Below are 132368 nucleotides of genomic sequence, written 5' to 3' on the forward strand. Positions count from 1 at the left end.
GGGCTGAATAAAATTTGCATCCGTATTTACATAAATACTGCGATCACTATGGTTTAGACTGGAAACGAGTAAGTTCTTAGTCTAACCCCCAGTTTTCACACACTTCTGACTTTCCAAAACATTCACCTTAGAGGCTGAAATATTCCATGCTAGGTCCATATTTAGAGGATGTTATTTATTTTAAAAGACCAAACCACACTCCTTCAGCCATTTTAGACTCTCAGAACTCACCACACAATGACATGCAAGAAAGAACTTAAGAAGAAAAAAAAAAAAAAAAAATCAATGACAGCAACATGTGTGAGTTGCCACGTATTAAACCTTTAAATTAACATTCTTGTTTAAAAGATAAGTAGCCCGAGTTCAGGAATAAAGTCACATCCAGATGGCAAAGTTAATGCAGAGTAGGTATGGTGTCCATTTACACACCAGCTGCTCCAGGTTAGCTACTTCTACAGTTTCTATCATGAAGATCTCAGTAGCATCACTGGATTTCAATCCAGTGGGTGGCAGCAACAGAAAATGGGAACACAGCTTCGCATGATATGGTGGGGATCAACCTCCACGTAACACTAGCTTTCTATGTTCCGAATGCAAAGCCTATGAAATATTTGTGATATGGAAGGTGCATTGCACCAGTCTGTCCAAACAGATTAAAATAAAAACGAGCAACTGCTCCAAGTGACTAGCACATTATGGTTGTAAGTTCTCAACCAAAACTGGGAAATAAGTTTCTTCTGTGAAGTCAGCTATACTGAACATTTGTAATAATTTGGTTTTATTTCAGATTCCAAGTTAAATAAAACCTGTATTATTTGCTATGACTAAACATGAATAACTGCCAAACGTTTAGAAAACCTGAGTGACCACAGAAAATTCCAGCCCAATAGAGCCAACAAATAAGGAAATACTAAAATATCATTAAAATTTGCCTTTATTTTTCTTACAGGAGAATTCTACACAAACCAAGGTGACTGTTTTACAAGACTCTTTTCCCAATATACTAAATTTTCAAGAGGATCATGAACAGTATAAAACTGTAAATAACTTCTCCTGTTGAGGGCTACAGCAAAATTTCTTCAGTTGTTGTAATCTTGGAGAGCCTGAGCCATGAAAAGCTTGCCCAAGTTCTGTGCATTAAACTCCTTAATATTCTGGCAGTAGGTATTAATTTGACCTGTCAATAGGAAAGAAGAGTAAACCCTTGTCAGTTTTGAAATTCAGGAAGACATCTCAGAACATAATTTTTAAAAAGCCAAATGTGCATGAATCATTTAGGATTTAGATAGAAGCAACCAAAACAGCTCAACTACTCTACACTTAGGAATTTTACATTTTCAGTATTTCCAAATAGATTTGGGAAGAAACTAAATTAGCATAATAGGCAAAGTGGTATGCTCAAAAAAACCTTAATTTTCCTACAATTCTATTACGTACAACTTCCGAAAAGACATATGACAATAGAAAGAATAAACAATTCTTGCTGCTGTATTAGAAACTTCATCAAATTCATTGTTCCATTTAGTTGCTCTAAAAATACAAGACTGAATTTCAGTTCTGTTCTTACACATCTGCTGTCCCTATTAAGGTATCTGTAACAAATATTTTTAAGTAGCAGACTGAAAATTGTGGTACTCCCATTTGACATTTTGCTAGCCTTTTTTTCCACCTAATATTTCACTCCATTAGCTATTTCAGAAATCATCAGGGTACGAAGACTTGTCAGTGCTTTACAAATCAAACATGCCCATCAAAACATTTTTATACACGTACTGCTACAAGTTATTTCCCTTGTTAGCTAGGAATAGCAAAACATGAAGCCAGTTTCATCAAAATTAAGACTGTTTAGAAGGCCTATAAACTCTCAATTTAATGCTCTATTTGAAAAGTTTTTAAATGCCTCAGAGACAAAAAAGCTAAGTTTTATTCTTTATCCACAAACTTTACTTCATCTCAGCTAAAGTGGATGCTTTCAATTCTTCCCCTGACTATGGTAAAAGAACAAACAAAGAGTGCGCTTTGGCTGGAAACGGTTTTTTCCTTTAAGTATAATAGTTTTCAGTTCCTCCTCTTGTAAGAGATGATTCGTCCTAAGCTATCACTTTCATAAAACACGTGTACACATACACACTTCTATTGCATTTTTAAGCTATGCTAAAGCTGAATGTTTAAATACTTTAATGCTGCTAAGATTCATTAAATGGTAAAAACTATCAAAACAATAGGTTTTTTTGAAAGACTCTGGAAGGAATAATAAATCAAGAACATTATTTCTTCTAAAAGCAGCACTTATTAACAGTCTGAAACAGTATTAATATTAAAATAACAATCTCTTGGTCACCCCTAAATGTAAGAGTGGTAGTTCAAATTCACTTTTTTTTTTAATGTCAAAGCACTCGTTTCCGTACACTAAATTACCAGGATTTTGGTTTAATTTTCTCTCAGTACAAAACAAGGTGATAGCTAACTGATCCAAAAAGGCTGCTATAGTTAAACAATTTGCTTTCTCATGACATTTTCCAAATTTAGATTACTTAGCAGGGCATCTAAGCTTTCTGCTCTCTGTTGCCATTGTGAGGTCCCACATACTCTTACCCTTCCAGAAGGCACAGGACAGGCGCTGACTTTTGTACCAAACTGTGGCTACGTACTGCAGCATACCAGTAAACTGAAGAAAAGGGGGGGGGACGGGACACCCCTATACCTAAGCTTTGTTCCCATTTACATTTTCATTCACCTTGGGGTGCAGGAAGATGGGGATAGTTTCCCTAAAACTTTGGCCATAGAAATCAAAGAAATTATCCCAATTCTGTGTGAAATCAAAAGTAAAATCTTCTCAGCTGCTGCAACAGACAGTTCAACACCTAGGGATGTTATCAGTAACTCAGGGCTGCAGACAACTGCTTGGCTCTGAATCAGTAGTTCCAGCCCAAACAGCTTATTCCTGCCTCTTGTCTGTATAGCCCCCTAACTTCTGAGTTGAGGGACGAGCTGGGGTACGAGTGCAAGGAGCAGCTTACTGTCTGCAGCAGTTGCTACACCCATTTCTGCAGAAAGCCTGCTCAATGGGGCGTTTCTCCAGCTCTCCTTTAAAATCACATTTCACCCTCTCAGAATAGAGCCAGGAAGAGGCTCTGGCTGCTGCTCCTGCCCTTTCCCATGAACCCAGGAGACAGAGATGGTCAAGCCGGAGCTAGGTACCATGGCAAAATAAGAAATAAAGGGAGAAAGTCTCCATAAATCAAGTTTAAAGCTTTATGCAGCCATTCTGGTTAAACACAGTGGCTTGCTTTCAAAAAATTACATATGTTCGTATCTGCATGGGTAACATGCCTTTGTTACTTGCCTAGATGGTTTAAAATTCTTTTATGTGCAGAAGCTTTCTTTCTATCAGAGGCATGGACAGCCTACTAGCAATAACGTTGTTTTTCTTAGCTACCTTTTTTTTTTTTTAATACTTCAGACACTAGGACTGTAGATCACAGGTTGAAAACACTGCCTTTGACCAAACAAAGGACAGTATTTGGAATACTACCAATGCCAAAATATCACACCATAATGGCAAAGGTAATGAAAAATTAAGACGCTTTCTAAGGTAACAACTGCACTTTTTCCCAAGCTAACTTTCATGTATGAAAATATGAGTTGAAGAGGCTGCTAGAACATTACCTGCAATAAGGAGTGACTCCATTCTTGGAGGTGGCTGTGGTGGTTTAAAAAGTTTATTGATGTCCTCCTCAGGAAGAGGGGCTTCTCCTCGGCTTTGACGCTGTATATTTTCTTGCTGACGTCTCTGCTGGTACTGAAAATAAACCAACAGAAACAGAATGCGACAAGACTTCCAAAGCAGAAAAAAGTTTTTCTTTTCAGATGCTCTTTACCTAACCAGCAAGTATGTTTTAAAAATTATACTTATTCTGTGCAATTCAGTTTATTTCAAATAACACAAATGCAATTCACGGTTTATTTCAATTCACTGGTAACAAGTGGTTCCGCTCTCCCAAGTTGGCACCTTAAATAAGTGAGGCACTGGAAAATTATGTGGTACTGAGGTGGTGGGGTTAATTTTTAAAATTTTTTCATAAAATACTGTATCTGACGGAAAGAATACAGCGTGGTAGATAAAGGCCTCCATCTCCCCATGCAAAAAAGGAATACAAGGTTGGAATATGTAGGTATAAGCCGCTGTTACCTCAAATAGTTATACAAACCAGAAATACTCAATTTTATGCAAGTTAAAGGTCAAAACAATATTAATGTGAAAGGGGAAGAGAACTTGATTAAACAAGGTATTTTAAGCCAAAAAATATTAACTCTAAACTGAGAACAAAGTGGTGGCTGAAACAAAGCATAATGGTTCATTTCTCCATTCCAGTTATTCAGATATTCTGCCACTTTGATGTCATTTCTTTGTGTGTTACCAGAGGATATACTAGAGTAGCAGTTTGTAGAAATTATTCTGCCATTAAAAAAAAAATATGTATCAGATTTCTTTTCAGTGCTTCCTTTTGCCATGTAGATTACTCAAACTTTGTAAAAATTAAGGCAGACCATTTCATCAGCTACTGGATAAACATTTGTTCTTGCAGAAGTACATACATTCAAAACCACGTATGTGAGATTTCGTACTGTATGTCACAGCCAGGAATTAGTTGTAAGGTTTGTCTATGGAAGCCCTCACATTCAACACAAAAAAATATTTAAAATAAACAGGCCAAAGAGTACAGGGTGTTTTCTCTCACTTACTTCAATGTATCTGTGCATAAGAGTCTGAAAACAGTTCATACTTGGTGGCATACTCAAATTAAGTAATTTTTTTTCCAGTAGTAGTGACAAATACATGTTTTTGGACAATGTTAAAAATAAAATCTTAAATGCCCATATTTGTATGTGAATTGCATGTAGTTTCTTCTTTCTTTGCATTACTCCATTCACTTCTCAGCAGTCTGCCTATTATTCTCTATTGAAATGGCTTGGTCTTAATCACAATTGCTCCATTTTAAAAATGAAGTTAAGACCACTAACTATGCTGCAATAAGCCACTACTAAAGCAGCTATAGTTAGTAAAGAAATGAAGTGAGACACCATGGAACCTACTTTGCTCTGCTTTTCAAAATAAATAGATCCCCTTGTTATTAACAAAAACCTTTGAAGTGGATGCCATCTTTCTATTCAAATTAGGCAGCAAAGGAAAATAAATGTTCTGAAGATAACACACATGAAGCTTCTATGTCCTCAGGAATTACAAAGCCAGGAGAGACCACTGATCATGTGTTGCTTCCCTAAAGTACTTGCTATTAAAGCTACACTTCAGTGAAAAAAAGCCAATTTTGATTTTAAAATAGTCAGTGATGAAGCATTTCACATGAACCACAGGTGCTCTTTTTAATAATTAGCTACTTTGTGTGGCAATACCTGCAATATTTTATCTTTAAAGTGGCCTGGCCCATTTTCAGTTGGCCGATATTGAATCTTGTCTGCTAGATTAAAGAGTTCAAATTTATTTTTCATGCAGGTACTTCTTGAGTAAGCAAGTCACTCGTTAACTTAATTTATCATGTGAAATGAATTGCGTTCACTAAGATCTGCTTTCCAGGCTTTTAAATCACTCATAGTGCTTTTTTCCAATTTACCAGCATTCTTCTATAATTAGACACAGTATTGCTTTATCAAATGCAGCAACAGCAAATAAAGTAATACTGTCTCCAAATCACAGAACGGTTGAGGTTGGAATGGACCTCTGGAGGTCACCTTGTCCAACTCTTCTGCTCAAGCAGGGCCACCTAGAGCCTGTCTCCATACTCAGTATTCTCTAATCAGACTATTTGGGATTTTAAAGAGGCCCTTTGGCATCAGGAATTAAAATCAGCATCACCTAATCCGTATCACTATCTGCTGATACAAAACATGACTAAAATGTCATTTCCAATCAGAGAACAGTCTGCTATCTTTTAAATATGGACTATGTTTCTTTATTTCTAGATGCATGGCTACATGTGATGGTATTAAAACACAGGTGTTTCTGGAAAAATTCACTTGTAGTTTCAGCTCTTTCATTTCGTTTACTAAACCTCTAATCCCTGTGTCCACAGCATATTTATCAATGATTTTGGTTTACCATAAATCACTAACAAACACATAAAATAGCAAAGAAAGACCAATCCACACTACATGTCAGCAGAAGTGAATCCATTTGATAATTCCCCGCTGACCATCACATTTCATAAATCTACTTAATGGATATGTTTCTGTAAGAATTTTATCTTGCTTAGATCCAAATTCATCTGTCTTAGATAACACCACCCAAACCGTATTTTGTAGAAAAAAATCCTCTCATTCAGGTTTCCCATGTTACCAACCTGGTGTTTCTGCTGCTGCTGTTTGCTTACGTTCCTCAGGTAGGTATTGTATTTAACAATGTCCTGGCTCATCTCATCCACTCTGTCCATCAGCAGCTGCAGACTCTTCCCTAGGTGATTACTGAAATACAGGAAACATTCATGAAAGATTGAATTTATTAAAAAAAAAAAAATATTTAAAATTTAAAATTCATTTCAAGTCACTTGATCAGCATTTCTGCATTAATGGCACAGGTTTAAGTTCCTGGTTATCTTTGTTCATATTTTTATTTTATGATACTTTACATGGCATCTCCTCCTCTAGCATCTTTGCCACATTGCAAATACCATATTTAAGTGTTCTGGTCTTTGCAGTGAACCTCATGGTTATGAAAAAACAATGCCTTGCATGAATTTACTGCTATTACAGATGCAGGTCAAACATTTAAAAGAAAAAGTCTGATGCTTTTGTGACATGCAACCCTGAACAATGTTCCAGGAGATGTGTTGAAAGAGTTTGGTTTCAAGTTACTGCTAGCTTTTTCATGAATATTTAACTATCCCTCTGCAGGGATACTTCGGAACTCCATCTCATTAACTAGTCTATCAAACCATGCCTGGAAGTTCAGCAGACATCGCTTGATCTTCGCTGTTGAGAGAGAGTGTTGTGTCCACTCCAGCCAGCCCCACATTCCGTACCATAGGCAACATGGAAGCAGCTAGGCTGGGCGTGTCCAGTTCCAGTTATGCGATCTACTGCCTTGGCCAGACAAATGCAGTCTGTTAAACAACTCTTATTGTAACCATTTTTAGCAATGGATTCAGTATTTTGCAGGAATGTTCAACTTAAGGTATAGCTTCCAAGTTAAAGTTTTGGAAGTTTTTAGGTTGGTGCCCATGGAGACAGTATTCATCCTAAATTGTGTTTATAGGGTAGTGCAGTAAAAGAAGGATACTTACTGCTCTCTATTGATCCCTTTGATCAGAAGCTAGTTTGTTGGCTCTGATCTAAGCCTTACCCAGTCCTACTTGGCTGAAGACCAATGACTCAAAAAGCTAAACTCCATCCTTCTCCTCCTCAACCGAAATCCACTACCATCCATGAGAGTTTCCTTCAGATAAAAAGCTTGGTGCACTTCTATGTCAGAATCATATCCTTCAGTCACTGCTTCTCCATGTTATCTGAGATTCTTTCTGCCTTTTACAATGCATTCCCACCATCCTACAGCCTATGGCCTGGGGAAACTAACTGGAACAGACAGGCATAAACTGAAAAGGGTAATACTACACACATCCCTTTTTAAGTGTAAATTATTCCCCAAATCCATAGAACTCACAGCTGGAGACAGAAGCTGGTAACATACAGAGGCACTAGAGGATACCTGCTAAGAATGTAGCTAAAGACACCCTTATCTCTGAGTACTAGGAAAGCTATTTCACTAGCTGAGCTGCCTGCTCACTGAACAAAAGGCTGTATCAGTTACTTCAGACCACAATTTATTTACAAGCCAGAGTTTTAAATCTCCGTTGCATACAGGGGCAGATGGTGAGGACGACTTCAGCTACACAGCAGCAAGGAAGGCGCCACTATAATAATTATTTTTAAACTTCTTGGGGTTTTTTTGGTTGAACATTTCAAGCACATGATTTTTAGAACTGTGGAATATTGCCATGGCTAGGGGTGTGCATATTTTCAGTTTTTTATAGAGTTTATATTATACAGAGTTAGTGTTAGAACTGGATATTATCAGAAATGCCTAGGTAGGTACACACTAATAGCCTTGTAGGATATGTGGACATCAGGAATACATAATTATTTTACAGATAGTGTCCATATGAAATATAGCTGGTTACAAAGAATGATTTTATGTGAATCTCTTTGGGACCAGCTTAGTAGAGCAGAATACAGAAACAGAGAGTTATTGTTAGAAGTTGCAGTAATATAGTGTTTGCTCTCATTGCCAGGGAAACAAAAAGCTAAAAACAGATAACTTAAACAGATGTGAACTGAGACATGAAGTGATAAGTATGCTGCAAATATAGGACCAGCTTTTTCCTCAGTTCTCACGTGGTTGATACCCTTTTTTGCTCCTTCTCTTTAAAAAAAACCAGAAAGACCAATGGCAAGTAATTTGTAAAAATGTATATATACAATGTTTAAGCAAGTTTTATTCAGCTGAAGTTTATTCTGGTGAGATTTAGGAAGTTAAACCACATTGCTCCAGCCCATAAGACTCATCATACAGTTACTTACCGCAAAGGCTCTTTTTGGCACCTCCCTACCTTGTGCACTCCCCTACAGCAGATCTCAAAGATCAAACTGCTAGGTACCTAAATGTCCCCTATGTGCCAATGCAACCAAAAAAATTAAAAATAAAAAGTATTTAAAAAAGAAGGGGGGGGGGAGGAGGTGCCAGTAAATGCTGCTCACATCCCCATCAAGACTCACTTTCCTACAAGGCTCTATGACAGTCAAATGTAGACAACATGGAGCTCAACACTTGCACTTGGTCTGAGGGCATCAGTAATAAAGAAACTACATTTTCAATGTCAGCTGATTCAGTGAAAGAGTCAATTAAATCGAGTTTACATTTAGATTAGTGAGTAGTGTAGACCAACAGGAAGAGATCTATAAAGCAAAACAACTGGTGCTGAGAAACTAATATCCACACTACATGTGTTTCAGGGGGGTTTCTTATCACTAGTTCTGACATGGTCCAGTGATCTAAAAGCCCATTAGTGGCTGAAGCACAGTAGGTATCCTCCTAAAGCCTATTTTCAGTTTAGTTTCATCTGAAACAAGTCAGGTCTGAGATCACCCAGTGGTAATGATCTGAGCACACTCTTGAACTGTACTAAAAGACATAGCTCCACCTTAGGATGGCACCAGGAGACCACCACACCTCAGGTATCAGTGAATCTGCGTGGCAGAAAAATATCAGCTGCAGAACTGCTATCATACTAAGCATCAGAAAGTCCACACATGGGGACTGTGCTCTTTTTTGGGGAGATATATAGATAGTAAGAGGGGAAAAAAAGGAATGGAGTTTCTCCTGCAGTTAAGACAGCCAAAAAACATGTCATGTGGATTCTTACACATCTAATGAAGAAATAATCTAATGTGAGAGCACTCCACCAGAATTGTTATTAGGATCACTCACCTGTAGTGAGTGACCTGTAAAACTTCCAGAAACGTATCATTTAAGACTTATCTGTGTAGCTTGGATGACAATCAAAAATGCCAAAAAACGGACAAACTCATGCAAACTGTCAAAGGGAAACTGTCAAAGTCTGTTTAGAAAAAAAACAAACTAGAAAGCACAGCCTGCAAAGCAGTTCCTCGTCCTGTGCATTTTTGCTGTAACAGCCTTATACTTGATGGGGTATGGGGTATAATCCTTCACCCAAAAGGGCAGATATGAAATCAAGTCCTTGACACATGGATTACTTCCAATTCCTTGTTTAACAGTTATCAAATGCAAAGGTCAAATAATTCTGAGGGTGAGAAGTAGAAACCTGTGAACAGAGCAGTCTAATCTGCAGATAACAGTCATGGTCCTTTCTGTCTTGTTCTTCCCACTGGTGAGCCTTGCATTTGGCAGTGTTATGGTCTAGCATCCACAAAAGAAAGCAACAACTATACATTAACTAAACTCACAGATCACTCACTACATGAGGGCATCCTGTTAGGGTACAGATCTGGCTAAGAGACCTGAATGCAAGCCTCTCTCTTCCTGAGGGAATGCTCATACCACCAGAGCCTCCCTTTAAGGAGAGCAAAGGTGCAGCTTGCTGTTGCCAGCAAAGCCAGTTTAAGAGGTTCCAGCATCAGCATCTTCCTGCCTCTCCCCCTGTCTTTGCCCTGGGATTACAGCACTCAGCTGTACCGTTTCAGCTGTTTGTGTGGGCACACTTCAAACTCTTTCAGTGGAATAGTCGACTGTAAATGCAAAAACACCCTCAGTTGGGGTTTCTTTCTTTTTTTAGGGAGACTGAGGGAAAGGCTGGAAGGGAAGAGTGAGAGCCTGACTTTTTCCACCAGACTATTCCACAAAGCTATTTGTACAGCCATATTCTGAAACAGATGAGGGAATAAAAATCTTTGAGGGTGGGAGGGGTGTAGAGATGAAATGGGAGTAGTGGGGAGGAATGATGCAAGCAGCTGGGGCTGGAACCTCAAACTGGCTCCAGTTCTGTAGGATTCATAACGGGGAACTACACATGAAGCCCACATTTACTTCAGCATCTTTAATCAGGAAAGGACTCCAGACACACACTCACTAAAGGTCTGAAACACCCAAAATGCAGCCTCGAGTCAGACACCAAAGCTTCAAAGACAGGCAGCAATTCACATCGTTCTTAGCCTCCTGTGTCCTGCTCACTAGTTTTAACTGTCTCTACACACAGCTCACGGGCCTCAGCTTGCACTTTTGGAGAAGCCCACATACCTGCGCTGGCCCAGGAGGGAGCAGAGATGCCCAGCCTCCAAGATCTGAATCACTGTGCTGTACCCAGGCACCTAATTTGGGGGTATAACAATTCTGAAGCTGGAGGTGTCCAAAAAAGATGGTCCCCTAAACTTGCCTACATTTGCCATGAATGGACACCCTCATTTACTTAATTTTATTTTTTATTTTGCTTGCACCCTGGCTGATGAAGATGAGAACAGGGAGCAGCAGGAGAAGTATAAGAAAATGCTGTATCTGCTGCTTGGTTGTTCCACTTTCCATCAGCTCTACTGAGGCCCCTTCTCAGAGTCACTGTTTTTCAGGAAAGGTGCCACCCTGTGCAGCGTTTCTCCTCCTGGTGGGAACAGCTTTGAGTGGATTAGAGATATACCGCTGGGCAAAGCACACCTTTTTGATTAAATATTGCTAAGGAACATTCCCACTGCTTAGCAGAACTTGTTTACATCTCAGTACTTCAGCCCAAGTTTAACCTGTGCTCTTTTTAAGAGGATTTTGTTTGAATGAGATATGTAAGTCAGGAGTCTTCAGCTCCATTCCCTTTTCTACTCTGACTTTGATGTGTGCCTTTGGGCAACACATTTACCCTCTCTGTGTCAGCTTCCCCCATCTGCAAATTAGAGATTTTCATAATTATCTTAATAATCCGTTAAGTACATTGAGATTTCTGAATAAGCAGTACAGTGTATAAAGGTTAATATTGTTTTCAAAAGCCAAAGTAACCCTCCTTATGTCACTTCTGCAAAAATACTGCATCTGATGTTTGAAAAATATATCTGCCAAGTAGATGTTACTGCAGTAAATGTTCAGCACATGTTTGCTTGTACTGACGCACACTATTAGAAAAATTGCTTGAGACAAATTGAGATATTATAGAACAACCCTATTATGAAGCTAGACCACAAAAAAGCTTTCTTTAATTTAAACTAGATCATCAATAGAATAGGGAAGAGATGGATGAGAATGGGAAAGTTGGTTGTAATTATTTCTCTGAAGATCTGGAACATTATCTGACAGGATTTTACTTCTTGAGTCTCTATCAAAAGACTGGCAGTACTCCAAGGTCTTCAAGACATTTTGGTCCTTAAGGGTAGCAGGAGGATAACAGTTTGAGCAAAAGGCCTTTACTTGCTATTACTTGCTAGACTTGTGCTATTCTGCCTTCAACTTCTTTCCCTAGAATATTCCAGTCAATTCAGATTTCAGAAGAGAAACACAAATTTATGCCCCAAAAAGTAAACTACTCTATACAATTATCACAAATGTACTTCAAAAGGAGAAAGATATTAAGGTGCAAAGTACCTCAAATAGGTACAGCTTCAAACTCAGACAAGGTGGGTGGCTGAACACGTTGAGAATCTTGATGAAACAAACTCTCCAGAGGAGAACAACCATGGGTAAATAATTTCATTGCCAAAACCATTGCTTCAGAAGATTAAAAAAGGTTTGGGGATGCTCCCAAAGGACCAAAAAAAACCCCCCAAAAGCCCACCCCCACCCGCCCAAAAAAGTAGCCTTAAAGTTACTGCCAACTAGTTCTACAACAGCAAAGTTAAGTGAGGAGGATATGCACCAAAATTAAAAGTAGATACCTTAAATGTTTTAGCCACAACTATTCAAAGACAAAAATAAGGAAATGCAAAGTAAAAATAAAACTCCGGAACAGTGGGGGTTTGAACTCCCCTACTTCAGGCAATATATTCTTTTGACAGAGAAATCTTCATAGTTGAATTCAAGTAAAAACTAGTTAAATATTTCAGCAGGCAGTATAAGTCACCCTACCTTGAATAAGCAAGCATTAAAATGTTTTAATTCGCCAGCTGCTGAGTTACACCAATGTAAGATATCACTGAATGTAACCTGCCTGGTAACTAAAAGCAGCTACCAAATTAAAAAAAAAAAAAACAACAAAACAAACAACAACAAAAAAACCCCCAAAACAAACCACATACAAAAACCTCCAAATAAACCCATTGGGGTAATTTCCAAAACTTCGTCTCCTTCAAACCAAACTAAGCACCTTAAGTTCTTCAAATAGACCAAGTGAGCCAGAAGAATGCTGCCAGGAAGGTCAGTTCAGGAGACATAGTTCAGAAATACCTCTGAAAACTGATGAATCTGTTGAATTAATTCCCCATTAGTGGGAAATTCTAGAATTCAATAAGCTCAAGAAATTGCTGCGAGTATATAGGATAGTAACTGGGTAAGTTTAAAGAAACACACTTAATTGAAAAGGTACATTTAACCAGGATTATCAAGAATCCAGTTCCACCTGTGTCATCATCAAGAACAGCAATGCACTGCTCCAAGAAAACACCCATTGAAAAGAAACTTTGATTCACTAAGAAAAAAGTTGCCCCTTTTTTTTCCTGTTGTAAAGGTCTCCCAAACACAAACGATAGTTTCCTTTTTCTTTTGGGCTCATGTCTTTCTTGTTCACTTCTCATCCCGTTTACTGATATGAGGACCAACACAAAAGCCTACCTTGAACCAGGCTATTAACACCGTCATTCCAGAAAGGAAATTAATTTGTACAGTTCCTACCTTTTATCTTGAGTCAGGGCAGTGGTATGGAACAGTTACTACGCAAGATGTAAAGCTGATGGAAAACTCCAACTGTGGTTTGTGATCTGTTCAAATTAACTTCCATTTCCAGAACTGTATCATGTAACTAGGTGCTGGGCAATCCCAACCCTTTTTACAGGAGCAAACCCACAGAAACAATCAAGGACAATGCTGTCAGGTCACCTGGAAACCTGCTGTATCTTCAGCACAGTCCTCCTTTTCACAGTAAAGTGGTAGAACTCATGAGGAATCACTGTCACCGCCTACATCCAGTGCCCACCCTCTCCTCAGATGGTAAAAGCTTTGTGACCTTTGACCAAGGAAAGAGCCTGACAGAAAGCCTGCAAAGTCAAGCAGACTGAACATCTCAGCAAAAATTCTTCACTTCATTAATTCCAAGGTGCAAAGTCACAACTTTACAGGACAAAATTATTGACTAAGTATCTCTTGTGTCACCTGTAAATTCCCTGGCACAGTTCAACCCTATAGCTGTTCTCTCTTGACCGATTTCTCTAACAGTTATCAGATCCTTCAATACCACCACATAAGCTCAAGTAAAGAAAATAGAGTGGAAAATTTCTGCTAAGTCAGGCAACATATGGACCGCTAGCAATATGGATCCATTAACCATAGCCTTACACCATGGCGGGGCGGGGTGGGTGCGGGAGGAGGAAGCAGGAAAAAGGGAAAAGAAATGAGGCCACTAGTATTCAGCTAACTCGGTTGCCAGAGTCAGAGGGGATCAGAATCTTGGCAGGCAATACCTTGACGTACAAAGAATGTGTTACAACCCAAAAGCCTATTAGTGAATACAACCCAGTTTCCACAAGCAACAAGATACTGCATCATTTTGTGTATCTGGTTATTTTGGTCAGCCCAGTAATAATCCAATTAATTCTACTGTGTTGTGTAAGATTTAAGCACCACCAAATTTCTGACCGTACTGCTAGAGGTCATGCCTACTTTGTTAACATAAATGTATTTTCAGGGCAAAGTGCTACAAGAACAAAAAGTTATTCTTAGATAAAGTTATGAGAAGATCATTCTAGAAACTCTTAAACAATTTCTGACATGAATGCTGGCTGTCATGACAATCAGTCTGAGCATTTTTGCCAGTTTCTCAGATAGAGGCTTTATAATTTTATTTTATTTTCAAATGCATCCTGCTACCAAAGTAGAACAAATGCCATTTATTTTTTATTAAAATAATTTATAGAATTACTTAAGGAATATTTAAACAAAACCATTTATTATTTCCAGATCTATTTGCCTGAATTTTCTGAATGCCAGTATTTTCTTGAAGAAATATACACTACTGAAAAGATTATACACTTCAAGCAGTACAGGTATATGCAGATTACGGACTGAATTTAGTCCTTGAATCTAATGCTATAGTTTTACCATGCAGTTTTTCCTTCAGCAAAAGAACATGAAGGGTAAAGTCTTAACCCCATTAAAACTCAAGGCAAAGCTTCCATGGACTATAATGAGACTGGGATTTCACCCAAGGTGTTAAACTGTGGTTTGGGAAAGCGAATAAAAATACATCCATTACTGTAACAAGTACTTACCTGCTAGCCAGACTGAGCAATTCATGTCTATCGGCTACTGCGGATTTCTTTTCCAGTTCCCACAACATCACATTGATCAGGTATGAATTCTTAATTACAATAGGCACTTCTTCAAACATGTTTTCATAAGCAATATTTGCTTTTTTCAAGCTGTGAAAAAGTTTAAAAATATTTATTAATATAACCAGATATTCTCTTGTTCTTTTTGTTGAATTGTTGCTCCAACAACAATTCGCAATTTTCTAAAAACTCTTGATTTTCATAGTTCCACAATCAAACAAGAGTCAAGTTTTGCCAAGAGAGAATTTGCATGGCAAAACCTCACATCTACAAAGACTAGGTAAAAGCTGCTCTAGGAGAAACTCTCAGAAGTCAAGCAGCCACTTTGCTTGCTAATACATTACTTACATGAAAAAGCTTCCAGCAAAAGACTATACTGACAGGATTAACTCTGCCCCTTCCAAAATATTTTACTGATTTCCCTGCCGTCAGGGTTTGTTAAATAGAAGTGAACAATTAGTTACCACATGACACTGAAATACCTTTAAAATCATAACTACTACAATGAAAACTATTCAGTTATTGGGGAAATTGTTTAAAATTTTTACTGACCAAAAATTGGATTGACAAAATAGCGTGTGTTTTGAATAATTAAATTCTATGGTGGAAATTAAAATATAAATTTCCAGCATTTTGGTTTTGGTTTTTTTTTAATTTTACAATATACATATAGAAACTATTGTTATTGCTTTATAATAAAGTAGACAGTAGTACCTTTCATAAAATCTGGAAATAAAGGCATGATCTATAAGTTTCTACAGAAATACATCCTTAACTTCTTTGTATGCATATTGGATTTTGGAATAAAAACTTTTGCTTTTTGCCCTCCTCTCCCTACCCCCATCCCCACCCTTTTTTTTTGACTAAGCACGGATTTGTTTTTTCATCATGGATATGTTATGTTTAGACAGCAAGCAATGAAATGATTCAGTTTTTCCTCAACGAAGAAAGTTTAACAAGTGCTTGTGCTTTTGCCATTGAACACCAAACTATTTGAGGAAAAAGGTGACAGCTAAGGCCTACATCTATTACAAGTGGCTAATCTTTTGAAACAGAGTAATTATCCTACTTTACTCCAGAAGATTGTGTCCACATGGGGGAGTTAATTTGGAATAAATACAGAACAGCCACTCCAGAATACCTGTTCAACTTTCCTTCTGGAAAAAAAGAGCTTGAAGACAGACCAACTATTTCCCCTTCTCCATTTCTTTTTTTTATATTTTTGACTCGGCTCCCAGATACAGCTATCTTCACCATGGTCCTTACAGTCAGCCCGTTGACCACCTCCAAAATCTGTTCAAGTTCCACCACTTCGGCCCTCATTTAGATGCCCAAAGACAGACTTTCATGCCTTCTCAGCCCACTGTATCAGTGCACGTCTATCGCTACCCATATATCCTGTTTCCCCAGCACACACTATTACATGAGATTTTAAAATACAGTATTTCATCATCCTGTGTATCCTTCTGCCTCCCAAATAATCCAGCAAAACCTATGAGAAAACATTCTTTTACTTACGCTTCTGGAGAGAAGTCTTTTTCTTTGCAAACTTCCATCAGTTTGGGAGTCAGCCTATATGCCTTTAGTGACAAAGACCCTTGGGCAGTCTTAATGGGATCTATAATTAAAAATGGAGGAAGCGTATTATTACTAACCCCAGATTGCCTTTTTTTTTTTTTTTTAAATATCTGAATGACATAAACAGGCAGAAAATAACTAAGTAGTCCTATTAAAAAAAATTAAGAGAACCAACACAGAAAAGACACTACAGCGGAAGTAAACCTATTGTACTGAAATGTAAAATACATCCAACTATATACAGTGAAGCTAATTAATAAACTTAACTTGGAGAACATAGGGGGATCTAGACCTATTCTACTCACAACTTTATTTCCCCATTAAAGGTCTAATTCACATTTTCTTTTCTTTCACATGAACTATCTCCAGAACTTAGGTAAGAGCTACCTCATTTAAATCAAGATTTTTCCCTCCAGTCATTATGCGGTAAATTAAAATATTAATTAAACTACATTTTATACAAAAAAAAATTTGTAATTTTAGTGTAGCAATACGCTAATTCAGATCAAGTTGCCCTGCTGCTTCACGTATAACAATGTAACTGGTATATAAAAAGATTAGTTTTGCCTTGACATACTCCACTGAATTTAGGGGGAAATTTTCTAAACAAACTGTTACATTCCTAGGACAAAGAAGCTTAACACTTGCAGCATGATAACGGCTGGAGCATGCCAACATGGGAATAAAAGCTGTGTTAACATTCATGTTGTCTGAAACTTAACACAGTAAAACTTTTAGCAATCGGTGATAAAATGAAAACCAAAATAGACTGAAACAAGTGGAAAATTCATCAAGGTCTGATGATGCAATGTTTCCAGCCAATATAAGTATACTTTAACAACTTGTTCTTTACTGTAATCCAATTGTTAACATACTGAAACAATTTTGGGGCAGCTCATAAGATTGATCGTATTCATTAGTATTTTTTCTGACAGATACTCAGGACGTTACATTTACTTCTCAGCTGGAAACTATATGCAAGTCTGCCAGATATGGCAAACTGTGAGTGTTTGGGGAGGGGGAGGCTATAAAGCTGTTAAATTGCCTACGGTTCTGATACAGCACAGAACATCTGGTCTGGAGAGCTTGAGGAAACACCATTAAATAGGCAGAAAAGAAAAAAATCTTTGTGCTAAGAAACAGTCCAGGTTTTGTATGCTTCTGTCAGAGGTATAAAAAAAAACTTGGCAATTCGTGCGATGATTGGTCAGTCACGTACAGAGCCAGACACGCTAGCAAGCGGGGTTTGTTAGACATCTGGTCGGGTTCCACCAGCCCCTTCGACGAGGGAGGGGAGATGAAGGAATAAAAATGAAGCAGCTACTCCAGCATTCCAAAACGTACACATCAGGGCTCTGATAGCAAGAAAAATAAACAGAAAGAAGGAAACCCTGTCTAGACTTAGCTGCTGCTGAGGCTGCCGTAGACACAGGGTTGGTATTTACTCGAAAAGGCCTGCCAGGCTACTCTTACAGGCAAAAGACAGAATACAAAAATAGTAGTAATAATATTAAGAGGGGAAAAGAATAATAAAGGAAACCTCATACTAACCGTAAATGAGAACTACAGACTCCTCAATTGCGTGCTGGTAACTGAACTGGGAGTCCAGGAGGGCACGAGTGACAAAAGAGCCATAGTATGTGGACTGGTACCAGCCAACGTGAAGATGATCAATGTTTACGTGGCGAAGGCTTCGCATCATTTCCATCTGGTATTGAACTACATTAAAAAAAAGTACGTTTAAAAAGTAAACTTACACAATCTGTACTATTTCAAGAGAGAGCTTGGTTTTAAATGAGTAAATTGTGTTTTATTTTATTTTCATTTTTGCAACTGCATAAAAGTTTGTTTATTCACTGCTGGACTGTCTTCATTAAAATCCAGAGCTTCCTCAGAGAATGAGAGTAAGACTAGCCTGAGTAAGCAGACTTTTTCCAGCTGCAATTAATTGCCAAAGTGATCAACAAACTGTTACATGTCATTTACAGTCTGTATTACCTTGCTCATTCAGTAAAAAAGAATTCTGATACTGGGTTTCAATTAAGCAATAACGTTTTACCATTTAGTAACAAAGAAATATTGTGATTTAAGTGAAAATACTGTCGGGAATTAGATAACTTTTGGAATCAAAAGGAGAATTATTTAATGAGTATATGAAAGTGAAAATAACCTATTTATGCCTTTTTCGCAACATAGAACTACATTTTCAGTATTAGCATTTGGGGGACCAACTATAGCTGTCAAATAGTTTTGATTGCATTTATCTTGAAATTTTCAACACTGTTTCTTCATTTTAGATATACATAAATGCATATGTACGTATATATTATACATAACACACACATATTTATATACAGTAAGTTACCTTAGACAGTAGAGAGCATTTTTTTTCAGGTTTGGTTTTTTTGTGGGTTTTTTGTTGTTTTGGTTTTTGTTTTAACACTAACAGCTGTAATGTTTCATTGTACTAACGAATAAATTCTGTTTCTACTAAATGCCTCGTTCAAGCAGATGGAACAGAATTGTATTCAGGAATGCTTAACATAATCCCATCGAGCAGATCAACGCACCTTATCATTTATCAGATCTTTTAAACAGACAGGACACTGTGCCTGCTTGTTAAATTTAAGGAAACAGAGATTTCGGTGTGATTATCAGATGAACCAATGCTCACAGCCAACTGATAGGAAATCAAATGCAATAATACAACACAATACTTAAGTTTTGTCTGTAGCTGCAAAATTTACAAAGATAAAAAACAACCTCCTCCTATGTATTTATTTTTGTTAATTTTTTTCAAGGCTTCTCCTTGCACAGACAAAAATATGATACTTATAAAAGAAAGCAACATAAATTAATTAGAGAACAGAATGTGCTATGTTTTCAGACCCCACTTCATATCCTTTCAAGAGAAAAAAAATTCTTTAAAGATATTCTTTAAAGATATGAGGAGACATTTTTCAAGATTGGACAAATATTTTTCCAACTTATCACCCTTAGAGCACAAACTTCATGCTGCAGTCTGCTGGCCCTTTTCATTAAACTAACATATCTTACTAACTATATTTTTTAAGTAATCTACGTATGCTTATATAAGCCCTTGCAGACTTTTTCCATCAGCATATGTTGGTGCCTGCATTCTATTTCATAATATCTTAGTATAAATTACTTGCAATTTGTGTTTCAGCCAGAAAACCATGATAATACAGCACCCCAAACTAATACAGCAAAACCATCCAGGCTACAGTCTGAAATCCCATCATACAGAGCAAGCAAAGAAAAGGCCTGCACCACCTGGCTGCCTCTAAACCAAGACAAATCTAAAGATGCCACTACACGCTCCAGGACAGACAGCTAAGTAGAACTGATCAAACGACTATTTCAAAATAAGTTTGAAAATCTTCCCCCTTGCCAGATCAAAATAAATTTTAATCCCACTTTTATTGCACAATTCCAGAAATACTGGCCAATTTCAAGCATACTCCTTACATAGCAGCCTCAATGCTTTAGCCAGTAGCATCTCAAGGTTTCTCACAAAAGCAAAGCCAAGATCTATCTTGTCAAAGAAGTTCAGTCCATAAACTTAAAGGTTTTGTTGGGGTTTTTGGGGGGGGAAGACATTAACTTTCTAAATTTCATGATTAAAACATAAAGAACACAGATCTCCCCTGGAACCAACTAAAAGACTCCTGCTGTGACCACGATTTTGAATTGAAAAAGCATATGGTCCATTTATTAAATATCGCTAGAATAAACTGTTTTGGTTAAAAGAATCTTTTCAGAGATACATCTGTGTGGAAAGCAAGTAAGACTTGCTTTTGACATGATGTGCTACAACATGCTAAAACATGAAATTATGGTTAGAACCTTTCTAGCTAAATGAAGTCATGAAAAGGAAAAACTAGAAAGGGATTTTCAAAAGCAGCTAAAAGAGAAAACATTTTTTGAGAATGAAGTTAACTGTGGGTTTTTAGATAGCTGAGCTAGACTGCTCCTTGCAGTGGCAATTCTCTTGTAATTGAGGATGCTGTCAAAGTAGAGGTGGTCATGCAATGATGGGAAGATACTTGTATACAGATTCCTCTGAAATCATGTGGTTGACCCACTCAGATAATTTCTCCCTTAAAAGGTGTAATGTTAAAGAGAGGGAATACCCTAAGAAAACATCCAGATCTTTTACAAACCTAAATAAAGGTATATCATCCTCTTAAAAGCATTAATCTGAGAGGTAACTGGTAACCAAGTTCCGGGACAACTTCTTTTCTTAAAGACAGTATAACCAGCAATATGTAACTGAACAGAAGTGTAAGCGATATCGTCTAGAAGAAAAAGGACTTGCTGAAAACCATCCAGATTTCAAGTCAGCAATTCTTCCTCTCATGACTGTTAGCAGTTAGATGATAATGAAGGCAATAGCAGAAAAATCTCAAAGAACCAATAAAGCATCAATAGCTAACATCTCTGCCTTGGGAAAACAACTGCAGAAATTAAAACATGATGCAGTCCTCACCAGGGAGAAATGGAAACTCTTTTAACCAAACATATATATTTTATAACATGTATTAGTAGCTAGATAGCTTCAACAAGCTGCCAGCTTGCACAAATGGATAACAGCCCCCAAGTTGCTTTTGTTGATACCGTTACCACTGTTTCTTTACATCTTTTGCCCTATCTACAAAACATCATCTTTTTACCTAGAAGTTCAGCACAGACTAGGCAAGAGCTCTCTCCTTCTACCCAGTCCTCAGTCTGCTAGGACCTGGGACAGTGATGGACTACTTCTAACAAGGAGTTCACTGTTTCAAGTCACAGTCCTTCCCAAGCCACGCTACAAAGCTGCCACTAAAAAATGCCACTAACTCTGAGGGGGCCCAGAACTGAGGTGAGCAAGGAAAAGAGCAGGGGAACAGCCAGACCAGGGTGCTTGCCCCCACTCCTCGCATTTAAACGCTGTACCTATATTTTTAAGGAAATTATTTGTTAAGGAGTGTCCTTATGATGAGGAAAGCTAACAGTCACGTTTGCATTTCTCAGTGTGTTTCTTTGCATTGAGAACGCACAGCCTCTGTCTCCTGGGCCATCATGAATCTCCTGAGCACCTCTCTGGGGTGGACTTCTTTCGAACAGAAGATTCTCTTTTTTGTTATTATTTAAAAAAAACCCTCCTTCCTCTAAAAGGGCAATTTTTCTGTTAGTTTGCAAACAAATGGGTGAGGATTAATGCAGCTAGAAAGTGTTACTATAATTTGTCTAAAGCAGAAAAAGTGCAAAACTATACAGTACGGGTGTTTTGCTTGAATATGACTGACTTGTGTGGATTTGAATTAACAAAATCCCTTGACTGAAAACAGTAAACCCTACTAAAGTAGTTTGGTGGATATTTTTTTCCCCTGAATTCAGCTAAGTTTTAACAAACTTGTTGTAAAAGATTAAAGAAAATACTAAAATAATTTAAACACTTTTTCCTTTTCTAAAAAGTACTGGCAACATTAGAAACTTCATCTGGACTTTAACATATAGGAGGTATATCCTGTACCCTACCAATAAGAAAATAACATACCCCAAATTATGTAACAAATCAGAGACAAGGCCAAGAACCGAACACTAATGCGATGACCCATTCAACACTGGGACAACTCAGACATGTTCTCCAAATACCTTAAAATGTCCTCAAGTCAATAACTTCACTGTTTGAAAATCTGATTTAAGAATAGGACAAATCAACTAATGCACTGAAAAAAAAAAGAGTCCATGTGAATAATTTTAAAATGCAAAAAATCTAACACACTACAGTTTACAAACAACTGGCAAATTCACATCCTTCTTGAAGTAACAGCTTATTTCTAAAACACTTCCAAAACAAGTGTTCTTGTAGCAACCTGATACATGACGCAAGTTTATTTATCACTAAAACTGTATTATTTTCATTTCTTCATAAACAATTCATTAAAATCCAGCTCTCAAGAGGTCACATATCAATGTACGCATTGCCGAAATGTAGTCCTTAAACAGCTATCGTTACCATCAAATGAGATGCACTTCAGCCTGGCCATATTCAGACTGCTGGTAAATATTATGACATGTGAAACCTTGATCAAAGATGGCCTGGAGGCAATACATTTGATAACACCTCAGATGCTCAAGGCCTCAATTTCCAAAACATATTTTAAGTTGATATGGCTTAAGAAATATGGTTTTAAGAGCGGCAACCAACACGTCTCCTAAAAAGCCAAGCCCCTCCAAACCAGAAAAACTTCGTACCCAGTATCACAAGCTGCAGACTGGTTTTATGTTGTTGCTCACCCAGCTCACTGCAGTGTACGCTGGACACAGGCAGCACTACCAAGGGAGGTAACATCCAACTCTATGCTATGAACCACTAACATCTGCATAGCCTTCAGTCTGGATTTCACGATTAAGTGTTTGTCTTGACTCACGTTTCACAAATTTGTCCTTAAACAAGGTAGACCTTTACTGCTCCGTCACCCACAACAGCCTCCTCAAAAAGATTCTCTGGAGTATCTGAGGATGTATATTGTTTCCTCGCAGAAATCCTGGGTATCCAGAAGACAGATGAATGAAAACTTAGGGTTGTCACTAACTAAAATTTACTCAAGACTGGGCATGCTTTCCAAGGGACACAAAAGTCCATCAGAAGAAACAGCATCCAGCCTCTGCGCTAACACTTCTCTGAATTTAACTGGCAACATGAACATGGCAAATTTCGGTTATTCTGGTCAAACTATATTGAAAAACAGCTAAAAAAATATTCCTTTTATAGCACCACTACTAATGTGGATAGTATTTTTAAGGCAATAATTTGTCTCTTTTGAAGTGCTACCATGTGGTAGCATGCATACTGAACAAGTGCTATACACTACATGGTACTTTTTAGCAGCACAAAAAAATTCTGTTCTTTCTATACATATCAAGCTTTGCCAAACCACATGTATGCTTCAGACAGTATCTTCAATGACTAAAACAAGTTAGCAGATGCTAGTTCAAGGAACCAGCGTATGCATTTGAAAAGAAGGAAAATTGATTTATTTAATTTAATTAAGCACAGAGAATTATGGAGACAACAGATTAATTTGTTTCCCTCCACACACACACAATCTCAATTATTTGTCTAAAAAACTATGAATCACAATGACTGCATCTATTGATAACAATTCCAGTTGAGAAGATACAAATATAATTAGTACCACAACCAACTTATTCCGGTTAAAAAATGCAAATAAAAATGATGAGCAGAGAGAAACAACAATTCACAGTTAATTCCAGCAAAGGCAATGTTTTATCTGAAAAAGCCTTTAGATACTGCTGAAATATAATTCTTAAGCTTAAGTGTGCAACACATATGCATGCACCACATATTTGCAGATTTTTATCTATATCCAACCCCTCCACACTTCTCCCAAGACAAATGCACAAGCTCAGTAACTCAACAATTCTCCTATTCAGGGAGGAAAAAATTAAAAGTAAATATTGCCTTCCTCAATAATATTCATTTCCTCCTCTGAAATATCAAGTCAGGGTTACAAAACAGTACTCTATTTTATGCACTTTTGCTATACCAGGCTGAAAGCACCTGATCTCCTCTAAACTTGGAAGCTAAGCAGACCAGGGCCTGCAAGTAGCTGGATGGGAAAAAAAATCACCTGAAAATAGGCAAAAGTCCAAGAGTCGTAGTCAATCATAAGACCACAAAAACAAAAGTGAGTCAAAAGACTTAATTCAACTCCATTTTAATTGCTAAATTCAAGGATGAAAAAAAAAAGGCAGAACATATTTGTGCAAAGTGGATTAAATTTTTCTTAAAGTATTGTTATATTTTAGTAAGTTAGCAAAACTGCACACCCTCCGAAAAGCATGCTTTACAAATCTGCATTTTCTTTATAGACTATAGGATAAATTGAAAGCAAATCTGTAGCAATCACCTCCATCTATGCCACGATGCTACTGCTCTAATAAGAGCAAGCCCAACCATCGTTCGTGAGTAGATAGATGCTCATTACAGCAACTGAGGCTTTGCTAGTGTCTTAACGCTTTCTAAAGCAAAAAGTCCTTTCATTTTATGAGAAAGAAGGGGAGAAACAGAAGGGGGAAAACTCTAAAGTGACTATTCATTGTGTATGCTCAGTGAACTCACTCATTTTTAACCTTGATCACAATTCAATGTTAGTTTTACTACAGCACTGTGTGATATTAATTGTGCTCTACAGAAAAAGTATGGGACACCCAAAGGAGGCATCACAATCAGTAGGTGAACAGTGAAAAGTAACAGGAACATAATAAAAATAAAACAATAAGTTTGGAGTGCTTCTGTCTGGAGATACTTACCCAAGATGTAAGCATGTATCTCCAGACTGTTATTACCAGTTTAGACAGCAGTTGCCCACGCATAGTCTCCACCAGAATTGATGACTAGAGGCTTGGCAGTATGGGCAGAGGTAACTGTCCCGCCGCGTGGGACACCACACCAATGCAGGCAGTAACTGCCCATCGCTACCTTGGTTGATTTACAGAGGCGGCTCCAAGACATGGGCCAGCACAAGGACATACCTCCTACCAAAGCAGGGCAAGGTAGGAAAGGGTAGCTCTGTCACTGGCGGGAATAAAGGAGGATGAGGACAAGTTTTCAGAGAAAAGGAGTAAAACAGGGGAATGGGGAGCACGGGGATGTGCGTGACGGGACAACAGGAAAGCAGTAAATGGAAGCACGCCACTTCCTGCACATGTGCTGGCACTCACCCAGTGTTTTCTGACAGCAAGCTTGGGGCTCTGGTCTAAGCACATAACCGCTGAATTCGGAGGCAATCAAACCAATCAAGCTATCGTACCATTTTATTAACACATGAGCAAACACTCAGATAAGCCTTTGGACAAACTAAATAAATCTCACTGACCACAGAATTCTCTACACAACTCAAGATAATGGAAACTTGTACTGTTTTTAAATAAACACACCCAAGCCTCAAGAATAGTCTAAAGATGGGCAGGATTATCAAGATGACTTGCAAAATTGTCTTCTAAGGTATGCAACATTATTCCAAAGGATATAAGCATTATAATACTATCTTCCAGAAATATTAAAACACTTGAGTCTTCCAAAAGCATTTTTTAATTCAGAAATCCATTTTAAACCAGCATCTTGAAATTAAAGTTGAAATCAAGCAATATAATTTCACTATTTTGTTGATGATTTTTAAGAAGCAACTGTCAGAAGAAAAGGCAACATATTTTGAAGGTCTTCTGCCATATATGTGGAGTAGTTTTCTTGGCATTTATGTAGAAAGCTCCGCCTTCACAGTATCTTACAAACACTCACGACTTAATCCTCAATCTCCTCCTATACAGCAGGTAAACATTATCCATATCTAAGCATCCATTTGGCTTACTACACTACTATTTTTACATTGACTGAAGATGGATGTGATACAAGATTAAAATCTTTATCAAGAAAAAAGTTTCAGTCATCCTACACTGTCACGACAGCAGTAAATTATACTACTAAAAATGCCATCTGGGCAACTTAATTCTTGCTTCCCTTGTAAAAGGATGAGATGCTATCTCGCTTCCTAGTAAACATCAAATACCTAAAGAAAGCATCAAATGTTTTGTATTAGGAATGCATTACCATAAACTTCGGCACCTTGAAGCCTTTACTTATACAATTTTTGTCCAATGAGTATCATTCTAGCTGCTAAAATACAAAGTAGGATTAAAGGCATGAAAAGGAATCAGCATGGTCAAAAACCAACCATATGTTAAAGTAACCTCATATCTGACTGGGCATGTCCTTTAAAAAAACAACAAAATAAATTTTTAAAAGTTTAGTAAGATCTCCTCAAGTTTCTTTACTGGCCATTGATTTTTTCTTGTTTACTCTAGTGAGGCTACATTAACAGGTAAAAGCTGTTTCTTTACAAAATATTATCAACATATCTACCTTAGTGCTACAAGCTACAAAACAATTAAGTACACAGTAACACAAAAATGTGTCGTGAAAATCTAATTCCTTTTCTACATAAATGTCAAACAGATTAATGTATTTTTATGAAATTTTATATTGCATAAATGCTCAGAGAGGTTATTAAATTATCTGGAAAAAACTGGAAATGTTTAAAGATTAATGAATTACACGGTCATTTTTACTTTGTTAATTTAACAGATTTTCATATTCAACAATTTGAAAGCAGAATGGGGACAGACATTGAAATGGAAACAACTTAGCAATCACTGCACTTTGAAAATCAGTAATGTCATACAGTATGCATCACAAGAAAGTCAGTCTCATCTTTTTAATAACTTGTCAGTAAGTGAAAAAAAAACCAATAATAACTTCACATAAGGGGTCTGGGGGCTTTTGAATCTCCCACCTCGCCTTGAAAAGCAGAAAAAGATTTTTCTTTTTTGTAAAGCTTCAAAGCTTGGGTATCTTGTACCACTCTTGGCGTTTGCATTGCAAAAATTCAGAGGGCACAGGGAACAGGATCTTCAACAGCTTACTTAAAGCCAAAATACCCATCTTGTCTTACCAGATACAATGAAGCAGGTGTTTTTCTCTGATGCCTTAGCATTAAATATCCACACATTTGTTTTGAAGAATCTCTCACCCTGTTCTTAAGTTTCAAGCTCACAAAAACTGGTCCAAACACTGAAGCAGACATGGCCCCCATAAAACAATTTTCCTGAATTGTCATTATAGTAAATCACGATTCATTAAAAGAAAAGTCATTGCTACAGGCTGTTTCTTCAGTTGAAAGTTACACAAGCTATTTGTTTTCTGTGACCTCCATCAGCCCATCACGTAGGGATAACACTATTAAACATTTGGCAGGGAGAATCAGTCAAGAAAAGTTCTAATTTGGGGCAAAACAGAAGACCAACATGGTAGCTACCTCCATAAACATATCTTTGAATCAAAATTACACAAGTATCTAGCTTTCAAATGTGTTAAGCACACTTGGAAAAAAAAAGACGAGCATGTCTTCAGCTTCAGGCTTACAGCTTCTTCCATCAGGGGCCTATCTGTGCAGAGCAAAGTCTCCCCATGTGCCAGGAAGGCTTGAAGCAGTTAACAACTACTGTTCCTTTAAGGAAGAAAGGAGGACCCCACACAAACCCCAAAATTCACATCAGTTTTACAAAGTCTACCAGTTTTATCTAGCCCAGGTGCTGTTACTCACTGATCAAACAGCAGTAAAATGCTGTATTAACTTCTTTCTTTTCAGTAAGAATAGCACGTAACTCTCACCCCTTATTTAAAGCAATAACTAGGAGCTTTGTGTAATACCTAGACGAATACAATGTCACAAGGACATTTTAGTATATCTCTTACAATGCTCTTAGAACACCACCTGACACCTCTCCGTAACACATCCCATTGAGCAGGTAGCCATTTAACTGTCCACAACAAAAAGAAAGACCGAGACAGCCCATCCGACTAGCTTAGAGAGCAATGATTAAACCATATGAAAGCTGCAACCAAGGGTAGCTTCATTTGGATCTCTGCTGTACTACCATCTACGTGCACTCCTAATCACCGTCAGCCAAGTCCTCAAGCCACAAGCAATGTAACTTTAATTCACACAAGGTACGAGTAAGTCAGAATCCAGGCAAAGTCCTCCCCAGTAGGTAGATAAGAAAACATCTCTCCACTACAAGATCCAGGGTCAGCCATCTGCTTTGCCAAGCATTGACTTTCAGATAAAATTAATCAAGTCCTCTTGCTTGCAACCCCTACCACAATAAAAATGTTTACCCTTCTTTAGTTTGCACACAGGAAGATCTGAGAGTGACAGATTCCCTACTTGTTAGTTCTTGAGCTACAGATCCAACTACTACACAGGAGACAAACATATTCAACATCACTTATTATCACTGGGCAGCTCCTTAAAAGAGAGGGAAAAAATCACCTTTTCTGTCCTAGGGCTAATGCAAAAAATTCTTAACATGCAGGTTTCTTGAAAGGATAACTAAACCCCTCTACCTAAACATTTCTACAGATGAAGGGAAACGCTTGTGTTGCACATGTGGAGGCTGTGGATCCATACTTAGCTGATCCCTAATGAGAGCCAGAACTGCGTATCTGAAATAACTTTTTTTTTTTTATGTATTAAAATATTCATAATGGATGCATGTTACACTAGTATTTTATTGTAGCATGCTGGTTACCAAGAGCTGTTCTCAATTCTTTCTTGGTATAGTTTAGAGTTTATGAAACAATATGAAGGAAACTGATTGTAGGTGGGCTCAAGAGTAGAAGACGCTGATTAACATTTTCTAGGCAGCTTGAAGAAAAATATTCAATTTTGGAGGAAGAGTAGGACCAGTGGTTCAAACCTTGTGAATGAATTTGCCAAAAAGACTCCTGAATTGTTGTAATTAGATGACAAGACATTTTCCCATCTCATGAAAACCTATTCCTTTTTATTAAGTCCTCCCTGCCAATGGCCTTGGCACAATCATTTTGGAAGCTGCTGGCTGCACCAAGGAACAGCAGGTTAAATCAAATTTGATAGAGGCAGTCCCTTCCTGCATGTGAGAACCAGCCTCCTTTGACTCCTGAAGCCAAATAATATTACGTAAATGTCAACATGACAGGCAATAGCATTAGCAGGGTATTGGAGATGCAAAAGTTATTTAGTGGCCGTGGATGCTAGCAGGCAGCAAGAGCTTACAGTGATGAGACACATGACATTGACCAGAAAATCATCATCCAGAACTGATGGCATCCAAATTTTCAAACACGTCTCATCCCATACAGCTAAGGACGTAGAACACACAATCACAGAAGAAAAACAATGTGTTAAGAATTTTGGATCTAATCAATTGAGGAAGTATGTTATGCTTCATTAGGCAAAACCTTGTTTTTATGCCAATTCCAACACAGAGATGTTCAAGAACATCACTGCTACATCGTTGTACTGTTTCCTTACATGACTGCTGCCACAACAGCTATCAATTAAGCAGCATGTGCAACATTTAATTAGTGAAACAGTATCAAGGTACTTCACGTTTTAAAAGCATACCGTTTCAGGCATAACAGTATAGATTTCTAAATAACTCCAATATGATGTTTTAACACAAGGTCAGCTGCTTACAATACAGGTGCCATGGAAAGCCAGCAGGTAGAGTTTTGAAAGGCTAACTGGCAGCAACTATACCATTTTGACACAAGAAACATAAAAGTAGGGTTTTTTCAGTTCCCACTACCTTTCTACCAGAACTCTCACTCCTTGATTTGGGGAATTAAAATACAATTTAGCACGCCACACTTGGGGAGGGAGGAAGAATGCCAGTCCTTGTTTTAACACAGAAGAATCTACTGAAGTACTTAAACAAGCATTGTTTAGTCTTCAGAGGCTTTCCACACGGATGTGAAGAACATAAAACCCGGTACAACAAAAGGACATTTCAGCTAGCCAAGACAGATCCAGCCCAACTGTGTCGATGCATTAACATTCTCCAAATCTCAAAACTGTTTCTACATCAGACCTCCAACCTTGCCTTGGACAACCTGGATAGTTAGCTATTACAGGTCCCATTTTCTTTCCAAGGAAATCAGATTTCTCATCATCACTTACTGCTTCCTTGTTTTCACTTATGCGTGTATGTATATGTACATATACACACACATATACCAGGGGCGGGGGCGGGGGGGGGGGGGGGGGGGAAGACAGAACAAGAGCGAGAATATACACAACCCCCCCCATATTTAAATATGCATTTAACCAAGAACGAAGGTGGGTACAATGGTAAATGTTAACGTACATGGCCATAATTTTATATACATGGAAAAAGGGTGTTGTAAAGGAAGTTCAATGATAAGTAAAGGAAAGGCAACTTCTCAGCAGCAAACAAGACACAGAAGCCTGACAGCATGTATTTGTTCACAGTATTACAAGATTCATCTCTACCTCCACCCCCCTTCCCCAGCCCCCCCCCCCAAAAATCCAGCTTATGATTTCACACCACTGCCCAGATAATAACCTGACAGTTAGGGAATTCAGACCAAGACAACTCAAAACAGAAATCCCCTGTTTCATTGTGCATTAGCGCTGCAGTTAGGAGCTATAACACTGCACGGTATCTACTGAATGGCATTACCATTGGTATTACTCAGTAGAGTTTCTAAAGCCCAGACTAACACTAGCAACGCCTGTTGTTAGTATAACTTCTTCAATGTGTCCTCAAAGAAACAACGAATTCAGGCCAGCTTCAAAAAGTCTTTTCCATAGCACAGCAAGAGGAACAATAAAAACAGGAGTGGTTAGATATTTGAGGTGAAAGACAGTCATGCCTTCTCACAAGCAGCCTCTGGCATCTAACAACTTGAGATCATGCATTATGTTCAAATGCAAAAGATAGCAAATAATTTAAACAAAACCAAAACCCTCAACAGTTTAATGATATTAAATTTCAAAAATAAAGCTCATGGCTTTTAGATCAAGCTACAGAAGACAGAGTTAGGGTGATTTTCTCCCCTTTCTAGGGCTTGTAACGTCACATGGCAGGATTCTGCAAGCCAAAGCTAATATTTCAGCAACATAGCACTTGCTACTTTTATATCTAAGTGTGGCTTGTTCTTTTAAAGTAGCCAAGAACTAAACTCGCACCCTGTTTAAACAGGCAGAAAAAGTGCTCTGTGGCAAGGAGGAAGCTGTAAACTTCAAGTAGGTTTCGTGCATGGGAAACAACTTGGGAAGCAGGGGGACAGATCCACTGCAATCAATTCTCTAACGAGTAAGAGAAAAAGCACAGTGTAATGTGCGGTATATCGGACATGGAGGCAGGAGGCTGCAGTTCCACTGCTCGCTCAGCTGACGGACTCCCTGATGGGGGCTGGACAAGTCAATTCTTTCCATTCCTGCTTCTTCTCTGAAGATCATAAACCCTTGGGACAGCATTCACTATTTACTCTGAACACAGCCCCAAAGCAAAACAGCCCCATTTGAGGAAAAGATGAATCACTGAATCACTTGGTAGTACCTATATTTCACTGACTGCCAAAACACCTTCATAACTAAATTATATTTACAAACCTAAATTATAGCTGAAGAAATAAAAGTTCATCAAGATTAATACTACCCAAACAGACTTCAGATAAAAGACACAGTGATGATGAGGCTTGCAGGATCAGCAGCACAAAGTCCATCTGGAGGCCAGTCACTACTGGTGTGCCCCAGGGGTCAATACTGGGTCCAATACTCTTCTGTCATCTTCACTGATGACCTGGGTGATGGGACAGAGTGCACCCTCAGGAAGTTTGCAATGATACATAACTGGGAGGAGTGGTTGATACACTAAAGGTTTGTGCTGACGTCCAGAGAGACTTCAACAGGCTGGAGAAATGGGCTGACAGGAATCTCAAAGTTCAGCAAAGGGAAATGCAAAGTCCTGCCCCTGGGGAGGAATAACCCCAGGCACCAACGCATGCTGGGGCTGACTGGCTGGAAAGAAACTCTGCAGGAAAGACCCTGGGGGTCCTGGTGGACACCAAGTTAACGATCAGCCGGCAATGCACCCCTGCAGCAAAGAAGGCCAACAGCCTCCTGGGCTGCATTAGGCAGAGCATTACCAGTAGGTTGAGGGGCACTGGTGGGACACATCTGAGGTGCTGTGTCCAGTCCTGGGCTCCCCAGTACAAGAGAAACATGGACTTACTGGAGAGAGTTCAGGGACAAGCCATGAAGATGACTGTGGACTGAGAGCACCGGTCATATGAGGAGAGGCTGAGGGAGCTGGGGCTGTTCAGCCTGGCGAAGAGAAGACTCAGGGGGATCTCATCCATGTGCATAAATCCCTAAGCAGGGAGGGGCAGGGACATCAAGAAGTAAGAACTAGACTCTTCTCAGTGGTGCCCAATGAAAGGATTAGAGGTAATGGACACAGGAAGTTCAATTTAAAAATAAGACAAATACTTTTTTTTTTTTTTTTTTTTTTTTTTTTTTTTTTTAAAGCTGTGATGGACAAACTCCAGACCAGGCTGTCCAGAGAAGCTGTGGAGCCTCCATCCTTGCAGATGGTCAAAACTCAAGTGTACAAAGCTCTAAGCAACCTGTTCTAGTTGACCCTGCTTTGAGCAGGGGGATTGGACCAGAGACCTCTAGACATCCCTTCCAACCTCAGCCATTCAGTGATTGTATGACTGGAAAAGATGGCTTAATAAGTTAGAACACAGTAAAGAAACAAATAACCAAAACCCCACCAAAACTTAACTCAAGTCACACAAAATATTATTGTTCAATTTTTAATTTTTTTTTAAAGGGGCCAAGATCCCCAAAGTTCTGCTACACACTAAAGAAAAATTATGGCAATCTAAGTAATCCAAGTTTGGTTTGAGTAAAATACAGGCTTTTAGAAACAAACAACTACAGTCTGAAATTTCATCAAAGGAGACTTTTTGTGTTTCAAAAGCAGTTATTTTCATTCTGCATTCATCTTTTTGTTAGTTATTGAAAACGTTAAAAGCAATTATGCAGAGCACTATATAATTCTCAAAGGATTCAGCCTAAATACTTTTTCAAATGCAAACAAGACACTAGTCACAATAGGTACAAAATCTTCAGTTAACAGCCACAGACTATATTTATCTTAGCCACTCTCATTGAATGTCAAAAATGCAACAGAAATGGTTTCAAAAAATTAACAGGGGTAAGCCAGTCTGAAAATATTTTGTTTCACAAACTGTGCTTAGATTTGTGACTGCAGTTCAATATGGTAAGCAAACATGAAAATACAGAACTGTCAAAGGACAGAAAGGAAACAAAGCCAAGGACTGAATAACACTGAACTGCAATGTCAAGAGGACTTGAAAAGAGAGGCCTAGAGAATTCATTTTGTTCAACAGATGGGGAAACATGGCAGAAAGAAATACAAATTAAAAACCATCTTAGTACATTGACCATGATCTCCTCTGTTTAAAACTGCATTTAAATCAAGAAAAATTGAGAAATACTGTTGCAGCCCTCAACAGCAAAGTCATTATCTTGAATAATAATATAACCAGAAAAAAATCTAGATGAAATGTGGAAGATCCTTTCTCTGCAAAATATTACAAAATGCTATTTTCTGAAGTATTTCACTGAAAAACAAAAATTTACATGTGCCACATAGACATTCATATCAGAAAACAGTTCAGAATAATAAAAGTTTAATGAGCTGAACAGTGGCTTTGAGGTTATCTGGAAAGGTGATAATTCAGTAAGAATAAGCTCAATGTCTGTTTACTTAAAATAATTATTCTAAACTTTCCAATTTATTTTATTTTTATGTATCAAAATCATAGTATCAGGTGCCAGCAGGAAATACTGCAAACTTTGTCAAAAGTCTTCTCTGCCTCAGAAGATGTTTAGACTATTCTCAGAGTCTCTAACAACTACTTAAAAACTGCAATTTGTGTTTCCAACACCTCCTCCATATTTTGTCATAAGAATACACTCAAGGGGCCTGAAAAAAATTTTCAAAAAAAAAAAAAAAATTTTTCTGTAGGAAGACTAAGCCACAGTGCTACTTATTAGAGAGCATTAATGTATCCACACATAGACACAGAGCTTGTTGTGTGTGCGCACAGAGTCCTTAGCCATAAAATACCAACTAGATTATGTTGATTGGTAGCATAATAAAAAAAAATTATTTTTTCTACAGAGTAAATTATTTCAGTTACTGTTTAGCTTAAGAGTCTAACACACTTTTTCTACAAATAATCTTTCTTGAGTTTTTACACTTAAGAGTTGAGGGGTCTTGGAAACTGTGTCCCACTCCTTCAGTGGGTGGAAGAGAAGATTCCATGTGAAAAATGGCCTCACCAGAGCCCTGTGAGTTACTAACACTCGACAAACTGACAACTGCACTACCAAAACCTCAGCGTGGGAGTGCTGAATCCACAATGATTTCACAAATCCAGACTTCCACTAGGGACCCCGCACAACCCAGTCCATGGTAAACTACACGAATTCTGCAATGGACAACCCTTCAGTGAGATTTTTAGGCAACTGGCTAAATTCCCTACATGATCACTCTAACACCACTGAAATTTTGCCCATTCCACTGTTGTCTTTTAAAGGAGAAGTGGAGCCCAGGCTGTTCTCCTCTGCTCCTCTATCCCCACAAGGCCATGTGGCAATGAAAGACTATCCTCAAGGCCCCCTTTCTTAGGCATTACTTTGGAAGCATGAGGAGGAACAGAAATACTACCTTGGACTTAAAGATATGCCAATTAGCTTTTAAAATAGACTTCCAAATACTGTTTTGGAGAACAATTGCTGATAACATCACACTGGCTCTAGTAGCCAGCTGTTGTTTTAAACGATAGCTATAAATACATTAAATACCCTCCCGATATTAATTTTCTATGTAAGCAATTGTAGCTGTTACAAGGAGGCTATGTAATTAAGTCCCAAAGGGGAGAGACGTTTGCACAGCCACAAAGGAGAGATCCACAAACAGAAGAGTATGTACACAGAATAGTCTTTGTTAAGACCTGGTCCATGTTACACAAGAGTTCACAAACTCTTGATCCAAAGTGTTTTTAAAATTATCTCCTTTACTTCTCCTTTCAAGGACAAGAGCAATAACGAACTTGTTTTCCAATGCTGCATGTCAAGTGCAAGAATTGCACTTGATCTTTGCTTGATTTTGCAAAGTCTGACAATTTTTCCCCAGAACTCAAGTGTAATAATTAGATTTACAGAAAAGAGTCAGCTTTAAGTGTTTACTTGCCTCCTACTTACCTTCTAGTTGAAGTTGACTAACAATTCACTCTGTTCTTTTGGTAAGTTTGCAAACAGGGTATTTCTTTTTCATGGAACCAATACGGTGATAAAAGAAAAGACAGAAGGCAGAGATGGTGCCTGATGAGCAACACCATTAAATGTGCTTGATGAACAAAAAAAATCACTAAACAGACTTTACAGACATTTCACTTGCTGTGCCCTACAATTTTCACCAGTAAAACTTTCCAAAATGTGGTTTTGTTATACTCCTGAACAGCGCGTCACAAGTACTAAAATTTTCATTAACAGACACCAACGACACATCAGCTTTAGGACAATCTTGTAACTCAAACATGGCAAGGATAGCACATGGTTTTAAGCACGTAAGCAGGTGCAGGAACACAGAAGCTGAATTTCTGACCTCCTATCCTGCACAGAGGTGATGGCTGCTGTGCAAAGACAAAGACAGTGAGCAACAGAAGTATCCCAAAGATCAATTTCCGTCCACAACTACCCACTGAATCATCCTCTCTAAGGGATCTCTTCTTGAGATTCAGAATTATTACTGAAAACGCTGAGGCTTCTTCAACCAAAAGATTATTTTAAGCTGTAAACAAATTTTAACAGCAAGTATGTTAAGATATTAAATTGCGTGAACTATAATAAAGAAATATAAAAGTAGACAATGAGCTTACATAAACAAAACCTGCTCAGTTTAGGGTTACATTATCTTTACAAGCAAGTTTAGTGTAAATCAAATTGGATCAATACATGAAATTATAAAGTATCTTGTTGAATACAGTTTAAAAGAAAAATATATTTAATATGAGACATTACAATGCTTCTTCAGGTTATAAAAGGGTTCCTTTATCTCCAAATACCCATAACATGTTTAAAATACATTCTGAATTTTATTTCTCACAGTGTTTGATATAAAAAACAAACCAGAAGGTTGCCCTAAAGATAAATGAAACATCTGGTGAAACATGTAATAAGCTTCAGGCTCACATCTGCTACTGAAGTTAGTATTCCCGCACCATAGCTACAAGCTCTATGCAAAGCTCTATAAGAATAACTGAGAACAGGGAGGATTATAGGGAACACATTCCTCAATCTAAATTGATATTTCCTCTTCCATCTGAATCAACATTGTGCTTCCATATGTATGCATTAATGTCCAGTGCTAACCCTCAGTGGAAAACAATTTCTAAAAGTAAAGTTCTCTCATTAAAAACTTATCCTATTATTTTATATCATAGGGGGTTTTAGGCAGTTTTCTGCATATGCAACCATTTATCTAGGCATATTTATATGCACATATATATATATGTACATATATCTAGATAAAACTAGATATACATAGATATATGGTTTTCAATAGTCTTAGACCACAAGCAAACTTAAAACAATTAATTCATCTACATGTCATCACATTTGACAAAACTTGTTTGTAAAAAACAAGAGTAGACAGTAAAAGGCATAGCTACTGTAATTATATAAAAGTGAAGAAGCCCCACGTATTTTCAAGTAGTAACTGATAAAACTGAATATAAGGTATTTCCTAAGGAATAAACTATGTGTAACTCACATTCCTGTTTCTAGAAGAAGGTTGCTCAATATTTATCTTTTTTTACCCATTCACTCCTAAACTTTCAATTTCTTTCATAAACAACGACAGCAAAATGTTTACATTTAATGCCAACATAAATTGCTTTGTATTTGTGACATTTTAAAAAGACCCTTTTGTGCCACAGAGAGTTTAGAAAAAGGCAGATATCTGCACAGCAGGGAAAAAAAACACTTACATTTTGCAACAGCTGTGAAAGATCAGTCCTCCAGAGTAACCGAAATCAACGGCAAACTGAGAAGTGTTTAGGAAATAAAATGTTTCCATCACCTCATACTATCATTCACTTCCATTAGTACTGATGAAAGAGAGACTGGATTTTACACAGTGTTATAAATGGTAGGAACATTACTGACAGTGGAAACAGAGCTTGGTCACTAAACAATTCTAACATCAAACCTGGGACAAAAATCAGAAGAATAAATACCCTAGTGGGCATTTGGTTAGTCAAACTTAGAAGATGAAGAAGTGATATCCAGACCCAAACTTATTTTTCTTGGATAAAAATTTCATAGTAGAACTCAAAGCAATTAAGATGTTTAATGCCATCACAGGAACACTGAAACTTTTCCACTGAATAGACCACACGTTAACACAAACTGTGTTGCAGAGAACTCTCTCAGTACAGGGCCCTTTTCTCCCACTTACCTTTGCATAATAGCCTTTATTATAATAATCAAAAGAGTTTTACATGTACTTTATGCAAGACATGAGACAAAAACAGGGAACAAATGAATAATGCGGTGAACTAGGGAAAACAGAGATTAAGAACTGGCCATGGAAAACATGGTTAAGCAAGTAGTGTCATGATATAAATCATGCAAAATACCAAGAATCTATCATGCAGAAATAGAATTGTGATACCAAGCATACCAAATTATTAGGTGTTGATATTAGGCTTGTGTCCTGCTCCTTGACACCTTGCAGAAAAGTGATGAAAGGTTCCAGGAAAAAAATGGATAAAGAATGGGACCACCTTTGACACAATGAAAACTGAGAAGCAGAAGGGGCACTTGGATTTGTTCAGTTTTAAGAAAAAACAAGCAAGCTTCAACTTCTGTTCCAAATAGCTGTTGCAAATAGTCTACCTTGCAACGTAACTTCAAAATACTTTGAAGACAAGCGTGATGCAAAAGCTTTTTGTAACTCAAATCAGCTGGAGAAGAAGGAGGTGGGGAACACCAAAAAAACAAACCAGTACAAATGACCAAAATGCTACTCTGACATGGATAGCCCTATGAAATTTGTATGCTAGGTTCTATAAATCACTGTCTGTTTACGCTGCCTTGTCCATGTACAGCAGTTTGGAGTAATCTCAAGCAAAGTATCATTTAAAGATAAATACTCAGCTAACCTGTCTTTGTGAGCCCAAATTTAGTTCTTCCCTTAATGAGACACACAACAGTTGCTCGCCTTTTCTACACAATTTGACAAATAAGTCTACAGCTGTGATACAGATAATATTTTGCTCAGGCTTATTTCAGAATTACTGTATCTGACATGCTATCTAGATATTTAGCTAAGAGTAAAACAAGTCACCCCAATAACGTTTACAGCTCTTGATCATTTTAAGATAAAATAAACTCTCCACTGTGTTAACAAAGTAAATAATACAGGAACAAAAATGATACTGTTTCATGCTACACTCAATCTTTTACCCCAAATTGCTGCTGAAATGGGTGGTCCCTACACAATGCTCCTCTTCCTCCAGCTACGTGAGCTGCATCAACTTGTTGGATTCACTCTCCAGTGGATCAATAAACTAATCTGACTGACTTTGTGGCCATGCAATCGCTAGATCCCACGCAAGGGAGGAGGCAGGAACATGCAGCCAAGCGCATAGAGGAACAGTCGGGACCCCTCCCATCCCTTGGCTGTTAGATTAGATTACATGTATTATGAAAGTTCACCTGCAGACAACAAATCACTCCTTCTAGAATGAACAGTATTGTAACCAGAAACACCCAATCAATTTTTTGTGTTATACATCATTCAAAAACCTGTCCTACTAAAATAACAAAGAAGGGGTAAATTACATGTTAAGGTTAATTTACCATTCTTGAAACCATCCAACTTAATCAATACACTGCTGCTTCCAGGCCACAATATACATGCCCCTGTTACTTAAGATTTGCTTTGCCAGGGAGTGAGCTCTGAATGACAGATGCTTGAATTACAAAATTTAACAGCCAAGAGACTGCTGTAAGAACATATTTAAATTAAACAGTACCTACAAAGGTCTCCCTGTAACAACGATCATTTGCTTCACAAATGGCAGTGCAATGAAATGGTCTGCTCCTAGTAACGCGTGCCCTAACAAGGGCTATAACTAATTAGGTGAATCGCAAGACAGAAACTTAAACAGCATTAAAATGATTTAAAGTCATCCAGAACTTACAAAATTTATCAAATAATACGTATGTACAACCTTACTTTGTTTTTCACATGAGAAACTGAAAAAAGATTGTAAAACTCAAAGAAAGAGCCCTGTGACATTAACTAGAAACTTTAATTCACTGAGGTTTGGAATGTGAAGGAGGACAAATCCATACTCAGAGTGCCCTACTTACGGATACAGAATTTATGCAGCAAATGATTAAAAGGAGTGTCAGAATTCCAAAAGAATAAATCTTTCTTTAAAAAAAAAAAAAGTCTTCTGTGTAAAAAGCTATGTAAAGGGCAATCTTTCCTTTGTCAACTAAAACAGGTATTTTGGGAGTAGTGTGTATCAATACAGAAAGTACTCTAATGATAAAGGAAAGCTCCAAACCAGTTTGAAATAGAAATACATGTAATAGAAGACTGCGTTAATACTCAAGGTCTCCTGGCTGCTTGGAATTAGAATTACCGATTTGAGTAGGTTTTTATAAAATTAAATTATTAGGAAATAGTCTCTGAAAAGTTATATCACCAAGTAGAGTTACAGGGCTTGGAAACATTGACATACCTTGCTTTAAGTCATTCTGCATTCTTCTCCTCATCCCACAGTGCATGCAAACCACTTCCCCCATACACATAGCTTTGTGGTGCTGTCAGCAGGTCGAGTAAGATCAAATTATGCAGAGGAAATAATGGTACATATCATATTTCACTCCATGACCAATTGACAACTACATGAAATAAGTCAAGACAGGAACCATCAAAGAAAATGTCTTCCCCTCTGCAGAACTCTATATAGACAAGACGAATCACAAAGAATATTATTCAAACTCCAACTGTGAATTGCATTTCTTGTGAGAAAGAGAGAGAATAGAGATTTCTGTTCTTGGGAGACTGGTAAAATAGCAGAACAATTAGAAGGACTGAAGCATATGTTTAATTTTGCAGCAAATGCAGGATCAAGTCCCCAAATTGAGTTTGATCCTTCAGACTAGATCACAACAGCATGAGTTTACCCATAGCACCAGCTAACACCTCCATGCCCTTTCTAGAGAAGTGACATTTTTGAGCATTTCCTGTTGAATGAATGCTACTTCACCAGCTCAGGCTTTATACCAACAGTCTGAAACACCTTTTCCCCCATTTCTCAAAACCTCTCACTTTCCTCTCTAAATAGGACTGCTGATAAAAACTAGCCAGTATATTTTCTTCTTCTTCCCACTTGGCCTTCTTCCTTAGTTTGACATTCCCTAGTGCTCATTTGCTTGTCAATCCAAGCAAGCTTTACTTTACATGAAAAATCACACCTTGGAATACTTCTGCTTTTATTGATACGTAAAACTCACTAAATATACTGCTTACAGTCCGCACATGGAGATCCTCTCAAGTTCTGTCCTAGACCCATCCTTAGGAAAAGTGAATCACAACTTAAAACACAGCCATTCCTATGTACAGGAACAACAAATGGACAATTAAATGATCCAGTCTCCTGATATTTTCTTGACTATAAATCTGATATTTTCTTTCCTTTGGCTTTGACCGGTATACTAATAATTTCTTCATATCAATTCACAAAGCTGATGCAGATAGTTCTCCTATACAACCGCTTTAATACACTCCAATACAGTATAAAGAAGACTGGAGCAGAAGGGAAGAGGTATTATAGTTACAACAAACATAAGTTGGTCTCCCCACTTTTAAGGCTTTTGTCTGCCTTTCCATTTTTTGCATGTAAATTCTCATTTACTGAGAGAAAGGCTCATTTCCTTTTTGCTGTTCCCACTCCCCCATACTCATCCCCATTACCTTTTCACAGTATTTCAATTAAACTTAGGAAGAAAAGCACAAACACTGCCCTTTTTACTTATGAAGGGTTGTCCAAAACCAGCTGCAAATCTTTGTCGTTATTCTTTGAGAAACCACTCTTCTATCAGGATGCTTAAGAAAGCTTGATAGAAGTCTATTAATTTATCAGATCTATTTTAATACCCATGCTCAAGTTGCTAACACCTCCAAGCAGGGACACACGGCAGTTGATGCATCACACAAATGCAACATGAACACATTTTGGTTTGACAAATATCTTAACACAAATAAGCAAACGAATAGCAACCCCTTTGGATTTTTAATATAGTTTTTAACTGCTACACCACCAAATGGATGTTGCAGGGAAGAGAACATTTTCCTATACACTTAGGAACTGAAGGACCCATTTACAACTTCTGAGTCACTTAAACGTAATTTACGGGAAAAAGACTGAATTCTGTGAAAAACTAGCAAGCAGTTTCTGAATGACTCTAAAAATCCTCTGAGACACCCAGATTTTAGGCATGTAAGAAACAGCAGAGAGAACATGCTTGTGTTTGAACAGAGACAGTTCATTAAACTGGATACTAGGAAGGCTGAGGTACCATAAGGACACAAATAGTAGAGTATTTTTAAAAACCTGTTTCAGTATATAATTAAAAAAACCCCCACCACGCTCACAGATACAGTCCCCTCCATCTCACCAGAACTTTACGTGCAATTAGAGTTTAAAACGTGCTTCAACAAAGAACTCATGAGGGTTTTGCAAAAAATCAAAATGTATCAGCTAAAGCACAGGAAAAACTTGATTAAAAGCTAGTACCTTATTTTAAAACAAATGGTGTTACACTGAAAGTTTGTTATAACTTGTATTTTACTGCAGTCAGGAATTACTTTTCAAGGTATCTCACCTTATCCTCTCTTTACTTCCATGTTTCTGTGAGGGTGTAACATAGTACTGCCTTATGGTCTTGGAATGTAAAATTGCCATCTTCAGTAAATACTTTCAACATTTAACAGGTTAGTTAGTTATGCACTGCTTTAAATATTTATTTTTACTATTTGTTGCTTACTTCCATTCAGTGATGTGCCTTTATTATTGGCCAGATACAGACATTCACCTTCTCATTCTGGGGTGAAATGTCAGTTGAGAGCTTGCTTCCCTGCCACCAGATTAACTACTTTCTTTGAGCTTCTCCCTCTCATAAATGAAAAGTGAGCCTAGGGAGATCTGTCTCGATAGAATAAATTTGGCCTCGGAGGTACCATCAAGGGACATTCACAAGATACTACCTCACCCTTCCTCCACCTCTGTAAACTGCTCCCTTGGTCAGCAACTGCTCACCACTTGCACAGCAGCTATAGCTACCAAGACACCCAAAAGACTAGAAGTACCAGAAAAACCTACATGTTACTTTCATGTGATTTGAGAAAGTTCAAAAAAGGAGTCTGAAAAACAGTAGGATTCCTTCTGTCTACAGTCTTGAGTGTGACTCAATTTGTCAGGTCCCTTCCCTCAATTATCTGAGGCTAGTAAAGTTTTCAGAATTGGGTAGGCAGCTGTCTTATTCTAAAGAAATGCTTAAAAATCCTGCTTCGATCTGCCCACTGCAAGGAACAGTGCAGTTACCAGACTTCGTTCATCATCTTTGGTGGAATTTTATACAAAAAACCTGAAAATCTGTTGGTTTGGAGGTTTTGTTTTGTTTTCCATTAGTCATAATTGACTTGTACAAATTACATGGAAAAAAACTTAGGAGTCATTAATTAATTATACTTAAAAAACCAACACGTTAAAATATTTCTAAAGATTTTACTTTTCCTCCCCTTCAGTATCACAGTAAGAACCACAAGATTTATTTATTTTGGAATGACTTACAACCCATTTTCCTCTAGCTGGTTATAATACTGTCCACTGTCTTCTAATAGCTGTGAAGTATCCTTTTTTTCAGTAACACATTATACAATCTATTAGCAAGTCAGCTGTCTGTCTTTCTTTTTCAACTTCCATGAAGACCATCCAGCTATAGTAATTTACTGCAATTTATTCTCTTCTTACTTGTGAAGAAAAAATATTCCTACAAAAAACAGCAGACAGAGCAAACTTCAAATACTGTGACTCTCATATCTGTTCAGGTCTTGTTCTCCAGTTGGTTTTACAATGACATAGTTAAACATCTCGAACAAAATTTTTAAAAAGCATGTTTCTGTTGGGGAGGAGGGAGAGCACTATTTACATGCCCAGTTTCCAGATAAATTATGTTTAAAATAAAAACTGGCCTGAAACATCAGAATACTAGTGAGTATGGTGTGCCAAAAACACATACCACCATCTGATGGCACCTCAAACAGATTCATCTAGTCATTAACTTCATATGTATCCTGAAGTGACAATATTTTGTATAAACAGCTCTCTTGCTTAAGAAAATAATCTGGTTTTGTTGAGTAGGAGCAAACATCTTTCCTAGTAAGTAGACAGATCACCTTCCGTAACATCTATACAGTACACTAAGTTTTTGTAATCTGTACCTTATACATGTTTATCATGAAATACTGTCTACCATGATGGAGCACACAATGATAAAGTATTTTTAGTAATTTTTAAAAAGCATACAAAGCATGTTCCTCTGAAAAAAGGGAGGGGGCTGGTATGCTTTAGCTCTTCACGTGAAGAACTACTTAAGGCTCAAGAAATTAGACATTTCACAGCTATTTCCTTCATTTTTAGAAAAGGAAAGCCATGGTTTAATATGAAGGGAGAGGATTAGTCCATGAAAGCCTAAGGGAAAAAAAAAGTTAAAAAATTCTTTAACAGAAGACACAAACTGAAAATAAAAATTACTATTAAAAAAGAAATCACCAAACGTTCTAGAACATATGCCCACATTTTGATTTTGTAGTGTTATGTAACTGAAGAATTGAAAATCAAATTAGGTGACACAAGGCAAAAGATTACTATCTTCTCCTCCAAAGCACAGATTATCACCAATTTATGGTGAAATACATTCATTGTTGTCAGATGTTCAGCAATTGTGTTACTGGGAGCCACAGAAAAGCCTACATGAAACACCGTATCTGCATTTCTGGCATGACTAAGGGAACACATATATTATGTTTCCATACAAAAGTTCTCTCTTTACTTAGGTTAGCAGCAGGAGTTATTTTAAAGAACTACACATTTCCCTCAGTGTCAAAAACTTGCAGGTCCTCGGGGTCTCTCATGGAGGTAAAATAATCACTTAGCACACAGTTCATCAAATTTCTCAAATGCTGTTTTTATGCATTGAATCAAATCCTTCAATTTTTACAATGTAGGAAATAAACATACACATTTTAGCCTTATCTTCATGAAAAGAGAGACTATGCTCAAAAAGAAAGACCATACTTTGCCTTATAACTCCCACTTCCCATCACCATTTCAGTCCCACTAACACTGAATTACAACTCACACCACAGTAAAGACATTATTTCTTCATGCACAAATTCTCTTCTCTCTCTCCAACTTCTTATTGCTGTGATCTCTCTTAACCAATTTAATGCCCATATTTCTTTCCCTTGTCCCTGCTGCTTAAGTTTTGCCTGTTTACTTATGCAACTCTCACTGAGCAAATACAAAAGTAGTAAATTACCATCTTGTAAACATAAAAGTAGTAAGCTATCATCTTCTGCATTTCTCTTAAGTATTACTCTCTGACATGCTTTGCCAATCCTTCTTTGCATTCTTCTTTCTATTTATCGCTGGGGACCAGGGCTAATCCATCTAAAATTTTCTCCAAAAGCCTACTAATGACATTCTTTTTCCCAGTATAAATTGTAGGTAAACATTACCTAGTGGCCCATTTACTACTTAAAATTAATAACCTACTTGGCCTGTTGAAGTCCCAGTATGTAACTGTTTGGCACTTCTCTATTCCTCAGCAGAATGGACTTGTAATACTATTTGACTGGTATGATATCAATTAATTACCACATAAAGTCTTTATGATATAGAATCATATAATTTCCATTACGTTATGTAAAAATTATTTATTATCAATAAAAATAAGAACATCTACTTCTAACAGCAATGTTTCTTATGTATTTATTTTAAAGTATAAATTAATAAAATGTAACCTGCAAATCAATATTGAGCTGCAGTGAGACTACTACTGCCTTACTCTTCTTGGGAATAAAATCTAATTAACTTGCACTAAAAGTAGCCAGTTCAGTTAAAAAAAAAAAAAAAAAAAAATCTCCTCCAGGGCTGAATCATTAAATACTAAAAACTTAATTTCCAGCCCACTGTGAAGGGAAACAGCAAATATGTGTTTCAAATAGGTCAGCTGGATTATTTTCTGTAAAGACAATAAAACTACCTGCAAAGAGGTACATTTTCTTGGGCATTATTATTTTGTGAACTCTTTTGTAGAAGAGGCAAAGCAAATACATCTGTCCTTCAAATGAGCCATCCAAGCTTTTAAAAGAAGTCTCTTCATATTTCTAGGGTTTTCTGCATCTTTTAAAAATAATTGTGTAAAGCATTTGCGAGGCCCTACTACTTAGCATGATACCAATTTAAGAGAAGGAAACAACATGTTCTTTTGCCAGATTCCAAATCAACTTGATGTCCAGGCCAGGAACAAAGAACCACCATGCTCTCAGATAACAATTTAATAAAATTTGTGGCATCTGAAGTAGCAATCTTTACCTCAGCATGATACTCACAGGCATCAAATTTAATAAAATGACCCCAATAAAAGTTAATCAGAAGTGTTTAAATGTATTGGCAATAAAACAATTTTTATGGCCAGCAGAGTGAGTTATCTTCTGTGTGACAAATTAACTGAGCACTGAAAATGGGCGATGCATCAGTACCATTTCTACAATGAAAAACGTATGCAAGTCAGTTGGGAGAGAAACCCCAAGCAGAAGCAGCACAGAAATAAATAAAACCCCCACAACACCACACATTTTGTACTACACAGAAGAGAAAAACAACCAAAGGTGTTTGTTTTTCAAGATGACCATAACTTTACTGAGGCTACAGCAACAGCTACTCCAATAATGCCTGCTCTTTAATTACATCCCAAATGCAGAACAAGTACCATTAAACACTAGAAGAAACCAGCTATGGTCAGAAGGTTTGTAACTATCACGACAAGGGATTAATTCTGCCCAGCTATCTATCATGCAAGTTTGAATGCTTACCGGTATGAACCTCTGAAATTTGTAACATACCTAATGTGACCCTAATTAACTTTCTTGGAGTTAGGATGATAAGCCAGAGTGAGCTGGTTAATGCTACATGTATGCAATACACTACAAGAGTAAAAGCATCATTTTTTAAATCAGCATCAGCAGATGCATCTAGCTCAAAACCACTCAACTTGTTTTTTTGAGCAAAGCTGGTAAGTTTTCTCCCTGGAAACAATCCATTACCTTTCCCATGACAACAGTCATCCTTGTGCCATCTAAAAAGCTTCTAAAATTGTCTCCTGTAACAAAGACAAGCTTTGTACACCTCGATCTCTCTTTAAGAAACTAGTTAAATTATGTTCAGCTCTAGTTGCTCTTATTTTAAGGAAGAAATACTGTATAGCTTAGCTAAATGTGATGTAGATCAGAAAAGTAGAACAACTAAACAGTAGGTTTGGGGTTAAAAAAAAAAGGTAAATAACAAAAATTTTGTTTATCTTGAATACTTGACCTTATGATTTTGCCTTGCAGCATGAGATGCGTTATTGCCTATTAAGGAACAGAAGAAAAAAATATTTTATCTTGTGAGACAACAGCAGCTGAAATGAAAGATTAAAACCAATCATCAGCCTTGTCAAGTCTGCAGTGTCTTAAGGGAAAGTCCTGTTTACTTTTTTCTTTTTCTTCTCCAAAGCCGAGGTCAAAAAATGTGTTTTGCTTATTGAGCATAAGGCTAATACCAGCTTTCTTTCACCACCTCTCACTGTCCAGCATCTTAAAAAAGAAGAAAGTCACTACTAATAAGAACTGGTACATGTAATAAGGAAATCACATTTCATGAAGGTGGGGGGGGGTGTATGCAGTGTCCATTTTTATCCATGTGCACTTCAAACCAGAATGAAAATTGTCATCGTTCCAAAAAATTTTCAAGTACATTTCTATCTTAAGAATGACTATTCTCAGTTGCTTTTGTACAGATAGCTTTTTATATATACTATTACAAAGGATGCAGCCTGTAGCACTGTTTCCCTAGAAGATAAATTTAATTTTCATGTTCTGACACCTCTTCAACCAAATACCCAGTGTATCCTTTCCCAGCACATATTAACTTCTACTTACTCCTGTCTTTATAACCAGTATAGACAAGCAGGAATTTTATACAGACATGGTTAAAACAATTAAAAAGATGGCTCCGATTATTTTATTCCTAACGTGAAAAAAGGCCAATTGGGAATAAACTAACTGTGAAAGTTTTCTCTGGGCCACTGAGAGGTATGTTCATACACTAAAAGAGAAATGCAATTTTATTTAATGTTTGTAAGTTCTAACACAGACAAAGCCATGCCTTAACATGAGCATTACTAGTTAGTAGTGTCTAGCTCACCTAGCATTGCTAGACCATCACCAGCAACACACACATTTAGCGAATGAGCACTACAGGATTACTGGTTTATGATTTCTCTAAGTGATAAGAACAATAAGAAACATAGGGAGAAGCTTTAAGACAGCTGTATGCTGAGGAGAATGGGAAGAAAGTCAAAAGACTTCAATTTTTTTCATGGTAAAACTCTGCTCTGCAGTACCTAAACAAGACGGACAAGTTGCAGTGCTTATAACTCACAGTTGAAAGAGCACTTCGTTTCCCTTTCCAGCAGTTCCCTACAGCTGCCACCTGTAAGACCACAGTTCAAAGGACCACAGGGAAAAAACACCGGAAAGGAACCCACACAACTGAAGAGCCGGAGGAGCAAGAACCACCAAGAATCAGTTACTGCCTTTTGTCTAGGGAAATTAAGCGTTGTGATGTTAGACGTTCCAAAATTAGCACAAGACAAACTTCACAGGTTTCTCCCACAACTACCCAGGCATCCCAAAGAAGTTACTTAAATTCTTCTATGCATCAGCTTCTTTAACTGTAAACTAGTGATAGTTTACCTCACAGAGAGGTTATGAGGCAATTAACTGATCATAAAGAGTGCCAAGATCCTCAAATGAAAGGTGCTATGCAAGTGCAGGGTATTAATCTCACACTCTAGGTACAAATCATTCTCTTATCCCACCTTCTACCTAGTGTTGGCAGCTTTACAACCATTTAAACTCTCTACTACATACGTTGGCTAGGTTCCCCACAGCAGACATCTTAGACACAGTGCACTTTTGTGGTTCAGCAACCTACACTTTCCTGCATAAAACAGGGCGTTTGGTTCAAGACATCTGCAGCTTCAGGTAGACTGCCCAAATACACAGCTTTCAAGCTGCATACAGACATTGAGTTTTTGGCTGCAGTACTAGAGATCCATGAAACTTCTGTCAGCTGCGTGTAACAGATATGTTGCCAGATACCATCTAACTTGCATAAAAGCTGTAGCATAGAAGGAGCAAAAAGAACCACTGGTGATCTTTGTAAGTTTAATTGCATACTTTTCAAAATGTGCATTAGTTCTATAACCAGGTAGAATGCTTATACTTCGCTCATCATAACATTATTTAAATAATGGATTAGATGAAGATTTCCTTCCAAATTAATAAAACAATCTTAAGTTCGGAGCAGGCAGTAACATAAACACTGGAAAATTCACAGTCATGATTCACCAGTGATACGGATCCAGCAGAGGTAGCAAAAAGGACAGTGCAGCAAAGAGAAAGTGCTTTTATCAGCCTGGTCTGCAGGTCAGAAGATCAAGTAGAGAAAAGGTTTCAAAGCAGGAAGTGCAGGGGAAAAAGAGCAGCAGTGCAAGCAAGGGCCTATCTGCTCCATGTTAACAGGACAAGCTGGGGGAGGGAAAGAGAAAGATCAAGGAGAGAGACAAAAATAGTCATAAATCAAGTTACCCTAATGCCATCATCTGGATAGGAGATGGGAGAGACTTTAGAAAAGAGGTGACGGCAAAAGTTAATTTACCATAAAGCAATCTTACTTATGTCTTTTTGTATGGAAAAGTAAAACACTTTAGAAAGTTAAAGAAAAAACAGCATTTGTAAGGTTCCAGATAGGATGGAAGAACAGCAGTTTCGGAGTCTGCACGTGTGGATGACATGATGACAACAAAGCCAATTCAAAGACAGCCTGGTGGGACACTGCGAAGGAAATGCAAAACAAACCATAATGATGATCAAAGTTACACAACACTGGCTAAATCCACTTTAGTTCTGCATTCGCTATAGCTTCTAGTTATGATTTACTAGTATAAACAAAGCTTTTTTTTTTTTTTTTCTTCCAGCCGCTCAGAAGTGCTTTGTAGTTCCCCAGGCCTGAAACCAAGGTCCTTTCCATTCTTTTCTTCCAAGTCTCTTTTGAGTATTTTTCCCTTTTCTCAGAGCCAACAGCAATAGCATTTTATAGATGTTCAGTGCGCTATACACCTTTCTGCTATACAGAGACAAAAAGAAGCACACATATACATTTACAGAAGTCCTGACTGGAGAACAAAAGCATTCTGGGAGGAAAAATACCAACGGCGCTTCTAAATATTTAATACTTTTTAAATTAAACAACTGCTGAAGTGTTTAATATCACCTGATCAATTATGTTGTTCACATCACGATATACCAATTCTATTCCTACATAATAAAAATGGGGGTTTTGTTAACTTCTAAGAGTTTGAATGGTTTTATAGACAAAATACATTTAGTATTCATAAATAAATTTCGTGAAAGCTTTAGTTATTCAACCACATCTACAATTCTCTTAACACTTTTAGCCATTTCTTGATAAAACCAGAATGGTGATCTTGTTTTTTATCAAGATATGACAGTGGTCTTTCATGAGAGAGGAAGTCGTATTACTTTATTCCCATAACAGTTTCCTGTAATTAAAAAAAAAAAAAAAAGGGGGGGGGGGGGGCCCTTACCTGAGCCAAAGATCTGCAAGACCATACTAGGAAATGAAAACAAAACAGTCTACCTAAGCTGAAGGCCCAGAATTTAGCAGCATATTTCCTAACAATGGCTTATACGAAAGTGCACTGTTAAAAGTAACTACCACTATTTTTATCCAAGTTTACAATAAACAAATCATTTGATCAACTAGTTTGAATGCTTAAGCACACACATTTGGCAGAAAAAGTATCATGGAAGTTGTGTCACTACTTTAGCTAACTTAAAAAAAGGGTTAATGGGAATTGGGTGTGTATATTAATATTACGCTTTGACACTTGAATATAAAAATTGACTGCTACGATTTGCTTTATTTGGCCAATACCTTTTTAACATTAAGTGGAGTACCACAGTTGAGAACTGATCCAGAGAGAAACAGACTCATTGTGAAAGGTATTTGGGAGTCTCTTAAATACATGGGCTAGGTCCAGATAGCCACAGGCAGTCACTGATCTATCCCCATTTATATGACACTTCCCAGTTCACGCCTGTACAAGGGAGGGCTCAGCTACAGATCTCGCTAGAATAACTGCTCACGCAAACTGTGCGAGCAGGACCCCTGCGGGCTCAGGACCACGCAGCAGCACTAACTACAAACCAGGCAGAGCCCTTGCTAATCGCACCAGCAAAACTAGGAGTTATAGGACTTAGGTTCATACAAGTCAGTCCAGCATCTCCTGTGGACATGTGTTTGAAGAGGTTTGCTTAAGCTTTGAAGCGAGTTGAAGGACTGTGACACAATGATAAGAACTTCTGAAGAAAGGAGATGTGAAATAAGCAAGAAGGGTATATACACTGCATGCATATGACCTGAAAATACAGACCTACTGCTATTTTAACTAAGATTATAGCATTTCTTTGAATGCAAAAAACGTCAACAGTAAAACTAATAATTAAATAGCGTAATAATTAAACTTTATTTGTTCTGAAAGAGAAAATATGGATTAATGAAACAGTTGCTTGCATATATTTAATGAACATTAAATTTTACACTCAAATTGCTAAAAAATATCAAGAAAAAAATTAGATTTTACAGGAAAATACAAATGAGGAAGCTTTAACTTTTGTATGTAATCTGGAAACAGAAAAAAAACAAAACAAAACAAAACCAAAATCAAACATTTAAAAGTGGGAAGGATTTGCCCTATTTCCCCCACCACCCCAATAATCCTCCCCAAATGACCTGTTCTCATTTTATAGTGTAGTGTCAAAAGGGTAAAAAACTGCAACACATACAATTGAGTAAAATGCCAAATAATGAAAAGTCAAACATTATTTCTTCTTTATACTACTCTGATACTTGAACTACAGCATTTGAGATGTTTTCATACAAACTCCGGTCTTCCATTTCATAACCCTAAATATTTTCAATGAAATCAAACCACCTTCAAAACAACCCCTGCACAAATGAAGACTTCCACGTATAGGGGGGTATATGGAAAACATTACCAAACAAGTTGATCAAATTACAGATGTTGAAATGCAAAGATTTTTAGTCATTTAAAAGTCTCTTTCAAATTCAGGATAAATAGGATATCAAAATCATAGCGACAGAGCCAAAAGTCATTTGATAGCCGTTTCCTCCCATTATATACTGTTTGTAGCAAGCATTTGGCTAACATGTCCTTTAAGACCTCCCCAGACTTCCCTTCAACCTGCAATAGCATACCACTACCCTTATGGTGTTTCTCCTCATGACTCACCCTTGATAAAAGTTAAACCCACTGCTTCTTCTTGCAGCCATCTTGGACACAAGAAGAAAATATTTTCTTCTTCTTCTGCAGAAACCTTTTTCTTAATGGAGACTTAATCAAATGTCCCTTCACATTGTCTACTCTGAAGAACCCAAAACCACACAAGAGGAAGAAAAATCCCAATTAAGAACCATTGTCAACCTTACTATTAAACACTAGCTGTTATTCTGTTACATAAAAAGTAGCAGATAAATTCAGCAAGAAAAGTAGTATTGTTAGAGGCTGGACAATATGCTTAACCATCCACAACCAAACCAAATACACAGATGCTATCAAACAAGCAGTTCTCCTAGCTCTGCCAATCAGCAAAGCCTCGAAAAGTTACGACCTAGGCATTTTGTATATCGTGATGGTTTTATTTCACGTCTACAAAACTGCATCAAAATTTTATTAAGAGAAAGAATAAAGACAGATATTTCCCATATTCAAGTTATTAAGATGGATCTGATTTTATTAATTTATTAGCAAGAATGAGCAGGATCAGAGGACAGACTTAAGTGTTCCTTCTTTCATGTTAAGTGCTGCTTAAACGCATGAAGGGAAAACAAAGGAAAATCATAAGGAGCATGTTTGCATCATACAGAGGGCAGTGCTGGGAACCCAAAGCTGGACCAGAACCCAGCTGTTTCACAGTGCAACGCAGAGCTGGGCACACCGCCCAGAGTCGTGCTTACTTGTGACACTAGCTCCTGAGGGACATGGCTGCAGAATGCTAACATATACACGTCCTTATTTGTGTCTACCCTGATCCCTCCACCCGAGGTGGCAGCACACCACTCCACATGAATTCCTCTGTCTGCTCCCAGCAAGCGTGAGTTATTACCATTGCTCTCCATGGCACGATGCAGATGTGCCCCACATCTGCTGAAAATCATCTACTGCTCTACTTTCAGATTACAGGCCTTGTTTAACAGGTGCTTTTGTTCCAAGGTTGACAAGTTGAACTAGCATCTCTCCCATACCAATTTCTGATTTGAGTACTGTCTTGGTTTTTGCAACCCCTCTTTGTATTGTGTCAGATTAAAATCTAAATCACAGCAATGACAAGGAATATTGACACTATAAACAGACAACTCTTTATTTAAAGTTGTGATCAAAGCATCAAGTAGCCTAATAAAACCCAGGTGGCTCTAGCTTATCGTATGCCATACTCATTATTTCAAGTGGCCCATTTAATAGATTTCCAGGTGACAACAAAAGAAGGTTTGTTGCCAATTCTTTCATTTCTGGCTCTGCTTATGTATCTGGTGCCTTTTGATAAGAAGGTCTAATTAAAAAAAGTTTAAAAGTACTTATTTTAAGAGTCAGGCTTTTTGTCACAGTTGGCAAAACCACAGAAACCAACGTGGCTTGGTATTATTCACTACCTACATAAAGCTTAGCTAATTACAAAGGAGACACCAAATGACTCATGTTTGCCATAGTTTTCTGTGGGCCAATGTGTTTGCCCTGGAAAGTCCAAAAAATTTAATGGCAGCTTTAAGAGACTTAACCTGCAAGTTTCAATTAAAAACACAGTCAATATTTTTAGCTACTTTGAAAAGTCTTTACCTTTAAAAGCAGTATAAGCTCTGACAGCAAGCAGACAAAAAAAGATTATTTGACATTTATACTTCATTTTAACTTTGTGCTTTATGCATTCAAATACATCAATTAATTTTTCCGCTTGAAACTTCATTATAAGAAAAGTGGCTTGGAAGATTCAGTCAAACATCACAGAATGGAGCACTGTGAATAACAGGAACCCATTTTCAAATGTAATTTTAAAAAGTAAAACCAAGAGCTCAAATTTCTACATTTGAGGATGGAGGGACTTTTTGTTTTTAAATCTACACCACTGCATCAAAGTAGAATTTTACAAGGAACTCTGTCATCCCTCACCCTGCCATTCACTATTTCAAGTAGTGTCTTGCTTCCCCCCCCCCCTCCAAGCACATTTAATTTCTGACCCACTATTTCAATTCCTTTTCAAACAAAAGAGTGGATAAAGTTTTTGCATGGAAATCAGGTCTAGAAGTCTAACATCTTTAAAACGCTATGGTATTTAGCCTTCCAAACCCCGTTTGCCTTTCAGTTATAACTGAAATTTTAGTTTCCAAATTAGCCAGGTAAAGATGCCAATATTCCACTGAAAGCCATTAAGACCTGGACACCTACACTCCTGTGCCGTTTCTAAAACGTCTGAGCAAGTATGTGTTTGTACAATGTTTAGGACACCCAGAGCCAGCTAACGCCTCCAGGCATGAGCATAAATCACGTTGCGCTTCCTAGTTTGAGAGCTACACAGCTTTCAGGACGGGAGCACTAACCTTGTTCCAATTTACATCTAAACACGTCTTACTCCCACTCATCACTCCGTCTCCTCGGCATACCTCTTATCTTCAGCACTTGGTGCCTATTGGAAACCATCGCTCTGTGCCTCCAGTTGTAGTTTCTGTAAGTTGATCAATCCCAAACCGATTCTCAACTATCTTTTCATTTAGTCTTCCATCAGTAACACACCACTCAATGATTTTTGACACTGTACTACTCGAACAAGCACATGACCAAAAGACAAAAGAAAAAACAAAAAGCCAAACCCCACACCCAAACCAAACTTCCAAGGAGACATTTCATTCCTATTTTTTTTTTGTTTTGAAATTATTCTTCCTATTCCTGAGGAGAACTGCCATGTTTGGTCTAGTTCCTGAATACTTGGTGCTGTGACCTTGTCTGTCTTATATATGATGAGCTACATGTCTAGAGAGAAACATATCAAGTCTCGAGAATCATCCTCAGTAGAATTAAAATAATAATAAAAAAATCCTGCCCTTGTAGCTTTAGTTATTCCTTGTAGGACTCAGGAATATGTTTTTCAACTACAAGAACCCATAGGCTCAGGGGACGAAGACCTTCAGAATTCCCAGAGTAACAAAGACCTCCATTTTTAAGAGTGCTTGTTGCTCCACTGTGTGAGAAAGGCTTTCCAGCCTCAGTGTGTACCAGGAGTGGCACCCAGTGTCCAAACTGCATCCTTACAACAGCGTCTTCAATTCCCTTCTCAAATGTTATTCTTCCCTCATTCCTTTCTCCCAGGCTGCAGCCACAGAAAATCAGCAGCTCTATGCTTAAACTATACATTTCATAAAGCATACTTTAAGTAAAGCCGTTTAAATAAAGGTTTTGCCACTGTTTTAATCAACAGTGCATAAATGAATCAAGTTTTCAACTATTTAATGTGAACAAATATCAAGTCTGATAAAATACTTCAATTAAGCCATACAGCTACAGATTTAAACTCTGAATGAAATCGTTTCCGCAGACTATGGTCTTTCAACTGTACTCAACAACTGACTTAACAGCCACAAGCTGATTTATTCCCAATCATTGGTATTGCTTTAACAACCCAAACCTGTTTTCCTAAACACGCTTTGTTAGAGCAGAACTAAGAATCACTTAAAGAATTAGAAAAAAACAAACCAAACCTATTTTCATATTTTGCAGCTACACAGTATTTCAAAGATGAGCTATTGTGCTTGGTTAAGACAACTGAGTAAAAATGAGAGTAACAAATCCAGCAAATAAAGTCCTTTTGTTTCCTCCCAAAATTGATCAGAGGGATAAAATTTAGGTTTAAACAAGATTCAACACCTAGAGTAAGCTAAAAAGAAAGCTTCCCCCAACCTGCTGCAAAAGCTACAATTTCTACTTTTTTTTCCTTTCACTATCACAAACAGTTCAGAGTTGCACAAACTGGATTAAGGTAAAACAATGATTACAACGATTACCCTAAAGCATTAAACAGCTATTACTCTATCGGTAGGTAAGAACACAGTATGGAGCAATACAAACTGCTAAAAAGAAAAAAAGAAACAAAAAAAACCAAAAAAGAACATGCTGCAGGGAAAAGAAAGAAAAAAAAAAAAATCTATTTCCATCTACGTGTGAAAGTCAAATTGCAAATACCCCTTTCAGTAATTCAGCCAAACTTCAGCTGATCAGTTTTCCTGTTTCACTAATATCAAAACCTAAAACCCACCACAACTGCTCTCCCCTCAAACAATGAAGCCTAGTGTTGACCACCTTACTATCTGCCTTGCATGTGCTAGTTTGAGGAACATTACATGCACCTCTTCAGGAGTCAAATGCCTTACAGCTAAGTGAAATTCTGAGCTCATGAGAACGTAAAAGATTAGATCTCGGTTATACTGCAAGTATCTCTGAACCAGCTTTTCTTTCTCAACCAAAGGCACAAAACTGGCACAATTTAAGAGTTTATCGAGAACTCTAAAATACTGGTGTTCAGTGTCTATAGTGCCTCCCTAACTTACCCCTCTAATTTCTCGCTGCATAAATGCACAGTATAAAAGCTCCAAGATATATTGCATGGATTAGGTGTTTACATATATATAAAAATATATATACACACATATAAATATATTTTTAATATATATATATTCACACACATATTGAATAGCACAGTCAAATCTTGTCAAATTACTTCCCCGTTAAGATTTATTTTATTTTGTTTCTGTGAGACTTCCACTTGCAAAAACATGCACACATTGCACAGCAAATATATCTCTGTTAGGTGCCTAATATGGCCAGGGAAACCATTTTGATTATTCTGTGCCCGCTTATGCATTGTCCTACAAAACAATAAGATAGAACAGCAAGAAACTAGCAATTAAGAGAGTCTGAATGCACATCGGGAATCACTAAAACCCACACTAGCCAAGTCAGGAACAATATGACTGATGAATAGGCCATATTATATTAGGGTTGTTAGCAAGTGTTAAAAAATTATCCTTAGCAGATGTCCCTTATGACCTAAATATATCGCACAAAGAACATGCCTGTCTTGTTTTCTAAAAAAGTTTTAAGAAATCTTTCCATTTCTATTATTGACTGAAACTCCACAATGCTGCATGTTGGCTATAAATATGTGCATCGAGGATTTATCACACTAAACCTACAAAAACGTACGCGTATTTTACTGAAGAGTAAACAATCTATTTTAATGTGTATTTTTCTACTGCATGAATTTACACTGAACTGAAGCATGTAATCCAATAAAAGAAATCAAACTGTGTATTCAGCAAACACTGAAACAAAAGACAAGCTGCATACTACAGCAACTTCTCGACCAACGTACCACAAACCAAAATATAGTAAATGTCTTGAAGTTAGATGGGTGAGAACAACCTTATCTGCGATAAATACATTTTGTAGATACAATTGATAAGGAGTTACATAAACTTAAGCTACTAAACACTATTACATATGCAGCTATGCACACCCTGCTCATCTTCAGTAGAGCTTTAACGAAGTTTTTATTGCCTTAAATTTTGCTGTTAAGATTCTATACACTGGCTTACCAGTCTACAGTTAAATGCAAGATTTGCTCATTTTGAGCTTTCTCAGTTTCTCCATGTATTTTTGACTGCACCACTGGATTTAACAACATACATTAATCATAAACAAATAATGCTAAAATATAGATCTAAACTTAAACTCTACTAAGGATTTTTCTCTTTTCAATCAAAGACTAGTATTTCTCTAGAAAATCTTTTAAGTTTAGTAACCTGTGTGAATCAATTTCTTATCCCTTCAACTCCACTGCTGCAGTAGGTGTCCTGTTAGCAAAATGGATTTCAAGTCCCTTTCTCAAGTATTCAATTCGATATTCAGTATTGAACCTTGGGCCAGTAACACATCTCTGTCTATCCATCAATAAAATAAATATGAACGCTATAAACAAAAAAAAGGTGCGACTTGGGTTTAATGTGTTCTATACCTTGAATATGTATAATTTTCTTCTAGAAGAGAATAATGCTACATAATTTTTCCAGATTATGCATTTGAGAAATCCACAAAACATTACGGAGCAAGAAACAAGAACCGAAAATATTTTTCTTAATTTACTACTACTACTTATTTCAATCAGTTTCTATTACTTTTCACCCAGATGTATTGATTTGAATTGTTGCTCAATAGAACTATAGGCATTTCCTTCATTTTGGCTCTCAGAAAAAAATATTAGCACATGGGCTTTGTTCATTTTGCCATGCTTTTCTTCAGCTCCCTCAAGTTTATTGCAGCATTCTTCGGGGAAGGAAATGGCTAAATACTTGCATTAGCAAAAAAGGAAAGGAGGGGGAATGGAAAGAGGTAATAAGAAGGTGTTAAAAGAGCACTCTCTTCCTCTTGGTCCAGTCACACTAGAAGTGTTACCAAAAGAACAAACGAGCATAGAGTCAAAATATCTGTCCAAAGCTACAGGGGAAACACAGGGACCACAAGCAATCAGTCTCTAAAGAAAGGACTTGCTACAGACCAAAAGAACACACACAAAAAGCACAGAGTGATTGATCCAGGCAGCCCAATGGAAATGTCCACTCCTGTAGCATGTTGTCTAAGACTGAACACTCATAATCAAGGATAAAGAAGTAGAAAGTTTTTTACCAGAAATGACAACACTGACTTTACACAGTCTGGGCTTCCTTCTGGATGAAGCTCTACTTCCTCCAAACACAGAGGTGGCCTAAAGCTTCTACTTTTCTAACCTGTAGGCACCCAGGAAGACACCTACCTCAGTTGGGTAAGATGAATACAGGATCTACCAGGATGTCTATTATATGTTCTAGCAATTGCCTGAAAAAGCTCTCTTTCCTTAAAATACTAATGGTTATATCCAGACTTTACTCCTGAATTGTGGTACAGCAAAATTCAAATGCTCAGTAAATGATAGAGTACATCGGGGCGGGGGGGGACACACACAAGAACAACAACAAACAGCACATTTCATCTTTGCCATATGTTCACAGCAATATCATTTCAGAAACTAATCTGTAGTATAGCAGCTAAAAGAATTACTTGGGAGACTCTGGTCTTAATAGGAACTAGCACATTAGATATTGTTTACCATAATATTTCCAGAAGTTAATGATAAAATATAAACACGAGGTCATTTGCATCTGTGTGATTTCAAGTGTGGGGGAATATAAAATATTTTCATATTTCAGAGTTCTTGCATGTTCCCAAAACTGAACAAATAATACATTAAATGAATCTGTAAAAATCAAAATAACCTTCAGATTTTTTGTAACTCATCAAAAATTGTTTTCAAAAACTTTTGAGTACTCAGGGTAAATAATCTGTGCATTTTCTCTCCCCTAATAAACAGTAAGCATAAGGCTTAATGTTTTCACATCACTATCACAAACTATAATACAGGCATCAAATTCACAGACTGATGCCTGAAATCAAAGAACAGATATTAAACACCTGAATATTCTTTTATTATTTAATTGGTTATCCTCTTCTGTGCACTTTACTGTCTTTAGTCAGAGTTGAGCTGATTACATTAGACAGAAAAATCAAATTCAGAATAGCTCACTTGTAATATTTTACCTAAATTGCAGAAAATAAAAAAAGAAATTGGGCTTTCATATTGCTGATTACATGAAAATTAATGAGTTTCTGCAAGTGTTACAGAACTACATGAAATATACATATAGCAAACTAAATGATTGTATATCATCATTATAAATAAAGAATACAGTTAAGGTAGAACACAAACCATGAAGTAAAAATCTCCTGGCTACAAGTTCAAAACTTGCATATAGTAAAATGGTTGAATGCAAAACTGAGCTCGATACAGTCTTCCAGCTCATTCTAATGCTGCTAAAAGATAGTTACATACAGCAAACTACCTATCACTTAAAATAGACGCTTCTCTGACTTCATTTTTAGGATTGCTAAATGATTATTCTTAAGCATAACTTTCAGTTAAGTTCAGCATGAAAGTTTATTAGATATGTTAATATCCATTGCAACCGTGGATTGTTTAAAAAAACAAAAAACCAAACAAACTATGACTGAATTTTTCAGAATCTAGGCAGACACAATGTTTTTATGTTTAAATTTACTCAAGGAAAAATGCCATTAAATATGTTTTCTTAAAAAAAAGATACAAGATAGTACAGTGTTTCTGCATTTAAAAGCAAATTACAGTAAATTCTTTTGCAGCAAAATCTTAATGGAACTGGATTTAAATAAAACATTAATATACCTGGTGCTTTAAAGAGCAAAATTATTTCTCTTTTTTGATTCAAAATTAGATGTTGAACAAAAGGATTTACCTACCACTTTAAAGCACTACCTCTACAGTAATAAAAAAAAAAAAAATGCAATAAACAAAGCATTTCAGGCACTACTATCAGAAAAGGAAAAGTTTATGTGCAGTTTTTAAGTCTACACAGTCCAGCAGTATAAACCTACTTAAATAAGCTAAGAAGATCCATCATAAGTGCTATCTCCTGTTTCTTAGTTACACATGGTAGAATTAGGAAGTGAAGAAGAGAACCTGCAAAACAAGAAAGCTCCCGTTCTGCTTTTAGGATACATGCACACACACAAAAGCCTCTGAATCAAATTCTACCAATCTATACAGCTCCTTAGAACACTCAGCACATTTAGGCTGGATTAAGAAACGAAAAAACATTCGAGTCAGTAGAGCTGCATTTAATTCGATGCACTCCGCAACGTATTTTCGGAATTCATTTGTATAAAAGATTATATGAACCTTATCAGATGAAAGTAATTTTTATCCCTCTTCTGCCTGCAAGCCCCAGGTTTCCTGGCTCCGAAAGCAGCCCAGCCCGGAGGCTGGTGTGCTGGGCAGGAGTGCCCTCTAACGGGGGCTCCGCCGGGACCGCCGGCTCCCACGCTGCTCTCAGTCCACAGCCCCATTGAAGGGAGCTTCAAAATCCAGACGAGGACACGTACGCGTACTCTTCACGTTCCTCCGCTGTACTTACGGTAATTAAAAGCACTTTTTCTTAGGACTCGTTACAAAAACACACTCTGGGGTACGTTGCTTTAGCTGATGCAGACAAGTCCACGTATCTACATGTACAGGGCACTTTAGACTGTGCCCTGAAAAGTAGCCTCTTAGCTGAATTTCGTCTTCTTTGCCCAATAAAGACAAAAGCCTCCAGTAGAGATAAGTCGGCACAGTATAAAAACTTACACAAAACGTGTAACATGCTGCATGCCTGCTACTCCACTGAACCATTACAATTACCAAACAGTGTCAATATTAGTTTCCTTTTAGGAAACAAATCAAGAACTCGCACTTAGTGACAGGTAAAGTATAAAATAACTCAGGTGTGATTAGCAGCTTTATTAAAGAACCTTGATCATATGATACATCTTATTACATGGCAATTAAGCACACCTAATAACCAACCTCTCTGTTAATCAGTATAATCCGGTATCAGTTCTGGCAACCCACAAAAAAAAAATCCACAATATGAAAGACTAGATGAGACTGTTTTGCATGTTTAACAACTGACCATCCACCCTCTGTCATAATCATCTGAATTCCTTATATAAATTAATCCTTACCAAGTCTACAGACTATTTCATGAGTTCTTTACACTCAAATGATAAAGAAAAAAATCCAGCTTAAAATTCAATAACCTTTTTACATAGAGCACAAAGTGAAACTTCATAAATGCATGCACAAACCCGATGGGCTTTTGCCAGCACTTAGTAATTGAAAAGTCAACATTTACATAGTATAGCTTTCTTCCTAAATTACTATAGGAACTTACGAAAAACACGGTTGAGGAATTCAGATAAATGCTCTACAACTGGAGCGAGAACCAAGGCTGTAATTTAGGAGCTTTTGGGTCATCTGTTCCTGTCCTTAGTGAAATAAAAACTTAAATTTCATATAACTGTATGTCTTCATTTCATAAACATTCAATTTTCTTACAGTAAAAGACAACACAAGAACTTCTCTTTTTGCCAACTGTTATACCTAAAGAGAATAACCCTAAACAAAAAAAACAGAAAAAAAATTGTCAGCTAAAATTGCATCTGCCTGTTCAGAGCACAGTTACAACATGCTCAAGTTCTGTCCTGCAACAGTGTAAGAGAAATAAGAGATATGACTACAATGACAAACCTTTGAGTTACAATACTAGCAGATTTAAAATGGGAATAACTGGAAGTTGTTTTCACAAGAAAAACTGACAAAATTTAGCCTTGATAGAAGCTTTCAGAGAAAGCAGATGGATCAACACAGCTAGAGGGCTGTGATTTAATGACATCAGGACTTCTACAGCAATACTAGCAAAAGAAATCAACCTTCACAGAGTCTATTTGGTTCCTATAGGTATATACATACTGTCTGGGAGATTCTGGTTTGACCATACAGGAGTTTCAAGCACCTTAGGGGTTCATACTACCTCTCCGGTTGTACTCACAAGGCTGTTTGTGGAGCTACACTATTAACTTCATAAAAGAAAAAAAAAACAAAACTCTAGAAGACAGTAGCCTTTTTTATTAAGATGCTTTTTAAAAAGGCAAAACAGTCCACCAAACACCATCACACCTATGCACTGAGACACAGTATGCTGGAAAGCGTAAGAGCTCATGAGACTTCGGTCTTGAAGCCCCTATAATGTCAAACCGGTGTAGCAAACCACAGGCTTCACTTCAAGAAATGCAACCTCAAGAACAAGTCCTCCAATAAAACAGGAGGGGCCTTAACACAGCCAACACTCACTGCATTCTCACTGCAGTAGGCAACAGTTCAACAGCATGCATTCAGTTCATTGCTTTATCTTAAATTAACTTTTCTAAGCATGTTCCTTTTAGCTACCTGAAGCCCTCTGCTTCTGCAAGGATCATGTGTCGCAGGTCACTGTACTGGCAACACTGGAGGTAAGGCTCAGCGTTATGAACTGCTGCTACCCCTAGCCAATTAAAACCCTGAAAAAGTACTATATAAGAGCTACGACACATTTTTCCATATGCAACTGCATTCGTTTGACGCTAAACAGAAGCCACAAACAAAGAAAACTGTAAGTGCTTTTGTGGAAATGTTGTGTTACATTATTTCTAGTTGTTACTAACAGATGATACAACTATATACAACCTACAGCACAGAAAAATACAGGTACTAGCATCTTTAATCATCTAGATACTTCTAACCTGAAAACTGAAAAACAAAATCAACCTTCTCAGGTAAGAAAGTAAAAATCACGTTGGGGATGGGGGAGGGGAGAAGGCAGCATCACCTTTTCATCTGTAGCATTTCAGAGGGAATCTAATGAAAACTCTGCATAGTTATAAAAGAAGAAAAAGTTACAACCTTCTAGAACTTATTTTTATGTATAATCATATAACTGTCTTGAAGTTTCTATTGGCATAATTACCACAGCACTTAATTTATTATCTCAGCTTTGTAGTAAGGTACTGAAATCTATCAGGTTGAAATAAAATCTGTTTCAAAATACCTTATCAAAATAATGTCTCACAAGATCTATAATGAATTACAAGATGTATACTACATTTCTAACTGTTGCTTTCCATGAAAGAAATATAAATTTCCTTTAAACAGGGAGAAGAGCTACTCAACGACTAGCACTGAAGATAAAAACAATGAAGTGCAAAGGATTGAACTTAACATGTCGCTTAGAGACACAATTTATAGTCAAGAATAATACATTTATTTCTTAGGAAGAAAATACACCTCATGAATTACACCTTTTTTGTAAACCTTAGCTGAAAGAAAGCAAAACTATGCTCAGACAGAAGTTTAGAAGTGCCCTGAAGTGAAAGTAATTCTCAGAAAACTACCCTCACAAAGACAAGCTGAGGTACTGACTGCATCATTTCACAGAAGTGCCCAAGCCAAAAATCCTCAGAGCAGAAATCTGATTTTCCCTAAACAACAGTTGAATCCGGGGGGGGGGGGAACACGACAGGATTAGGGGTTGTACATGTACATAACTGAAAAGTATCTCCTTAAAATTAAAGATCTGTGTTTTGAGAAATAAATTCAATACCTACCAGGATTTAAGTGTACTAGTAATAAGGAAACAGTTATCTGAAAAGTAAATGCCTGCCCAGAACTACAGAGTGCAGCCCCAAAACATCAAACATTCAGGTTGAAGCATCTTTTGCTGAAGACACAACATACCCGTCCTGCAATTTTCCTCCATTAGCTCACATATCATCAACTAAACTTCACCTACAGATTTCTAACACAGAGAGCTGGGTTGAACCGTCCCCACCTCCTCCAAAAATCTTGTGCTGCAGCAGGCCAACCTAAGTGTTTAAGACTTCCCTGATAGGAAAATCTTAAAAAAAAAAATTACACTTTGTAAAAAGAATCATAGGAAGATGACACTGCAGGAGAAACTTTCTAAGATGAAAAACACCTGTGGATTCATAAATGGTAGACAGTCCTCCCAGATTTGTAACAACAATTACTGAAAGCTAAAAAAACCTCTCCTGTTTTCTCTAATTTCTAGAAATAGTCCAATTCAAACTGCACTAAAAAATGTTCTTGCCCTAGAAGAACAAGTTTGGGTATGTTTTTTTTTTAAATCAAAAATTTCATTTTTGAAGGAATTCTGTTGCATCAAATAGTCAAAACTTAGTATTATCTCAGGCATTAGCAGGAAGAGACAAAATGGCACCATAACAAAAGCATATCTAAGCATATCTGAAGAAATGGTTGCTGTTGCTAAAAAGTCAGAAATATATCTTTATCAAACTGATTCTTAAAATGTCATGCATACCTATTTCAAGTTCAAATTAAGGATATTTTCTTAGCACCCTCAAAAATGTGTTTTATATTAATTTGCTCAGTTTAAAAGAGGAAAACATTAGCTTAAATGTGTCTTGCCAATTATCCAACAGTTTGTTTGCTCAAATATCACCCTCCTGTACATAAGCTCAATTCTTTTAACAACGATCACCTCAAGACCACAAGGCAAACGAGTATTTTTCAGGTGACCTGTTCCTAGAGCTCCTGCAAACTGATATAGAAGAAATGACTTTTTTTGGTGCATTCATTCAATTCTCAGCATAGCACATGAGGAGTTTGCGAACAGATAACCACATCATGGTTGCTCCCTGTTTCCTCCCCTCAGGAGAAGGGCAGCTGTGGTAGTGTGGTCCCTCAGCCAGTGCAACAGTCCCTGAATTAACATAAGATCAAGTATGACCAAAGTCCACTAAGAAATGCTTTCTGCAAGCCCAGAAACTTGGAATCTCAATAGGATTGTTCCTATTTCTCAAATCTTACACTGGGGGGGAACAAAAAAAAAAAAAACAAAACGCACCAAACACTAAGGAAGAAGAAAAAGACAATACAATGTTATTGTGACCAAAGAGAACAACACTATCATTCTGGGTGATGGAGGCACTGAAGTTCTAAGACCCTTATACTTTCCTTCCGTATCTCTGGGCCTGAATTTGTGCAAATAAATAAAGCCAGTTATGATACTGATGTAACACAGAAGTCCTGGGCAGAGGGAGGTGCCCTGTTCGGTTTGGGTTTTAGCATCCTGGATCTTAAGGTTCTGGCATATAACAAGAGGCTTCTCTGCTGGAGTATCTGTATCTAGAAGAAAAAAGAATCTTTTGAAAATCTGGCAGGATGCTTGCGTAAGGAAACACAGCTCCAGGGAAAACAAACAAGGAGTATTTATAAAACATTATTGTTTTTCACATTGGCAAGACAGAAGACAACTCTGTATAGAGCCTGAAAAGGTACCTAACATTCAAACTGGCAACCTCAACAGCCATTTTGTTTGGGTTTTCATCTTTCCTAGCCTCTATCACATAGGTCAAAGGGCTGAACAGACCCTAAGTAAAGGGAATACAGAATGAACATGAGTGCTGTGCGCTTCCTGAATGGTTCAGCCTATTTAACTGTATTTCACTGAGAAGAATACAGAGAGAACCTCTCTGTGACCCATACAGTAGAGGCTAGGGAAGATGAAAAACCAATACAAAATGGCTCTTGAGGTTGGCTTATAGGGTTCAGCACAGGCAAGCTCCCCGACCTGGCTACAAATTCCCTACCACTGCTAGAGGCATGCATCAGCGTCACTGTGATAGGTTCACTTTCCACTCTGGCTAGAGTTTGCTCTTCTTTCTGTGCCTGCAGCATGAGAACAGGAGGTTGACAAGCTAAGGCATCCAGGTGAGGGAAGCTCCACAAGCATTGCCTTTTGCACCTTGCTTAATGCCAGGATTATTGCCTACTTGCTAAAAAGCGAAAAAGAAAGACTGGTAACAAGAGTCACTTGCTTGGAATGAAGTTTCTCCCAAGCAGAACAGTTTAACCTTGCATACCAGATCACAGGCTTACAGCTTCAGCATGGTAGTCATCATAAGGTGAGATGAATTCATCTCTGAAACTAAGAAGTTTATTTCACTCCTTGCTTGCCTATCAGCTACAGGAAAATAATTCAGCCATTCTCTACAGAAAAAAAACTGAAGCATGGGCTCCAATTAAAAATTTATTTTACTCTAATCCTTTGAAGAACTCCAGAAAAGAAGGAATCTTTAAAACATCTTTTAGGCTTTAATAAAATACAGTTTTGAGTCAAGCACCATATTAATGTAGGCCAATTAAGATCCCCTTGTGTTCTGCTGCCTTTTTTTTTTTTTTTTTTTAAATATAGCAAATTGTATAATCCCACAACAGAAGCAACAAACAGCTAGGAAACCTTACCAAGTTGCAAAGAACTCTTAAAACCATCTCTGTTTTAAAGGCAGGGTCCGACATTCTTTTGTAATAAGATAAAAGATTAATTTAATAATATCTAATCTCATTATAAGCAAGAAAAAGCAGTTTATACTTAAAGATTAAGTAATCTTGCTGAAACTGAATTATCAAAATTAGATAGAATCAAGCTTCCAACCACAACTACTCTGACTATATTGTCTCTTCAGTTACTCTTGAAGTTAAACTGTCTCTCTTTAAGCCCTAACAAAGAAGTGTTTCTACTAGTATCATTAAATACACACACACAGAAATATATAACCAAGATCAGAATTGTAAGCCTTTTGAGTTTACTTTATATATTTTATACCATTCTGTGTCAAGCCAATTAATTATACTGACTTACAGCGACAATAACAAATCATTACTAGGACCAGCAAGGAAACACCAAGACACATAGAAACCACTGATGCTACCTCTAGCTCACTTGGAAAAGCAAAAATATCACCCAGATTTCAAGTTAACCAGTGCCTCTTAAACTTAAAAAGCTCTGCTCTCCAGGCTTTCAAAGAGTATTTAACACATACAAATAAATCCACAGAGATGCAATCTATATGCCTGACTACATAAATGTGCATGTATATATACATACACATATACACACACAGCCATTTTCATAAAAAACTTTAAAGTCTATACGAACTACAGACTGGCAACTTATGTGACTTCCTGTGTGGACAGTCTTATTCCAAAATAAGAGTGTCCATATAATACAGTATTTATCCCTATAATTTTCCTTACATAGACAAGATTTCAGTTGGATATGCAGGATGGCATTGCGAGTAACCCATTGATACCTCAAGTCAAATAAAAACACTCTCTGATCACATACAAGCTTCTGGTCACTGTGGGGGGAAAAAAAAAAAAATCCTTTTTTGCACATATGGATTTATTTTTTTTTTACTTAAAGTTTTGCAAAACTGTAACCATTACCTTCATCGAAGTCTGCATCATCTTCTGTATGCTGAGGGAAAGGGAAGCAATTTGTAATTTCAAGTCTGTCGTCCACCACAAGACCCAGCAGCACTCCCTGGACCACTTCATTGCCCTGTCCTTCTTCTTGGTAATGTTTAATGATCTTTAACACAACCTACAACACAAAGACAAGAAAGCCATGTTATACAATGGGTTTTTTTAATCCTCAAACTATATATTTGGGATTTTTAAACTGTTGAATTGTTGCATAAATTAGAGCTGCAAACCAAGTGAGCTACTGGCTTAAACACCAGCAATTTTAATACAGGTTGAAGAACTGGAGGCCATCCTAATATTACAGGAGAATAAAAAAGACCATTAAATGAATGGTCAAAATGCAGTTTTAAACCAATTTTCTGAAACATCCTTCTAAAATTAAATATTGATCTTTTTTACTTTACCTTGTTACTGTAACTGTTAAAAGCTATCTTGCAGGGGCAATAAGCTCCCTCCTGAGGGAAACACTGCACAAGAAACTATCAAAACACCTTGAAAGTAACTGCAGAAACTGGTAGGAATTTTTTAAAAGGCACAAAATGCATCAAATTTCAGTTGCATTAACCTTCAAAATTACACCCCATTGCAGTTTTACTTCAGATGATAAAGTAATTTATATTTTTGTAAACTATGTGTCATAGGATATTCAAGAATAAGGAATGATAAAAGAAAGAAAAAAAAAGGAGCACAAATTACTCATCATATTTTTTAATACAATTCTCACTTCCTTCCCTAAATCTGAACTCTACAATGAATAGTTCTCAAGAGATGATACTGTAAATTGGAACAGTATGAACAAAACCACTCAAAAATAGTCAATCATTTGCTAGAAAAGCTTTCACTTAAGTAAAATTTTATGCTTAACAACAAGAACCAGAACAAGATAAGACACTAACCACAAACACAGAATTGAAAGAACTTATGCTTTGTCCAGCATAAGTGGGTTTTATTTCACTAAACCCTAATCCATCCAAGCAAAATACAACAGAAAATGCCTGATGACTATGTTGTCATTAAAGCAATACTACTTTAATGTCTGTTGGCAAACAGGCTAATCTAATGGATTTCAGCTCAACCACGCCAAGAACAGATTTTGTACAAATACTGGTATTTAGTGAACATTCGGGGGGGGGGGGGGGGGGGGGACGGACACACACAAGGCAGTTAAGCTTACATTTATACTTCAGGAACATATATTTATCCCTAGCTTTCTCGTTGGTTGTTTAGCAGAACTTTATGTCACAATTTTAAAAACACCATTAATGAATTAAAGCACCACAAATAGCTTAAATGGAAGAAAAAGGGGACTAGAAAAGAAATTCTTTACAAATACATTGCCCTCTGGGGGTAAAATGGGAAAACAAGAGCTTCATATACAGCCTGCTTTGGGGAGGTGGGGGGAGAATGGAAAAGAAATACCTTTTTCCAACTAAGTTAGATATAAGTGTTAAACAGGACTAACACCCCCTGGCTCCTTGTTTATTCACAATATCACTCACTTGTGCTTTCTCTTGCATCTAGATAGACTTGCATTGAAGCTTCTCAATCACAGGTAGGTAACACTGTTTCACCCCAATACACATTGGTATCTGTCCCTCAAGTCCTTTGAATCTGTACCTTTTTATCCAATTTGTTAAAACAGGTCTACAGAGCACAAAGAGATACTTTGGTTATATAAATCTCATTTCATGGGAAAATGGGAAGGAAATTAAGATCAGCAGGCAGTGAAGTAGAATTTAACAGTGCTGAAAGCAGTACAGCAAACACCTGTTTGAGATCACCTGGATGTAGAAGATTAATGTCTCCTACCAAAGAGCCAGCATATAAATAATATTGAACTTGCATTTAGAGTAAAGTTAAGATTTATCATATATTTGCCATAAGCCCTGTTTTCCACAGTCAAGGAATCCATAACTAACCGGACAGATTACAGCACAGCAGGCTCTCTGCCTACTATAAAATATAACTACTCTCACCATCCTGACAATCTTGTAAGCTTCACCTTTTCTGGTATTTTTCTGCTCATTTGCTCTTGAGTTTTCTATGCATACTGACTGTCCCTGTTACTGTGAATCCTGTTTGCCTGTCTGATTCCATTCCAGGAGCATTTGTGATACGATGCCAATTTTATCACAGCATTTCTGATGATAATTGCTCACAGAAAGCAGCAGCAAATGAAAAGAGCATGGGCTGTCACAGAGTATCACTGATTTTTCAGGGAGATAGAACTAGGAGTTCAAAACTCTTAAATGCTAACCAGATACCCCAATACACAATGAAGTTATTACACGAGTCTGCAGTTTTCAATCTCCAGCCTGAAGACCACAGCAGATATTATCCAGGGAGATACAGACCCCAATTTAGGCCTACCTGCAAGCTTGTTTTCTAACGGAGTCTGAGAAAGGTAGCAGAGAGGGTCATGAACTCACTAATTTAAATTTCACACCCACTAGCAAGCTGCAAAAGTTCAGGTTTATGACTGCACTGGAAAACACATTAGCTACTGAAATAATTTATAAAAAGATAAATAAACAAGTCTGAGAAATGCATCCAGTGACACATGATTCTTGTTTTCGTTTTGTTCTTTGCTCTGGAGAGTCTTATTTAGCACATAAGACACAAGTCTTTAGTATAGCAGGCTCTTAAACTTGGATTGAAAAACCTGCCATCAAAATACTACCATATGACCAAGAGGCAAACATTGCACTGGAACTTGTGTTTCAGTACTAAAACCAGATCATCAAGTGTAAAGTAGAACTATTTGTTTAGTGATAACAAAACCAGTTTCAAACATTAAAAACGTTGTTTCCATTTGTTTGCCAGTCTAGATACAGCAGGATGAGCTGATCACTATACAAACAACAATGCCATGAGATGTTATGTTTATGCAGCATCAGAACAGAATCAGAATAGTTTTATTGGTCTGAAAATAAATGTAAGAAGTGTTAATATAAATAATGCAAATAACACAACACACTGAGAAATACAAATCAATTTTTCCAAATGACACAGAAAAAAAAAAGCAATCTAAATGAACACAAGTATAACCCATCTTTCATCCAATGCTGATTCACTGTCGAAACACTACTTACAATTCCCATCCACCTATTCATCTACTAACAGATACTGCCTCTTTGTACAAACTATAATTATTTTTAAATACCCTTAGACCCTTCACTGCTATACCACTGCTATGTGAAAATAACAGTAACCAAACTGTATTTCAACTGTTACTGTTATTTAAGCAATGCAGCTGGGCAACCAGGAAACGCTGTGTACTCAAGTAGAAAATGTATCAAGTAATTTGACTTACTGTTTAAAAAAAAAAAAAAAAAATCAGATTTCTAAGTTCTGATAGCTCTGAACACACAAGTCAATAATCGTATGCAGCTTGGTTTAGTAAATACAATTAGTACCTAAGAAACATTCAGGTACACAAAGACTCTTTAGAAAGTGATATACAAATAACTCCTAAATAAAACTCAAGAGTCCCCCAGCCTTGTAAATTTAGTGTTCAAAATACCAAAGCAATTTAATCACTTGGAGTAGCCACTTGTCAGATTTTAATGGCTATTAATCCTCAATTAACCAAAAAAAAAAAAAAAAGCTTGCCGTTCAGCAGTGCTTCTAATCTTCAGATCTTCAAAGCACTGCTCAAACATGTTAAGAATGAAGTCATACTACAAAAAAAGAACCATTCTGAAACTATTAAAAACTTCAAAGATACATAAATTAGCTGTAGGAGTATATGCCAAATTTTAACTTTGGCTACATCCTGACATCACAATTGCTAATTTCATAAGTTTGTATCTCATTACAGAAATACCTATAACATGAACTGCCAGCTGAAGTATCGTAAGCCTTTGGGGGGTCCTGGGAAGATTCCACTGTAAGGACATGAATATGACCAAGATGCACATTTCTGTATTTCTCTAAAGAGAGACAACAGCAAATCAAAGCACTGAAGATTCATTTATGATTGTGTTCCAGAGAGCTGAAAGTAACCACATTGAAACCAGATTTCCAGTACCTGTGCTGTGTCTTACAAATGCACTATCAAACAAGAGAGAGCTTCTGTTAGCCCACTGGATACATGATGTAACAAGCTGATTTACAGTCTTAAATCAAGTATTTAAATCTTTTTGAATGCTTAACATTTTTTCCCACCCAAGAAAGCTTTGTCGGCACAACCCGTAGCACCAACTGCCAGCATCTGGGGAGAAGATGGGGAGGGAGTGTAAATAACACTGTGTTATGGAGCTGTTTTCAAGCCAACCATAACCAACATGGGCATCAGATGGGGAACGTGCCACAACACCCACATCCTCTCAATATTTAACACTAGTGAAACTCCGATCAATATTTGGCTTGGCAAAAGAGTCTTGAAAGCTATTACCACTAATAGTGTCTGATATACTTTGAACACATCCGTATCACATATGGAGCCTTCTCCATATGACTTCTTAAGACTCAAACTATGAACTTTTACATTTAAGCATTACAGTATGAGCATTTTTATTTAAAATCCTAGCACAGACAAAGTTGAAGAGAGAATCGTTAATGTATTTTTGTAAATGGATAGATCTCAACTATCAAGACTAACAACAACTCATGTAATTGAGTTTTAATTGTGCTAAAATCAGAGATGCCTAAAATTCAGACATCTACCTGACATACATAAAATGCATATATGGTACCACTGGAAAAAGACAGTTAGTTCACCTATTTAATAATATCCAGATGAAGACATACAAAGTTTTACACTAATTTAGTGGCCCTGCCTGTTTCCCCGGCACACACTACACCAAAAGCAAATCTACAACCTGCATTGTACTGAAACTTAAGCAATTAGCTACACAGAAATTAAATTTAATTAAACAGTTCTGAAATCCTCAGGTAAGCATGGAATGGCTTTGTTTTTAAACAAAGATTTGAAAAAAAAGAAAAGAAAACTAGAGCAAGATACAGTGAAACACGGGCAACGTTAACATTTTTTAGTAGTTCCAGATGAGGGGGTTTTGGGGGTTTTTTGGGGTTTTTTTTGTTGGGTTTTTTTTTGTTTTTTTTTTTTTTTTTACACACTACAGATAAGTGCTTATGCTACACGTACAAAAGACAAGTTCTGGAAGCTGACCAAGGGAAAACTTGCCTCGGGCTGATTTGTCTCCTGGCTATAGCACCACTTGATAAGACAGTAACAAAGTCTCTCAACTTTCCTGCCAGGAGAAGAGGAACTCTGAAGTAAATTAAAGATACCACTGCAACAGTTAAGAGTAAGAAAACATATGTCTAATACACCTAACGCTCTCCTCCGGATGACTAAGGAGACAGATGTTTACATGCAGACATAAAAAATTCCAACCTAATCAGTGCAGTCCACAAAAACATGTTCTAGAAAGCACTGTCTGACAGATACTGCATCAAAAGCAGAAAATCAACAGGTTGATACCCTAGTCTTTTAGGTGTTGGATATGAAGCTTCATGACGCAAGACTGTCACCACATAAAATCGTGCCATGAGGCGAACTGAAGATTAGAGGTGAAACTGAATTTTCCATGTTATACTAATCTTGAGAAACATGACAATCTCTACTGAAAATCAAACCCTGAATTTACTTAAATGCATGTTCTAGATCATCTGCAGAGATTTTTGACTTTTTCAAGATTCTCTTATTCAACAGTGCTGATTTTTTGACCATTCCTGACATGATTAATGTCTAAACATTTATTCTTTTTTTCCTCATGCTTAACTTTGGAATAAAAGCTCTTACAACTGTTAGACTAATTTTATCTCAGGAGAAGTAAAAAAAAAAAAAAAACACATTATTGTTTTCCATTAAGACCTTCAACATCCTAAAGTAATTGTTTTGACAGATATCTTCAATCAATCCTAACTATGATTGGTGGCCAAAAAAACCCATATTTTAATTCCCTGACAAGTAATCAGAAAGATACTTAATCTGAACATACTGTACAAAAAATCTAAGGCCAAAAGGACAAGACTGAGTAGACCTGAAAACCAAAGTAACTTTAAAAAAAAAGTTTCTGAACAGCAAGTTCAGAAATAACGAGTCTTAGCCCTCACTGTTCTGTCTCGCAAGTAGAACAGTTGTCCTTTAGACAGGCAGCCTTGAACGTCCCCCAATGTTTTTACCTTTATCTTGACTGGCTAGAGCCCTAACACCAACATTTACAAAGCCTTTGAAAAATACAGTCCTTGGAATAGTAAGCTTACGTTTTATGTCACTCAACAGCTAATAAGCACCAGATGTTAAAATCTTATTTCTGAACTTGACAGAAATTTGGGGCTTAAAAACATAATTATATAGGAGGCATAACAGAATGATGCATACCATTTCATACCATCTTGATCAGGTGCAAATATCAAAATCCCTTTTTGACATGAGAGTGGAAGTTTCCTGGAGCTGAGCCTGAATTCAACTATTATGAACAATGCATATTGATCTGAAATGGTCCTCCAGCAGTGGTACTACATATATTTTCACACAGAAATTATAAATCATAGGATTCTGTGGGTTTTGTCTCATGTAGGTCCTCAGCACCAAATCATTTTGGAAATCCATGTTAAATGGAATAGAAAATATTCCATCTTGAACTGTAGGGCTTCTGGGGGGAGGCAGGGGGGAATGTTACATGCTTCTGTACTATTTGAATACTTTTGTGTACTAGGAAGCATATGAAAAGTACCCAAAGCTTTTTGTTCCCTGGGTGACTTATTACATCAGTTGGTACCATATCACCTGCTTAGTCTGTAAACCTCCAGATTTCAGATAATTTAACTACAAAAGGGAACATCAGTAACCTTCAAATAGGAGTGCAGCTCCACAATATGTATGTTAGGCTGAAGAAAACCACCCAAATCATAACAGATTATTGATTTAACATCAGTATTTTCAGTCACTTCTACTTGGTTTAAGAACCCTACTACCCTGTAATTATAGGGATCTCAATGGTTTTCTGTATTACCTCCTGCCTCATAAAGTGCTTATAGCAATCTAACTCAATGCTTTCCTGTGTTTTGTTTTGTTTTTTCCAACACCACAAAGAAGTTGACAATATCCATACATAGCATTAAGCTAGATAGAATATACCCTGCCACTTTATCTCAGTAAGTGGCTAACTCAGAGCACAACTCAAATTCAGTGACAGGCCAAGAAGCATTTTATCACTCCTTCCTGAACATTAACTGGCTATGTACACTCTTTGGGGCATGGCTGGAAAAGCTGTACCTTGCTTACCCTGAAGCTCAGTCTAGAAAAAGTAGACATTCAGTTCCTTTTTCACTTACACATAATCTGTGTAACAGAGTTACAGAATCTCAGCAACATATTCAATGCAAACTAAATACAAAGCTTAAGCCACCACCAGGTAATGCCCCATACAAAATACTTCATAAGTATCAGCTCTTTCAGTTGTTCTGTTATTTCTCTCTTTAAGAAGAGCTACTTCCAAACTGCTGCAATTCAAGAGCTCTAGAACTTCCCTTCAAGCAAGAGGGAAACCCAGTCTAACAAGAACAGGGCCTTCCTCTACAGCAATACACCCTGCCTGCACCTTCCAGCAGTTCCAGTTTTCCAGCAAAGCTGGTCGTTCACACAGTGCAAGTCCAGGCTCACTACGTATATTGCCAAGTGATTTACATCGCACTTACTGGAAGCACACCCAGCTGCTGTACACATGGGTTAGCTTCTCACTCATTCTATCACTGGAACATTTCAAAAGCTGTAGGGATTAAATAAATAAATAAATAAAGCCTTTAAAAAAAAAAGCTACTCCAAATTATAAAAATCACTGATTTTATATAAAACCAGACACAGAACATGAAATAAATCATTAGTTTAATACCTAGAACTAAAACTGGTAAGTATCTAAAATATAAAATGAAAAAGATTTTGCTACTGACATAAATAGGTAGGTGGAATTCAGCCTGAAGAACTGAAATAGTACAGACACTAAGCCTGTTTCTGTACAAATACAACATTAGAAGGGGAGATTACTGGGTTTTGGTTAGAGGCCCATTGGTTTTTCATAGGTTGTGGTTTTCCTTGACTCTGTCAGGAACTTAACGTTAATCAGCTAGTGTCTGGTAGGTACCATGAAACATCTGTTTAAGTCATTCATTTACTCATGTTCAAGCGAGCTGCTTGTTCTTGGAAAGGGAAGAAGTTAAACACAAATTGCAGTGCACCAAACGAAGTCATTCAACAGTGGAGAAAAGCAAAGTTTATTAAAACAGAAAAATACTGAATGTTGATCAAGGCGTGTTTTACCAAAAAGACCAATCTCTTCCCCATTTTTGTCCCGCTACTCTTCCATTGTTTTTTTTAGACTGCACAACAGTTCAGGTTAACAACCATCTCCATGATTGTTCACAAGCCCTTAGTACACTTCAAATATTGCCTCAATGTAAGTAAAAAATGCACCATTACATTTGTGTATTTAAATTCTCCATTACCCTGTTCACACACTGGTATAATGTATTTCTCCGCAATACAAAGTTTCATAACACATTTCACAGTACATGGATTCATGCTCATTCCCATGGAAACCATCAGGGCCACAGGCACTGCAGAATCACTTCCTTGTAGAAACATTTCTGTAAGGCAGCCCCAGGATTTCAATCGTGTGAGCAGCAGGGCATTAGATGTTATTAGCACACTGTTAGGAGGCAGTGATAGTGCTGTAATAAGATTAACGTCCAAAATTCTGCTAGTTACAAGTGGGACAGAGCATTTCCCCAGGACTACTTAGTGTATTATTCCTCCTATTTCACAAACCTCACCAAACTCAAATCTTTTGAAAACATTCAGTACTTTAGGCAATTTTTGTAAATTGCCAATACAATTTATATTTATTATTTTTAATGAATTCAATAGCTAACCATAATTTCAAGAATGAAAGCTGATGAATATACTCCTCTAGAGCACACATATGGAAATTATATAGAAGCAGTACAGGCAGGCACAGTTTCAACATTTTCCGCTCGATACACCAGAGCCTTACACTTATACTTCAACATACAGTCAATAAGTATGTTCTGTGTATTAGTGAATCACCATCATTCAAATATTCAGTGCTTATTGAGCTAGTAGTGTATTTGCAAGTAAAAGGTTTTCTCTTCAGCACCAACTTCTAGCAGATTCCTATAAAAAGATTTAAAGATGACAGCCAAAAGCAGCAGTAGTAAATTTTATTTAAACAGCCAATTTTTTTAATCAGATTGTGCCAAACTGTTATCATTTTGAAGCTGAAGAAAAACTGCAAGACACTTCCCATTATCTATTTGACCTTCAAAAATTAGTAAAATAGGACATAACTAGATGGGGATGAGGGAGTCGGGGCTGATCTGAGACTACTGATCTTTTTCAAAGACCATACCCTGCACAACAGAACTGGAATACATATACTATTTAAGGGTGTGTCTAAAAATCATGACTTCCATATGCATTCAACAGATGCTTCCAAGTAACCAGTAAAATCCCTACTGGACATGATTTCCATGTCATTTAAATAACTTATAACCTTTTGTGCAACAATTTTTTCCACATTCAAGCACTTATCGTTTTTGGCAAATGCTTGGTTATGTGCTAAGGGGCTGCAACAGAGACAGATCCTCCTAGTAACAGGTAGTGCAATCCAGAGAATGAGCCTGGACTGAGTATCAGTTTTCCTGCTGACTTAAAGTATAAAATTGAGGAAAAAAACATGAAAGTCAGCTATTGCTGGTAAGCTTCACCTTCCCCATCTTTCAGATAGAGGTAAGACTTGCCTTTGTATAACCATCTGAACATGGCCACTTCCATAAGAGCTCCATTTCTAATAACAGCTACTGTAACAGTGAGATTAAAAACAACCATTCTAATTTTACCACTGAGAGCACCAATAGATAAGGCAGTATGGCTTTCAGGTTGTTCCCCAAAAGTGATATGATAGCTGCAGTAGTACCCTATATGTCATCTAAAGTTTAAAAAGCTTTAAAACAGTTAATTTTTTGCATTGATAATAATGTAATAGTAAAAAATAACTGAGTCTGAAGTGCTCAAAACTCAGCCCTATGTTAATGAAGAATTTTGTCAATGAGATTGCTTATTTTCCTCAGATACTCATTAAAAAAAGAAAAAAAACAAACAAACAAACATTGACAAGAAGTGACCTACATTCCAAGATCCTAAACACCAAATGGGCACTACACTTGCTTAACAAAAATAGGTATGTATATTGCATACTGCACAGATATGGGTCTCCATGGAATGGGAAGGATGCGCAGCAAATGGACTGCAAAGCAGGATACAATGTTTACGCAGGACAAAGGCAGAGACTGACAAGCCTTATATGCTCAAAGCAACATCCTAACCCTCCTTTTCCAGCAAAAGACCAAATATTTGTAAAAGAGAATTAACCTGTTATTTCACGCATACAGCAAAATACAGGTGCATCTTCAAACTCCAGTGAGTAAATAAGCCTCTCTATTAACTTTAAAATTAGATCAAGCCAAAAGAAATTAATAAAATGCTTATCTGAAATAAGTATCCACATACAAGTCATTCAAGAATATTCCCATGCTTACTCCTAAATAACCTTGTGTATGCATGTTACAAAAGACATTATCAAAGTCAAATAAGTTATATCATGTTTTGCACTCTTGATTTTAGATTATTGTTTGATTATCTTGATTTAGATTATTATTTAGATTATTGAATTTGAAATTACAAAATGCTAACAAGAATACTTACTATACAAGCCTAAAATTTTCCAATATATTACATTAACAATTTATTTACTTTCCATTAAGATGATAACATTATGTTATGTGGTAATATAATCAAACTGCTAAACATTGTTGTTAAAGCAGGTATCACATCTCTGCAACCTTAACACTGCCTGAAAATTAAAATAAAAAATGAAAGAACAGCATGTTCAAAACTGTACCATCATTGAGAATGTATTTTGAGCATATGTGTAAATATGGAAAAGTAACACACAAAGTAATCATATCCAAAAAATGTCTCTGGCAAAGAAAAATTAATTAAAAAGTCTATAGCAACAAAAAGTTGAAAATACATTATCTTTTTTCAAAGACTAGAAAAAAACAAAAGACTCGTTCATCTTCTTACAAGGCCTCTCATAAGGTTTGTAGGATTTATTTAAAAGATGGAAGAAAAAGTCCTAAGACATAATAGGGCATAAAAGATGTTCATTTTATACACACCACAAAGGGCCTTTCAGTATGAGTACCTGCTGGTTTTCTACCCATGGCCTGCTGTATCTTGTATGCTTCCCTCAACTACACCATGCTGCATGTCAGCTGCAAAGGTCTAATTTTCTTACAATAAACTGAAAACCAAAGAAGAATACTTAACAATGTTTCAGTGTGCAAGAGGACATAATGCATTGTTTCAGCAACAAAGCCAGCAATTGTCACCTCCCCACTCATAGATACTAAGTCAAATTTAACACCTAAATAAGACACAAAGGTAATGCTTATTATCTCGTTTGTTTCTGATGTAACATTTTAATAATTAAAATGCAGTAAGTTATTTGAAAGATATTTGGTGGAAATACTATTTTCCTTGGTATTAGCACAGCCAAATAGGTATCACAAGAGCACAATTTACTGTTTCCAACAGCTACGCATACAAAATTACAAAGCAAGAGACCAGTTTCCTATGCACATAACAGGAACAAAAAATAATGAGAAGTTTAACTGTTAATGACAGCAGTGTAGAGGGCAACACATTATGTCTCCTTGCACACAGCAAAAAAAAGGCTGTTTTGAAATAATATTTTCCCCTTCAAGTCTTGAAGTGTAACACATTTAAGCTACCTCCACATTTAGATTAACTCCTTTTGTCAGCACACTAGTTTCACGGTATGAAGTGATACCAGATGTTCTAGTTTTAAATGCCTCACTAGAGTATACTTACCATGACACTTAGTAGATGCTGAGTGCACCAACGCACTCTTGCAAATCATTTAGTTTGTGCTCTGTTAGCAAGTATACCTGCTATCCATTGACAAAACACACTGAAATTTTAATCTTCAGACCGCCACGATGTGGGTACTTTACCCATTTCAGGTTAAGAAATCTTCACTAAGCCTGAAAAGTGTTATATTCCAAGGAGGTTCTTGCCCTTTCAACTTGCTAGCACACATCAACACTTTCTCTTCTGAATGTAAGCACGGATTATAAGTCAGAAGTTCCCCTCTGAGTCAGATTCATGGAACTCATTATACCTGAAGATTAACAGAAAGTATATACGTATCACCCAACTAACACAAAACGCTTCTGTCTTTTCGGTGGTTCAAGGTATCCATGATCACATCAAGCTAGTTTTCAATTCACACACTAACTCTCAGTGCCAGCATAATCTGATCTAAATTTGTAGGGAAACAGCTCAAGGAAAAGTCAAAGAGATTAAACTTCAGCTTAAAATTCCATTTGAAGTCCTTTGGAGGACACACAAAACACAATACAGCCTGAAGGACATTGTAACCTAAAATCCCATTCTACAGCTCTGCAATGTCAAGAAACTGTATAGAGAACAGCAGGCAGAACACACAGTCCGGGCATTCTTGCAAAGTCTTCAAAAAGGGTAAAGGAGAAGGGCAGAAGCCACAAGAAAAGCACAATCTTCACAACTTAAGAAATATCAAAGATTTTTATTTAGCCAGTTCAATACAGTCTTCACTGTTACTAACAATTACTCAAATACTACGGAAATCGATTGCTTTTTTTCCAAGAGTGTCAAAAGTTGTCATTTTAAAAAGTGTTTAAAATAACATTTGCAAGAGGAGTCTCAAAAACTGATTTTCAGTAAACACGGTACCTTATTTCATTTACTATGATCAAACATAACATCCTAAAGAGCTCCTCACCCAGGAAGCTAACCAGGCTTTCTCTATTAACAGCTGGGGATGTAATACAACCCTATCTATCATACGCCTTTAGCACAAAAATGGCTGGTAGTAAGAAAACAAGGCACAAGCAACTTAATTACCGCAACTATGAGTAACTACTGAAACAATTCAATAAAGTTAGGGTGTTTTTAAAAAGGTTGACTCACATGGTTTTTATCAGTTAAAAAAAAATAAAATACAAAAACCCTCTACAAACCATAGATGAGAATACAAACCATTAGGCACACTACACCATCACCAAATCAGGGATGATGTAATGAAGCTCAAAGTAACAATCTTTGATTACATCAGTCATATCTGATACAAAAGAAATATCTACACTATAGCCACACTGATGCAAATACAAATGCAGACAAGGCCTACAACTTCTAACCATCTTCTTGACACATTTATGTTTTAGCCAATGTATGTTTGTATTTAACCGAAATAAACTGACAAGGATATCTTAAGGTTTAGCTTAAGTTGTATACAAAGAAGTACACCTAAATACATATTCAGACTCATAGAATTAAGCAGCTGGAACAAATATTACCTGGCATTAGAAGATCATCTTGAGTATTAACATGGCCTCTAACCCTCATCTCAGAGCTTGACGGCCTAAAGATTCAGGTATCCCTCACCCACTGCTATCCATGAAGGCTTCTGTTGAAAGCTCTAGCAATATTCATTAACTATAGAATGGCAATTTGTTACTAGTATTAAGGCTTTCCACATCAGCAGCTATGAAGATAAAGGAATAGAAACCTATAGCCATTTTGAGAAGCCTACGTAACTTTTGCTACTTTCTACAATATGTAAAATTTGTGTGCAAGGTGCGTAAGTGTAAAAAGAATTCATACAGAGTTGGCTAACAAAAAAAGAAACATCATTCCCACTAATAAAGTAATTATTAATATAATAATAATATTAATGCTTTAGCATGTTGTTAAGGCTCCAGTTATATTGTTATGCAAGAACAATGTATAAGAAAATCTTATTCAGTCAGTCAACAGTGTGTTCTCCAAATGCGTTACTGGATATAATTTTCTGAATGCATACATGAATTCAAGAGGCTAGGATTTTAAAAAGAAAAAAAAAGTCATATATTGGTGCTTAAGAATTTAGTTAGATGAAGAATTATTTTCCTTTACTTTTACTCTCCTTCCTAGAGTATCCCAATGCAGAGGATTTGCAAAGAATGAAACAGCTTCCCAGGAACAACATACTTCCTTGTGACTACCGTGAAAGCAAACTTGATTAATAAAACACACTTACTTGGCCTAGCAGCCAGCACACTTGCCTTGCTAAAAGATCCCCATCTCCCAACGCACAGCTGTTATTTTCCCAGAAGAAAGTTTCCATTTATCCATTATCTACATACTAGTGGTCAGACACGACCCACAATCCACCACATGGAGTAACTCTGGTTTTGAATATTAGTTCAATTTCTATATTACATAAGCTTTCATGCTCATCTAGTAAAAATGTTACTTATCCTGCCTGATCTTACGTCTCCAAGCAATACACCAGTTCATCTCTGCTTTCACAGTTTTGTATGTTGCCTGATATCACTACTAAAATTGTGAGAACTGCACAAATATGCTGAGGAGGCCTTTGGTAAGTACAATTTTAAACAGTTGAGTAGGGTTAGAAGTTTCACTAAAAAAGCGTTCTAGAAAAGTCTCCAAGCTTTGATGGAAATTCAGAATCTCTTATTGGGACTATACCATTTCCCAGTACTTCCAACAGTAGAGAATTTAAAAACTGGAAAATCCGCACGCTGCTTCCTTATACAAAACTAAACTTTCAGGTATCCCAGGAATAAGCTTACACAAGAGTACAAATTTGTAAGATTAGGCTACGTAGCAACAGGAAACCAGCCTGTAAATGAAGAAAAACAACCAAAGTCTCACAACACCCTACAGCCATCAACCTGCTACTTCCAGTAAACCAATGTAATCCTGAGCCTAGATAATGTTATCATACATACGATTACTTTGTTGAAAAGAACACTAATATTGCAAAAGCAAATGCTGAAGAGTTACTACAAACATGAAACAAGGTTACCATGCAAACTTCCATTGTAATAATGCAGTAAACTGGGAGATGAGACTTTTTAATGACAAACTAACCCTCTCCATCTGCTCTCATGGTCACAGCACAGTTACTTTAGCACCTGAGTTTCTCTGTCCTCTTTGCCTCATTTACTCACTTTGCTGTGTGACAGAAAGGATGCAAAGGTACTACGCAGCAAAGAGTTGGCACTCATACAGTTAAAGGCTATAATCCAGTGCATACATAAAAGAGGTCAAATAAAAATTGCAACAGCTGAATAGTAATTTTGAAAAAAACCCTCACAATTTAAGACATGATAAATAACTAACAGGAAATGCAGCTGATCAGAATTGTTCATTTTACTCTCTTCTATGATTATAATGGCTCCTACTTAAAATTGCAGATGCAAGAAATCCAAGTATCTTTATCAGTAATTCAATAAGCACAAAATTAGCACAGTACTTCCTTTTCACCCTTCTTTCATTTCAAATTTTCTGCTGGAAAACAAGCAAATAACAGCATTCTGAAGAAAACAGCAATATTCCACAAGTGGGTTTATATCTGCAACCCTGTACAACAGAGAAGTGTTTCATGACACAGCTGTAAAACCAAACAAAAACAAATTTTTTTGTTACATTATCTCCATGTTAGAATGCAGATCCCAAATGAGTATAGGACAAAGAATGAAAAAGAGGAAAGATTATGTTTGTTAGCTTTAAGGAAACAAACACCAAGATATGAAAAAACATGAAGCAGTTGTTCATGTGATTCCATGAAAAGGTTATTTTCAATATAGTTATCCGTATAAATCAACAATACAGCCCCACTAACCACAGTCCCAGAAAATACATGATTTTGAGAGACAACTGCAAAAGTTCTAGGTATGCAATTGAAGTTTGAACTTCAGACTTAAGATCAGTTTTGTAGAAATAAGGAATATTAATATTTATACCCAAATTTACAAATTTAGACCACTCAGACTAATAATTGTAGGTACAAGAGTCTTGTAAAAGTTCCAGCAAATTTATGGACTTTGCCCTGCATTTTGACATCACTAAATGCAATCATTTGGTAACCTAACTTTCTCCCTCGCTTTCTTGCAAGAAACAGGAATGCACAAGTATCTTGCCTTTTCATAGATTAACACAGAATGTCACTTCACTGCACAGGTAGGTACTCAAAAGAAAACTGCCATGTCTATTCAGCTAACCTGAAATTCTTTTTCATTCAAAGGAATAACTACTGCTTATGTTCTAAAATCCACCAGCTTACAGTTTGAAATTTATTGCACCTTACTGAAGGAAAAGAATGTAAGGTCAGTGAACCAAATCTGATTAGTTTCAGCAGCCGAATTCCAAAAAATTCAGCCCTCACTAAAGAATTTCCAGAAATACAACAAACAAAGTGTCCTTCAACACCTCTTGCAAAAAAAGAAAAAGGTAAATGTAAAGCACTGCCATAATTTCCTTATTTCAGACAGCAGGTGATAATCATTACCCCTTCGGGGAAGACCCCGAGAGTGGCCTTTGAGTCCCTTGCTATGAAGGGTCATACAACTGTGAAACTGAAAATCTAGCAAGCTTACAATCACTGAAGAAACAGCTCACAAAGTCATGCACAACCTAGTCTAAACTACACCTATGAATTTTGTCAGAAATAAGTGTTCAATCTATAATATGGTTCTCTTGTATACCTGGACCCCGCTAGCTACACAAAAAATCGGAAGGGCCTCCAGCAAATGTAGTAAAAGCTACAAATCACATTTGTTGTACCTCTTGCTACTTCCCCATTCAACAGGAAAAAGGGATCGGACAATCTGCTGCACACGAGCAACTGGGAAGAAAGCCTGTGTACTTTCCTTCCGTGCATTCCTTGCATACACACCAGAGCTGTGCTACCCTTTCTCCTCCATATGTGAAGCTTAGAAAAAGCGTACGTTATATATCCTTTCTTTCAATGAAAAAGTGAACAGAGATAAAATTCAATTATCTACAAGGGACTCCTAGATGCCTGGTCATAACCACAACTTTTCCAATCTCTGAGTGGCATACCTTCAATTAAATACAGTTGCAATCAACTGTGAATGCAGCTGGTACATCTGGAACTAGCTGCCCTGATCTACCACCAGGCAGGTGAGAGTATGCAGAAGCCCCAGAACTAATAATAAACCAAAGTAATTTTTAGTCTTCATATGTCTGAATTCTGTTTAAATTCACATTCTCAAATGGCAAAAGATGATCATAAGGTGATGTTAATCCTCTACTTCTTTTAAAATACAACTACAAAACATCTGAGGTGGCCACATCAGATACACGTTCCAATAATATAAGACACTGAGTCAGTAGAATTACTAGTCTAGTTCCCTATAGAAGGAAAACTTACATGATGTCTGTGCTCATATATGTTCTTTCACCTGTACTTCCAAAGTTGCTGGTGATTTTACTAAACTTAAGAAACTAAACTTACTTCAAGAGAGCTCTCTTTCTTATGGACTCCATGCAAGTAGATAACTGAGCAGAGTAAAGAGACTGTTTGAAGAACAAGCTCACTCACCTTCTAAAAATGCCTTTAGAAAGCGATCCACAAAAGATAAAAAAGCTTACAGTACTCCAAATAGACAAACAGCTTTAAGAAGGTGTGAGCTCTAATTAGGTCCAAAAGCCTACTGCAAACCAAGCTGCAAAAACCCAGTCAGGCTTTCCCCCCCTCCCCAGTTCTTATATTAAAAGCAACATTTGTTCTTCTGTGATTATTGCAGATGGACACTAGTATAAAATTTAGAATTACTGTTCCTAAGAACTCCAGAAGGCATTTAAGACTCTCCATAAAGCTCCTTGTAGACATAATCATCATAAATTTAAGCAAACAGGTAAGTCCTAATCTCTCAAAAAAGCAGAAACATGAAAAGGCTGCTTATCCACAGCAATACAGAAGGGAAAAAAAAAAAAAAGATAGAAATATCCCATGCATGTGATCACCACTACTGTGAACATAAGTTTGCTTTGGGCTACTTGAGCGGAGAGAATACGATGGAATCTCTATTCAAATTTCTACAACAGGAAGCAAAGACAACAAAATGTGATGCATTGCACTCATCTTCTGATCTTTTTCTCAGGACTGTCGAAAACAAATACATGCAATCTTACATCTCATCTGAAAGAAAAAGCACATTACAAATCTGAGTTTCTGGAGGGTTACTTTTTACCCTGCGATTTCTAGTTTCTTAGAAAGACTAGACCACCTACATTGGAAACCGCTTTCACTATAGGTTTATTCATTAAGCATGTAATTTTTCTGACACACTGCTACATCAACAAAAGCTCCATGTAAAAACTTAAACACATGGGATATTTTTGTTTGCTAAACCAATGCAAGCTGAATCAGCCCAAGCACTTCATGATGGCATAAACCAGTGACATATTAGGACTTCTATAATATGCAACTAAACCCATGTTATCCCTTAGTTGTAAAAATTCTTATATAGACTACACATCTCTAATCACTAGGGATGAGTTAAACACATTGATCTGTAGAACAAGCACAGGCTGCCACTACTAATCTTTACTACTAAATAAACCCAAAGCAGATCACAATACTGTCTTAAAAGGAATAACAGAAATCTTGTATTTCTATTCATCACAGTCTAAACTGCAATACCATTCAATTCAATAATTTAGAAGATGACCAGTTCCAAAGAGAGCACTTCAATGATGCCTTATTTAACAAACCTCCTCAACATCAGTGACTCCGAATCCACATGCAATCAGTGTCTTTTTCTGTGTTGTAAAAACAACTGGAGAGAGTCAATTTTCTTTGATATTGCAGTCGTTCCTTGTATTCCTGAGCTGGATGAAGAATACCAACCACTTTTGCTTATCACATCTTGCGAAAGACATTCCTAATTAAAAAATGCCAATATAACAGTATGCATAGATAATTTGTCTGCTACAAATCTCTCAAAAATTAATCAGAAAACAAAACCACATTCAAGCTATCAAAAATAGAATAAAAAAAACCTTAGAATCCCATTATCATGCTGATACAGTAGCTAGCCATATATTTTTCCTCCCCTTTTTGTTAAACTATTAAGATTGGAAATCTATGTTCACATTTAATTTCAGAAGCATTTTATAAACAAGCATTCAGATACTTCAATCAAGTTATCAAGTGTCTGCAATGTAACACAGTTCTCCCTCAGTCTTCCCAAATTTTGGTGCTATTATTTTTGCAGAATACTCTGACAGTATGAACGTTTTTTAAAGTTATGCAAATTTAGCCTATCTTATCAGTTAGGGTTTCATTGTTAGCTTTTAATCCTGTCATGGCAGTGCTTTTTAATTTTCTACTGTGTAATGTGAAACAAAACTGCACTTGATCTAAATCCAAATTACACCATTATATAATAAAATAAGGAATTAATCAGATGAAAATAGAAGTTAACTATAAGATGCTCTACTTGTACCAAATTTAAAAAGGAGGCCAGAAAAGTAGGTATTACTGCACCATTATGTATGTTTTAAGGTAACATACTGACGTTTAGAACTTCTCTTCATTACTAATATTGCTTTCTTTTACTTCACTGTTCCTCTGAAATAACGAGCGTTCTAAAAATACCTTCACATTCTCACAGAGAAGATGGATACATCTTCTATTTTGCATACACAGACACAAAAGCAACCTACATAGCATGCTTTTGCTTTCAAAGCAGTCCCATTTGAAAGGATTCCTTATGCCACTGCCAAGATATGAGGCATGTGTGGAGAGAAAGAGATCACTAACTTCCCTGACACCCACCAAAATTCGTCCCCAGTTCGGGCACATAACAACCCCGGTCATCATCAAGATGACTGACGAAGTCTTGTTACTTTGTGAGAGCACAGATGAGACATTTAAATCAGTAAGATAATAGAAGAGTTTTAGCAGAATTTCAGTAAGACATTCTAAGGACTTGCAATAGGAGCCACTTTGTTTGCAAAGCAAGCAAATTTATGCCAACACTTCTCTTCAGCACAGGTGTCACAGAAATTTGCAAACCACACTGTTGGTGTCCTGAGAACACTTTGTGTAACATCCATTGGGAGACATCTTCAGCAGGTAGAAAGGTGAAAACTTTCCACTGTTTTCATTAAGTCACCTTCCTCGGTACAGACTCCATGCAAGAGGCACCACTGTGCTGTACCAGAAGAATACACGAGGACAAGGAAAAAAAAAGTGTAAAGCAAAAAATAATCACAGGCATTTGTTGGACTGTCAGAAGCAGACCATCAGGGCCACTCACAGTCGATTTGAATGAACAGTAGTTCACAAAGCAAATTATACATCTGATAGAAGACAGTTTTGAAGCATCTGTTCTCTTTATTTCATGAAAGCAGGAACAAAAGAAATCAAATATAACAGTTGTTACTCAGTCCAAAACTGATAAAACAGCTTTTACACTTACAGAAATGGAATTAAAGATGCCAACCTATATCCTGCTCTTAACTATTCCGTTTTTCATCGTTCCCTCAAACTTGCTAACAAAAAGACACACACACACCACTGTCCATCTGACACTAGTCTGCTTGCAACAGCAACAGTCTGCTGTTAGCTGCTATATTTTTAGGGCTACATTCTACAACTGGTCAGTTTTTACCACTCCTTGAAAATGCTATGTGTACCGAAGCAACAGATACACAGACAATTGAAGAGAATACTGCAGAAATACTCTAATTCAAGTTTTCCCTTTCATAAGGGCCACTATACAGAAATAAGTTACTCTTCCTCTTCCCAAATATTTACTATACTATATAACTCCAGGATAATGACCGGGGACTATCATTAATAAATACCAAGTAGGCTTCAAAGCTTGCCCCGAAATTATGATCTTCCTTCTCGTTACCAGTATACTGATTCTCCTTCACACTTCAGCTGTACAATGTTCTGGTGACACTCGGGAAAGACAATGAAGAAGTAACAAACAATGCTTCTATTCTTAATAAGTTTGAGTAACTATTTTTTCCACGCTTTATGTCACTGTGAGTAATATCAATTGTGCGAGACACAAACTGACACAAAAACACCCAGCAGCAAAGCCAAGAACCAACTTCAGCAGACACTCTTCCGCTTATGGTCTGCAAGGATTGCTTCTACTAGGATGGCTTCATTCTCTGCTAAACCTCTTCAATGCATCGTTTTCTTTTATTTCTTATTAACAAAGCACAGCGGGTGTTAGCAGTCCTAACAGAGAAGGCAAAAAGCACAACGGATAAGGGAAAAACCCACCGTGCTCACCATCTCTTACACCTGCGTAGCTTTCAACAGTCTGAGCTATGAAAGGGGGAAACAGAAAACCCAGGCACCAGGGCATCGAAGCTAAAGGATGAAAGGTAACGTTTAGAAACAATTAACTCCCGCCCTGTCCCGGCCTTCGCTTACACACAGGAGGGAGTCGCTCCCCTCCCCAGGGACGACCACAGGGGAGCCCGGCCGCGGGTTGGGAAGCTCGGGAGGAGGATGAAACCGCTCCTGCTCCTCGGGGCGCCACGGCGACCCCGGCCCCGGGACGAACACTGTCCCCCGGCCGCGGCACGGCCCCACAGACGGCACCAGCCCCGCCGGCGGCTCCACGCGGCCGCCCCGCCCGCCCCTCCGCCAGCGGCGGCCCCGGCCCCTCCGCTCACCAGCCCGTCGATCTGCACTTGCTTGACGGCGGAGTCACCCGTGGCGGCGGCCTTGCCTTTGCCTTTCGAGGTGCCGAAGCCGCTGCCGGCAGCCCCGGAGCCTTCCTTGCGCGACGCCATCTTTCCCTTCGCACTGGCCGGAAAGAGAAAAACGAAACACCGGAAGCGACGGCGCAGCCGCGGCGGCGTGCAGGGAAAGGGCTCCGGGCGGGAAACGCGACGGGAGGGAGGTAGGCGCATGCGCAGTGCCGCCGCGGGGGTGCTGTGGCGGTGGTGGGATGGCGGCCTTCCCCCACGGCCCCGAGCGCTCTCCGGGCGGGACGGAGCGGCCCTCGCTCGGCCTCGGCGGCAGGCACAGCGGTCCCTGGCGTACCTGGAGCAGGAGAAGCCCTGTGCCTTGTGTCAGGCGCCTGTGGCCATGCCAACTCACCCGACCCAAGACGGAAGAGGGGCCGAGGCGCCCTTCCTCTCACCTTCCTCTCCACAGGCCGGCTGGCGCCTGGCACACCGTTTCCGACAGCCTGGGAACCTCGGGCTGTGCATTTCCATGGCTTCCTTGGGCGATTCTGATGCTACCGGTCACGTAAAGTCACAGCTATGGCACTGGGCCGGATTTGGCCAGTGGGCTGCAGTGAGGGAGGCTATGCTCGTGGGGAGCATTTACACCTAATAAACCAGCTTGACACTGAGAGAGAGAAGCACTTCCAAGAGATAATAGATTTGAAAGCTTTGGGGTTTAGCTTTAAAAAAGCAGAGTGCTGCGGAGTTAGCCTGTCTGTCTTGAGGGTGAATAATGAGTCATCAGTGCACTGAGAGGGGATACAAATTCTTAACATTAGATACAAAGAAAACCCTGAACTATCAACTACTCGTGTTGTTCCCAGAAAAGGGTTAAGTGTTGTATTAAAAGTCAACTGTTGGTTTTGTTTTGCTGCTTTTTTTTGGTTGGTTGGTTGGTTGTGGGTTTTTTCAAGCATTTAAAACCCTACACATTCTTCTGAAAAACGGAGTGGGCTGTGAAAGGTAGACATAACCAAACACTCCAAAGCTCTCCAGACACTATGTTAAATATGTGACCTCATAAAAATTCACCATTAACCTTTTCAACAATGTAACTGATGCTAATTTCTAACCAGGGGAGGGGAACATGTTTACCAACACCAATACAAAGATGTATCTGCATTTTCCAGCAGACACAGACCCAGCATTTGCCTGTTCCTACAAAATGGCCTTAACATCACAAGAATATTCCCTACCAGCTGCCTGCATCAGGGCTGGAACAAATTCAGGCAAAGAATCTAGTATAATAATCATCCCCACCAGCAAACCTAAATGCCACCGATACCACTGACAAGCTCTGCATTGACTAACAAGAGACCTAGATACCCAGCCTAGCTAAGAACACCTCACAATAGATGTCTGAAGTTAGGTGTGATGAATCCCACTTTAGATTTCCCTTTAAGAAAAATCTGTTAAATGGAGATCAAGGGTGAAGTTTAGAATTGCAGCATCACCGAGGTCAAATGTGCCTTGTGCCCCAAAGAGACCAAAGTGTGCATGTGCAGCGGGATTAGGGCATTGTTCTAAAAAATAGTTTGGGAGAGAGGCTGATGCAATAACAACCCAGAGTTTCAAGGCAGTATGCTGTGGCCAATGAGCTCAACCATCACGTAGGTGTTGCAAATTTGAGTCCTACCCTGTACAGGTTTCCATGACTGAATGTTGCACTCCCACTGGCATTGCCTTTTGAAGTTTTTTTAGAGAACAAAGTTGGCTGATTCAATATTAATATTTCACTTTGCTGTTCTATACACATGCATATCCCGTTTTAATTTACAAATATGATCAAATAGCTTTAATTAAAGAAAACTAAGATTACGAAACAGTATTATGGTAATACAGTGGTTTTCAACTCCAGTCCATGGACTGCTGGAGATATGTGGGCTACTTCAAAGATGCTGGTGAAAGGTATTTAAATAGAAAAAATATGCCTTCTGTCAGTAAATGAACAGTGCTTTACCACTGGCAAATTCTCAGGGATCTGAGAAGGAAAGAAAACTCCTGGGATAAGATAAATGTGATACATTATTCCTGCCTATCAGTTTTTGAACAGAAACTCAATGTAATTTAAAAAGAAAGGAAGAAACAAACAAACAAACAAAAAAAAGCCCAAACCCCAAACCAACAAGTAGCTACAGCACAGAACATCAGCATGTTCAAAGAGGTTGCTGTGGGCACCCAAAATAGCCCTATTCAAGGGACTGGCATAGGGCTCACATCACTTAATGCATTGCCAGAATAATTCAGTCAACTTGGTTAATTATGTTTAACACGAAAAATGAAACACAAATATCAACTTTCTACTTTACAGAACTCAGCAGATCACTGGAGGCAAGAGGCCATAGAAAATTTCACCATTGAAAATACTGAATTCTTGAAAAGGAGGCCATAAAAAGAATGTCAGACTGAAAAATTTTAGTAACGTTGCCCAAGCTACTCAGGAAAGCCACAAAATAGATGACTTCCATCACAAAATATTTTAGAAAATTCAAGTAGTGCACAAACTCCATTAATCATTTGTAAATGTTGCTCTAAATCAAAAGACAGCTGGAACCAAACCAACCCCTTTTATTCCCCAGTCCTGCTTAAGTAAAAACCTTGGTAGAATTCAGATGTGTCATTTATCTCTACAGCACCACTGCACCATATCAGTGCTATGAGCAGAATTAGTGCTGCTAAATGGAAATTATCTGATTAAGGGTTCAAAGATGTAATCCCTTCCAAATTGTCAGACTGACTTTACCTTAAGGGCTAAACCAACTTGAATTACGTTTGTGTATGCTGCAGGCTAAGACCATGCACATGAATAGTTACCAGAGATGGGCTAACCTGCAATGACTTGTTACCACTTGGTAAATGGGTCATGTCTGAATTCTGTGTTTTTCCTCCCTACCCTCTCAGCAATTCCAAATATTTCTAAGCATAACGAACACCTTCATTTCATTATCACAAAGTATACAGGAATAGGGAAGAATCACTTAGGATACACATATAGCAGTCTGTACTTGCACTGAGACACACCACCACCCCAAATACAAAGTTGCATTAATAACTACAATTGCCTAAACCAACATTAATTATCTACAAAAAGAAATTGTTTCCAGTAAAATAATCTCCAAAACTCGTTGGCAACAGATTCTCCTAACACAGACTTAAAATTGCCTTGTAATATCTTGTACCCTTACACAAGTTGGAAATTCAGAAAAGCTTAGTTTTCTCAAAGAGATGAGGTAGTCAGGCTTAAACTTTCAAACATCAAGAAACACGGGCACGTGGCACATCTCCACATGAATATATCGCTGACCTTTTTCAATGTACCATTATATGTAATGTACCTACTCTGCCTTAGCAGGCCGGTGCATTGCTTAAAAATGAAGTCAGTATCTAATATCTTTTCTGTGTAAACTAAGGCTTGTATTGGGAGAAATGTAGTGAATATCAGGCTGTACTTAATCCCTACATTCAAGTAAAAAGCTTATTCTACATAATTTTACACATGGCATGGTCTCTTTGCCCCTTTTGAAATCCCTTTGTTATTCACAGGATGCCTTTTGATAGTAGCCTCTCACATATCACTCAGAGTGAAAATCCTTGACGAGAAGGCTCCTCTGTGTCAATGGTATCTGTGGTGGGTTGACCCCAGCCAACAGCCAAACACCCACCCAGCCTCTCGCTCACTGCCCTCTCCCACGGGATGGGAAGAAAACAGGAAGAAGGCAAGAAGACTTGTGAATTGAGTTTCAGAAGCCATGGGACAGGCAAGATCTCTTAAATGCTCATTCTTTTCTTTCCTTTGTTTACCAAAAAAAGCGGTTGGGAGAAGATCTATCAGGGACCCTCAGGTCTGTCCAGTAGAACACAGTTTTGCCAAGTGCATGCATTACTCTTCCATTAAGTACATTTATGTTCAGTAGCACTGCGTGCCATGTGCAGGCAATTCCAAATACCGACGACAGCTTCAGGAAGCAGCATTGTGTATAAATCCTGTGTAATTCAGGGGTTTCAGCCATTTGTGTTCTGCTGACTGCAGCATTTTAAGTCTAAAGGAAATGAAATATCCCCTGGTGTATCAACCCATGTTAACAAAGGGTCTCCCTGATAAATAAGGTAGCACTCTATACCCACTTTGTTCAGATGTCACTGATCACTTCACCAAATGTGAGTCACTGAAGTCAGGCCCTTTGCATACTTATTTCTACAGCATCTACAATATTCTGTTTCACTGGTAAATAATAATCTTCTGAAGTGTCAGATATTCATCCAATGCTTACTACTTTCCACAGAGGAGCAAAATGTGAAAATTTAAGATCAGGCTACATAACTGCATGGGCATTTTGTGCCGAAGAATTTTTAAGTACTAGTATTTCTCATGAGGCTAATTGTGATTTTAGAAGTTATGGTACCAATACTGAAGTCCATTCCACAAGTGAAGAAATTGGCTTTTATTGGATTTTTTATTTGAAATAGAAAGGGAAAGTAATAAGGTGCAGGAGTGATAAAAAAATGGGAAAGGTGGGAGCTGCAACAGCATAGAAACCCCCAGGGACAAACATCAAATGCAATAAAGGAACTACAGGACCAGAATGGGAGCTATGAAAATTCAATTCTCTTCTGTAGGAATGGAGGTTTCAGAGGCCATGCATGGTTTCAGCCATGCTCTTAGACAGTCAACCTTTTAGCATTTGCTTGACTAAATGTAAAAGCATTATATTTTAAAAAATGGAGCAGATATCCTCGACAGTAGCATAATAAGGTATTTCTGCACATGAAGGAAATATTTTAAAATATAATGTCTTCTCTTGGGAAAGTTTTTTTTTTTCCACTGCTCAACTTTTTCTCTGCTTTTTTCAATAAGTGTTTTCCAGGAAATGTTTTCTGCTGCCTTCTATTCTTATCCACTCTTTTTACGTTCCAGGTGTTTACAGCTATTTTTTATTATCCATGGATCATTTAGTATAGCACCTCAAAACTTTAGCATACAACTAACAGGAAGAAAAAAATGACATAGGAATTAACAATAAAATTACCTAATTGAAAAAGTAGTTGATTAAAAAGACTGAGACATTTAAAGTGTTAATTTTGGCCTGTAAAACAAATAAAAGTTATTTGCACAAAGTTATATGTTTCTAAGCATAGCCAGACTCTTGCTATAGTATCAAGTTAGAAAATTAGGTAAGCATAGAGAGTATATATCATTTATCACCACAATGTAAAGACTCCACTTCTCTGTTCCCAGTTACCTAATTTCTCCTTGAAATCAATGAAAGGGTGAAAAGACACGTAGTGTCTCAGGCAACTGAACTGAATTCTCTTGCACAAATTAGAATTTTGGCCATGAAGTTAATTTCTCTTTTGATGTCAATTTGTTCTGCCTTATCTTCATACTCAACTAATGCACCTTCTGATTCTTGATGACACGCAAGCTGTCACATGCCGAAGGTAACAACCTTCTCTAAGGAGAACAAGAAATGAGGAAACAAATGGAAGTAAGCATACCAAAAATCCAGAATGTTTTGTGTCTTCCAGCTTCCTGTCATCTCCAAAGTAAAACCATGTAGTTGTTTAAAAGAACTAAAATGGACCTGATATATTTACTTTCTATCAGAAATACTAAAAGGATGTTCTGCTCAAAATGAAGCAATGGATACTTTCATAGGCCCAATAGGAGACAAGATGTAAAGCATCACTCCATTCTTCCCCTCTATCTACCTAGCACATCAGCTATCACATAATCAGCATTTGGCTGATTATTATCTTCCTGTCTTCTGCATTCTTCCCACTCCCCAAATTGAAGTTACAATCCCAGTCCTGGGTACTCCACGAAGACTTCCTCTTTTTCGAGATTGTGGCACTTTTACATGACTCTTAAGTGCTTCTACAAGCTCTGTGAGTATAGAGGGAGCAGAATGGCAACTAACTAGTGCAGATCTCAACGAACAGTGCAGGGAGGAAAGGCTGCTCTGAAAGGATGCCTTTGTGTGTCCTTACAGCAGCATGAAACCAGATGTTTAACATGTACATCTTAAAGAGCTGCATGAACCAAAAATGCTGCATACACGAAATGGTGTGTATCGGTGATGTGTATCTATTCAGAAAGACAAAAGAGTTAGTTAAATTAGATAAGATCTGATTTTCTTCATCATTCATGTGAATTTCATTCAAGGTCAAAAAAAAGAGAAAAAAGCTGGTATAACATTTGAGAAGCTTTCAAGAATCCCACTGATTATTTTCAGCCCTATAATTTCTTCCAGCTCTACTAAGCAAGCTGAAGTTGCCTGCAAAACCTTTGTCCTCCAGAATATTCTCAAAGTATTTGCTACTATAAGTAGTCACTTAAAAGCCTGTAGAGTTATCTGCTGTATAGATATTCTTTTTCTTACCCATGGAAGTTACCAGTATGTAGTGAAACTAAATATCCTAAACTCTACATTAAATGTGTACTTCTCATGATACACAATTTACAAGATAGTTAACATGGGACATACTGTGATGGGCAGTTATGGTATTTAAGCCAGAAGTAATTCTTGAACTAAGGATGATGGTAACAGTAGAGCCAGAAAGGTGCAGAAAGCTTTACCATATACAAAATTCTCATCTGCTGAGTTCGTACCAATCCATAAAGAAAAACTAAGGCTTGTCACAGCCATGTTTATTATAAATCCAGATGCTGCATTCCCATGAGATAATAGAAAAATAGATACTGTAAAAGATGAATGGACATGATGAAGGCTAAAATTCAAAACTCAAAACCAGCCCCAAGGCGATGAAAGGAGGAGCCAGCCATGAATAATAAACATTCTGACAAATATAATTTAGCTTATTAAATGCTGCTGAATCTTATTCTGTGGCCTATACATACCTCAGAAAAATTCAAAAATACACCTAGGAAAATGTTTTCAGACACACTCCAACAATGTTTTACTGTCCTATGTTTATTTATTATAGTTTTGTTTCCAAATGGTCTAATTGAAAACCCTACCCATTTCTTTTTTGTGAATCAGTTAATTTTTCATATTTAAGCATGTCTGGTCCTAAGACTTATTGGAGATAGCCACAGGGCATGACATTTGCCCAAAAGCAACACATTCAGATTAAAAAGGCCTGACACAGGACAAGTTTGGGAGAATCAGGAGCTGAGATCTTTTTCTGGCCAAGCTACAAGCATTTGCCAAGTGCCAGCTATTAAGGGGAATCTTTGTTACTAAGCCTACATCAAAGCTCTTTTGATAAAGAACAGCTTTCACTTCAAGTAATCCACATCACAGCAATTTTATGTTCTTTAATTCTACTACTGCATTACCTAGTATCTCAAAACCAGAGCTGAACTCATATATGCCAAGAGATGGTCTTCTCTGCAAAGAGCCAATACTCTGCTGGAGCAAGTTTTGTGTGCAGTGCAACGGGTTAAGCTGGGTTTCCTATGACACCTATCACTGCTCAGATTTGGTAAGTTCAGTATGAACTTACTTTGGATATATAGAACGTCTCCTTCAGTGTGACACCTTATTTTCATAAATATTGTCTATCTAACCACAAGTTATTAGTATTATTGATAAAGTCGCAGGAACTGTTTTGTTAGATCAGAACTGTACCCTAGACCAGTAAGTAACCTGTCTGGCAGCAGTCAGGGGCTTGGGTTTCCAAGAATGAAGTTCCCCATTTCAAATTCTGTTTTCTGCCTTTGAAAAAACCAAGTCAGTTAACAAAGGTAGTACTTCAACACCTTCCACTCTCCTCTTCAGACTCACTTCCACAATGATACTGCTGGTACGCAGTCTACTGATAATTCAAGTCGTTTGTTAGTTCTTCAGTAAAATGCTCACTTAAAAAAAAAAAAAAGAAAAAGAAACTCAAAGTCTTAGTGGTACAGCCAGATAATTGATGAAACTTCTCAATTAAAAATATAATAGCAAATAATTTCAAAAAGGTATCTTCCTCTGAGCTTTATGACAAGCTTTGCTGTGCTACAGACAGTTTCTGTAAGGATATGTGGAGTGTGACAGCATTTGTTTAAGTCATCTGGTTAAGTCCCATTCAGTATAAAATAACAAGTAAGAAGGAAAGTGATATATTAAATGCACACAGATGCACAAAAATTGCCGAATGAGCAGGTGGTAACAAAGCCAACAGTGAAGAGCAGAACTCTTCAGGCCGTTAAAGGAGCTGCCCAGGAAGTCACCCTGAAGAGGGTCAGCCTGAGCTTTGCCTCTGATAAGAAGGGGGAAACACAATTATTGTATCACAATATATTTGAGGGGGGCGTATGGGACTGTGCAAAACTTTTTATGGGATATCAGCAGGGGCTTCTGGGATCATGTAAAATTTCCTTCACAAAACTGGCCAAAGGCAGGGAAAGGAAGGATCAGTGTGGATCTAGGAGGACATGTGGGAAAATGGGGTGGAGAGGGGCTCACATATGAACCAGCAGTGGTCAGTGCACTTGTCTGACTGAGCTCTTTGCCTGATCATGGCAGCCTATCCTATCTTCCTAAGCCCCTTTCTTGACTAGTTATCTTTCTTAACTAGTTATCTTTCCCCAGTGAATTTAATCCTGTGGATGTGTAATCTGCTAGCAGACAAGCTGGAGTAGCCAGTGAGTAGAAGGAGACACACATACATGCACAGACGGGTTGGGGAACCCAAGGTCCAGGCATGGATATTAGATGGACTGAGGGTCCATGCAGATATTTGAGGGAGCTGTGAATGTGGGTGTGCTGGTGAGTACAGGGAGTGAGGGTGTGTGAGTGGTCACTTGGGAATTTCAGCCCTGATCAGCTGGAGAGGGGGAGCAGGACTTCACTATCTGTACTTACATTATATATGATTTTTGGTAGAGTTGTATGTGCTGTGGTAGTCTGCATGGCTGGCTGTTAGTGTCCTCTGTGTGTGCGTGCATACGCTTGTCCAGGACACACGCGAGTCTAAGAACGCTCCCGGGTCCAAAGAGTGTACATGGATGGACTTCAGCAGCCAGGAGTAGCAGTCCCCAGGTCCTGGAGACCACCGGATTCAGCAGCTCCCATAAGATCCTTAGGCTTATTTTTAAAAAAATCCACTCTACAGATGGCCTATGGGAATAGTAAAAGAACTGAACTTGAAAAGAAAAGAATATGGTGAATTTTATTATAGGCAAAATACTGTCCAAATATCAAAGAAAATGCTGAAAAAACTGTACTTGTCTGCACTGCTATAGTACTCTTGCAGTCATCACTTCTGACATTTAAAATTTATTAAAAAGAAACTTTAAAAGAATTGCATAAAAGTGAAATACAATTTACAGAATGGTACTGCAGGTAGTTTATCATATAATTAATGCTATTTTCTGCACAATGAAGATAAATCTGTGCTGTTGTTTTGCCTGCTAGCCAGCCTTCTGAACGTATTTTACAATACCAATCACATTACAACTTGTCTGTGATGATACTGTTTACCAACTGACCAGGGAAAGAGTATCTCATCACAATGGTATTTAACGCCCTACTATGGATTATATCTTACTTTGAATTTAGTTCAAAATGATGACTAGTTCAAGCTCTCATTTACTTGTTTCTCCTTTTTATCTCCATTCTGCAATAACAGCCATTATCATTGCAGATTCCGCATTCTAGCTGAGATGTGGAAAGTGTTCTTAATAAGGAATCACTGCCTGTCTTTGGGCAGTTAATTAGTCATCGCCACTGCCCCCCCCCCAAAAAAGAAAAAACTACTTGAAGAAAAAATAATCATCTAATTAGGCTTTACTTTGGAGTCTTGCTGAGTGTTTTTGTCTAATTTTTTAAATAATGAAACTATGCAGTTAGATAGAACTGGGACACCACGCCAGTATGGGAATACATCGGCCACAGGACTGCAGTTTAATAAAGACCAATGAATTCAACGTATCACTTCGCTCAGAGTAAGGCATGTATCCATGTATGTCCATGATGCTCATGAGCACGCTCAACTGTCCCTGGAAGACAGCTGGAAAGAAGGATTTATGACAGAAAAATGCTGTCAACAGCACAATCAGATCCCACGAAAAATACTCTCAATCGCCTGTTCTTCACACTTTTCATCTTGTAAGTACATTTAAACATGTGAATTTCTAGAATAGTAATCAAATGCATTATTTTTCAGTTTCTCTTAAGAGTAACTAACCTGCTTGGAAGCAGGTGTTTTCCATGTCTATTTGCTAGCAAAAAGACCAAGATGACAGGTGGGTATTTGCTTAAATGACCTTAGAACAGCCTGACCTATTACAGCTAACTAGCAGGTACCTGCAATTTTTTGCTTGCAATATAGCTGTCCCTGGCAGAAAGATGTCTCCCATTGTACCTCGATAGCAAGACAGACGTATGCAATTATCATTTCGGTGGTGTTAAGATATCACATCCCTTTGCCTGCCTAAAATGCAGGCATTGTTTGGTTTCTTAACTGCCGGATGTCTGGCATGAGGAGTTTGTGCAGTCTAGCTTTCTGAATGATAGCCGCTTCCCCAGACTACAGTGAAACTAAATCTTCAATTTTTCATGGAAAAAAAGCAGTAGTAACGTGTAAAATATGTGCTTTTCAACTTGAGTTTTATGCACAGAGCTTACGTTGACGTAGCCAATACAGGCAAACAACCTAAGCAGGTGTTGAATAAGCCTTCCTAAGGAAAGCATGCCAATGCGTGATTGAACTACAGTCCCTGGGACAGCAGTTGTAATTTAACCACCACAGTGCATCAGAAAAAAGTGAAGTCGTGTGCACTTCCGATCTTGCCGAGCAGCAGGAGCTCGCACGGCACCGCAAGACAGAGGGTGACGAACTAGTCTTCATGCAGCCGGCGTGAAGCGCCAGATGGGCGAGCCAGGCCCCTCGCAGGCCTCACGCAGGGCGGGCAGGCAGCACAGCCAGCTCCCGCCGTCACCCACCGGAGGCACCGCGCGCCGCCAGCCGCGGCGGACACCAGCCCGGCCCATGAGGCGCAGGGGAGCCGCACGGGGGCTGTGCCTGGCACCCCCCGCAGCGAGAGCGTAACGGCCGGGCCGGACGCCGCGGCGCAGGCAGCTGCAGCCCCCTCAGGCCTCGGGTGGGGGCGGTGGAACGCCCCGCCCCGCTCCGCGGCGGCGGCCGGGCCCGGCGCAGCTTCCGGGGGAGCCGGCGGCCGTTCGGGGCGGCGGCGGCGCCATGAAGCTGACGCGGCAGAAGCACGCCAAGAAGAACATGGGCTTCTACAAGCACAACTTCCACTTCCGCGAGCCCTTCCAGGTGCTGCTGGACGGCACCTTCTGCCAGGCCGCGCTCCGCAACAAGATCCAGATCCGGGAGCAGCTGCCCGGGTACCTCGACGGCGCCACGCAGCTCTGCACCACCCGGTAAGGCGCGGGGCGCGGGGGGGAGGCCGCGGGGCAGCCCCAGTGCGCATGCCCGGGGCAGGCGGGGGGCTGCAGACCACGGAGGGTGGGAGCCCCAATGCGCATGCCTGGGGGGTGGGGTGTGAGCGCTCTGGAGTCGGAGTGTGCGTGGCGCGGTGCGCATGCGCGGGGAGGTGGTGGGTGAGCGCGGTCGCTCCGCCTCTCTTCAGGCACCACGGCGGGGCGGGGCGGGGCGGGGCGGGCGTCGTGGGGCTCCCGGCTCGCGCGGTTATGGGGCCGAGGGCGGTAGCTGTGGCGAGGAGGTAGCGCTGTGGGCTGTAGTTAACGTGCAGAAGGACAGGAGGTTCTTTCAGTACCAGCTGCCTTTCCGAAGGTGGCAGAAACTGGTGAGGGATGAGGTGGGGCAAGGGGTAATCCCGGTGCGTGAGGGACGTCTGGGTGGGCCTCTTCCCACTCCCAGCAGCGTGGTGGCGAAGCGAGAACAGCAGAGGCAAGCTCAGATCTCTTGGGCAGGGAGGGGATTGCTGCTCGTATGGAGTTTCAGCCTGCCTGCAATGGATTGTTTCCAAGCAAGAACAAGGATGTACTAGACAAAGGCGTGGAAGTAAAGCATGCGCACTAAATATCTAAGTTGCCTTGAAGTTACCTTCGTTTTTACTTGACTTTGTATATTGCGTGTGATAAAATCTCCTTCAGTTGGATTTCTGCAATGACAGAATAGCCAACTGCCCGTCATGGAGGCAAGTAGTGAAAATATGAGGAAGATGTATACCCTAGGCTACAAAATTAAATGCTGAGCCTTCTTGCAAAGCATACAGAACTGGCCCGTACTTCTAAACAGTATAAAGTATCAAGTCATGACCATAGCTGTGAAAGGTTTGGGAATCACTTTGATCCAAACTGTATTCCACTCATGTCTAAATGTCACTTCTTGCTTCTTTCTTTCAGCAATATCTATTGGTCTTTTTGACCTGTTTTTGCTTAGGGCAGCTGAATGAACTCATTTTCTCTGCTCTCAGAATGCTAAGTTGGTGAGGCAGCACCTCAATGACATGACCAGAGCTTCCCTGAGGAGATGAGCTGGCTCGCTGTGAGAGTCTTTGCAAAAAGAACAGGCTTAAAGACTGTCCTCAAAGGCTAAACTTTCTTCTCTGGAGAGAAAAATAGTTGCTACCATATCCTTGAAACTGTATTTCAAGGCCATACATTCCTACCACTGTCCACATTTAATAGTAAGACTCAGTGACCAGAGTAAGTTAGGTTTCATCTCCTGTTCATTTCTGCGTATCCAAGCTAACGTCCTCATATAGACTGCTATGCTGTCCTGTGTGAACATCTGCTCTGAGTGCTGCTAAGAGGAGGATTTTAGGTTTGCATTTTATTCTCCAATTGCAGTGCTGTGGAGCCATAAACCTCCAGCTTTTTAATCATAAGGACAGTCTTTTTTCTTCTGCTGCTTGAGGTGGTTGGATTCTGATAGCAAGTTTGAAGCAAGGTGATGGACGCTAATAGAGAGTTTAACTTGCATGCAGTGATTAATCAGTTCGTGCTAATTCAAGTCATTTTGTTAAGTAGTAGTTCACATGTTAGGTGATATCTGAACATAAATGTAAGGACTTGTCACTGATATGAAATATTTTAAAATAATTTGATATAACTGAATGTTGTTACTGATTAATCCTGTTTGTAACTGAGGAAATCTTGCTGACGTCTTCAGATGGGCTACTGCTTTCAGATTACTGGGTGCCATTTACAACTCACAGAGCCTGAACAACTGGGCATTGTTCATTCCTAATTAACTCAGGTCAATCTTTTGCTGGTGTAAAAAATGTGTAGCTATTTCCTCGTTTAGAAATCATTATTGCTTTGGTTTTCAGATGTGTTCTGAAAGAACTGGAATCATTGGGGAAAGCACTGTATGGAGCAAAATTAATTGCCCAAAGACTTCAAGTTCGAAACTGTTCTCACCACAAGGATCCTGTGAGTGGTTCGGCCTGTTTACTTTCCATGATTGAAGAAGGCAACCCTCATCACTTCTTCATCGGTACACAGGTAAATGCTCATGAGAAATGTAACTCCATTTCATTTGAAGTGATCCTTTGATACCTAAGGGTAAGGAAACCTACAGAAACCTCAGTTATGAGATTTTTAAATACCTTGTGGGAATTAATCTTGTAAAGCCTTACTCGCTCTTAAATGTGTTTGCTAATTATGAAGTAGGGAATCTTTTGTCTTATTTGAACAACCAGATTTTTTTACCCTAGAAGGATATTGCTTAGTTTAGCAGAAAGTGTAGAAAACATACTGACTACCTCTTGACATGTAAGAAAACAACTGATGAATGTTTATTTGCATTTTGCTTGTGTGTGCATCCCCTGCCCTGAACTGTTTTGCACAGTAGTCTTAAAAGTGAAATTAAGTGTTAAACGACCATATAACTTCAATTTTAAGAAACCGAGGAGGTTTTAACTAAAGAATAAAGATAGAACTTGTGTACAAATAAGAAAGGCAGGTTTTTTTCTTATGTCTGTTATTGGGACTGTATGTATAAATTATATACAATATATAAAAAATGGTTTACAGTAGAATTCTTTATGTAAGATACAAGGAGTTTAAAATGACTTGTTATAGAAGAAATTATGTTACTTCTTGTGAACTGGTGGACTGCATACCAATGAACTGGGACTTTTTCCTCAAAAAATGCAAGTATGCTTATACATGTGTGAAAAAAAGGAAACATTAATAAATTTTCCATCAAAGTACAGCTAATCAGAAGGAGAGAAATTGAAATTTAAATTGCTCTGAAAGGCACTGCCATGTATATCTGCTAGATTAAGTTTCTTATCTTTTTCATAATGTAATTTATCTTCATAGTTTTGTATTAAAAGTAGGTGCATTTGAATTGCAAATACCGTTTAATCCCAAAATATTGACTAAAATACTTAATTTTACAGGACCAGGATTTAGCAAACAAAGTGAAAAAGAAGGCTGGCGTTCCTCTCCTCTTTATTATTCAGAACACTATGGTGCTAGACAAACCTTCTCCTAAATCTTTAGCATTTGTTCAAAAGTTGCAGACAAATCAGCTTGTTCCAGAGCACCAAAAACAAAGTATTGTGCAGCTTAAAGAAAAAGAAGGACTGGCAAAGCTAGAAGGTGAAAAGAGAAGAAAACGTAAAAGGGCAGGCGGCCCCAATCCTCTCAGCTGTCTGAAGAAGAAAAAGAAGAAAACACAGGAGGGTCAGGAGCCTTCTGCTGAAAAGAAGAAAAGAAGAAAAAGAAAGCGAAATAGGGTTAAAGCAGAAGCCCTGCAGTCAGTCCAGAAGAATGAAGAAGAATAAACCCATCTTTGTAAATAATGCAGGACTTGAAGATTGTTTGAACTTTACAAAAAGAAAGGTTAATATGCAGTCATGTGAAATCAAGTTGTTAATATTAAAACTTATTTTTATGAGGTGGTACTGCTTATTACTGCATCTCAGTATTTGCAGGTTATTGTCCTAGTAATTTATTCTGTTGTTTAGTAATTGAGTTTGTGACAAAATATATAGGAACCCTCATGTTTCATTATTCTCTCCGGCATCTTGATTCCTGCCAGAGAGTTCACAAGATTGGTCACAATTTTTTAGAAATGCTTCTTGGGTTTCATAATGGTTTTGGTGGGATGCTAGACTTCTTTCTTATTGTAGGTTGCTATTCTTACTTAAACAGTTGTTCTGTTACAGAATGTGGAATTGACCTGAAAGAGCATAGTATCTTACTTATCTGTATTGTTTGAATACAAAAGTTAACTCTTCTACAAAGTGACCAGATGCCTTTAAGAAGGCCCTTCCAGCCTAAATTACTCCATAAATTCCATGTGAGTCTGTTGTTCATGATCTTTATTTATTAAGAAGATCCTGGAGGGCATGTGGTTGATATTCCTGACATCATAATGGCATCTCTAGTGTGTCTAGCTTATCTCTGGTTTATTCTTCCTTTGTAAATAGGAAGAATGCAGCTTGAAAGTGCTGAATCAAAGCACTGGCTAAGACCTAATGCCATCACATTATATATAGCACAGCTGTGGAGGAGTCCTGAAATACAGCCAGCTGATGGTAATGGGACTTGGACCCTGTTGCAGTTGTTTCACTGTTCTGTGAGGTTATGAACAGAATAGAACTGGGTTGGAGGAGAGAGCTGCCAAAAATGTTTCAGCTACCTGATTTTTTTTTTTAGTAGCTGTTTCCTGTACCTTGCACGTTTGGTGGCATTAGGAGGCAGAAGTGAGTGACTAGATGACATAATACAGGGGTATGCAGTTGAGTGCGTGCTGTGGCACAGGTGTGCTGTAACAGTGTTCCCAGTCACCTCTTACCAGATTTTTAACTTTTTCTGGCTGCATTTCTACTTAACCAAGATGTAATTCTTAAAAGGAAGGCTTTCTGTTTCTTTACCTACATGAGTGTAAGCCATGTTTTTTAAACAGTCCTTCAACCTGTATATCATACGTTTGCGAAGTAGTTCTCATGTGCGTTATCTGCACAGGTTCTTGAATGTCTGGAGTATGTACACAGCTATAATGTACGGTGCTTTCTATTGGCTTTTCAAATTACAAGGACCGTTGTTTCATGGGGTTTGAGAAACCAGCTTGAGTGATGGGAGTTGGCCAGTCTTAGAGGAAATTGCAGGGTCATTCCCTGAAATCTGCAGAGATTTCCCTCTGGCCAGCGCAGGAGAAGTACATCAGTGTTCTCTGTGCTTGCAGCACGGAAAGCTACTGCTGCAGCCCCGGGTGGAAGCGGTTCCTTGCAACACAGCTGTTAGGAGTGGTCTGTGCCTTTATTGTTCCCTACAAGACACCACATGCACCTTGGGAGCTGACTGGGAGAGATGGAAGCAGCAAGGAAGGGTGCTATTCTCATGATGAAAGCTTTAATTATCATTTTAAAGTCATGCTCATTGTGGTATTGTTCCTACATTGTTTGCTAATAGTCCTGAGGAGAAATTTAGTAACTCCTAGAAATTCCTTAATGTAGCATATTTGTTTAACGTATATCACCTTTCTCAAGCTGTCATATTCCCTGTTCTTCACTTATTTGGGCACAGTGACATGTTAACATAGTTTTGCTTCCCATTCCCCCTTAAATATTGTATTTCTTGCTCCTCCCCAAACCCACCTGCAGAAAGCACTGCTGTAAGTAAAGCTTGGAGAAAGCAGAGATGGTTCATCTTCAAAATCTCATTCTGAGTGAAGAGTATATTAAAACCAAGTAACTTTACTAAAAATACTGTTTTTAAAAATTGAGCAGAAAACACACCCTGATTATTTACAATAGTCCCTTTCAGTGCCGTTGAAACACAAAGCTTAAATATATCTTTCTTTGAAGACCATAGACAAAAACATAATTACTGCAAAAAAGAATATTTTGACAGTCCTCTAATGACTCCCACCTTAAGGAATTTAAAACAATATTTATTTGTGTTTCCTTAGTATTTTGCTGACACAAACTGAGTCATGGTGTTGCCAGTGGGAAGAACTGGAATGAAAAGGGAGTGAGCTCTTAAAAAAGCTGTAAAATTGGTCTGCAGCATAGCTGCAGCTCTCCTCCAGCGAGGTAAATAATTTGCCTTGCAGTTTTGGAAGAGAGCTCCTGTGCAGGCAACAAGCAGAGGCAATCAGACCATGTGTTGTTACCATTTTGAAATTTGAAAAAAAAACCCCACCCTAGTTTCCAAGTAAAACACACCCGCCCGGCCAAAGCTGACAGGCTGTGTTTATGTCGTTACATCAGTAAGGTTAAGAGCAGCCTGTAACACGGAGCCCAGCTGCCGTGGGCTGGCTCTGTCCAGGCTGGGCTCTCGTAGCGCACACCGGCGTGGCTGCAGGCGGACGGCCCCGTGCCGATGCTCTCTGGCTGTTCTGGCTCTGCCTGCCAGGATTTGGTGGAGGTTTAGCTGGCCCAGGCTAGAAACCATGCCGGAGTCCCTCTAATAATTCAGCAACGTGAGTCACGGGGAGCATCCCTTGGCGTTGTGTAAAACACAGCTGTGGAAGTGCCTGTAGCGCTAACTTTGCTGTTGTAGGTGTTCAGCTCCGCGTTCTGCCCAAAGCCATGGTGGCCAGTCCCACTCCCTTATTTGTCAATAAGTGGTATGGAGATCTGGCCACATCTCTAGTATAGACAGGGTTCCCAATGTGACTTTTCTAATAAAGTTTAGGATTGTTTTGCTGTAGCGTGTCGGAGGGACTGGTTTTGTTTTTGAAACTACAGATAGCCAGAGGTAAATTAAAAGGAGCTTGAGCGAAAACTTCTTTGGGACTATTGATTTCCTGTTTTCTCAGACAGGATAAATACATAGCCCGAATCCTAGGCAGTACCTCACTAAATCTTTTTTTTTTTAGAATGAGGGAAATAAGCAGTGTTGTACAGTACGATGTATGCTACGTGTGCAGAGTAATAGAAGAAGAAAACAATAATGCTTCAGCCACAGTCTGCAGGGCATTAACGCTGAATTTAGGACAGAGTCTCATCTACCAGCAGCAGAACGTATTTACTCAGACTGCCTGCCAATTCAATTGGCTGGATTTATACATTAGTGTGATCCGGTATTGTACAATAAATCACTCCCTGAGCATCTGTTAACGACACTAAATAGATGAGTTAATTAGAAGCTTCTGGAACCTGGGATGTTTATGAATCATTAAAGTAAATATGAATATGGTATGACTTGAAGAATAAATACATTCTGGTGGTGAAAGGAAAATAGGATGTCCAGAGCAGTCCTGCTCATTTGTTTTCAGCTACACTGATACGGTGTGAATGACTTCTCCATCAGCTTTAGAGTGTTCCTGGAGTTTCTTGAACACGTTCTGTCAGATACAAGATGAAGAACATCAGAACAATGCCATTATTTATACTCATTGCATCTTTCATATAGAAGTTTCACCAGCAGCTACTGTATATTTCATACCTCTGTGTGGGCGTAATATCTCACACAGGGAGCAGCCGGAGATACAGGGAATGAACAAATAAGAGCCCCAGCAGGTGTTATCATTTACAATTTCAGGGAGAAAGATTGCAGCGTACTGAGAGAGAATGACAGAAAGCAAAAGTTTTCATACCCAGAGAGTCAGGAGTGAGAGAGGGACTGCGCCTTGTGATTTAGGAACGGCCTAACTAATGCTGGGAGAGGGGCTTGCAGTGTATTTCTGGTAATTATTATGTCTGTGCACTCCGAGCCCCAAATTTGTCTTGGAGAGCTCAGCTGTCTGGCCATGGAGGCAGTCATCTTGCAAAAGTTGCTACGGCTTGTTACAGAAGAGACAGGCTGGGCTCTCTCGGGGTGTGGGGGGGTGACTTTATTTTCTGATTTCTTCTCTTGTGGTTGAGTGGGACACCATGCAGCTGCGCTCTGTGTGTGGATACAGGGAAACAACGAAGCTGTTAACAAGGATCCAATTAAAAACAACCCAGAGCCGAGAGCTGGGAGGAAGAAAAGGGGCAGCAGATTAGTCACTGTGATTTAAAAGAAATGAAGGAAGACAGAAAAATATATATGAGGGTTTCTGGGTGTTAACTGGAGGAAAGAATTGGTCAGTAGCGAAAGGTGAACCAGAAATGGCTGTGTGGTCAAGGAGAGTAGGGAACAGAATAATAAACCATAAACAAACAAACAAAAAAATCTTCCTAATTCCCTTAAGAAAACTTCATTGCCCCTTCTGACTCAGTTTCTGCCTTTTCAAAACAGGGAGCTGGACTGAATAACCTGCTCACAGATCATGTGTTGGTAGCCCGAGAGTTCCCACAGAATGTAGGTCTCATGATGACAAACACGCCTTGTCTTTATGGTTTTTCAGTATTACACACTTCGCAGCACTGGCAGGTTTGCAGCCAAATCCTTCTGTAGAGCTCGCCTAACATTGCATGTGGCTCACTGCCCAGCATGCAGATATTACATCCAGGAGCAACCTTACCCATACCATTATTGATAGGGTGAATCCATGTAGTTAATTGCTCCTGAGGGTACTCGCAGAAATAGCCTGAGGTAGTCTGAGGCTCTTCTGGCTGTGGAAATCACAACCAAAGCGTGGTATGGGTTTTTTTAAGTCTAATCTTCTTCCAGGAACCAGTAGGGGACTTCAAAAGTTTCTTATTGCAGTCTTGACTTCTGGTTGATCCAGAATCATCTTTTTGCCATGTTCATTCCTCTGGGGCCAAAGATGCTACTGATTTGACTCTTCGCGGCAGTTATTCTTTCAGACTGTCTTGGAGAAACACTGAGGAAATTTTTCACTTTGTGAATTGGCACCCGTTTCAACAGGCAGGTTTTCAGAAAAAATTGAGAGAGTGGTTTTCTAGAATTCCTGGCTCCCTCTTTCCACCCCTGACCTCTCTGTCAGCTCCCAAGAATACAAGCAGGGCTGTTCTGGGATGGTCCAAAAATCTGTCTAGCCCAGCGTCACGCCTCCAATAGTGGCCAAAAGCTGTTCCTCAGGAATAGGATGAAAATAGACAAAACATTTTTTTGGTACTTCCCCAGATGACTTTCCAACTTTCTGACAATTTGTTAGGCAGTTCCTGACCCAGGAAAAATATTTTGGTTTTAACAGCACAGAATGGATTTCTGTTTCACTGATTTGTCCAGTCTGTCCTTGAGACCATGTAAACTTTAAGCCTCTCATTTTCTGTGGTAAGGAGTTGCACAAATTGAACACATCTTACAAAAAATACTTTCACATGTCTGTTCTGAATGTGCTACCTACCAGCTAGCCCTTGTAATGGATGAAACATTAAGCAGTCATTCCTTAGTCACCCTTCCCATGTCACTCATGACTGCTTAGACCTCTGTGATATATCCCTGTCCTGGTTTCAGCTGGGACAGAGTTAATTGTCTCCTAGTAGCTGGTACAGTGCTATGTTTTTGAGTTAGGTATGAGAAGAATGTTGATAACACACTGATGTTTTCAGTTGTTGCTAAGTAATGTTTAGTCTAAACTCAAGGGGTTTTCAGCTTCTGATGTCCAGCCAGCAAGAAGGCTGGAGGGGCACGAGAAGCTGGGAGGGGACACAGCCAGGGCAGCTGACCCAAAGTGGCCAAAGGGGTATTCCATACCATGTGAGGTCACATCTAGTATAGAAACTGGGGGGGGGGGGGGGGGGATCGCCGCTTGGGGACTGACTGGGCGTCGGTCAGCAGGTGGTGAGCAATTGCACTGTGCATCACTTGTATATTCCAATCTTTTTATTATTACTATTGTCATTTTATTTGTGTTATCACTGTTAGTTTCTTCTTTTCTGTTCTATTAAACCGTTCTTATCTCAACCCACGAGTTTTACTTTTTTTCCTGATTCTCTCCCCCATCCCACTGGGTGTGGGGGAAGTGAGTGAGTGGCTGTGTGGTGCTTAGTTGCTGGCTGGGGTTAAACCACGACAATCCCTTTATTCATCCCTATTCCAAGTATCTTCTGCATTGCAGAAGGCAGCACTTAACAGGAAAGTAGATTTCAACTTACTCAGGCCCACTTGAGAAGACCAGAGCGTCTCTGCTTTCTGCTGGATGTTCTTCAAGGAAGAGCGTGGACAAGAAGAGTCTTGTGAGAAAAGGTGCAGGACAGGAACTCTGCATTCAGCTCTTGCTTTGCCACCGACTCCCTGGGTGCCTGAGTGGAATGCTGTTGCCCTTGCATGTGTCTTGGCTTCTTGCCTGTGGAATGATGGTGTAAATATTTCCCTGACCTCCCAAGCTCTTCAGAGGATGGGATCACTAGCATGCACAAGTTAACTGGCTACTGTGCTGACACTATTGGAAAAGCAGAGTCTTCACCAAATACACAATAAATCCTAAATAAAACTCAGCCGTACACTAGCCTGTACCCTAAAATTAAGATGTAAGTGATAATTTGAATAAAATAGAATCATAGAACAGCCCAGGTTGGAAGGACCTTGAATGATCATCTGTTCCAACCTTTCATGGAAAAGGGAGCCTAGATGAGATTATCTAGCACCCTGTTCAATGACATCCTGAAAACCTCCAGTGATGAGTACTCTACCACATCCCTGGGGAGGTTGATCCACTGAATGATTGTTCTTACTGTAAAAAATTTCTTTCTTATGTTGATAGGAAACCTCTGCCAGCGCAACTTGTTACTGTTGCCCCTTGTCTTCTCCATATGGCTCCTTGTGAAGAGAGAGTCTCTGTCGTCTTTGTAGCCACCCTTAATTACTGGAATGCAGTGGTGATGTCCCCTAAGCCTTCTGTTCTCCAGGCAGAAAAGCCCTAAGTCCTTCAGTCTTTCCTTATAGGGCAGGTTCTCCAGCCCTTTGATCGTTTTTGTGCCCTTCCTTTGGACCCTTCCCAGTCTGTCCGCATCTTTCTTGAATTGTGGAGGCCAGAACTAGACACAGTACTCCAGGTGCAGTCTGATAAGCACTGAGTAGAGTGGGATGATCCCATCTCTATCTCTGCCCCTGCAGATGCAGCCCAGGATCCGATGTGCCTTCGTTGCTGCAGGGGGGCACTGCTGACTCATGGTCACCTTGTTGTCCACCAGGACCCCCAGGTCCCTTTCAGCGATGCTGATCCCCAGCCACACAGATCCTAGCCTGTACTGGGCTCTTTGGTTATGTTGGCCCAGGTGCAGGACCGTACACTTGTCCTTGTTAAACTTCATACAGTTCTTGCTTGCCCACTCTTCCAGCCAGTCCTGGTCTCTCTGTAAGATGGCTCTCCTTTCTGATGTGTCCACTGCACCACCCACTCTGGCATCATCAGCAGACTTGGTAAGGGTGCTTTCAATCCCATCATCCAGATAATTTTGAAGGTGTTGAACAGCGTGGGGGTCGGTATCAATCCCTGGGGAATCCCACTTGTGACAGGCTGCCAGCCTGACTGAAAACCATTGATCACCACCCTCTGAGTGCGGCCTGTTAGCCAATTCCCTACCCATCTCACTGACCACCCACCCAATCTGAATCTTGCCAGTTTGTCCAGGAGAAGGCTGTGGGAAATGGTGTTGACCATTTTGCTGAAGTCCAGGTGAACAACATCTACTGCTTTCCCATGTCGAGAGAAGATGTTATTTTGTTGTAGAAAGCGATCAGGCTAGTCTGGCATCATTGCCATCATTGGTAAATCTGTGCTGGCTTTTCCCGATCACCTCCTTCATTTGATTAGTGATACTTTCTAGGAGGACTCGTTCCATTACTTTCCCGGGGATTGAAATAAGACTAATGGGCCTGTAGTTTCCTGGATCCTCTTTTGGGTCTGTCTTGTAGATGGGTGTGACATTTGCCCTCTTCCAGTCATCAGGGACATCCCCTGATCTCCACGACTTTTCAAATATTATAGACACGGGCCTTGCACTGAGAAGTAACTAGTTTCCCCATCCTGTTTAGCAATGGTCCTATGTCTTCCCTGTGCTTCTGCTTACTGATCATGTATCTGAAGAACCATTTCTTGTTGTTCTTGACATCTTTGGCCAATTTCAGTTCTAGCTGAGCCTTAGCCTTCCTGACTGCCTCTCTGCATGCCCTAACAAGGTTCTTGTAGTCCTCAATGGCTATACGGCCGCATTTCCATAGCCAGAATCTTCCCCCAAGTCCAGTGACTGTATTTCTATCCCACTTTTAGACCTCACCTCTCAGTATCCACAATGAGTTTTCAGAATGAGAGTTGTTTGTTTGTATTAGATTTTTTTTATTAATTAACCTGGATATTTTAAAATTATATAAGGTTTCTGCATCATCATTAGAATGCTTACAGAATTGCAGTATTTCCTTTTGCATTGTGTAAAAAAGAAGTCAGATTTATTGTTGCCTGAAACAAGAACAATACCATTGGTGTCAAGCTTAAGTCAGAGAGAAATTTGCATAAAAAATCCAAGATTGGTGTTATCAGAACCCAGGCAGGCCTGCCAAGCTTCTGAGCTGATGATAGTAAAAATAAAATGGGGATATGGCATTCATACAAATCACTGCTGTGTGCCAATCAGTGGACTTTTTTTCCATCTATGTGGCTTTTTGTGATGTCTGGGGGACTTGATTTCAAGTCTGTATTTATTTCTTAATGCTAGTGAGAACTAGAACATTGTTATTTCATATGCTTGACCATATTAAAATGGCAGACAATTAGCTTCAGTTATGTAGAATATCTGGGGGATGTTTAATTTATTAGATTTTTAATTGGTCTCTGTGTGTAACGGACTGGGAAAAGGTAAGGAATAAGTCTGTATAATTCATCTGAAAAAAATCTTGTTTCCTCCCCTCATTCCTTCCTTTACAACTATTGAGATTTTAATTTTTTGTTGTCGTTGTTATCTATAACTTATTTAATTATCTGCTTTGCAATAATTTTTGGTGGATCCTTGCCAGTTTACTAATATTCACTGCCCACTACCTGATGGTGTCACAAACACACCATCTGTTCACTTGTGCCTTCCAAAAGTCTCTGAAGTAGCTAGCTGACTCAAGCTGCAGGTGGTATATATTCAAAATATATAATCACCAAACTTCTAAATAACAAAACTTTTCTTTCATGTATGCTTTTTTAAAACTACATTTGATTAAGGCTTTCTCAGCTATCCTCTTGTTGTAGACAAGCTTACCTCCACCACAAACAAATCTGGTACCATTATGTTGAAGACAACTAATGCCCTGCTTTCACTTTTTTTTTTTTTTGGAAGGATTTCTCAACATTTTTTTCCATGATTGGACCAAAACTGTGTGTCCCAGTTCCTGGACACGTTTCTCTTGATATTCTACTCACCTGCCTAGTGGTAAGCACCACTTGTTTGGTATATTTGAGAGTGACGTGAAGACCGCTTACCTTTGGCTGTACCCCTGCACCAGCATCTCTGCATCAAAGCCAGATCCCACTGGCCTTTGCATCCCCTTCCCCCTCTTCTCCTCTCACTCCTCCATCTCTTTCCAGGTTATCTCCCCTCTGGAAGCCACAGAAGAACCTGTGGCATTTTGGTGCATTGGTCTTCTGCATAGGCATATGAGGTAGATGGACAGTGAACTGAACAGAGCTGCCACTTACCAGATGGAGAACAAGAGTTTGGGGAAGGCACTGGATGCATTTACATGTATAGGTATATCGGGCCCAGAAAAGAAAATCTAACCTAAAAAAGGAATCAATAGCACTAACAGTTACTAAGTTTAAGTAAGTTTATCTAAATTTCTAAGTTTACTTTAAGTAAAAGTTTAAGGCTGGAAATTCTGCTCTTCAGTTGAGAGCAGAAGGAACAGCTAAAAAATGTATAGTGTATATATATATATATGTATCCTGAAAACACTTACTCTTCACTAATGCCCTTGCCTTTATGACTGTCCTTACCTGATTGTCTTGCTGGTAAACTTTTCCAGGAATGGGTTTATGATCAGCATCTCCTCGTAGAATCGCATGAGAGTTTCCCAGTTGCCCCTGGGAAACGACCGGTTATGTTATCTAGAACGAGCTCCCCAACGGTGTTAGGCAACTAACTCACACCGGAGTACTTAGGCATATTAAATGACTTTGTAAAACCCAATCTTGGTTAATCCTTCTACTGGATTATGGCTGGGAGAGCGGATCTGAAAGCCGGCAACACTGGCTCAGCCTCCTGCTCGTGCAGGACAGTGCTTGCGGCTCAGCGGTTTTGTGGCTGCTGTGCCCTTTCCTTCAGTTACTAACGAATTAATCCCTGTTAAAACATTTTCAAATAAGAAATCTGAGTAGGCTACAAGAATAATAATAATGCAATTCTTTTAAAAGGGAAAATAAAGCAATATTTTTGGTGGATAGTGGGTATCTCTACAGGCTTTTACTTAAACTCTGTGAAACAGCCAGTGCTATTTCTGCGACTGAAGATTAATTTCTGTGCCATTATCAAATGTAACCCTTGAGGAATTAATTGCATTTGTATCTCATATCGAAGTCCTATTTATTTAATCAAGCAATCTGGAACAGATAAGCCCCTTCTTGGGAAACCTCTGCTGCGCGACGATACTTGACTTTGCCTCAGACAGGTTATGGACCACTGGGAACCGAGGAGCTCACTAAAACACCATTTGTAATGCAATGTGACAAATCCCGGAGCCGGGGCGATAATCTCCGCAAACTCCGTACAAACAGTCCCTCTGTCTCAGCAGAAGTGATTAATGGGCTCTGCAGAATCAGCATACGGCCCTCTGTATTAATTACTTCAGAGGGCCGCTAAATGGGAGCCCCACGGCCTGCAAAGGCTCCGGGGGAAGGCTGGGGGAGTTGCGAGGCCAGGCGGGACGCGGGGCCCCGCGCTCTGGCTGCGAAGCGGAGGGGGTGCAAGGCAGGCTGAGCCCCCCCTGCAGCCCTGGGGACGGCTGCAGAGGCGGCCTGGGGTCCCCAAGGCGCAGCTCCGCGGGGAGTCTTCGCTTTGCCGGGGCCCAGCGCCGCAAGCGGGATCACGCCGGCTTCTCTGGGGCCGGCACATGGCCGCAGCTCCGCTCCTTCAGGCACTTCTTGTCCCCAGGTCAGAACCGGGGTGCTGGTGGGCGAGACGACCTCCGCCCAGCCTGGCTTTAAAGTGGAGTCGGGGAGAGCGGTCAGGTGGGGACCAGGAGCTGGAGGAGATGGGGACCGTGGTTTGCAATATCCCCTCTGTCTCTGCCATAACTGACATGATTTAAAACGCATAGGCCCTTCGTAAATTATTGCGGCTCTACTGCGACGAGTGAAACCGTGCCAATTTATCTCCAGGGAAGATCTAAGCCTGAATGTTTTACAGAGAAAGAAAGAAGATGAGGGGAGAAGTGTGCATTTATCTTTCCAGTACATTCTCTGGTCCTCATCCAAGGGGAAAACCTCTACATCTTGTCTCAGGACCTTTAAATCCCAGCTGTGGGACTCTGGTTAGAGACCCCCATGGAAAAGTCTTAATGAATTTACCATGGATTTTTTCTAATTCATTAAAAATATGTCAAATCCAGTAAAGCATGCTAGCCTGCCTGTACATTTTTCACTTGTCCCATAGAAGTCTATGGCAGGGATATCATTGCCTGCCCAGCCCTCTAGAGTTACCCAGTGATGGCAAAACCCCAGCGGCTCTGCCAGATGTGATGTATTTACGCCCAGTGGGCTGAACTCCCAGTCGTTGCACCATAAAAGTGATTTCAGCTGGAAGAAATAATTTGGTTATTCTGACTGTTCAGTGTCATCTGGTGACCACACAGGACTTCGCTGCGCTCAGACAGGAGTTATATTGATTAATTATTGATGGTACTGTATCAGGTGTGGAGCCACCCTAAGAAAGCCTTGACCCACTCTCTCCTGCAATAGCCTGTGCCTGTGACAACAGACCTCAGCAAAGGTTGGGCACAGTTCCCTACCCTATGTTATACACAAGGAAACAAAGGCAGAAATAACTTTTCCAGTTTACGTGTGACGAGTAAAAATGACAGCATTTTGGCTTCCTTGTTTTGTGCTTATAATATCCCAATCAATTCTTAAAGAGTGTGTTCATCTGACGGTCACTCTCTTAAGTGAAGCAATACACCAACATGGATAAACATAGGAAAAGATACCTACCGGGACACTTTGCATAGTAGGGTGCTTAGTACCGGGGCAGGGCAGGGTGTTTAAGAATAGGGAAATGAATAGCACAATTTTTCACTTGCTGAAAGCACCCACTCATTAGGCATTACGTCTGATTTCTAAAGACACTGATCTGAGTGAGAGTTAGAAACTCAAAAGTTTACAAATCAGCTGTAAAGACAGTACTAAAAATCCTACAAGTGGCCTGTCAGTATCTTCAAGCATCTTTAAAAACGAGGCTCTCAAAATTTCACCAGTGATGCCTGAACTAAATCTCCACAGGTAAAAGCTCACTGTTTTCCCTGCACTACTCTGTCTTGAGAAGAAAATGCATGAAACGTTTGGAAAATAGCATAGCATTTGGCTTTACAGAGTATGTTCCCCTGAAATTGCCTGGATAAAGGCAGGGCATCGAGAAAGCCACAGCAAGGATGCTGGGGTCTCTCTTCTGAGAAATAAGTCAGCTTGAATTTTAAAGGGACTTTAAATAAAACAAGCAATAAAATCAAATAACGATTCCAACCTGTTCTGAAGTCTTGCCGCTTATTTGGCTGATTAGTGGGCAGGGAGGGCAGTCCATGTAGGGGCACTTAGTCCAGGAGGTCTGGAGGGAGGATGCACTGTGACATCCACATGAGGGGCTTTCTGTGTGCCACAAACGATTTGATGGACATATTTACTGGAATAACAAATTCAGAGTTGTGGATATATTAAAAAGAAAAGTATCTTCTGGGGTAGTGGAATAGCCTCTCCCCAAGTCAGACAGGTCAGAAAAGCACTGCTTGGCAGTTTGCTGATGGGAACAAGTGCTTGGGGAGTGGAAAGAGCATTTGGTCTGGGGGCAGCAGGCTCCTCCTTGTATCACTTCTTTTGTACCTCATGGAAGGCATCTTTGTTCTTCTCTGGGAAGTTTCTAGATTTTGTGGTATTTGGAGAGAACAGTTAACCTGTAACTGCTGGCAGCAGCTGAGCATGAAGAGGCCATGTTAAAGAGGAACTGCTGAGAACTCCCTAAATTGCATTTGCTCAAAATGAAACACGGTGGGATTACAATGTCTCCTTGGCATGGGCCTAAAACCAAGGAAGGTGGTTTAAATTCTGTCCCTTGCTCTCACAAGAGCATGAAACAGGACTAACACAAAGTAATTCCTTCCATTGCCAATCTCAGACTCCAGTTTGATTATTTGCTGCATTAATTTAGTGATTCCGTGATTTGAACCCATTGATTTGTTGTTTCAGTCTTAATAGGAACCCTGATGCAATCATGGGGTTGTTCCATTTTTAATTAATTTAGCAAAACTGTAGTAGATTAACCCTTGCTGTCTTAAGAGTAAACTCCCTTGCTTACTCTTTTCAATAAAAGTCCACCACACCAGTATATTCTGTCAGACTGCTCTGTGGGTCAGAAGCCCAAGTGCACATGTGATTTAGAATAAGGTATTTCCAGGCCACTTGATTCTTCCTTCAGATTACTATGAATCCCTCATATAATACATGGAGAGTGAGAGTGGCACAGAAAGGAACATGGGAAACAAAGCTGAACAGGGGAAAAAGACCTATTTTCTCATACTACTTATTTTTTCCAGAAACATGCTATTGAATCACATAATTATTTCTAACTTAACTACTGACAGGTACAAAAGGTTCAGAAGTATGATTTAGGCATGGACAAAATACCTGTTCTTACTGGTAGATGGATTTCCAGGTGTCAGACTATTTGGTAGGGTGGCTTTAAGTAATGGTCATAGTTCATATTTGTACAGTACCTTACAGTCCGCTCTGCCTTCTGTCATGTTTGATAAGGAAATAGTCCACTTACTGTATTGCAATTTCAACTGCAAGCCTCCGTAGAGAGTAATAATACATTTTTAGGGCATTTTCCATTCCAGCTATCTGGTGCTATTATTGAACTTTTCCACTCGTTGCCCATGCTTTTTGCAGCACGATCATACTTTTTATTTCTTTCTCAGCACTCTTTCTGTTAGCTGTTGCTCACAGAAATCTCCAATACCGGATGCCCAGGTACAAAGTAAGGCTGCACAGTCCAGGTCTGTGGACCTCATATCTTAAACAGGAAGCTCCTACACTTACTGTGTGCATCCTTCTGGCACTCTCAGAAAGATGCTGGTTTTCTCCTTCAGTTTTCCTGGCCCTACAAGTATCATATTTACATCTGGTACTCTTGTTTATCTGAACCAGAGCCAAAACAACTCACCATAGGCTGAATATTTGTGTTAGTAGATGAAAAGCTCTGTGAGTTGGTTCTCAGTTTTGATTTTCTGAATCAAACTGCATAGAAAGAAGGACAATAATGGGTGTATTGTTTGCCTAGAAAAAATAGGATGTCTATAAATGAAAAGATGGGTAAGAAACGACCATAAATTACCAGAATGTTGATGCAGCTCAATTTCAATCTTCAAAACTACAAGCAAGAAAATGAACTGCATCTCAATGACTTGTAAAAGAAACTGGGGCATTGACTGCAATGAGCTTGAAGCTGCTCTGAGGAAATCATTCCATCAGATGTGTGCAAACAGCTGGAAAACAGCTGGTGTAAAGACCCTGGGATACATTGCTCACCAAAGTAGCAGAAAATGCAGAAATATGTCAAATTTGTTCAAGTTTCAAGGAGAAAAGACAGATGCTGACAACACCGGTGCAAAGGAAAAGGTGGCTGCCAAAAAAAAATCAAAGGTTGTGAGCCATGAAACATCCACAGCATCAACAAAACAGATCCTCTCTTCTCAGCAGCTCTCGCCAGGACTTTTGCCACTTCTGGGAGCCCACAGAATGGAGGAAAACCAGTGGCTGGAGGTTTCACCAAGCTGGTCCTGCACAATCACGCAGAAGGGAACCTCCACTGATGACAAGGCTGCTCCAAGCAAGGCCCTGCTAGTCCTGTTGTTGCAGCTGGGATGCACTGGGGACTCCCGAGACCTGCCCTGGGACTGCTGGGACAGCGAATGATGGAGAGGGAAGTTGGCTTTGGTCAGCCCATGGCACAGTTTGCCAGAAGCCAGCGCGGCAGCCCCAAGGCTTTTGTTTTCCTGTATCTGATGTGTTATTGTAATGCTGTCAATATTTGAGCTAATTTTTGATGCAGAACGAATCCATCTGCTCCCTGCTAATGGAAATATTTCATTTATTGTCATGCTTTTTCCAGTTTTCAAACTTATGCTGCTGAGAGAGCTCAAAGGTAATCCCCTGCATCTTGTGAGTGGGATAGAGCAAACAGAAAGGCCACAGCACTGCTAGCTCACTCACTCATCCCTTCACAAATCCACGCTTTCCCAATAGAGCATTTTACAAACTAGTGTTATGCACCAAAAAGATTAAGCTTTTGAAATGAAGGAAGCAGCTGGGCACAGCTTGGTGTGCCGGGGGTGAACAGTAACCGGAAAAAAGCCTGCTTAATATCAAATACAATGGGAACTTTACAGCATAGTGTAGGAGATGCTTGGTTATTTTAAATCTTGTACAATGGAACATCCTCACTCTATTCACACACATGCAAGTAAATTAGATGATACTTAATTTTCTGTATCTCCCATGGAAGAGTAAGAGACTGGGTCAACTCAGCCAGAAGAAATGTGATTCCCGAGAGTCCCCACAGTTTCAGCTCAAAGCTCAGATCAATAAGGTATTCCTGTGCCTTAGAATAAAGACTTGTAAATATGTACTTGCCACCTCATTCTCTTTGTAACATAACCAGGGGGGATGTCTCAACAAGTGATAATTGGAAAACAACCACATGTAAGAAATCACCTTCCTTCACAAAGGAGACAGCCAAAAATAGAACTGAGCAGATCACAGCCCAGGGCGCTCCAGGATCTTTCCACATGAATGAGAGCTAGTGGAAATGAAATGGTAAAATCAGAGCTGATGACAGCCTGCCTGCCTGCTAGATGTGACCTGCAAATGGATTTTAAAACATTTCCAACTACTATCGCAATTCAGGCTGCATATCCTTGTTACCTGCACACAGAAGGACATTTTAGAGGGAAACAGGTGGCTTTTTTTCTGGCTGTACCTCTTAGTAGGTATGAGGTATCCCCAAATTCCTTGGCTTGGTCTGTGGTATCTGCTATGCATCTTTCAGTGCCAAGCACTCCTATTTCAAGTTCAGCAAATCATTTTAGGAATAATGAATCTGCCATTTCCATCAGATGTGAATGCTGTGCCAGCCCTGGCTTGGTGCTAGGAAGCAGGATCCGTTGTGCAGGTTGGAGCTTGGCAGGAGGAGGTGGGCAGGATGGGTTTCAGGAAGATAGTGGGGTTTTAAGATGAGGAGGTGAAACCCAGGGTCTATTTGGTCTTGTATCCTTGCTTTCCACAACAGCCAGGGCTGGGTGCCTGCAGGTTTGGGTAGGACAAGATATCCCAGGTATCTAGGAGTCCTTTTCAGGAATGTGTCTGGTCACCACACTGACCACTACACAGGTCAGATGCCTGTATATCAGGGTAGCTTAGTCAAGAGCATTTTCTTTTCGCTTCTGACAAAGCGGGGGAAGAATGAGATGCACTCAGAGGGCATCAGAGAGCCCCACTATACCTAGGTTGCTGCCATATCTGGATGGAAGTGTTGTCCAAGGAAGATGCAATTTTGTCTGTTATTTTAAGGAGGGATGGAACATTCCATCTGAATTCTTGCTCTTCGACAGCAGCCACATCCATTTCCTACAAGAGTTTTTTTCAAGGTACCTGTTGAGCAAGGCAGCCTGATTAGAAGAAATCCAAATTGCAGGATTCAAGGGCAGGCTTCTGTTATGGCACGTGTCCCCCTCGCCTGCCTTCACCACACCAAACACCTTGTGAGGAGAGTGAGCATGCAGGTTTTAACTGGGCACAGAAAAAACTAGCAGACAACAGCTACCATAGGACAACAAAACAGGAAAAGAAAATAACAGACTAGCGATCAGTAATGAACTGTGGTATTCACCCGGCGGCCAATCCTCTGCCTAACTCCCTTCAGCCAGCAAGCAGCTTGTGCCAAGACAGGCACTTCGCCCGTGTCTCTCTTGAACCCCAAAAGAGACCATGGCTTCCATCTATCTTGTTCAACTTCAAAAAATTAAGGGGCTATCTTCCTTCTCTGGACTGCGGTTTTAATTGCACCAGTCATTTGTAGTGTTTGGTAGGTTTATATTTCAGGGGAAGGAGGTACTTCTCTGTGCTCTTGTCTCCAGTAGTGGTCACAGTGTGGGTGGTGCGTCAGATGAGGAGGTCTCTGCTTGGACTCCCTCCTCCCCTGCCAGCTAAAGCAAAAGGGCAGCATGTAAGTTAACTGACCGAATTGGCCAGTGGCCTCATAATGATAATGTTTGAATGTTGTTTGCGTTCTCTCAGCATAAGGAATAAGGAGAGAGTGAATGAGTGGCCGACACCAGCCCAGCACAGTCCTCTGGGGTGACCACAGTGCTTGGCTGCAGAGTCACATCTTCCCATGAGGTGATGAAGACCATCTTCCCACAACGTGATGAAGACCATCTTCCCACAACACCATTTCTGTTTGTTACCACACTGGTGGTGAGTGAGGGTGAGCAGCAACACAGCAGTGACACAGCACCAGCTCCCGGGGACACGATCAACGGTGTTTCTGGCCAAGACCGTGGGGTGTGCTCCCCCAGACAGCCCAGCTTCATGGTCCCAAACTCCAGGACTGATGCTCCGAGTTCACTGAAATCCATTGGGAAATTTCCACTCACTTCAGCAGCCCTGGCATTTCATCCAACTTTTCTTCATGTGACAAGATGCCACACTTTCCCAGAATGTGTTTTTTTTGTCCATGTAGCAAAGTTTTCACTAGTATTGGATAGAGCTTCACGTACCTTTGGCCTAGAGAAGTGAGATCTCCATACATGGATGAAGAGGAAGAAACATTTGTCCTGTAGTTTGAATTTAATAAAGGAAAAGAAAGAGGAAGACAGAGCCAAAGCTGAGGAGTCTAGGACACCTGAAATGAGAAAGCCCCGAGGAGATGGAGTATTAGAAAGACAGTAGGTCAAAACTGCACATTGAATTTATCACCAGGCAGTCTTATTTTTTTATATAGTTGTGTCATCCATCACAGGGATGTTTTCTCTAAATGAGTGAAATGTATGGCAAGCTGCCCTTACAGTTACGTGCACATACAGGACTAAAATACCTTGTCCTAATTTTTGCCAGAAATTTCTGAGTATGCTAAGAACACAAGGAGATATTTTTTCTGATTCCACTTATGTGGGAACATTCTTTTTCCCCTGTTTTGTAATAACCCTGCTCTGAAGGTGGAACATCAGTTGGATTCATTGTACTTCATTTGTCAGATTTGCAAAGATACACAGAAGACATCCCTTGAGGGATGGGAAGTTCTGATACTCAGAGAAATAAAATTTAATACCTACTTTGCCGGTGTAATGGAAAATTTTATTACCTTCAGAAATATATTTCAAGTTGGGAGACAAAGGTTTTAGGCAGATCTTTCAGAGAAAATTGTGGTTTATTGAAAATGGATATAAAAGTAGATTAAGTCTGTTCCCATACGTTAATGCAACATACTTTGGTCTGCTTCAAGAAGTCTGGCCAGCTTATGAAAAATCTGAGCTTGTATAACTGATAGTCAAGTTTATCAGGGGACATCCTACAGGTAAGCCCAGTGTTTACATTAAAGCATCCTGAACACTGGGAAGTGTCTGTAAAACCAGGCAAAAGAAAACAAAACTAGAGAATTAGAAAATCCACAGTAACTGAAAAAATACATATGACAAACACCTGGGCAAAAATCTCAAATGCTGTAAAATAATGTAGCAGCAGTAACTTCAACAGACAAACTGGAACTGGTGTCTTGGAGACATAAGCACAGTTTTGCCTTCTGGTCTTCTGGCAGTGCCTAGATAATCAGCTAAGATTTTATACCATTGCCTGAAAGTTACTTAATGTCTCGGAGTAAAACGCCATCCTCTGGTTTTAACGCTCTTACTTGCCAGAAGACTTGCAAAGCAGAAGGGGCAGGACATCACCAGTGAAGTTCAGCTGTGGTGAGTCTCTTACTTAGACTCTCATAGAATGGTTTGGGTTGGAAGGGACCTTAAAGATCATCTAGTTCCAACCCCCCCTGCCATGGGCAGGGACACCTTCCACTAGAGCAGGTTGCTCAAAGCCCCATCCAACCTGGCCTTGAACACTTCCAGGGAGGGGGCATCCACAGCCTCTCTGGGCAACCTGTTCCAGTGCCTCACCACCCTCACAGTGAAGAACTTCATCACCAAGAGGGTGAGATATCCATCTCAGCGCCACAAAGGGATGCAAAGGTAGGTCCAGCACAAACCTGTGATGGACTGTAATTGACACCACTGCTAAGGAGGTTGGCTGTCCTGGATGCTGCTCTGGGACGGTGACAAAGTACATCAGACCTGCCTGAGCCTCCAGTACAAACAGGTTGAGAAATTATAGCCTCCAGAAAAAGAAAATAGTCTCTTTCTGAAGGGTATCAGAGAGTGAGACTGTTGTTAATCTGGTACCATAAAAAAAAAAAGTAGTCCTTCACTATAGGAAACAGTTGTTCCTCCCCCAAATTCTTCTGAACAAATCTGTTCTGCCACATGTTCCCAGAGCTCACCAATATGAACAACTCTGCATGATTGCCCCAGCCCCAGTGCACGTCAACGCCACTGTCCTTGTCTCCATCCTTCAGGTCAGTCAACAACTTCCCATACTTCACGCATGGACAGTGCATGAATGGCTCCCTGCCCAGAAGGTTTCCTGACACAGCTGTATTGGAGTGAGCTGTCTTCCTTCCTGCTGCTCTTAGGACCAAAAGCACCAGTTTCTTCCTTATGTCCCTATGTTCCAGCCATCGGATAGCGTCATGTACCAGGGAACAGGCCATGCATGGACCTAGATGAGCAAACACCACTCATGGACACTTCCAACTTGATGGACAATCTGAAAAACTGGAACGTCATTTGAACGCTGCTTCTGTTCCATCTACAAGAGAAAGCTAGAAACAAAGTGATTCGTACGGGGAAAACACAGGAGGGAACTCTCACGTTACTGGAGCTGGATTTGCGATGCTTCACTAAACTAAGCCTTGCTGTTGATAGCAGATCTGTGCCAGAAGTGCCCTGGGATGGGAATTTATGGGAGTGGAGAGAGAGCAGTTGCCAGACAGGGTGGGATTTACAGTCCTCCAAGGACTTTCTTGTAAAGAACATTCCCTGCTGGGCTGTTTCCTACCTGGATAATTTTAAATGAGATTTTATAATCTCTGTCTGGGATATTTAGCTCTTACAGGTTGTTTTTATCAGTTGAGTATTTCGGGTGATTCCCTTTACTATCTGTGATTACCTCCAGGGCAGCTGACTTGGCCTTTCCTGGGAGGTTTGTGCTCTGATGCTGATCTTCTAGCTTCCTTGAGCCTCCTAGAACCTTCTGAAACCTCCCCTTGCTCAGGAGCAGTCCTTCCCTGTCCCGCCTGCCTGTAAACACCACCCTGAGAAGCACAGCTCCTTCAATAGGAAGCTGGTGTCTTGTCACCCGGAGTTGCCACCCCTTTTTTAGCGTGTGGATGACCTTGCAAGACTCCAGAAAAGCTAGTTAACCTAAATCCAAATCAAGAAGGAACTGGACAGTTACTTTCAAAGTTTTGCTGCATATCTAAATTACGTGGGAGCATTGTTAACATGTGGTCTGATTCTAACTAGCAGGGTGAAGGGACCCAAGAAGCCTCTTCTGCCTAGAAGACCTTTCAGATTTGAGGATAGAAGAGGAAGGGAATAGAAAGAGTCTCAAAATCTGTTTTCTCTACAACTGAACTTCTCCATGGCAAAGAAAGCATATGGTATGAATGCAGAAACTCATTAGTGCAGACCTTTGGGAGACACCATGATTAAGCAAAACAGAGCCAGATGAACATTGGAGAGAAACAAAAAATTGACAACACTGGAGAAAAATAACCGAGAGCCAAGTGACTACAGTTGCAGACTCATGAAAAGAATATTCAGGAATGTGATTTCTGAGAAAGACTTTTTCCGAGAAAGTTTTCTGGCTCTGTGAGACCAATCAAGGCATGGAGGGAGTAGGTTAGCTCAGTCCTCAGTGGCGGTGCAGACAGATATTTAGGTTGGTAGCAGAAAGCTGATGACATTTTTCTGTGGACTGTTTCCACCTCATAGTACTTTAAATATTTCAAGAATTTAAGATCCTTCCCTGGACTGCTCAGGTTCTTGGTCCTTCTTTTACAGTGAGGTCCTCTAAAATTAAAATAGCAGCACAGAAATGCCATGAAGACAAGTTTCCTTCCCCTTCCAGAAGGAAATATGGAGTCATGATGGAAGATAAGTACATGTGACCTCACACACATCCTTCAGTCAGCAGGAAATTAACTCCTTTAAATCTTCTTTTCTTGGCTTTTAGCCCACCATTACATGGCTTTCATCAAGAACTCATACCTACCAGACTTTATTGTGCTTCTAAACCCTAAGCCTGAAAAAGAAGATCTAATTTATCTGACTGGAGGAAAAAAATATGGAGAAACTACAGTTTGTAAGGGATTATTTTAAATGCTAGCTACTTCTACTACACTTAACTGGGATCTAGAAGCTGGTTATAGGAGGATGTGTTTTAAACACATGCAGACTATGTATTGTGGTGATGATTTGTCAGATTATGAGCCAATTAGTCCTGCAATCAAACTTCATAAATGTAGCATCTCATTGCTACCTGTACCTTTTGGTTAAACTTGATTTCCCTATCCTGTGTTTGGAACAGAATTATTTTGGAGAGCATTAATTAGAAGCTGAAGTTTTCAACTAATACACAGTTTTTGTAGCAGGCTAGTCCAATGACCTTAAAACATTATTTTTTGCTTTAAATGTCAGTCCCAAATCTACTGTAACATTTTAAGCTACCTCTTTGGATTTAAAGTCTGGTGCTAACTTGGTACCTCTCTCCATTGCAGTAGGCAGAAAAGAGTCATGGACGAGCATTCATTACTCACATCTGTGTAACATTCAGGTGAAAGCGGCTTGATTTCTGCTTAAAGGTTGCATTGTTTTCACATTCCTACTACAAAGCATACAGACACCTTTTTTGTCCATGGGCCTTGTCCTGGCACTCTAGTGTAAGTCTTACCCAAGTGATGAAGACCTTACTATGTATCAGTGACTTGGGTGCAAGGACTCTGTCCTAATTGTGAGGCTCCTGGCGAGAGATGCTCTCTCCACCTTACTCCTCACCTCTGCCACTGGCAGGCTGTGCTGTGACGGGGAACAGAATATTGGCTTTCCTCTGCAGCTGCGATGTGCTTGAGGTGACAAGCTGTAGGAGTGAAATGTCAGGGCACACACCTCAATCATATTCACGGGGTTCTCTCACATGGGCTTCACCCTGGTTAGCCACGATTGGGCATTCTAGTAGGACAGGCTGGGAAATTCCTCTGCCGGAGGGGAAGGAGAGTGGGCGCTTTGTGGTCCAGGTGACTTGTCAAGTGCCATTCACGAAGGAGTGTTTACACACGTGTCCTTGCACAGTGCATCCCTGAGGAAAACATCAGCTCCTGTGGAGCAGGCAAACCCCAAGTCCAAGGCTGTCAGGGAACTCTTGGCAGCTCACAGTTGAGTACCAGACTTGGGTGTGCCGCATAAGAGCATCCATTTTCCCTTTGGACAAAAGAACGCTCAGGCCAAGGTTTTTACCTGTGTACTCAGAAATGATGTGTAAGCTGGTTGCTATGCTATAGGAATGCTACAACTGTGTTACCCTTCTCCAACAGTGCTGTCTCTCACAACCAGAGGCAAACATTGATACCATGTGCCCATTTTCTTCACAGATGACAAGTTATAAATCACACGCACTGCACTGCCATGTATCCAGGCACTTTGCAGCCCAGCTCCTCTTACCGTAAGGAGGAAAGTGTTATGTTGAAAAGATTGCTGTTGTTTAGTTGTTAACTAAAACCACACACATTAATACAAAAATAGAAGTGCCACACTCAGGAGGTAGGAGCACATAACCACCAAAATCTAAAGAGAGTAGTCTTGTCTTCCCTTCCAGTACGGTAAGCATGTTTTGGTTGTGTTTTTCCACTGATGGTGCCTTATTTGCACATGAGGTAAAGGTGTGCTTTGCTTTACAATACAGAATAAGCACACATAGCCTTGGTTCCAGAAATCTGGTCCTTTGACAGAAAAAGTCTCGTCCCTAAAATTAAGCAGAAAACTCTCTGTTACAGCTGAAAAACTGGGCCTCAGGGACAGCAAAAACAGAGAGAGGTTTTGAAGAAAGACCGCAGAGACAGCACGTTCATGTTTGTACCCGTGGATCCTTTGAACAGGCGGGTAACTTTGTCATATCCTTGTCCCGGCAGCCAAACTGCAGGCCCTGGCTCTCATCCTGCTGAATCCACCTCCACAGCTGGCAGACCTTATGCCTCCACCTCGTTTGCGATGAAAACCCACCATCCTCTCACTTTCAGTCCAGCCTCGGGGCGTCAGAGTCCTATGGCTCTGCTATACGTATGCCCAGCACATCTGGCTGGATTTGGTACCCCCTGTATTTCCCTCGGGGGTGAATGATCTGCACATCACACTGAGCCACAAGGGCCTTTTCCTAACAGAAAAGGCATTACTGAGTCATAAGACCAAATTCTGCCATAAATGCAGAATACTTTTAGGTAAGGTTATATGCGTACCTATCTAGCTAGACCTAACACTGCCCTCTGAGGCAGGCTCAGCCTCCTCCTCCCAGGCTCTGTGTGGGGGGAGCGATCTGCATCTGCCCTCCAGCGAACAGCTCTGGGCGCTCAGGACAGGGAGTACGCGCTGCATCGAAAACTTCCACCGCAGCAGTTGTGTGCGCTAGAGACGGAGCCGCTTGCTCAGTTGTGCCCCATCAAAAGCAGCACATTGGTAATCAGTAAAACCTGCTGAACATCTGCAACGCTCCAATGGTTGTGTCAGCCCTGCCAAGGGAGCAGCGCAAGTGAGACAGGGGAACGATGGCTTTGCTGCTGACGTGAAGGATGGTTTAAGTATTCCTGATACATTCCTCTTGCATGCAGTGGGTCTGCTCTTCTTGGGCTTGGTTTTAAATCTTTTCAGTATTAGGGCTACCTGCTCAGCTCCGAACAGAGCCTCCCTGTAATTCCACAGGCTCAGCGGCAAAGGCGACAAGAGATCCCAGCCCCAATTCACACCGTGGGGAGCAGCCTGCCACAATTAACGAACTGGAACTGCTTCTGACAGATGTGAAGATGAAACTTAGCACTGGAAGCACCCAGTGTCTTCCGCACTTATTTCAGTCTTGAGAAATGATCAAGGAAAACCTGCAGCTTGTGTTGCTAAGTAGCCGCCACCATAACAAACCTTTTCATGCCTTTTCTGGCTCATTGCTGCCTCCCTCAGCATCAACAAGACTAGCTACAAGTTTGCATTCATGTAATTACAAAACGCAAAATGGTACATTTAGCTTATTTTCAGGATCTCTCACCAGTTATTTGACCAATCAGAGAAACATTCCTAAGTTAAGCACCCAATTTGGCTTTTGAATCCAAATGCTAAGCTGCTTCTCTTTCTATTTTTTCTCACAACATTGACTGTGGTTTCTTATTCCTTAAACATCAGCATTTCTTTTGTTTTGGAGATTAGTCCCGTAGTCAAGGAATATGAGAAGCAGCTTAATTTGTACAAAAACAAATTTAGCTGAACTTTTCTGCAAAAATGCTCAGCGGTGGAATGGTTTATGGTATTCCGATCCCTTCGTTTCAGAGTTAACAATCCACTGCGATGTGTGGTACACGCTGCCTGTGAAGCACACGTTACTTAAGGGTAAGCCAGAATTAGAGTCAACGTGAGGACTGGATATGTTAACTTTCACAAAATGAACAGAAAGCTAGTGCAGACACATCCTCTGGCAGAGGCTGGACTTGAGCTCTGCCATAGAAACACCCGATTTGAGGGAGAACATTCAACTTCTGCCTTGGAAAAGCATAATATTAATACTGGTGTGCAAGGTGACGATAAACATGCCAATCCACCAGTTTTAGCCAGCGCTGGGACTCCTGAATTCAAACAGCATTATTGTGAATAATTTTCTTAGACTGATTTAACACACATGCAAAGTTGGCACAGCCATTCGAAAAAAGCAATCCTCACCCCTTCCCTTCTCCATTCTCCTGCCTGGTGCTTCTTGTGTTATGCTGGCACAAGTTTCTGTATGGCTGCCCAGTGCACAGGATGTAGGAATTGATCCAGCTGGAGGAAAGAAAACACCATGTTCCTTTTGGTGGGTTTTACTCTGAACCAGTTCCCACCATCCCCAAACCAAAATAACTAAATTGTACAAATAATTGCCAGCCCTACCTGGGCAGTGCAAGGCAGGGAAGGGGAAAGTATTCCAAGAGAGTAGCAGAAGAGTTTAATTTAGAGAGGAGTCCTTGCATGGAGAATGCTACTGGGTTTAAACCCCCATCTGCTCTAGAAGGATGCTAAGTCTCATGAGCAAATCTGTGTTTCTCATCGCATGTATTCTTGATCAATGTCAAATGACATTTATAAACATCCATGATTAAAGGTCAACCACACAGTGCTCAATCATTTAGCGTTAGTTTCAGGCTATGTTATAATGTTTAATGTTTTTATTGAAAACAAAAGTTGGGCAAACAAGAAAAGCAGAGGGGCTTGGGAAGGGAGAACATGTAGAGACCTAGCTCATGACAGCCAAACTACTTCTTGTATCCTTCCTGGCTGCTGGGGAATAGCTAGGGCCAAATGAAATTGGAGGGTGTGTTCTCCCAGAAAGTTTCTGGCACTTTATTCTACTTATAACACAACATTAGTATTTGGCTAATATGAGTATTTTCTCCTAGCTGAGTGTTTGGATTTTTTGGGGCTCTGCATGAAAATGTTTTGAACTAAAATGAATGTAAAACCAGCTCCTGTGAGAGTAACAAGGGAAAACCTTCCCTTTTTCTACCTCTTGTTCTTGTCTCTCCCGTGGCTTTATCGGATGCTCAGAGGTTAGCAAGAAATGCGGAGAGAACTGTCCTCTCTTCATTGTGTGTTGGGACAATCTGCTTCCTGGTCCTTCAGCTTTTCTATATATTCACCTTGCAGAAGTTCACAGTATATAGCCTAGCCAATTCTTGTAGGTATAACAAAACAAAAGTCTTTGAAAAAACACAAGCAGGAACATGATAACCACTTGAGAAAATATGTTCCACAAGTAGCGGACACTTGAGAGCTTTGGAAACAGAAAAACTTACCAGAACGCCACTGCCTCCCCCCAAAAGTAGTTACCTACCACTGCACAGACACACATATGGCAGTGGGATGACAGCAGGGAGCAGAGAATAACCCTTCGAAGTTTCACTTCCATTATTTGCAGCTGTAGGAGCACATTAGCTGGAAACACCAAAGCAGAAAAGGCAATCTAGTATTTACAAAAGATGGGCATAGCTCGACATCCTTAACACCATATACTTGACCCTCCAACAAAGTCCCTGAAGCAAAGTTGCACACAACAGCTGCCAGTTAGGTTGCTAACCAAGTTGGTTTAAAATCCTGAAGTGTGAGTTCCAGCGATACTTTTAGCTAAGTTAGAACCTGCCTTATAAAATGTCTTGTGAATCACAAAGACTCCTCTACTCATACCCTTCCCAGAAGCAGAGAGCTATTTAACCTACAGATGTAGATAACATTACCTGCCTGACTTCCTCCCTCTCGCCCCAGCTGGAATGAGAACAGAGCTCTCTCAAGGGAGAGCTGGAACAGTATGTCTTCAGGGTGGTCAGACATGCAGGGCAGGAATTCACTCAACAACTGAATCTCCTTGCAGGAATATTTCTTTAGATTCCTGAACTGTTTTCCTTTTCACCCACCAAAAAGGAGTAATTTGGAAAGCAGGGCATGCATAGTAGTCACTGATGTAAATACTTAAGATTTGCAGACAGAACAAACCTGCTGCCAGTGGGGAAGACAGAGCACTGAGAGGTATTCACAGCCGTTCCTTCCCCTCACCGATGCAGTGTAACACTGTAGCCAAACAGACTAGAGACATTCCAGCCTGAATGGTAAAGCAGCAAGGAATACATTTCACAGTAATGTTATCGATCAAATCTAAATCCCTCACAAGATTGGCTTCTGAAAAATAGATGGTGTTACTCACTGAACTGCTAGGAAAATGGCTTATCTAGTAAAAACTAACTGAATGCTTATGGTTAATTCCTTTAAAGATGATTAAATGTTTATTTGAAAAGGAAGTATAATAAAATGCAGATGGTGTACTTTTAAGTACTCCGGTATCTTTGTAAAGAACAGCAGTCATAGGGAAAACAGAATAAATGCTGTGCAACAGATAGCCTTTCTGCATCTCATCATCTGTCTGCACAATAACCAAGTAGGAAAATATACTTCTTGTAGATACAGGAGAAATATAAAGAGCAAATGCTTTGTCCATCACCACTCCTTAGACCTTATTCAACAGCTGATCAGTATATTACTGCAAAGCCTGCTTTCCAAGAAATGCCAAGTCTGTCAGCGCTACTTGCAGCCCACGTTCAAAACTAGTAACAAATCCTGTACGCTATAAACAAGAGTTTGTATTCATTGCCTCGGATTATATTTAGTGTCATCAGGAGTATACATTTGTGCAAAATCAACTTGTCATGAGCGTGGATCACAGTCGTGTAACAAAGAGCAAAACTGATGATAAAAATGTCCTAGATTATTAAGAGAAGAAAAAGGCAGAAAAGCTACCTTTCATTCTAGTCTCGGTATCCGAGTTCCCATACTTCTCCCCCTTACAGAGTTTTAATCAAACGAATGAAAAATCAAGTCCTTATTTTCTGGTGCAGGCGAGTTGTACACATATACACACACACTCAGGCTAGCTCAACACAGACCAGCCTGCATCCCACAAGACTTACAGCACTAACAAAATCAGCCCGACTGCTTCCACAGGTAGCTCAAAAGCAGTATAGTCCCTTCTGTGTGGAGCCCAGATTAAAGTCAGCTTATTGGATCCAGGCTGGTTCTTCAACTTCCAGAGACAGCCCATGTCGAAGAGAATTCATGACCCCGGGCTCTGCATAAGCTCTGCAGGTAACTCGAGTGGCTCCAAGGGAGATGCACTGCTTCCACAGGCTTGGATCCAAGTGTCTGGATCCACCAGGAGCACATAACTTCAGAAGCACTGACATACCCACATGCAGAGGCAATTCCAGAAGCAAGGGAACAGTAGAGCTAAAAGAATTCAAGCTGGGTATGTTCTGGCATTCAGAAGGGACTGGCATGCAGATGAATTGCATTTTATAGACAGTCTCCCCTAATTTTCCACACAGACATTCCTAGCATAGAATGCC

The 132368-nt window shown here is 39.2% G+C and overlaps 2 protein-coding genes and 1 long non-coding RNA gene across 3 annotated transcripts; 1 reads left to right on the top strand and 2 right to left on the bottom strand.

Annotated features, from left to right (window-relative positions):
- Positions 1–916: 916 nt before the first annotated feature.
- On the bottom strand, positions 917–89276 carry EIF3H (eukaryotic translation initiation factor 3 subunit H). The gene is made up of 8 exons (XM_052787324.1): positions 89099–89276; positions 67429–67585; positions 18130–18297; positions 16519–16618; positions 14941–15090; positions 6360–6480; positions 3670–3802; positions 917–1177 (listed from the first exon to the last, which is right to left on the bottom strand). Exons 1-8 carry the CDS (start codon positions 89216–89218, stop codon positions 1080–1082), a joined length of 1047 nt encoding a protein of 348 aa, XP_052643284.1. The 5' UTR covers positions 89219–89276; the 3' UTR covers positions 917–1079.
- On the bottom strand, positions 78883–89087 carry LOC128141928 (uncharacterized). Its single transcript, XR_008235224.1, has 3 exons — positions 85774–89087; positions 81797–84949; positions 78883–81757 (listed from the first exon to the last, which is right to left on the bottom strand). It is a non-coding gene; the product is annotated as an uncharacterized LOC128141928 (long non-coding RNA).
- Positions 89277–100243: 10967 nt separating the features above from the next.
- On the top strand, positions 100244–103955 carry UTP23 (UTP23 small subunit processome component). The gene is made up of 3 exons (XM_052788192.1): positions 100244–100497; positions 102375–102549; positions 103452–103955. Exons 1-3 carry the CDS (start codon positions 100310–100312, stop codon positions 103836–103838), a joined length of 750 nt encoding a protein of 249 aa, XP_052644152.1. The 5' UTR covers positions 100244–100309; the 3' UTR covers positions 103839–103955.
- The last annotated feature ends 28413 nt before the right edge of the window (positions 103956–132368 follow it).

This window comes from Harpia harpyja, chromosome 5 (assembly GCF_026419915.1).
Source record: "Harpia harpyja isolate bHarHar1 chromosome 5, bHarHar1 primary haplotype, whole genome shotgun sequence".
In the NCBI taxonomy this organism is placed as follows: domain Eukaryota; kingdom Metazoa; phylum Chordata; class Aves; order Accipitriformes; family Accipitridae; genus Harpia; species Harpia harpyja.

Coding starts and splice junctions, on each gene's coding strand:
- EIF3H (XM_052787324.1), bottom strand. CDS start 89,218: ATGGCGTCGCGCAAGGAAGGCTCCGGGGCTGCCGGCAGCGGCTTCGGC. Junction 15,091..16,518: donor AAAGACTTCTCTCCAGAAGC/GTAAGTAAAAGA, acceptor ACTTTTTCACAG/CTTGAAAAAAGCAAATATTG. Junction 1,178..3,669: donor GGAGTCACTCCTTATTGCAG/GTAATGTTCTAG, acceptor TCCTATTGACAG/GTCAAATTAATACCTACTGC.
- UTP23 (XM_052788192.1), top strand. CDS start 100,310: ATGAAGCTGACGCGGCAGAAGCACGCCAAGAAGAACATGGGCTTCTAC. Junction 100,498..102,374: donor ACGCAGCTCTGCACCACCCG/GTAAGGCGCGGG, acceptor TTTGGTTTTCAG/ATGTGTTCTGAAAGAACTGG. Junction 102,550..103,451: donor ACTTCTTCATCGGTACACAG/GTAAATGCTCAT, acceptor TTAATTTTACAG/GACCAGGATTTAGCAAACAA.